General features: G+C 44.3%; 1 non-coding gene across 1 annotated transcript; it reads right to left on the reverse strand.

The window, feature by feature from the left end:
• Positions 1-116,331: 116,331 nt before the first annotated feature.
• On the reverse strand, positions 116,332-116,406 carry Trnas-cga. The gene has a single exon. It is a non-coding gene; the product is annotated as a tRNA-Ser (tRNA).
• Between the last annotated feature and the right edge of the window lie 27,773 nt (positions 116,407-144,179).

Genomic DNA, 144,179 nt, shown 5'->3' on the forward strand with positions numbered 1-144,179 from the left:
TTTGTAAAATCAAATATTGCATTACTGATTATAATCCATCTCAAAATCCGTCAACGTAAAACTTCGCAAAATTTTATTGTTGTCAAGAAAAAGTGTAACTATGAATTACGTAACTGCATTCAAATTAAAGAATAACGTCAGCTTTGCTATTGAAGAATAACGTCAGCTTTGGTAATAAATACAGCCACTTATTATGACAGCCCACCAGCAGCTAATAGAGTATAGTAAAACAGAGTAAGTATATTCATGTCGCAGTTCGATGTAGCAGTTCGATGTTCGATGATGGAGATCCAGTAACAGTAAAAAAGGTAAGGAACAGTTTTGGGTTATTGCAAAAAAAAAAAAAAAATGGCTCTGAGCACTATGTGACTTAACATCGGAGGTCATCAGTCCCCTAGAACTTAGAACTACTTAAACCTAACTAACCTAAGGACATCACACACATCCATGCACGAGGCAGGATTCGAACCTGCGACCGTAGCGGTCACGCGGTTCCAGACTGAAGCGCCTAGAACCGCTCGGTCACACCGGCAGGCCTGGATTATTGCAGGTAACGACTGAGGGCCACGACGACGACACGTTCCATGTTTCGTCGAAATAATCAGAAAATAACTTAATAAGCAGCATTTAAATTTGTATGCGAAGATTGAGAAAGAGAATTAATTTCAAAAGGAAGATTTCATTTGTTATTATTAAGCAAGGGGTAGAAATCCTAAGGGAAGGTTTCATACGTTATTGTAGAGGGGGAAGGTTGCGTAACAAAAGATAGAGGAGACGGGAAGGTTTCAACCTGTCAGTCATTTACGCTACTTAGGAGCGGGCCTTCACAGACATCAGAAATAAGTGCCTGCGACAATCGACCTTCAACGTCAGTCTGAAATATTAAATCAGATAACTGCTTTAAGGCTTCTCCACAGATTGAGGTAACATGAGGTAACTCCACTGTTTATCTCGCTTGCAGTGAGGTCTCATTAGCACTGGTAAGAAGTGCTTTGCATGTATCGCACCCGTTCATGAATTGTATTTAACGATGCGATACGTAAACCTCCCATGTAGAACACTTACGTCGTGCCGATAGGTTGCTATTTTGCTTGCACGTTCATGAACGTGTTTAAGTGCCTAACAGACAGGTATTCCTTCCCTGCTTCTACAGAACTCTCTGCCGAGTACTTTACACAGCGTTGGCAAAGAACGACGTCGCATTTTCCGTAGTCTCATTATTTGCAGTTTTTTTTTCAGAGAGTAAGACCTCTGATACGAACATACGGACACATGTCAACATGTACCACGCATTTGCCTATAGCGGCCAAATGTACTCTCTGAATAATCTGTTTGAAACTTAATCTTTAACAAAACGTTTGCAGCCAACAAAACTGTTGTACGTACCTCGTGTTTCCACCTATTTGTTGACAGTTGTGTCACACGAAGGCATGCAACTGTAGAAACAAATTCAGCTGCAGCGTTGTTCAAAAGGAAGGAGCAGATTTCTAAGGTTTTTCTCTCGCAAGTTATAAGAAACACCAATACAGCTCCATCGCTCGTAGATATAGAAAAGTTGGATGTTTTGAATAGTCGGCGTAGAAGTTCGATTCAAAGCCACGGTGGCGCTGTTGCTTGTTTGTAGGAAAATAGCGACACCACAGAAACGATCTTTTTTGTGCTGCAGTTAGCAAAATTAGAGTCTATTGTTTATGTGCAGTCTATATCCCGCTGACAATTGCACGAATCGTTGCCTCTTCATAAGAAAATTTGTGAGTGGAATCGAAAATTCGTAGACGATGTTAGGAAACAGTAACGGAAAAGCGTGGGTCGACCACACAAAGCGGATGACAATGTCGAGCGTGTGTGTGTGTGTGTGTGTGTGTGTGTGTGTGTGTGTGTGTGTGTGAAATCAGCCTTAGGATATCCGCGGCACGAGAAACCAAAAACTCTCTCAACTAAAAGTATGGCAAGTTCCGAAACATCACCCGTATCAGAAGTCCTACAAACTGCAGTTGTCGCAAGCACTGATTCTGACGGCCACTCCGGAAAGCATATAATTTGTACTGCAAGTCAAAAGGGCATGGAAGAGGGCAGTTTTTTTTTTTTGAACGATTAATTTTTTCGGACGAATCGACGTCTCGTCTTTCTTTTACAGCTAATCGCTAGAAAGCTAGATTTTAGACAAGGAAAATCCGATGGTAATTATTCAACACGAAGGAGACTTACCAAAGTTTGACGCCTTTTGTGCCAGTTATCAAAACGAAGTTTATGGACCCTTCTTCTTATTTATTGAGAACACTGTCGCAGGCCTCTCGCATCTAGAGATTACACAAAACCGGCTATTTCCCAACTTCAAAGTGATTCACATTACTTCAACTTCATCTCAGGTGGCGGTTTTTTTTTTTTTTTTGTGGTTTTAGGGTGCACAACTTCAACGGTCATTAGCGCCTAGACTACGTTAGGAATGCACCGCGAGTCACAAGTTTAAAATAGCAACGAAACGGAAAACACGATAAAAGACAGACTGACAGGCATAGGATTAAAAAAAGAAAACAGCATAATCAAATGTCCTTAGAGAGGGTCGTCAAATTGATAAAATGAAGAACGCGAGCAGCTGCTCGTGGGTCATCCGCTAAAATGGCTTCTAGAGTACATGGCAGGCCAAGATCAAGACGCAGTGTGTTAAAATCCGGACAGGACGTTAAAATGTGGCGGACCGACAGCAATTGCCCACATGCGCAGAACGGCGCCGGCGCAGCCGTCAGCAGATGGCGATGGCTGAACCGGCAGTGTCCAATTCGTAACCGGGCAAAAACTACCTTCTCCCGCCGAGAATGGCGTGAGGAGGACGTCCAAGCCACGGGAAGAGGTTTCAAGGCCCGAAGCTTGTTGTCTGTAAGTGCAGCCCAATCGGCATGCCACAGCGATAAAATGCGCGGACAAATGACCCTGCTACAATCTGACGAAGGGACACAACAAGAAGCTGTCCGAGACTGGAGGACCGCAGCCTTGGCCGCGGCATCTGCAGCTTCGTTCCCAGGGATACCGACATGGCCAGGAACCCACATAAAGCTAACCGGAGAACCGACGTCCACCAGCTGCTGAAGAGAGCGTTGGATCCGGTGCACGAAAGGGTGAACCGGGTACGGATCACTGAGGCTCTGGATAGCGCTCAGGGAATCGGATCAGATGACATATGCAGAATGTCGGTGGCGGCAGATGTAAAGAACAGCCTGGTAGAGGGCAAAGAGCTCAGCTGTGAAGACCGAACAATGGCCATGGAGCCAGTATTTGAAACTTTGTGCCCCGACAGTAAAAGAACACCCGACCCCGTCATTGGTCTTAGAGCCATCTGTATAAATGAAGGTCATATTAATGAACTTCGAACGAAGTTCGACAAAACGGGAGTGGTAGACTGAACCGGGGGTAACCTCCTTCGGGAGCGAGCTGAGGTCAAGGTGGACGCGAACCTGAGCCTGGAGCCAAGGTGGCGTGTGGCTCTCGCCCACTCGAAAGGTTGCAGGGAGTGAAAAATTAAGGTGTTGAAGGAGGCGACGAAAGCGAACTCCAGGGGCTAACAGGGCAGAGACATACAACCCGTATTGACGGTCGAGAGAGTCATCAAAAAAGGAACGATAAGACGGGTGGTCGGGCATTGCCAGTAGCCGACAGGCATACCGACAAAGCAGTATATCGCACCGGTAGGTGAGTGGCAACTCACCAGCGTCAGCATGAAGACTCTCGACGGGACTAGTATAAAACGCTCCGATCGCAAGTCGTAAACCTCGATGTTGTATGGAGTTGAGGCGGCGTAAGATGGATGGCCGTGCAGAGGAGTATACGAAGCTCCCATAATCCAGCATGGAGCGGACGATCGACTGATATAGGCGAAGTAGGACGGTTCGATCCGCTCCCCACGACATACCACTGAGAACACGGAGGACATTTAGAGAACGGGTACAACGGGCAGCCAAATATGACACATGTGGAGACCAGCTAAGTTTCCTGTCAAATGTAAGACCTAAAAATTTTGTTGTCTCCACGATTGTGAGAGCAACGGGACCGAGTCGTAAAGACGGTGGGAGAAACTCTTTGTAGCGCCAGAAGTTAATACAGACCGTCTTCTCGGCAGAAAAACGGAAGCCATTGGCGACACTCCAGGAGTAAAGACGGTCAAGAGAACGCTGAAGACAGCGCTCCAGGAAACATGTACGCTGCGCGCTGCAATAGATGGTAAAATCGTCCACGAAAAGGGAGCCTGATACATCAGCTGGGAGGCAATCCATTATTGGATTGATCGCTATGGCGAAGAGAGCGACGCTCAAAACTGAGCCCTGTGGCACCCCATTCTCCTGGCGAAAGGTGTCTGACAGGACAGAACCCACACGTACCCGGAACTGTCGATCCATTAAAAAAAGAACGAATAAAAAGAGTGAGGCGACCGTGAAGGCCCCATGTATGCATGGTGCGGAGAATGCCCGCCCTCCAACAGGTGTCGTAAGCCTTCTGCAAATCAAAGAACACAGCCGCGGTCGGGCGCTTCCGCAAGAAGTTATTCATAATGAAGGTCGACAAGGTAACCAGATGGTCAACAGCAGAGCGGCGCCTACGAAATCCACATTGTACATTGGTAAGTAGGCGTCGAGACTCGAGCAGCCAAACCAATCGAGAGTTAACCATTCGCTCCATCACTTTACAGACACAGCTGGTAAGCGAGATGGGTCGATAACTGGAAGGCAAGTGCTTGTCCTTCCCCGGCTTAGGAATCGGGACAACAATAGACTCGCGCCAGCATGCGGGAACATGTCCCTCAATCCAGATGCGATTGTAAGTAAGAAGAAGAAAACCTTTACCCGCAGGAGAAAGGTTCTTCAGCATCTGAATATGAATAGAATCAGGCCCTGGAGCGGAGGACCGTGACCGGGCAAGTGCGTTTTCGAGTTCCCGCATGGTGAATGGGGCATTATAACTTTCACGATTCGAGGAGCGGAAGTTAGGTGGCCTAGCCTCCTCTGCCTGTTTGCGGGGGAGGAAGGCAGGGTGGTAATGAGCGGAGCTCGAAACCTCTGCGAAAAAGCGGCCGAAGGCATTGGAGACATCCTCAGGGGGCACAAGGACGTCATTCGCGACCGTCAAGCCAGAAACTGGTGAGTGGACCTTAGTGCCTGATAGCCGGCGCAGGCTACCCCAGACAACAGAAGGAGTAAAACTGTTGAAGGTGCTTGTGAAAGCAGCCCAGCTGGCTTTCTTGCTTTCTTTAATAATACGACGACACTGTGCACGTAATCGTTTATAATGGATACAATTCGCCACTGTAGGGTGGCGTTTAAAGGTGCGTAAAGCACGTCGACGAGCACGTAAAGCGTCTCTACATGCTGCGGTCCACCATGGGACCGGTACGCGACGTGGAGAAGAAGTAGGGTGAGGGATGGAATATTCAGCAGCAACGAGAATGACTTCCGTGAGGTGTGCGACCTGACGATCGCAGCTTGTGAAGATTTGATCCTGAAAGGTCGCCCTGGAAGAGAAGAGTCCCCAGTCTGCCTTGGAGATGGTCCAACTAGAGGAGCACGGAGAGGGGGTATGCTGCAGGAGATTGATAACACACGGGAAGTGGTCGCTCGAATATGTATCAGAAAGTGCATACCACTCAAACCGGCGTGCAAGTTGGGGAGTACATATAGAGAGGTCTAAATGGGAATAGATGTGAGATGTGTCCGAAAGAAAATTAGGGGCGCCAGTATTGAGGCAGACAAGATTGAGCTGGTTGAAAAGGTCTGCTAACAGGGAGCCCCTCGGGCAGGATGCTGGAGAGCCCCAAAGGGGATGATGGGCATTGAAGTCTCCAGTTAACAAAAATGGTGCAGGTAGCTGAGCAATAAGTTGCATCATGTCTGCCCTGGTAACGGCAGACGACGATGGAGTGTAAACGGTACAAATGGAAAATGTAAAAGTGGGGAGAGTAATGCGGATGGCAACTGCCTGCAGGCCGGTGTGCAACGTGATGGGATCGTAGTAAATATCATCCCGGACCAGCAACATAACCCCTCCATGAGCCGGGATACCTACCACAGGGGGTAGGTCAAAACGCACAGAGGTGTAGTGTGCCAAGGCAATTTGATCGCATGGGCATAGCTTCGTTTCCTGGAGGGCTACGACGAGCGGATGGTGCAAGCGGAGCAGCAACTTCAAGTCCTCTCGGTTGGAGCGAATGCTGCGAATATTCCAGTGAATAAGTGCCATCGTAAGAAGAAAAGGAAGATGAAAGAAGGGGTCACCTCGAAGGCCGCTGAGGGCCTGGCTTCGAGCGAGCACTGCCGCCGCTATCAGTAGGCGGACAGTCATCGTCCATTGGGTCTATAGGTTCATCGGCCATCTTGGGAAGATGGCCGGGAGGGGGAGCTTCCTCCGCCGGTGAACGGCCAGATGTTCGGCTACCAGCGGTGCGGCCAGGCGAAACGGATGCTGGCCTGGGGCGGCAACCGCTGGGTGGCGCAGGAGAAGAAATGCGCCGTGGCGGAGAAGGAGAACTGTGCTTCCTATGAGCCTTCTTGGAAGGTCGTTTGGTGGAAGTACCGGTCGAAGGCTGGGAGGTCGAGGTACGTAGGAAGTCTGCACGGGACGGTTCCTTCTTGAAGGCCCGTGCATCTGACTTCTGGGTCTTCGTCTTAGCAGAAGACGATGAAGGGGCTGGTGTCTGTGGGGTGATGGGAGGAAGAGGAGACGTCGACCGCGCGATCTTAGCACTGGCCGAACGGACGACCGTGGTGCTGAAGGTCAGATCGCATGTCTGGGTTGCCACCTCCCTGGTAGTCCGAGGAGAGGCGAGGACAGTACTGTATTTCCCCGCTGGGAGCAGCGTGGGCTTCCTACTAGCCAATAGCTTGCGAGCAGCCGAGGTGGACACTTTCTCTTTGACCCGAATTTCTTGGATACAGCGTTCTTCCTTATAGACGGGACAGTCGCGGGAGGACGCTGCATGGTCTCCCTGACAGTTCACACAACGAGGAGACGGAGGTGGACAGTCACCCTCATGGGCATCCCTGCCACAAGTGACACATTTAGGCGCATTGGAACAAGACTAACGAGTGTGATTGAAACGCTGACACTGGTAGCAGCGCGTAGGTGTCGGGACATAGGGGCGAACAGAAATAACCTTGCAGCCCGCCTTGATGTGCGATGGCAGCTTAACACTATCGAAGGTCAAGAAAAGTGTCCGGGTCGGTACAAGGTCATTGTTGACCTTTTTCATGACCCTATGGACAGCCGTCACGCCTGCTCAGCGAGGAAAGATTGAATCTCCTCGTCAGTCAATCCGTCGAGGGATCTAGTATAGACCACACCACGAGACGAATTCAAAGTTCGGTGAGCCTCCACCCGGACAGGGAACGTGTACAGGAGTGTGGCCCGAAGCAGTTTTTGTGCCTGAAAGGCGCTCTCAGTTTCTAGTAATAAGGTACTGTTACGCAACCTGGTGCAAGATTTGACAGATCCGGCTATGGCATCTACGCCCTTCTGGATAACGAATGATTTGACAGAGGAAAAATCCTTTCCGTCCTCAGATCGAGAAACGACGAGGAACTGTGGGGCAGGCGGTAGTACTTTTGTCACTGGTGGCTGGTCATGTTTCCGTTTTTGGGCAGAAGTCGAGAGAGATGGAGTGAAATCCATTGCGGAGGAATCCCCCATGATTGCCAGCGTCTCCGATGGCGCACTCCTTCCTTGTGGGGACCCTCTCAGAGGGCACTCCCGCCTTAGGTGAATGTTTACACCTCAGGTCACACCTCCCGAGAAACAGACGGAGGGACCAATCGGCATGGTCAGAAGGTATCAGCTCAGGCAATCACCCCTCCCTGGGCCTGGCCTTTACCAGGGGGTACGCGCGTGCCTTACATGTCTACCCAGGGCGGGGAATTACGCGTTACCCCGTCACCGGCTACGCGTGCGAACGCGTGGGTCGGCCTTCAGGCGCGCACAGGGAGGAAGGAAGAAGAGGAAAAAGAAGAGAGAGAGAGGGAGAGAGAGGACAGACTGTCTCAAACGCCGAGGCGGAGACCAGAGAAGGCAAGGAGAAGAAGGCAATGAGAAGGCAAGGAGAAGAAGGCAATGAGAAGGCAAGGAGAAGAAGACAAGGGAAAGAGTAAGGAAGACAGTGAGGTGGAGAAGAGCAAAGAAAGGAACCAACCAAAGGATGGAAGAAACGAGAAGTGAAAAATCAAAATGACCGCAAATAGAGGTCGTGGAACCGTCCGTCTCCGGACGCAGGCGCTAACTACCCCCGTGAGGGGGAGGGACTCCTTTTAGTCGCCTCTTACGACAGGCAGGAATACCTCGGGCCTATTCTAATCCCCGGACCCGCAGGGGGGGGGGGGGGGGCAGGTGGCGTTGTTATCTGGATGACACCGTCCCAAGACGATGGACTGCGAGAAGAGGACGAGCAGAAGACAAACCTCATCGTTGGTGGCCTCCGAGGTCACCAAAACAGCCCCTTGCGATTTTTATCTGTGGTAGAGGTAAATGAAAGGCCGTGTTTTTAATCTCACTTATGCTGTTTATCTGTGGATGGGAAGCTGCGTTGGACTACCAGTGCCAGCAAGCAGCCATACACGTGTACTCTTCTTCGAACAGTCGTCCCTGCATCTCAAGACATTTAGCGAGTCGCCGGACCAAGCTTCTCTTAGTTCTTCGCAGCATAGGCACAGTTGCAAGAGAAACATGGAAGCGGACTAACATTCATCGGTGGAGCAGAATAAACGTAACAGAGTTTGGTAATTACCTGTGCTAGCCCTACTAGTGACGTAATGTTACAAAGAAATGTAATTTACATGACGGTGGTAAGCGTGGTAGCTGGCACGTATCGACAGAACGAGCTGCAGGAGGGGTACCGAGTTACAAACTAGTTCATGAAGTAGTGCGAAGTAACACGCGTCGACGACGTGGCTGCCTGATTTACAGGACGACTACCTGGGAGAGCAGCAGTGGGGACAGACCAAGGAGGAGGCGGGTGGGGGAAGGGACCAAAGAAGAAAAAGGAAGCAATGCTGACGGTGAACCGGAAAACATGGCGTCAAGAAGTCGAGTAAACGTATAAAGGCAAATGACGTCTTTAAAAGTTGAATAATAAAAATGAACGCACTCTCTTCTCTGTGTTGGTATTAAATAACTGCACACGTTTTGTAAAAGACTTGCCGTAACTTCTGTATAATGATGAAAAACTCATTAAATGCTATTCTGTTTTGAAGATAATTCGTAGCTGATGTCGAGGTAGACATGCAAAATAGCGACATCATTGAGTCACTCATAAAACATTGTTGACGTTAGTGCGGGATTAGCCGAGCGGTCTAAGGCGCTGCAGTCATGGACTGTGCGGCTGATCCCGGCGGAGGTTCGAGTCCTCCCTCGGGCATGGGTGTGTGTGTGTGTGTGTGTGTGTGTGTGTCCATACGATAATTTAGGTTGAGTAGTGTGTAAGCTTAGGGACTGATGACCTTAGCAGCAAAGTCCCATAAGATTTCACACACATTTTAACATTTTTTTTTCTTGACGTTAAATGAGTTCTGAATGGACGTAAAAAATAAGGCAACCATACGTAAGAGTGCGCAGTTAAGGAGTAACCGTAAATATCTCTGTTATTATTAATAGGAATACAAAAAAATTTTAGGGTTATATTTATTAACACAAAATCTACATGTTCAGAAAACTACATCAGCAGAGAGTAATACTTTTAGCGGACTTTTCAAAAATACGAAAAGCGGGAAATGCGCATTCTTTGATTCACCTGCGCTTAAGAATGCGCAACATACGCCCAGAGAGTACGCATTTCGCGTGTGTCACAAATGAACGCAACATCACCCCGAAATGAAGAGCACTGTTCGTGCCGCCATCTCCCACACTCCACGTACCGGGTCGAGTCCTTTGGAAAGTCACAGCTTTCAGTCTTTTCCTTAAAGCAGACTCCATAACAAGAACAGTGGCAACCTTTGCTTGCTTTCTCCATTTTCTATTCGCTGTCTCGCCTCACTGAGCACCTCTGCAGTTTACGAGTAGATGAGCGTCATGTCCGATGTTCGTACTTAATTTGAAGTCATTCAGAAACAAAACATACTGTTCAGACTCCATAACGCACTCAAGAGGTTCAAATTTTGCAGTTGTGCCCTGAAGAGGGACCGAGCGAGGTGGCGCAGTGGTTAGCACACTGGACTCGCATTCGTAAGGACGCCGGTTCAGATCCGCGTCCGGCCATCCTGATTTAGGTTTTCCGTGACTTATTAAAAAATCTAGAAACCCGCCTCGATTGCGAAAAAAGCTCCTAGTGTTAACCTAGGTTTCGGCGTAGATAACTACACCTTCTTCAGAACAATAAAACCCACAAGTGCCTAAGAAGACCTTTGTCAATGATTGAAAGAACACCATGGCTATACATTTATAAACGAAAAAAAGGAAAACACAAACAGTACATATGTTCAAATAACTTACGGGTTTGCTGCCGGTTGACGCGGTCGAACACCGCCGATATTTCGATAGGAGCACACCCTGCCATTCTCAAGGCACAATTGCAAGGAGAAAGAAATGTGCAAGCAAATTTAATACCTCGGTTCACAGAGGAGTAACAAGGAAGACACCACACACAGAACAAGTGTCAACACAATCAAAGATAACCAACATCAGAAATATCGATAGTTACTATTAATCAACAGGTGATGTAGCACTATTTCTGTCCCTCTGTTTTTTGATGAGAGACAGAGCCGGATTCCAAGCAGCATTTAAACAAAATCCACCATCTCTGTTAATAAGGTTGCTTGATAGTCTGATTTCAACAGCTTCCTTAATAACACTATCCCAATAGCTGGACGTGCAAGCTAGAATCTCCGTGTTGTTGTATTCCATAGGATGACCGGCGTGAAGGCAATGTTCTGCAATAGCGGATTTGCTAGGGTGTTGTAAGCGTGTGTGACGCTTATGTTCAATACACCGGTCTTCCACAGTCCTGATTGTCTGACCAATATATGACATGCCACAACTGCAAGGAATACGATAGACCCCAGCCTTACGCAAACCAAGATCATCTTTCACGGACGCCAACAGGGCCTTAATCTCAGAAGGTGGTCGAAAAACACATTTCACATCACATTTCCGCAAAATACGGCCAATCCTGTTGGAAATGCTTCCTGCGCAAGGCAAAAAGGCCGTAGAGTTAGGTGCCACTTCGATGCTATCGTCACTCACCCGTTGCACAGAAGGCTGACGGCGCAACGCACCGGCCTATGTTCGATGGGCCGTGACCCGCCATCAACTGCAGTTTATGGCGGGTCATGGCCCATCGAACATAGGCCGGTGTGAGATGGAGCGTACACCGTTAAGTAGTGGTTTTGACCTTGTACACATGTAATGTTTGTGTTTTCCTTTATCCGTTTATAAATGTATAGCCATGGTGTTCTTTTAATCATTGACAAAGGTCTTCTCAGGCACTTGTGGGTTTTATTGTTCTGAAGAAGGTGTAGTTATCTACGCCGAAACCTAGGTTAACACTAGGTCCTTTTTTCGCAATCGAGGCGGGTTTCTAGTTTTTTTAATATATTAACCAACGATTGCTGACGCGCTGCGATGTTGAAGGTAATTATTTCCGTGATTTCCCTAAATCGCTTCAGGCAAATGCCAGGATGGTTCCTTTGAAAGAGCACAACTGTCTTCCTTGCCCATCCTTCCCTAAGCCGATGGGACCGATGATCTCACTCTTTGGTCCCCTCCCCCTAACCAACCAATTCTAAGGAGAAGCACGCACTCTTTCGGGACGTTACCAGCGAGCTCTTTGGTACAGAACCAATGATTCCGAGCGATGTAGACAGATGGTAGCACGCGTCACACTTGAAAAACATATAGATGCAGTATGGTAGATTGCAAGCCAGCCTTTCAAATCGCAATGAACAATTAAAGACTACTGCTGGTGTATTCTGTATATAACTTATGCAACAAAGTGCCAGAACTACATTAAGAAATCTGAAGAGTTATTCTTACCGGTTTCAGTTCAGAAACACAGGATATCTTCACACGACTTCTACGAGGTGTTTCTGATACCAGTCTGAACACAACTACGTCAGTGGCGAGCTGATCGGTTTACTCAGCTGTCAGGAACACAAGCTGCGCGCTCTTTGGGACTGCGCACTCTTTGGTACACTTACCCTACTTCGTTCATGAGAACAGGATTATCCAGGAATCGTAATAAACAGGAAAACAAAGCGCATAAATTATGGGTCTAGTCCTCTTCTACATTAACATTTAAAAAACTTCGTAACTTCGCTGAAGCTTTTTTTCTGCTCATTTTGTTTCTACACAAGTTACGAAACATCTCTCTATCGCTTATCAGTCTTATTTCATTGACGTCTGTAGGACGTCCAGGAGCAAATTTTTCCAACTGTTAAAAAAATTTCTTGGAATCAGTGTCGAAGGGGTCTTAAGTGATTCGACAGACTGGTCAAAAACTTTAAAATATGATTTTCTGAATAAGTGAGACGTTTTGGACTTAAAGTTTCCATTATTACCTAGACCGCCTGTTTTGGAGTTTTGTGCTGACGCGGAATTTTATGTTCAGAGTGAAGATCAGAAACAGTTTGAGCCCTTTTACGTCAAATTTCCTCAAATTTAAAATCACGTGGATAACTTAAAATGTGAGAACTGCTATCTTTTTCCCACAATTCGATGACACATACATTAAAATTTTGTAATTTTGTGTTTAAAATTTCTACTCTATGAAGAACATCAATAAGTGTTCTTAAATGAAAATAGCCGTCTAACCTTTTCAAACAATCAAAGAATGCTGATGCTTCGGCCCATACCCTACAACTTGGGATACCTCACTGTTACGCCTAGACAATCTTTTACTTACCGAGTTCGGAAAGTAATGGAGTAAAACAGAAGTAATTGCTGGCGTTCCCCAAGGAGCCGGCCGCAGTGGTCTTGCGGTTCTAGGCGCGCAGTCCGGAACCGTGCGACTGCAACGGTCGCAGGTTCGAATCCTGCCTCGGGCATGGATGTGTGTGAAGTCCTTAGGTTAGTTAGGTTTAAGTAGTTCTAAGTTCTAGGGGACTGATGACCACAGCTGTTAAGACCCATAGTGCTCAGAGCCATTTTTGTTCCCCAAGAAAGTGTTATAGGCCCTCTGCTGTTCCTTATCTATATAAACGATCCATCTTTGGTTGTTTGCAGATAATGCTGTCATTCAGCGTCTTCTAAAGTCATCAGATGATGAAAACTAATAGCAAAACTATTTAGACAAGATATCTGTGCGGTGCGAAAACTGGCAATTCATTTTAAGTAATGAGAAGTGTGAAGTCATCTGCTTGAATACCCAAAGGAATCCGCTAAATCACACAAATATAAATGCTGTAGATTCAACTAAATACTTAGAGATTACATATACGAATTACTTCAACTGGAACGACCACAAAGATATTGTTTTGGGTGGAGCAAACCAAAGACTGCGATTTATTGGCTGAACACTGAGAAAATGCAACAGATCGGCTAAAGAGACTGCCTAAACTATACGTGTCCGTCCTCTTGTGGAGTATTGCTGTACGGTGTGGGATCCGCATCACATAAGATCGACGGAGGACATCGAAAAAGTTCAAAGAGGGGCACCTCGTTTTGTACTATCGCGAAACAGGGGACAGTGTGCCACGGATATGATTCGTGAATTGGGGTGGCATTCATTAAAACAAAGCAGTTTCTCGTTACGGCAGGACCTTCTCATGAAATTTTAGTCAGCAACTTTCTCCTCAGAACGCGAAAATATTTTGTTGGCGGCCAACTACGTACGGAGAAATGATCATCATAATCAAATAAGAGAAAACAGAGCTCGCACAGAAAGATTTAAGCGTTTTTCTCTCGTGCTGTTACGAGAGTAGAAAAAATGGTTCAAATGGCTCTGGGCACTATGGGACTTAACTTCTGAGGTCATCAGTCCCGTAGAACTTAGAACTACCTAAATTTAACTAACCTAAGGACATCACACACATGCATGCCCGAGGCAGGATTCGAACCTGCGACTGTAGCAGCAGCGCGGTTCCAGACTGAAGCGCCTAGAACCGCTCGGCCTCACCGGCCGGCTCCGTACAACAGTCTGTAAAAAGTGGACCCTTATAGCATCAGTGTGTGTGTGTGTGTGTGTGTGTGTGTGTATGTGTGTGTATGTGTGTGTATGTGTGTGTATGTGTGTGTATGTGTGTGTATGTGTGTGTTTAAACCGTTTTCTCAGGAACAGGTAGTAGACGTGTCAAGTTGAAGTTTCTGTCTCGTATTTGAAGTCTACGGTCCCTTGGTGATGTAAATAAAGTGACGCATCTTAGTCAGTGAAATCAAAAGATACGGCCATTTATGTCGCATATTTCGATATTCGCAAACTGACTCATCAAAACTTGCAGGATACTTCCCTTGTAAGGTGGCAGATTTTAGCAGCTTAGTTGATATTTATTCAGAAAATAATATAACAAATACCACGCGGATAGAGATAGCCATTTGACACAACGATACTAGTATCAACACATCAAGGTTAATACTGGTACGTAAGATTTTAAAACCGTGCATATTATTATCATTGGGAAGGTGGTTTGGACGGCCACAGAAAGAGTTGTTTGTGATGCTTCACACGGCGGCTGCTTTGTCGGTTGAGTGGCAGTTGTGACCACAGGGGGTATTTGGGGAGCCTGAGACCTCACAGGCGGAAGAAGAGAGAGGGGGCGTACGTGCGGGACAGAGATACTGTTTACACCGGTATTACCACTATCAAATTTCTTTGTCAAATATCTTTGACAAATATATTGGACAAAGAAAATTGATGGTGTAATAGGGAACTTTGTCAAATGTGTCCAATATTTGATCAAATCTAGGGCCTCGCTGTAGATTTGATCAAAGAAGTCGCTTGTCTTCTGTTCACTGCAATGTGACATGTTACCACATGGAGCGCTAGCATCGCTGCAGCATTCTGTCATCTGTAGTGTTTTTATAAACATTGCCGGTAAATACAATTGGTGTGTGCCGACAACACGCTTTACAACGTGAGGCACGCTGAATACAAAAATAGATTAAGAAGATTGGAGACCTGACCTGACCTGACCTAACCTAACCTAACATAACCCTCTCCTGTAGCAAGGAATCGGAGTGTTACAGTGAGCCTGTCTTCTGCAGATGTAGCAGTTCTTAAGTGAATATTGTGCTTTGTGATATGACGATACACTTCATTGAGCACATTCAGAAATCTATGCTCATCCATTCTTAAGTAATTGATGTACGACTTGACGTCTTCCATTATAAGCTCGCGAAACAATTGTTGAATGCTTTTGTCGTGTCGTCGTAAAACCCACGGCTTTACCCAGGTTTGTTTTCTTTTTCCCCCGCTTCTCCTCCGCGTGTGCACGCAGTGCAATTGTGGTACATGCAACTGCTGCGGTTAATAACAAGTTGTTGTTGTCAGCCATCTTGAACTTTGACGAAAAATATGATGACAGTGTAATACCCCTTGTAGCGCTACCTCTAAGATCTTTGTCAAATATATTTGACGGAATATTTGATCACATATTTGATCAAATCTTTGACAAACAAATTTGATAGTGTAATACCGGCCTTACTGCCGTTGCGTCTAACGGGACGCAAATACGGCGCGCCCGTGAAAGGTGGGAGGTCAGCGCGAAAGTTTAGATAGTCCTGATTGGCCAAAAGACGCGTATGGATAGATGTGCGAGGAACGGCACAGTGTGGCGGCAACGTGATCGGGACTCTGGTGTCGGCAGTGGCGCGAGGCAGACGCTGAGGGTCTGGTCTGGTCCGCTCCGCAAGAGCCTGGGACGGCTGTCGTAATCCACGTGCTGAATTATGGTGTTATTAGAGCAAACAGCTGGCAAAGTAGGGCACTGTAACTGAAACTGCGCGCGCGTTCTAGTAGCTCCTTGCTTGAGCTCTCTGATTCTGTGTCCGTCTGGGTGCAACTTCAGTAAAACAACTTGCTTGGCCAGTATTAACCTACGTAAGTTAGGGAAAGGGACGATTACGGATAGAGTCTCCATTGTGCCAATCATAGAATAGTTAGTTTAGGAAATAAATCTGATTGTAATGTTTTAGGTTAGGAATACTGCTCATCCTGTTTTTAATGAATAAATGAGATTTAATAACAGAAAATAATCAAAGCATTATCATTTCTGTAGGTAGCAAACTACTGATAGAATAAGAGTTTTATTAACAAAATATATTATCATATTAATTCGATGCAAACTATACTGGGGGTATATTCGCGCATTGAAACACAGCCGAGGGCTGGTAGCAGTAATGAAACAAGAAGTTTCATATTCATTATATCCCCCGTATGTTGCACCCTCTGAGTTAGAACCATGACATTTGCCAGGGAGCAAAGTTTCACATTGCAAAAAACTGGAAAAAATCCGAAAATCGTTGATTTGTAATTATACCAGGCATAATTTTCTTTTTGTTATCGGACTGTCTGTTCATCCGTTGATAAGCCCGTGTTTCTGAGGAAGGGGTGGGCGTATCAAGTTCAGATTTATGTCACATGCTGAGGTCTAGAGTTATTTGTCGGTTTAGTAAATATAACCTACGTCAATCAAACCAAAAGATCCGGCCATTTATTTCACACATTTTGATATTCGCAAACCCTCTCATCAAAATTGATAGCGTACCCGTCGACCTAGCATCACGAAGTTTGGCAAGAAGAATGGTTTCACGGTACATGTAAAGAGAAAAACTCGTAATTGTTAATGTGTAATTATAGCACACTAAAACATTTTTTGCCATTTGTTATCCGACTGTTTGCCTGTCGCTCTGACTGTTCAAACCTCTCTTGCTCAGTAACCGTTAGCGTGTCAAGTGGAAATTTATGTTACATATTGAGGTCGATAGCCCTTTGGTGGTGGAAAAATGTTAAGCTTCTGTGTTAATGGAACCACTTGACATGGCTATTTGTGTCATTTTTATATTAGCAAACTGGGTCATTAAAACTCATCGGGTACTTCCCTTGGCATAGAATCATGACATTTGGTAACAAGGAAGATTTCACAATATAACTGCAGGAAAAGAATCCGAAAATTATTAATCTGTAATTATACCACAGAAAATGAATTTTTATTCTGTCATTCGTTATCCGACTTCGAATTTGAAATTAAAACTTTCTGGAAAGTATAGGAATCCGGGGGACCGAAGAATGTCGTAACAGGCAAAACTCGTCGAGATCGTCGATTCTCTGAATGGATGAACTGTCTGAAGAGATAATTAAGTTTGTACGGAGAATGGAAAAGAAACCCTAGGGTGTGTTACATGACGATCAGTTTGGCTTTACGAAAGGTAAAGGCACTAGACAGGCAATTCTGACGTTGCGGTTGATAATGGAAGCAAGACAACAGAAAAATCAAGAGACGTTCGATAATGTAAAATAGCAAGATGTTCCAAATCGTGCGAAAACTAGGAACAAGCTATAGGGAAAGACAGGCAACCTACAAAATGGTTCAAATGGCCCTTGAGGACTATAGGACTTAACACCTCCGGTCATCAGTCCCCTACAGCTTAGAACTACTTAAACCTAACTAAGGACATCACACACATCCATGCCCGAGGCATGATTCGAACCTGCGACCGTAGCGGTCGCGCGGTTCCAGACTGAAGCGCCTAGAACCGCTCGGCCACCCCGGCTGGCTTACATCTGTATAGTTTTGTTTTTCTTCTGTCAAGAAAAATGCATACTTCAGTAACTGATGACCCATTTGTCGCTGGAATTTTATCATATGCCTCCGCGATGTTTTCAGGTCGCAAGAAGGGACAGAGGGTAGTGAATAAGGAAGCAAGGAATATTATAAAATCATGCGATCAGAAGCAAGGAAGGAAAGTAAAACAAGGTTATTTCTTCGCAGCCTAGTATGCTGGGGTATCTGTACGATCTATTACAAAAATTTAGAAAAAAGCGTCCAAGATCTGAAGTATAGAAGTCTCACTGTGATTACTTGGATATGGATGTAATAATATAATACGACATACTGTACTACATGCATGTGAACATCACATTTCCACTACAAGCTAGAAACAGCCGAAAAGCAGTCACAAATGACAATGTTTTAATTGGTTCGCCGTGATGAGAAAAAGCATTTCAATTGTTGCATGCACATTATCAGCATTAATAAACTAATTATAAAACAACAGGCTACACAAATGATGAAAATGGTCGGTATTATTACGAAAGTAGGAATATCCTAAAAGTGTGTTATGATTAGATATATTTAATTTGTTGAAATGTGCTGCTGACAAAGGCAGATCTACTTTCATGACAATGTTTTTCGAACTCCATCTCACAAGGCACACATGGCTAGCTTGTGCATTCCTGTCGCGCGCATTATCCTTCGCTGCTGACAATACATTGAGCAATTGTGTTGTGCGACAGATCAATTGTTTATTTTTCTCAATAACAACTATTTTATTCGCGTCACACATTCTCAGTTTGGCAAGCCGTAGGTGAGTAAACAGTATCTGGCATGTGCCTATCATTCGCCCTGAAGGAACGCTCGTCATTATTTTAATACTGCTCAGATCAAGAGAAGGAGTAAATTCCGTTGGTAAGTTTCCATGCCGGCCGCAGTGACGGAGCGGTTCTAGGCGCTACAGTCTGGAACCGCGCTACCGCTACGGTCGCAGGTTCGAATCCTGCCTCGGACATGGATGTGTGTGATGCCCTTAGGTTAGTTCGGTTTAAGTAGCTGTAAGTTATAGGGGACCGATGACCTCAGAAGTTAAGCCCCACAGTGCTCAGAGCCATTTGAACCATTTTTTAAGTTTCCATTCCAGTTGTTCAGTGTTAAAAATACGATGGGCTACGGGGCTTGCACCAGAATTGCAACAGAATTGGCAATCTATTCTTGTGTGAGTTGTGAACCTTTTCTCATTCGAAGAATCACCACCGTTTGTGAGTAACGGCCACATTTCTCTTGGTGACTGGTTTAATTGTACATTCTTTGTCACAGTGTAATTTGCCAAATTCATCTCACAGCAGCTATTGAGACATAATTCCGAAACGGAGTGCCTCATTAAACAAGTAATTGGCAATCACAGAGCTCAATAGCTTACGGAAAACCTCATAGTGTCGGTTTGCAGTAACATAAAAGAAGGATTTTCATGTTTATTTTCATACTAGTAAACTCTTGTTTCGCTAGCTGTCGATAACTCTTAAAAAATTAGTCACTGGAGTGAAATAAATAAAAAGGGAAGTATAAGTACTGATATATAGGTAAGTACCGATATATAGATAAGAAAGTTCCGTGTGTTTAAGAATTGGCAAAACACTCTCCTCCTTCTGAGACCATAACTTTCCCCGGCGAATCGAATGTTCAAATAACTTACGGGTTTGCTGCCGGGTGACGCGGTCGAACACCGCCGATATTTCGACAGGAGCACACCCTGCCATTGTCAAGGCAAAAATGCAAGGAGGAAGAAATGTGCAAGCAAATTTAATACCTCAGTTCACAGAGGAGAAACAAGGAAGGCACCACACACAGAACAAGTGTCAACACAACCAAAGATAACCAACATCAGAGACATCGATAGTTACTATTAATCAACAGGTGATGTAGCACTATTTCTGTCCCTCTATTTTTTGATGAGAGACAGAGCCGGATTCCAAGCAGCATTTAAACAAAATCCACCATCTCTGTTAATAAGGTTGCTTGATAGTCTGATTTCAACAGCTTCCTTAATAACACTATCCCAATAGCTGGACGTGCAAGCTAGAATCTCCGTGTTGTTGTATTCCATAGGATGACCGGTGTGAAGGCAATGTTCTGCAATAGCGGATTTGCTCGGGTGTTGTAAGCGTGTGTGACGCTTATGTTCAATACACCGGTCTTCCACAGTCCTGATTGTCTGACCAATATATGTGTAAGTAGGCTGTTTATGTTTTCTTATTGGCAACGATACGTAGCGCTCTGTATGAAAATCTCTGGCTGTGCTGTGTGCAGTCTGTGGCTAGTTTGCATTGTTGTCTGCCATTGTAGTGTTGGGCAGCTGGATGTTAACAGCGCGTAGCGTGGCACAGTTGGAGGTGAGCCGCCAGCAGTGGTGGATGTGGGGAGAGAAATGGCGGAGTTTTGAAATTTGTAAGACTGGATGTCATGAACTGCTATGTATATTATGATTTTTCAACACTATTAAGGTAAATACATTGTTTGTTCTCTATTAAAATCTTTCATTTGCTAACTATGCCTATCAGTAGTTAGTGCCTTCCGTAGTTTGAATCTTTTATTTAGCTGGCAGTAGTGGCGCTCGCTGTATTGCAGTAGTTCGAGTAACGAAGAGTTTTGTGAGGTAAGTGATTTGTGAAACGTATAGGTTAATGTTAGTCAGGGCCATTCTCTTGTAGGGATTATTGAAAGTCAGATTCCGTTGCGCTAAAAATATTGTGTGTCAGTTTAAGCACAGTCATGTATAATTGTTCTAAGTAAGGGGACGTTTCATATGTCGACCCTTAGCCGAGGATACCTCACTGGAATCTTCTGATTTTTTCTTGTAGTTTGTGTAATTAGTGTAGCTTTTGTTTATTGCTAGTGCGTAATTAGAGAGAATTTCCTTTGTAGTTGTAGTTTTTCATTGTCGTACACAGTTGTGGCATGCATGTAGATTTGCACCAAGTATTTCGCAGCTGCGCTTGCAATTAACTAGATATTATTTTCAATGCTATGTTAATGTGTTTTGTTATTTTGCTCTTCAAATTGTGCTTTTCTGTGTTGTCATGTCAAATATTGTGACAATAATGGCGTGTGAAAAACGTAATACTAGGCTTCAAAGTAAACTGAGAAATGACAGTTAAGACGAAAGCAGTGTGTTAGCGCCGCAGAGTAATGAATTAACTAATGTTCAAAGTAGTAATTTGGTAATTGTGCATAGGGAAATGGAGCGGGCTGCAAACAATGGTGTCGGCAGTGAAACAATTAGTGAACAGGGAGGCATTATCGATCGATCGGTCGGCAACAGCTCGCCACAGGAATCCGAAATGACAGAACACAATATTACAAATTCTGTAGACTCAGGTTTTGGGTCCTCACCGTTTTCTCAAATGAGTCAAGACACATTTTCTGCTTGTCAAAACGTGAATGTTGCCGGTGAAAATGCACTGCAAAAAAGCATAGAGAAACACATTCCAGACACTAATACATTATTATTGCAATTAATGCAACAAATGGAACAAAATCAGAGAAACACAGCGAAAGCTTCAAAAGTTAGACACAATGGAACAACACCAGAGACAAACACAGCAACAGTTAGACACAATGGAACAAAATCTTCGGAAGTTAGACACCACACTTGAACAAACACGTGAAGATTGAACTACTGAGTTACATAACATTGAATGGAAATGCCTAAAAGTCTGTAATGACGTAAAAACACAAATTTGTGAGCATTTTCAACCTATTTTTTCGCGTCATGAAAATGCATTACGGAATCACGAAGCAGCCATAAAAGAACTGCAAATTATTGTTCATGAAAATCATGAAACCTTGCAAGCCAAAACTGACTCAATTGCATCTACCGATTCGGTTACGCAACTTGCAAAAACTCAGGAAAACATAAAGGACACAGTAGATACGATTTCAACACAAATGGACACTCTGAAACTTGGTTCAGAAAAACACACAGAGGAAATAATTTCACTGTCGGATAAAGTAGCCGAACTTTCAGATCAGTTCACCAACTTATCTACAAAGGTAGATGATCTGAATGACACAAGACCTGTAGCTTTCACTGACACTGAAGAGTATGAACAAATTAGAAAATTCAAACAAAACCAAAATCAATACACAGTGCAAAAGAGAAATCCGGAAAGTACAAGATAAGTTGGCACAAGTAATACAAGAATTACATATTTCAGAGGGCACTCGCGCTCCAGCATGGGAAGAGGGACATAGAAATACGGAACAACCACAAAATAATAACACAGGACACTTCAGAAATTATGAAAGAAATTGGCAAGGTACACCGAATTTTGAGATGGAACCGCCGAAACGAAGTAACAATGACCGAAATGCGACTTGCCGACATGATGATTTTGACTATAAACTGTTTATTACTACACGTAAATTCAAAACATTTAAGAATTCCGGCAACGACATTCATCCACAAGCGTGGCTTCATCAGTTCACTCATTGTTTTCCTCCCAATTGGTCATTAGAGCACAAATTAGAATTTATGTGTGGCTATTTAGAGAATGAACCAGCTGTAAGAATGCGATCGGTCATTCACGATTGTCACAGTGAAGGAGAATTTTATCATGCCTTTCTCTCAGCATATTGGTCTCAAGCTACACAAGACTGAGTAAAACATAGCATCATAATGATGAAACATTTCGAACAATCTGAATTTTCCAGTCTTGTGAAATATTTCGAAGATATGTTGCACAAGAATCAGTACCTGTCAAACCCATACAGCCCCTCAGACCTCATCCGCATTTGCATAATCAGATTACCGGAACATTTACGACATATTATTTTGGCAAGACGTTGCAAAGACGACATTGAAGCTTTTCAGGGACTCTTACAAGAATTAGAAATTGACACTGACAATCGCGGGACGCGAAAACAGGAGCACAACAATTATAGGTCACATCCGTCACAATTCCGCGACGAAAGAAATAATAACTGGACAGGACAAGGCTATTCTCACAACACATATCGTGACCAAAACAGACACCTCCCGTATGACAACCGTTGGCAGAGTAGTAATAATTACAGGGAAAGATCACCTCTCCGCGGTAGTGACTATCACAGAGACAATCAGAGAAACAGACAATATGGGAACCAAAATAATTATTATCAAGGGAGACAGAATAACTTTAGACGCAACGGTCCAGCGCGCAGTTACGATTCAGGGAGAAATTCTCCACCACGTGACTGACCAGAAAGAAACTATGGAATCTAACGACATGACGACAGACGATATGATCATAACGACAGACCTGATTTGCATCAGAACCGGCGGGATTCAAACAGAGCAGGGCCTTCTCGACAAGGTGAATTTGTAGAAGTTAGATCTCCAAATCCCAATGACGCTCGCCAACGAAGAAACAGACAATGACTCGCACCACAGGCAGCCACGTGCACCGGCTGGGCTTGAGAAAAATAACATAAGCTAACCTTGAGATAAATTCCAGTATTCCTTACCGACGTATACCACATGATAATTGCGTTGAAACTGAAACACTGTATACTAGGAAGAGTAGAGGTATACACCATATTTCACGTGTAAAACCAATTACTGAGAGATAATCTGCCTTTTACCTTAGTCTTTGCCATAAAATCTTTCACTTCACGTTACTGGTACTCTTTGTCACACTTACAAACTGTTAACATGCAACTATGTTCTAAAGTTAACTATCCATTCAAGAACCTAGGGAACTTCGACAAGTAATTACGAATGCATTGTTATAGTGAACAGACGACACAGTGTTATACATTATTGCAACAAGTTGCACGATTACGTAACAACTATTAGGCTTACATACTTAGAACTTATACTGCTAATGAGATATTAATGCAACATTTTGGTTTACTTGAAAAGATACTCTTTATTTGAAGTACATTCAGTGAGATTAAAGATGACTTAGCATTTGATTTCTTTGATAGCTACACGATTATATCACGATGCTATTAATATGTGACAATTTACATTGTTGCTTTTGCGGTGTTTCTGTTTTATATCTGCACAGTTTTCCTGAATTATTCTGGGAAGTAAAACATGTTTTAGTAGTAACGTTTGTGGTATAGCTACAATGAGACAGCCTTTTTCGTAGCACAACAATACGTTACATTATAGTACTTTCTTCATCATGGCAATAAGCATAATAACTACGATATCTATACGCAAAGCATCTCACTTTTGTTTATGATGAGGTGAGTACATTGACTTAAGCAGAACTTTGCTTACAGAGGACGATAACTACGACACTTCAACAGAATTATCTTACAGCAAGACGCACATTTAGCGCTACAGGACATGCATTTCAGTGATTAATTTTGTACTTAAAACATTTATTTTTAAAGATTTTTGAATTACAAAGAAAGTTTTCTGTGATACATTTCATTCCATTCCTGTAATCTGTAACACCTGAGGGTATAATTACATTACTCCTCAGGGGGGTACACGCCTACTTTGTGTACCATGTGTTTGGCAAGCACAAGGAGCCCTAGCTAATATGGTATTTGCTTATACAACTTTACACATTGGTACCATATTTCTCTAACGCATAAATACACAGCTATCTGATCATTTAACTGAGAGACAAACTTTTTTACTATGACAGTGACAGATGTTTACGTAATTACACAGTTGGATAACTTCACACTCACGAAATTGTATTTTGTCTGTACTTTGTGAACTCTTCATATTTTTTCAGAACCATTGTGACACTATGAGAGCTTTGAATGATGTATTTGGTATGGGATCACGATTTTTAAAGTACGTTTGAGGCAGATGACACTTTTGACATGAGCAGAGAATTTTTTTTAGGTTTTGAAATTATTGGAGGAAGCTACGACGATTTTGAGAGTTGACTGAGGTGTTATGATGATATTATTACGATGACTAGATGTATTATGCTGTTGCGGTATGTTTATGATCAATAAGCTGATGCTATAAGAGTTATTTGAGTATGCTACGTATTTATTATGATGAAATATTGAAGAAGTGTCGACGAATAAGGTAAGGAATAATGAGTAGTGGTTAGGGACTCTGGTTTGTGAAAAAGGATGTTGGAAACCGAGAATCATACTTCAAGAGTTATGAAATGTATGTAAATGCGTGAATGTATTACAATGCCAACGAAAATTTTTTGCACTCTGTTATATCAATAGGATTTTGTTTCTACAGATTTGTAACGCAAATTCTTGACCTGTGAAATATTTTTATATGAGACTGTCACTGTAGCGGAAACTGCTGTCGTAAATATTTCCGTAAGAAAGTTAAGTGACCACCTGCATGTAATGCGTCGTGGGCAGCTGCGCGACAGTCGCCTGGAAAAAAGCCATTAGTGTGTGCCTTTCAGAGGCACAGGTGGAAAAAAAAAGAGGCCATTATCCTCGCTATTGACATTTCTATGTAGAAAGCATCGCAAATACGACACGCTCAAACTTGAGAACATATGATTATACTGTGGAGCTTTTAATTTATGATATTTACTAAAATGCCTAATGATATGATGAGAAACATTTTACATCTATTGTCTTTCTAGTTGAGAGTTTGCTCATTTTGTTTAATATCAAGTTTCTAGCTGCAGCAGCATTGGTTAAAATAAAATTTAATAGATGTACTAATATAAATATTTTATGCCTACAGATCCAGTAAATAATTTTATGAGCTATTCAAAAAGACGAAGGAGCATAAAAAGACATTTCCCTTCACAGGAATTGCATACGAAATTTTCTTTTCAACTACTTGGTAATTTTTTTGGTAGAATAACTTCTTGTGGTGCACCACTTTAATTACATAGACATTAAGATGTGAATATACATTTCCCTTGTCTGCATTGTTGTCTTTAGTGTAATATTTTTTCTGCTTCAGCTATGTCATGTTCAGATATAAGTTATTGCATTTGCTGCTGCTGTTTGCTAGGCATAGTGCTAATAAATTTCACTTTACATTACTCTGTTAACTCAGTTTTACTACTGATTTATTTTCCTTGTTGCTGCACATTTGCTCATATTAGTTGTAATTTTGCATTTTATCTGTTAATTTAGATTTACTGCTGCTTGCTTTGCACTCTGCATTTTTTTGTCATTGCTATTTATGTTAATTGTTTTGTGCTGCTACATTTCCTTGTCCCTTAGTTTAGCATCTGAGCTCAGTAGATTTAAGTTAGCTTAAGATGGGGTAGGCTATATGTGAGAACGAGTTGTGATGAATTGGAATAAAGTCATTGAGAAGCTATAAGAAAATGATTCAGCCAAAAAAAAAAAAAATTTGGAAGAGGATGTGAACAGAATATAGAAAGCATGCTTGGATAGGATTTCTTTGGTGGAAACAAATGTTGAAATAAGAGGAAAGATCTACAGAACGAAGTTTTGGGCTGGACTGCAGTACCAAATGTCACACTGAAAACTAACCCTGTCTTTCCTTTTGTATTATTTCGCTATGTTTTCGTGTACCCTTGTGTATTTGTGTTCTTCTTGTCTTTATGTGTTTAGCTAATAAGATTTATGTTGTAGAATTTCTCTAATACTCAGCTACATTCACTCTGATGAGGAATACTGTTATCCTCAAATATAATTTGCATTTATAATATGTTATTTTCTTTGTAAAGATGTTTAGACATTATTAATTCTGTTCTGTTTCAATTATCATGTGTGAAATTAATGTTTCGAAAACTATTCTCATTATTTTATTTATTTACTTATTTCATAATTCCTGTAACACTGATGTATATGTTTATTTCTATTCTTTTGGAAAGTCTGTGTTACTACAAATGTTATCTGTACTGTTATGTTCTTTAATGATGTATTTTGTACCTTTGTAATTGTATTCTTATGTTGTAATTGTGTAGACACTAGTTCTTTAAATTAAGTTACATTTCACTGCACACGTTTCTGTTGGTCATAGTAATGCACAATATGTGAGAAGTAGGGACTGCTAGTGTTTGCACGTGTGTTACTAATTCAGCAAGGGACTGGATAACAGCATTGCTGGTTCTAAGGACAATTCCAAAAACTTTGTGAGTGCACAAGTGGTGGTTATGGACTTGCTATATTATCCGCAAGACTCTTCAATGGTGATTGTGCACCTGCACAGTCACAACAGATGGCTGCTGGCCAACCTCTACAAGGACTGCAGTGGGTCTGCACCTTTGCTGACTCATCAGTACCATTATTTTTACAAGGACTGCAGTGGGTCTGCACCTCTGGTCGCCCACCAATACCACAATCTCTACCAGGACTGCAGTGGGTCTGCACCTCTGATGGCCCACCAATAGTGTAATCTCTACCAGGACTACAGTAGGTCTGCTCTGTGATGACCTACCTACCAATATTCTTCAAACCTTCGAATGACTCTGCTGTGGGTTTGCTCTATTGTGGCCCATTACCTGTCTGCGTGTCAAGAGTCAGCACTGTCTTTCCGTTGGAAGGACAACACTACTTCTTCAAGACTGCATGGAAATCCACTACTTGTGTGTGCATTGTCTTTTACTGCTCAGACTTTGAGAAAAGAAACGGCAGTTTTACTGTGATGAATGATCAGGACTGTCTTTATGGACTGTGAGAAAATTTTAGCTTTTGACCAACATTGTATTTATAAGTGTGTGCATTTGATATTTTTCTTACTGTAATTATGGAAAACTTTCAAATCTGTATTGGCCAGTGCCCAAAACAATTTGTAAAATTTTTTGTGGGGAGCATGGGGGCTATGTAAGTAGGCTGTTTATGTTTTCTTATTGGCAACGATACGTAGCGCTCTGTATGAAAATCACTGGCTGTGCTGTGTGCAGTCTGTGGCTAGTTTGCATTGTTGTCTGCCATTGTAGTGTTGGGCAGCTGGATGTTAACAGCGCGTAGCGTGGCACAGTTGGTGAGCCGCCAGCAGTGTTGGATGTGGGGAGAGAAATGGCGGAGTTTTGAAATTTGTAAGACTGGATGTCATGAACTGCTATGTATATTATGATTTTTCAACACTATTAAGGTAAATACATTGTTTGTTCTCTATTAAAATCTTTCATTTGCTAACTATGCCTATCAGTAGTTAGTGCCTTCCGTAGTTTGAATCTTTTATTTAGCTGGCAGTAGTGGCGCTCGCTGTATTGCAGTAGTTCGAGTAACGAAGAGTTTTGTGAGGTAAGTGATTTGTGAAAGGATAGGTTAATGTTAGTCAGGGCCATTCTTTTGTAGGGATTTTTGAAAGTCAGATTGCGTTGCGCTAAAAATATTGTGTGTCAGTTTAAGCACAGTCATGTATAATTGTTCTAAGTAAGGGGACGTTTCATATGACATGCCACAACTGCAAGGAATACGATAGACCGCAGCCTTACGCAAACCAAGATCATCTTTTCCGGACGCCAACAGGGCCTTAATCTTAGAAGGTGGTCGAAAAACACATTTCACATCATATTTCCGCCTTACGCAGGAACCATTTCCAACAGGATTGGCCGTATGTTGCGGAAATGTGATGTGAAATGTGTTTTTCGACCACCTTCTAAGATTAAGGCCCTGTTGGCATCCGTAAAAGATGATCTTGGTATTCCTTGCAGTTGTGGCAAAATTTTTAAGTTTTGAGTAGTGCCTTACTAAAATGTGTACGTGACAGTAAGAATGGTCATTAGCGAGATGATGGGCACTTCGCCACGAAGCCGACATATAACTTTACAAGTAAGGCAAAAATCATATATTTTCAGAGAATAGTTTCTGTAAAATCGTTTGAGAAAGATAAGAGCTTGCGCGCACTTCGGTTATCTCTGCGCAGAGTGTCGCCAGTCGGCGCGTTATGGTGTACGCGTCGCAAATATGCGCTGGACCCGCGTGACCCGTGCGGCACGTGCGTGTCGCGCTGTAGTCTAGTGTCACGTCACACGTGCTATACGCGTCTCAGTTTGCGCCTAGCCTAAAGGGGGCACTGAAGGGCTGTGAGCCGGCCGCGGTGGCCATGCGGTTCTAGGCGCTGTAGTCCGGAACCGCTCGACTGCTACGGTCGCCGGTTCGAATCCTGCTTCGGCCATGGATGTGTGTGATGTCCTTAGGTTAGGCCGGTATTACACTATCAAATTTCTTTGTCAAAGATTTGATCAAAGATGTGATCAAATATTCCGTCAAATATATTTGACAAAGATCTTGATGTAGCGCTAGAAGGGGTATTACACTGTCATCATATTTTTCGTCAAAGTTCAAGATGGCTGACAACAACAACTTGTTATTAACCGCAGCAGTTGCATGTACCACAATTGCACTGTGTGCACATGCGGAAGAGAAGCGGGGGGAAAAAAGGAAACAAACCTGGGTAAAGCCGTGGGTTTTACGACGACACGATAAAAGCATTCAACAAAACTTGTCACATGAGCTTATAGTGAAGGACGTCAAGTCGTACATCAAATACTTAAGAATGGATGAGCAAACTTTTGTGTATGTGCTCAATGAAGTGTATCGTCATATCACAAAGCACAATATTCACTTAAGAACTGCTACATGTGCAGAAAACAGGCTCACTGTAACACTCCAATTCCTTGCTACAGGAGAGGGTTAGGTTAGGTCTCCAATCTTCGTAATCTATTTTTGTATTCAGCGTGCCTCACGTTGTAAAGCGCCTAATCAGCTTCATACATCTCTATTAATTTTGTAGTTGTCGGCACACACCAGTTGTATTTACCTGCAATGTTTATAAAAACACTACAGACGACACAATGCTGCAGCGATGCTAGCGCTCCATGTGGTAACATGTCACGTTGCAGTGAACAGAAGACAAGCGACTTCTTTGATCAAACCTACAGCGAGGCCCTAGATTTGATCAAATATTGGACGACATTTGACAAAGTTCCCTATTACACCATCAAATATCTTTGAGAAAAGATATTGGACAAAGATATTTGACAAAGAAATTTGATAGTGTAATACTGGCCTTAGTTAGGTTTAAGTAGTACTAAGTTCTAGGGGACTGATGACCTCAGTCCCATAGTGCTCAGAGCCATTTGAACCGTTTGAAGGGCTCTGACAACGCGGGAACATCGCTGGCAGGCCGCCGCCGCCGCTCCTCACCTGTCCCTGCGTGAGCTGCTGCAGCCTCTCCTGGGCGCCGAGGCCTCGTTTGGGCCGCAGCAGCAGGTAGACGGCGGCGATGTCGGGGCAGCAGCGCACCAGCCGCTCCACCAGCACCTTGCCCACGAATCCGGTGGCGCCCGTCACCAGCACGGCGCGCCCCGCGAAGAACTCGGCCACGCCCGGCCTGCCTGGCCGGTCCCCGGGGTCCGCAGCCCCGCAGCGACCGCCTTCTCCGTGATCACACATCGAGCCGGGAAACGGGTGCCTCGAAAGTACACGTGTACCGCCAGACAACTGCAACCGAGCGGAGACCACCCTGGTCGCAGAGAAACCGTGTGCGGTATTCCTTCCGGCACGAGAACCACCGACTGATTTAAGCACTGAAGCTACTCCAACAACTTTCACCGAAATTTCAAGAAATATCGGTGCGCGTAGCTGAGTAGCGCCGCTGCGGATATCCTTGCCCTGGGGACGGACTCGTCAATTAGGCCGGCTTACACAGGCGATACAGAACGGGAACTGAGCGGTGCGGCCGCGTAGTTGGAAGTAATGCCCTCGCCGTTGCTGAGCTGTGCGCCATTGTTCTCGCAGCGACGTTGAGTGTATGAGGGGGGGGGGGGGGGGGGGTGATTGCTGGCGCGGGACCCAGTTAACACTGCAGCCGCTGCACCGTCTGGTCCACTCAGCGAGAATTGTGCGCACGTGTGCCGACACACTGAGCGCCGAAAGCACCGACATACAATCGCACCAAAAAGTATTGGCACAGTTACATTTTAGTGGTTGTAGGTTAAACGAAACATATATTTCAGAACAGAACCCATACATGTGACACCTTACATTACATAGTTTACAAATATGTCAAAATCACCTGTCCTTAAAGTAACATACAGTGTCATGAAAAAAAACATCGCTCTTCTGCACCCAAAAAAGTATTGGCACACGCATATGAATCGGACAGTGTGTTCGTTTTCTTCATTGATGTTCACCATCTAATAGCTAGTGTGCATCCCTTTAGCATCTATAACAGCACGTAAACGCCTAGGAATGCTTTGTATTAAATTCCGGGTGATATCAGGGGTAATTTTCGACCATTCCTCCAGGAGCACTTTCTCCAAGTCGTTTTTACCGGACGGACGCCTTTTTCTGACTTGTGTGTCAAGATGAGCCCACAGGTTCTCAATGGGGTTCAAATCAGGGCTCTGAGGTGGTGTTAGAACCCTTCTGGGGGCATTGTACAGTAACCACTCCCGGGTTTTCATGGCGGTATGTTTTGGGTCGTTGTCTTGCTGGAACTGAAACACCCCAGTAAGGCCCAATTTCTGTGCACTAGCGTGTAAATTACCTCGCAACACGTCAATGTATCTCATATGATCCATTGTGCCGTGAATTACAGCTAGATTTCCAACGCCGGAAGCCGCCATACAGCCCCAGACCATGATACCGCCCCCACCGTGTTTGACTGTGGGATGCATGTGTTTGATGTCGAGGTGCGTATTCGGCTTGCGCCAAATTTTCTTTCTTGCATCAAATCCGAACACATTGAACTTCGATTCGTCGCTAAATATCACAGTGTTCCAAAACTCCATCGGCTTGCTGATGTAGTCCTTGGCAAACTGCAGGCGTTTCTGCCGGTTAATTTCCGAAATGTATGGCTTCTTCCTGGGAGAACGTCCATGCATGTCAGCCTCATTCAACACATTTCGTATAGTCTGAACACTAACCGTCTTGTCGGACGTTGTCTGAACAATCTCAGCAATAGTTGCTGCACTTGTAGCAGGTTCCTTCCGAGCAAGTGCGATGATATGGCGACGCTCTCGGGTTGTAAGCACTTTTGGACGTCCAGGACGACACTTATTCACTGTTGTTCCAGTCTCTTTATATTTCTGAATGATGGCTCTTACCGTGGTGTAGCTCACAGACACCTCTGCTCCGATTTGTCGATAGCTTCTCCCTTGTGAATGGAGCAATACCACTCTCTCACGCAACGCCACTGAATGTTCCTTCTTCTTCGGCCCCATGCTGACCACTATCGCGCACTACAGCAACATACTGGCGACCGGGCCGTCAACAACACGCAGTGTCTAATGTGTCAGCAGATGGCGTTCCGGTACCTGAAAACCCAGCAATATACCGAGATGCCATGCTCTGTGCCAATACTTTTTGTGTGCAGAGGAGATACGTGTTTGCCCATAACACTGCATTTCTTTGTTAATGGTAGGCACTATGGGCAGAATTGTAATGTCTGGTATGTGAGGTAGCACGTACATGTACTGTGTACCGGAAAGTGCGGCGTTTGTAACCAGCAACGATAAATACGCACGTGTGCCAATACTTTTTGGTGCGATTGTACGTGCCAGCCGGCTACTGAGAGAATGTACAGAACACGCGCGCTGCGAGCATTTCCAGAGGCAAGTGCTGTGTCGGAATTTGACGGGGCACTTGTATGTGGCTATCCTCTCGTTCCACATACGCTAACTTCTCGTTCATCTACATCTACATCTATACTGCGCAAGCCACCTGACGGTGTGTGGCGGAGGGTACTTTGAGTAACTATCAGTTCTCCCTTCTATTCTTGTCTCGTATTGTTCATGGAAAGAAGGATTGTCGGTATATGGCCGGCCGAAGTGGCCGTGCGGTTAAAGGCGCTGCAGTCTGGAACCGCGAGACCGCTACGGTCGCAGGTTCGAAACCTGCCTCGGGCATGGATGTTTGTGATGTCCTTAGGCTAGTTAGGTTTAAGTAGTTCTAAGTTCTAGGGGACTAATGACCTCAGCAGTTGAGTCCCATAGTGCTCAGAGCCATTTGAACCATTTGATTGTCGGTATGCTTCTGTGTGGGCTCTAATCTCTCTGATTTTATCCTCACGGTCTCTTCGCGAGATATACGTAGGAGGGAGCAATATACTGCTTGTCTCCTCGGTGAAGGTATGTTCTCGAAACTTCAACAAAAGCCCGTACCGAGCTACTGAGCGTCTCTCCTGCAGAGTCTTCAACTGGAGTTTATCTATCATATCCGTAACGCTTTCGCGATTACTAAATGATCCTGTAACGAAGCGCGCTGCTCTCCGTTGGATCTTCTCTATGTCTTCTATCAAACCTATCCGGTACGGATCCGACACTGGTGAGCAGTATCCAAGCAGTGGGCGAACAAGTGTGCTGTAACCTACTTCCTTTGTTTTCGGATTGCATTTCCTTAGAATTCTTCCAATGAATCTCAGTCTGGCATCTGCTTTACCGACGATTAATTTTATATGATCATTCTATTTTAAATCACTCCTAATGCGTACTCCCAGATAATTTATGGAATTAACAGCTTCCAGTTGCTGACCTGCTATATTGTAGCTAAATGATAAAGAATCTTTCTTTCTATGTATTCGCAGCACATTACACTTGTCTACATTGAGATTCAGTTGCCATTCCCTGCACCATGCGTCAATTCGCTGCAGACCCTCCCGCATTTCAGTACAATTTTCCATTGTTACAACCTCTCGATATACCTCCGACATCTACACGTGCAGCGTGAAGGTACGCAGTAAAAAAAAAAAAAAAATAAATAAAGAATATCACGTTCTTCCTTTCCAATGGGAACTCACTCGGCTGCAAACCCGACAGATTCACAGGCATTTAGTTGAACAACATCATAAAAAGCACGAATGTTCCAGTAAACGTACGATCGCAACCTCGTCGTTTGGGAAAGCTACATCTACATGACTGATCTGCAGTTCAAACTAAGTGCTTGGCAAACGGTTCGTCGAACAACTATCAAGCCATTTCTCTACCGTTACACTCTCTAACAGCACGTGAGAAAAATGTATACTTTCTTTCCGTGCGGGCTCTGATTTCTGTTATTTTGTTACGATGATATTTTCTCCACTTGTAGGTCCGAGCCAACAAAATATTTCCCATTTCGGAGGGGAAACTCGTGACCTCCCCACTACATTTGTTTCTGCATGAAATTTAGCGCAACTTTACCTCCGATGCTACAAAAACTATGTATTCACAAACTGTCATCCAGTTTACACTCGTATCCTAACCTTTGACTAAACAGATCCTAATTTGAACTGAACTGATCTGCACGCAGCTTCTCTTTGTATTAAATGCGCAACAGAAGTAAAACAGTTAGTTGGAACTAATCAAAATTTCCGCTTACCTCGCCTCTTAACAACATACTTTCAGACTTCTCGGAAGCACAACAGCAAGCAGGTAGCGGCTAAGCTACATTTCTGTTTCTGAATACGTTTTCAAACTGTTACTTCTGGTAATGCTTAATGATAAACACTGGGGAGAGTAACTATTCCTATGAAATGATATTCCAAGGGAACGGTTTTAGAATGAAACATATGTATTCGAAAAGACTGCAATACTTCGGGAGATGTTCACACATAACATTGGTGTGGACACTACTATGGTTAACAAAGTGAACAATGATTTTAAAACCCAAACAGTTTAATCAGTTAATATGTTAATGCATGACTCAGAAGAGGGAAGGTCTTTCTCCCGGCTCTCAGAAAGTTAACTAGCTCACTATAATCATTCCGACAATGTGCGCAGGTCTGCAGTCTTACCTCAAAGTCCTCTACAAAAACGATAGCATTATTCAAAATTTATACTCCTTTCACCTTTCATTGTATAAATCATATTCATCCTTGCTGTCCTTCCTTCATCTAACAGATACACCAACAAGTCCACCCACCGCTACTAAATACCTCTATCACCTACCATACTGCAACTGGGAATGCGCAGAGGCAAAGATTGTGCCACGACAACACCAAAGATTAATTAACGGTAACGTAACTTGCTTTCTCTCTGTCTCTCTCTCTCTGTCTCTCTCTCTCTCTCTCTCTCTCTCTCTCTCTGTCTCTCTCTCTCTCTGTCTCTCTCTCTCTCTCTCTCTCTGTCTCTCTCTCTCTCTGTCTCTCTCTCTCTCTCTCTCTCTCTCTGTCTCTCTCTCTCTCTCTGTGTCTCTCTCTCTCTCTGTGTCTCTCTCTCTCTCTGTGTCTCTCTCTCTCTCTGTGTCTCTCTCTCTCTCTCTCTGTCTCTCTGTCTGTCTCTGTCTCTCTGTCTGTCTCTGTCTCTCTGTCTGTCTCTCTCTCTCTCTCTCTCTCTCTCTGTCTCTCTCTCTCTGTCTCTCTCTCTCTGTCTCTCTCTCTCTGTCTCTCTCTCTCTGTCTCTCTCTCTCTGTCTGTCTGTCTCTCTCTCTCTGACCTGCACATCGATGACATACAAAAATCAAAATGACATATGACCACCGTCAGAACTTGATTAACGATATTTCGTCACAAGATCTCGCCGCAAAGAGAAACACCTTTATTTTAATGAATTTATTTCATTTCCGCCATTGATACAGAACTTTCCGTCTTTAATAATCTAGAGACCAGTTTCAGTGTTTCAGTCAGCAATGACGATCTTCGCGTCTGCAGCAAAATATGGGAAATAGAACACAACTAGTGAACAGATTACGTCTTAGAACAATAAAATATGCCGGAATGAAAAAATATTACTTTCATGGATATGAAAACATGCGCTTAAATATGACGAGGCATACCTGTTCTATAACTACAATAATGCAACTATAGAGGCACCGTCACAAATTGTGCACAGTATGGGCATAGCATCGTCGCACATGTTTACAGTATGGTGTACACTGGGCCGCAGTCCCGGCAGCGTGGTAACGAATGCCACCCCAGTTCGTGTGTCACATCTTTAACACTCTCTCCCCTCACATCCCCACCCCCTCCTCCCCCATTTCCCGACAATACAAAACGAGCTGCCGTTCTCAGAACAGTTTCGATGTGCTCCGTCAAGCCCACCTGGTAAGTATCTCATACGTCGCAGCGGTACTCAAAAGAGGAAGGACAAGCGTAGTGTAGGCAGTCTCTTCAGTGCATTTGTCGAGTCTTTTAAGTGATCTCTCAGTGGAACGCAGTCTTCGGTTCGCGTGGCTCACAACACTACCTCTGTGATCGTTCCAGTTTAAGGCGTTCCTATTTATAATCCCTAGGAGCTTAGTTGTATTGACAGTCCCTAAATTAGTGCGATTTATCGAATACACAAAATTTAACACATTCCACTTAGTAGTATTGACGGCACATTTGTTTTTGTTTAGAGTTTATTGCCTCGTTTCCTACTATACAAATTCTTCTGTAAATCATTTTACAATTAGTTTTGATTTTCTAGTGACTGTACTAGGCGGTAGACGAGAGCATCATTTGCGAACAGTCTAAAGAGGGCAACTCAGATTGTCTCTTGATTCGTTTCCAGGGTCACAATTATTGAACCATATGAAAAAAGAAAATCTTAACTTAGTTACAAACAATGGCGTGTACACACTTTATTCAAAATGCAAACGTCACTACAGATATTCGGATTTGGGGTATGCCTGCCATCATTGGCGGTGATGTGGCGCACACGAATAACGAAATTCTGCACGGCCCGCTGAAGTGTCGGAACTTCGATGCTGTCGATGACCTCCTGGATGGTTGTTTTCACCTCAGCAGTGGTTTTGGGGTTATTTCTGTACACTTTGTCTTTCATACAGCCCAACAAAAAGGAGTCGGATGTGTTCAGATCCAGAGAATATGGCGGCCAACCGAGGCCCATGCCAGTGGCCTCCTGGTACCCCATAGCCAGAATGCTGTCCCCATAGTCCTCCTGCAGGACTTCAAACAAATGGCTCTGAGAACTATGGGACTTAACTGCTGAGGTCATCAGTCCCCTAGAACTTACAACTACTTAAATCTAACTAACCTAAGGACATCACATACATCCATGCCCGAGGCAGAATTCAAACCTGGACCGTAGCGGTCGCGCGGTTCCAGACTGTAGCGCCTTGAACCGCTCGGCCATTCCGGCCGGTGGACATCAAACACTCTCCTACTTTGCTGGGATCGAGCTCTGTCTCTCATGAACCACATCTTGTCCAGATCAGGGTCAATGGGGACGAAATCATCTTCCAAAAGCTTCACGTGTCGTTCGGTAGTCACCGTGCCATCAAGTAATATCGCACCGCTTATTATGTGACTGGACACTGCACAGCATATAATCACCCGTTGAGGGTGAAGAAACTTTTCGATCGCTAAATACGGATTTTCAGTCCTCCAAATGCGCCTATTTTGCTTATTGACGAGCCCATCCAAATGAAAGTGGGCTTCGTCGCTAAACCAAACCATGCTAGCGCATACTAATTCCCATCAAGCCTCGGAGCCAACCGAGCAGTTTGAACGTCCTAACGCAAACCGTTCACACGTTATGACGATTTTATTTGATACAGTTCAATAATTCAATAATACATTCCGAAGAGCAGAGAGCCTGTAACACTTCCTTGGGAACACCAGATACTCACTCCTGTTTTACTGTGCGATTTTCCGTCATTTACTAAGAACTGTGACCTCTCTGATAGCAAATCACGAATCCAGTCGAACAACTGAGACCATACGCCTTAGGCACGCAATTTGATTAGACGCTGCTTCCGAGGAACGGTGTCAAAAGCCTTCTGGCAACAGAGAAATATGGAATGTACTTGACATCGCCTGCGATAGCACTCATTACTTCGTGTGAAGAGAAAGCCAGTTGTGCTTCGGAAGAGCAATGAGCACGTAAAGTGCTGTAGTATACAGAGAAGTTGCAGCATTATGAAATTGCAGCGAAATGCAGGAAGATCTGCAGCGGATAGGCACTTGGTGCAGGGAGTGGCAACTGACCCTTAACATAGGCAAATGTAATGTATTGCGATTACATAGAAAGAAGGATCCTTTATTGTATGATTCTATGATAGCGGAACAAACACTGGTAGCAGTTACTTCTGTAAAATATCTGGGAGTATGCGTGCGGAATGATTTTAAGTGGAATGATCATATAAAATTAATTGTTGGTAAGGCGGGTACCAGGTTGAGATTAATTGGGAGAGTCCTTAGAAAATGTAGTCCATCAACAAAGGAGGTGGCTTACAAAACACTCGTTCGACCTATACTTGAGTATTGCTCATCAGTGTGGTATCCGTACCAGATCAGGTTGACGGAGGAGATAGAGAAGATCCAAAGAAGAGCGGCGCGTTTCGTCACTGGGTTATTTGGTAAGCGTGATAGCGTTACGGAGATGTTTAGCAAACTCAAGTGGCAGACTCTGCAAGAGAGGCGCTCTGCATCGCGGTGTAGCTTGCTGTCCAGGTTTCGAGAGAGTGCGTTTCTGGATGAGGTATCGAATATATTGCTTCCCCTACTTATACCTCCCGAGGAGATCACGAATGTAAAATCAGAGAGATTAGAGCGCGCACGGAGGCTTTCAGACAGTCGTTGTTCCCCCGAACCATACGCGACTGGAACAGGAAAGGGAGGTAATGACAGTCGCACGTAAAGTGCCCTCCTCCACACACCGTTGGGTGGCTCGCGGAGTATAAATGTAGATGTAGATATCAGTAGTTACGACCCTCATTAACTTCAGTATGAAGTATGTTGGTATAATTGTGTTCAAAATGCAAACGTTTCAATTTAATGTCCGTCTAATCTAACAGAACTCCAATTTCACCCATGACCGTTCGTTCGGTGGTACATGAATGCTATGGCACCGGCACATTTTGCTGCCGATGTATGGCGACATCTAACTCTCTAACGTCGACCTAGCCGGATAGAGTGAGCGGGGCCTGTACTACTGTCCAACAAGGTCACCTTCCCTCAATGTTTTGGATATTTCTGTGTTGTGTCATCTCGAAACTAAAGTGTGCTACACATACATTGATTATTGTTGTTGTTGTTGTTGTTGTCTTCAGTCCTGAGACTGGTTTGATGCAGCTCTCCATGCTACTCTATCCTGTGCAAGCTTCTTCATCTCCCAGTACCTACTGCAACCTACATCCTTCTGAATCTGCTTAGTGTATTCATCTCTTGGTCTCCCTCGACGATTTTTACCCTCCACGCTGCCCTCCAAAACTAAATTGGTGATCCCTTGATGCCTCAGAACATGTCCTACCAACCGATCCCTTCTTCTGGTCAAGTTGTGCCACAAACTTCTCTTCTCCCAAATCCTATTCAATACTTCCTATAAATGAACGGGCGCTAGCTCTCTTAGTGTGACCGAAGTCAATTGAAACTCTTGACTTTGCAATTAAATCATGTTACTATTGTATCATGTTGGCAGGTGTGGGCAGTCGCGAAGGCACTGACTCGAGCTAGTTACCAAAACACAAACCATCACCGAGAAAACTTCAGTCACCGACAAAAGCTATCTTTCAACTAATTCATAAGATTAATTACTAGTTGTTTACACTAGCAGTTACGTAACAACTGAACTGCGTTCCTCAATGTACTACTAAATGCGGTTAAAGTGTTTTGAAAAACCAAACTTTTCGAAAAGAATAATTGTAGTATTTAAATTGACTGTTCTACAATAATAACTGATTTTTAAGATGACTATGGAGTTCGCTACTTTGACTTATTATTACGCAAATTACTTCTCTCACAAAATTGTCTGAACATGAAGTGTTTCAGCTATACTGCTTTGCCAAATTGTTTGTCAATAATCAGCGCTGAATTAGCAAGTCCAAAAAAACTGACTTTTTTTGTTCGCTTTGATTTAAACTATTAATCAGTTCTATAAACTTCACTCTTCTCATCATTTACTTCCAGTTCACTAAAGGCACACTCCGTTAACTGCGGATACGGAGAGGGTCCTGTCGGGTAGTTTTTACTGAGGATTACACACCTTAACACACGTAAGTTGCTAAAGTACTTGTTATTGGGCGATACGCCACCAACACTGGCAAGCATTTTACAATTATAAATGACGAACTGGTCGGGGTCTTACTTGATAGCGGCGGGGTCGGTGCGGCGAGATCCACTATACCGCGACAATTTACAGCCACAGGGTCTTCGCCACAACAAGCTTTGGGCCCTCCGCGCCCTTCCTAAACACTGGCTAATCTTGGTCCTTTGCGCTGTACCCAGTTTACTTCTCCACATTGTGCCTGGGCATTACTGTTACTTAAACGTCGATTGTTGACACACCCGATACTATCGATAGTTTTTGAAAGCTATCGATGTACCGCTTAACTATCGATTGTTTAGGGCATATATTTCAAATGAAAAATAGCTTTCTAAGAATTTTTATTGCTAAGAATACAAGGTACGCAAATTTTGTTTTATAAAAAGTAACTTATTTAAATTCTTGTCCTTTAGTCTGTTGTTTAAAAATACAACATTAAGAAAGACGAAAGATGTTTAAATTATTCTCCTTTAGTCTGTTGCATTTTTAAGCAATTATATATCCAGCCTTGGAGAAAGCTCTCTCTGCAGGAACTGAAGTCGCTGGACACCACAAAAATTTAACGGCCATTACACGCAACATACTGTTAGATTTTGCACAATATTCTAATACACAAGCATGCTTGTCTAATACCGGTTTTTCAAAATACTGATGTAGGTCGATTATGGAATCACTGAGTGGTGTAACAACATCGACGTTCGCTGTTGCTAACTGGGCAAAAAAAGTAGATCATCCGCTTTCGAACTGTTAGACGGATCAGTACACGTACTATCACTGCTCACGGATGCTCATGTTTCAGGTATTATTCTTGTAGTCGATGCGATGACAGCAGCACACTCTTCCTGAAGTACAGACTTGTGCAGCGTTCTCTGCCTCTTGAAATGTCCTGAAACAAAGTTTTTAAACCTAGGATCTAAAAATGTCACAGGCGTATTGACAGTCAATATGTTACATGGTTTCACTCTTTGATTGACTTATTTAATCAAGGAGTCCAGAACACTTCGTCCTTCATTAGTTGTTAAGGTACTTAACAAGTCTGAAAACTTCGCAGCAATACCTCGTATAAGAGGTGTAATTAAGCAAGCAGTAATTTATGACTCCCTGAGATTGTTATTGTTGCTACTTCAAAAGGTTCAAGACGATTTTTTATTTCTTCTATATATCTAGGTAATTTTCTGCTGCGTGGGAGGCAGTACTTTTGAACTTTCATTGATCTCAATCTCAAGCCCACTTCGTACTTCCAAAATTCTTTTGAGCGTGTGACATGAGCTGTTCCATCGAGTCGGCACCTCTTGTATCAGTCTCAATTCTTTTCTGTTTGCTCTTTTTTGAACATTACGCAGTTCTACGAGAGGTCAGGATTGAAACAAATCTTCAGTTTAGGAAAGAAATTAAACAGCACAATTCTAGCGCATTGGATCACCAATCACAGCTACCAATTATAAATTTTCACCAATCACCAGAAATTTTATCTCCACCAAGTTGTATATCAGTCCTAGGTAATTGCATTGATGAATTAAAGTCACCCAACCCAGTTGACATAATCTGCCTCTCTGAACACCATGTGACCACTGGTATAAGAACTAGGACTAAGCACAATGAGAAACTCAGACAGGAGAGTACTGCAAATGTTAGAATAAGGAAAGGTTCTCATAAAAGTATAATTAAAAATAATATAAGTATATTTCATCAAAATATTGGGAGTTTAAAGAATAAAGTAGATGAGCTTCTGGTTTGTTTAGAAGATTTAGAAGCTGAGAATGAAATAGATATACTATGCCTGTCTGAGCATCACGTTGTTACTGATATGGATAAGGTAAATGTAAGTGGTTATAAGCTCTCTGCACATGTAATGAGAGAAAATATGGAGAAAGGAGGAGTTGCCATATATGTCAAAAGTTATCATTGTGCAAAAAGTATAGAAACAAAAAAGTTTTGTGTAGAGAAACATATAGAAGCATGTGCCTGTGAGCTTAAATTAAATAAAGGCACATTTATAATTGTAACTGTATATAGGTCCCCATCAGGAAATTTTCATCTATTTCTGAAACATTTGGACTCCTTGTTGTGCTATCTGTCAGTCAGGGGGAAGCAAATTATTATTTGTGGGGACTTCAATGTAGATTCTCTGAAAGAGGGTAATAGGAAAAATGACCTTGAAGTATTACTCGGTTCTTTCAATTTGACACCCGTTATTGATTTTCCTACTCGGGTGGTAAAGGATAGCAGCTCACTGATAGATAACTTCTTTATATACTAAGATAAGTTTAACCAGATAAATGCTCAGCCTGTTGAGAATGGTCTTTCTGATCATGGTGCACAGCTAGTTACAATATATGACATAGCTCCATTCAGCAATACTAAACAGTCCTCCAAAGTAGTACGTTCAGTCAACGATTTAACAATTGCAAATTTCAGGGAAAGCCTACAGCAGTTAGACTGGGATGAGGTGTACCGTGAACATGATGCCAATTTAAAATATAATTTATTTCATGACATTTTTGTAAATGCATTTGAAAACTGCTTCCCCAAGAAAATAGTTAAATATACTCGTAAGAAACCTTGTAACAAACCATGGCTTACTAAGGGTATAAAAATATCTTGTAACCGGAAAAGGGAAATGTATCTGACAGCAAGAAAGAGTAGTGACCCAGAAACTGTCAAAAATTATAAAAACTACTGTGTTATATTAAGAAAAGTTATTAAAAAATCCAGGAGTATGTGTATCATGTCTGAAATCAGCAACTCTGATAATAAAATTAAAACAATTTGGAATATTATTAAAAGAGAAACAGGTCAACCAAGAGCAGAGGAAGACAGTATTACCATCAAATTGAATGAAAGCTTTACGAACAAAAAGTCAGAAGTTGAAAATATTTTTAATAATCATTTTCTAAATGTTGTGGATATAGTAGGATCCAGGTGTTCATTAGAAGATGCTAGGCTGTTAATGGAAGAGGACATACCTATGCAATTTGATACAATTGAAATCTCACCCACTTCTCCCTCTGAAATTAGGAACATAATAAACTTGCTTAAAAGCAAAAACTCACATGGAATTGATGGCATTTCCAGCAAAATACTAAAAGCTTGTTCTCAACAGATAAGTAAGATTCTCAGCCACCTGTGTAATAGCTCTCTGGAACAGGGCATTTTCCCTGATAGACTGAAATATGCTATTGTTATACCTTTGCATAAAAAGGGGGATAGATCTGATGTCAACAATTACCGTCCAATCTCCCTTCTATCAGCTTTATCCAAAATTTTTGAGAAAGTAATGTATTCAAGAGTAGCTTCATATATCTGTAAAAATGAAGTACTAACAAAATGTCAGTTTGGTTTCCAGAAAGGTTTTTCAACAGAAAATGCCATATATGCTTTCACCAATCAAATTTTGAATGATCTGAATAACCAAACACCACCCATTGGGATTTTTTGTGATCTCTCAAAGGCTTTTGATTGTGTAAATCATGAAATTCTGCTAGACAAGCTCAAGTATTGTGGCATGAGTGGGACAGTGCACAAATGGTTTAATTCGTACCTAACTGGAAGAGTGCAGAAAGTTGAAATAAGTAGTTCTCGTAACATGCAAAGATCAGCACATTCCTCAAACTGGGGAACTATCAAGAATGGGGTTCCACAAGGGTCAGTCTTGGGTCCTTTGTTGTTCTTATTATATATTAATGACTTGCCATTCTATATTCATGAAGAGGCAAAGTTAGTTCTCTTTGCTGATGATACAAGTATAGTAATCACACCTGAGAAACAAGAATTAACTGATGAAATTGTCAATACTGTCTTTCAGAAAATTACTAAGTGGTTCCTTGTAAACGGACTCTCACTGAATTTTGATAAGACACAGTACATACAGTTCCGTACAGTGAATGGTATGACGCCATTAATAAATATAGACCTTAATCAGAAGCATATAGCTAAGGTAGAATATTCCAAATTTTTAGGTATGTCCATTGATGAGAGATTAAATTGGAAGAAACACATTGATGATCTGCTGAAACGTTTGAGTTCAGCTACTTATGCAATAAGGGTCATTGCAAATTTTGGTGATAAACATCTTAGTAAATTAGCTTACTACGCCTATTTTCACTCATTGCTTTCATATGGCATCATATTTTGGGGTAATTCATCACTGAGGAATAAAGTATTTATTGCACAAAAGCATGTAATCAGAATAATAGCTGGAGTCCACCCAAGATCATCCTGCAGACATTTATTTAAGGATCTAGGGATATTCACAGTAGCTTCTCAGTATATATACTCTCTTATGAAATTTGTTATTAACAACCAAACCCAATTCAAAAGTAACAGCAGTGTGCATAACTACAATACTAGGAGAAAGGACGATCTTCACCATTCAAGATTAAATCTAACTTTGGCACAGAAAGGGGTGAATTATACTGGCACTAAAGTCTTTGGTCACTTACCAAATAGTATCAAAAGTCTGACAGATAACCAACAAGTATTTAAGAAGAAATTAAAAGATTTTCTGAATGACAACTCCTCCTACTCCATAGAGGAATTTTTAGATATAAATTAAGGAAAAAAAAGAAAAAAAACAAAAATATTAAAAAAATAAAAAAAATAAAAATAAAAAATAGAGAAAAACAAAAAAACACAAAAAAATAAAGTTGTTATATTAACTTAAGTATGTTGTTAAATTAACCCAATTATGTCATGTATTGGAAAATTCGACTCGTTCCACATCATTACGAAATATCGTATTCATGATCCATGGAACTAGTATTAATCTAATCTAATCTAATCTAATCTTTCAATGGCTAGTGTAGAGTTATGAATGAAAATCACAACAGCCTTTGTTTTCAATAAAATTTTGGAAAATGTTTCTTCTTTGATACATACTTGTTCTGTTAAGTTGATGGAGAGGGTAAAACAGGGTGAATGTCGAATCCTTAAGATTGAGGCAGCTTTTTCGTAACTGCAGCCTTGTCTGTACTCACCACTACTGTCTTATCACGGACGTTTTAGTCTAGTGAGATTTAATTGATGAACTGAAAAAAAATGTAATGTTAAAGTAACCTTCCACTATGTCCAAAATTTTGCATAATATTGTCAGAAAATTTCTTTTCTTCTACGTCTTGTTATCTAAAAAATTACTTTCGTATATAAAAAATAATTCTCATAAAAATTAGGCCAATACATTACTTTTCGATGTTACGTTGAGCTTCAGCGTCTTAGAAGCATGGGGAAAGCAGGAAGAGGCAGAGGAAGAAGAAGAATAAGAAGAAGAAAAAGGTCTCCATAAGGAATAGGGATGTGAGAGAGGAAGTGTTTACTGTTCCGCCACGCAATGCTGCTACCTTAGGTGTGCATGCTTGCTGATGAACTGCAGCAGACACGCTATAAACTGAACATGGGAATAACAAGATTGATTGATTGGTTGTTTGGGTGGAGATGGGACAAAACTACGTGGTCATCAGTCCCTCCGACCTTGGATTAACTAAAACCGATAAAATCCCACATTAGAAGAAGGAACTACAGTGTCCATAAAATGATATACTATTGACAGGGAAGGAAGGAAAAGGCGGAAGAAAAGGAGAGGGAAAGGAAGTGGCTAATGACAGGGGCGTGAAGGAAGAAGCACAGGAGACAAGAGGCGCTTAAAACATAACAGACCCCATAAGTAAAGCAGTGGGAAGGCAGTGAGAAGGCTACGTACGGGGCTAGTCCGGAAGGCACCAGTTGCAAGTCGAATCCCGCAGTGGTGGATGGGGACTAGTATCTGCAACGTCGAAGGCAACGCAGAACCATAGACAGGACTTCTGTAGTCTAAACGAGACTGGACCAACACTTGATACAATCGCAGGAGAACACAGCGGTCAGCACCCCAGGTGATATTGCACAGACACCTAAGAACATTGAGATGGGACCAACACGTCCTCTTCAGCTGGCGAAGATGAGGGTGCCATGTCAACCGGACATCGAAGACCAGACTCAAGAAGCGATGGGTGTCCACCATCTCGAGGTGCTGGCCATCGAGGAACAGTTCCGGATGGGGATGGACTGTATGGCGTCAGGAGAAATGCATGACACACGACTTGGCCGCCAAAAATTGACAGTCATGGGAGAGAGCCCATGAGTGCACCCAGCAGACTGCCCCCAGTATACGCTGCAACGCCCATTATGGAGGAAGTGAGGTAGATGCAAAAATCGTCAGCATACAAAGAGGGGGACACTGTCGGCCAAACAGCTGTCACCAGACCATTAATGGCAATAAGAAAGAGAGGGATGCTCAGCACGGAACCCTGTGGAACCCTATTTTCTTGGCAATGGGGAACGCTGTAGGAGGAGCCAACTTGGACCCGAAAAGAGCGTCAAGAAAGGAAGTTATGGATAAAAATGGGCAGAGTGCTTCAAAGGCCCCATTCGTGAAGGGTGGTGAGGATATGGTGGTACCAGGTGGTGTCATAGGCTTTATGCAGATCAAAGAAGATTGCAAGGAGGTGTTGCGAATGGGCAAAAGCCGACTAGATAGCAGGCTCCAGGTGGACCAAGTTATCCACCATAGAGCAGCCACAGCAAAAACCACTTTGAGTAGATGAAAAAACGTCGCGGGATTCAAGGATCCAAAACAGCCACTGACTCAACGTGCATTGAAGTAGCTTGCAGAGGGTGTTAGTAAGGCTAATTGGATGGTACTGCTATCCACCTAAAGTGGTGGCTTCCCTGGCTTCAACACCAGATCAACAATGCTTTCCTGCCACTGGGTAGGAAATACTCCCTCACGCCACGGACAGTTGAAGAGGGTCAGTATACGATAGTGGCCAGCCACCGATAAGTGTTGGAGCATTTGGTTATGTATCCGATGTGGTCCAGGAGCCATGTCAGGACAAAGCGCGAGGGCGCCGGCAAATTCCCACTCGTTAAATGGGGCATTATATGGTTCTGAGCAGCGATAAATAAAAGACAAAGGCAGTCGTTCTCAGCGCTCTTTCAGGAGAAGGAATGTGGGTAGATACTGAGCTGACTCCGAAGCTTGAGCAAAGTGTTGAGCGAAATTTTCTGGTACAAAGTCCAGATTGGTAAGGAAAACACCATGCACAGAAATTCCTGCAACCCTGGAGGGAGGACGGTGGCCAAAAATTCTCCTGAGTTTCGCCCAGACTTGTGAAGATGGGGTGTGTGGTCCTGTGGCAGCCACACATCGTTCCCAGCAAATTCGTTTCTGAAATTTGGTTATGTAGCAGAATCGGGTGCAGAGTTGTTTAAAGACCAGAAGAAGAGCAGTAGAAGAGTGCTGCTTGAAGTGTTGAAGAGCAGGGCGGTTATTTTTTATAGCTGCAGCAATTTCCGGAGTCCACCAAGGGACCATCTTCTGGTGGGGGGAACCTGAGGAAGAAGGGATTGCTGAAACAGTTGTTGAAAGGATGGCGGCAGTCAAAGTCTGTGTAGATTCATCAACACTGTCATGTGGCAATACAGGGGGGATGGGAGCAGAGGAGAAGGCACCCCAATCAGGCTTAGAGATGGTCCCCCACCTGGGAGGGTGATGGTACGAGAGATACTGATGGAAGGTCAAAACAATCGGGTAATGGTCGCTGTCATATAAGTCACCGTAGACACCCCACTGAATGGAGGGAAGAAGGCCAAGACTGCAGATGGAGAGGTCAATGGTAGAAAAAGTGCCATGTGCCGCACTAAAGTGTGTGGGAGCGCCTGTGATTAGTAGACAGAGGTCAAGTCCTGCCAGAACAGCTTCAACTGTCCTTCCCAGGGCAGTAGTTGTATGACTACCCAAAAGAGGGTTGTGGGCATTAAAGTCCTCTAGTAGCAGGAAGGGGAGTTTTTGAACAAGAGTGGTTAGGGTAAGGGATGTGGGCAGCCTGTCAGGTGGGAAGTAGAGATTACAGATTGTGATTGGAGTGGCCAAATGGACCCTGACAGCAATGGCTTCCAGAGTGGTATGGAGGGGAACCCATTTACTAACAATGTCCTTGCGGACCAAGCCGCAAACACCACCAGAAGACCGCAAGGGGCAATTTCGGTTCTGACAGAAGTGTGGAACCCACGAAGGGTGGGTGAGTACGAATTGACAAAATGGGTCTCCTGGAGTGCAATGCAAGTGGCAGAGTGGAAGGAAAGAAGGGGCTGCAACTCTGGGAGGTTACACAATATCCATTACAATTCCACTGGGGTATTCTCAAGCCGGAGTCCAAATGGGAAGCGAACAGACTGGAGTCAGTCAAGCCACTGAGTCGCCATCTATCACTGATAAGGATGGGGTAATATTCATGTAGGTGGGGTCAGACTCTGTTGGTTCATTGACTGGAGGAGGGGAAGGCTGCGCCTCAGGGGGAACCAGAGGGGCCTTGCTCTTGTTCTTCTCTTGGGAAGGAAGAGAAGGGCAGACTTCAGCAAGGGCAGGCACAGAATTACACTGCGCAATCTTGGCACCCACTGGCTGCGGATTGTGCTACTGATGTGGAGCAGCAGATGGCCTTTCAGGGGGATGCCAGGAAGAGGAGTACCAGGAGGCAGCTCTAGTACTGGCGGCCACTGTAGGAGGGGAGCACTTCTCTGGCAGAGGGCGGTGCAGTGGAGCAGCACCTGAAGGGTTGGGTATGGGTACTGAAAGGGAGGGGGAGGGGGAGAGGGAGGGGGAGGCTGAAGGCATAAGGCGAATGGGGTGGGGCTGGGAAGAGGAGGGGGTAGGAGGGATATTGGATGTAACTCAAGCAAAAGTAGAAGTCATAGACACAGGATGGAGCTGGTCATACTTTTGCCTCAGTGTAGGTGAGCCAATCTAAGGTTTTGTACTCTTGAATCCTTTCTTTCACAAAAACCGGGAATGCAGGCAATTGTGGAGAATGCTGTCCATGACAATTTACACACACTGGCAGGGGAGAACAGGCACTCCCATAATGGAGGGGGCGCCCACAGTCACTGCAGGGGGGATCAGTGGTGCAGTGAGGAGACATGTGTCCAAACCATAAGCGTTTAAAGCTTCTCATCAGTGGTGGAATATAAGGTTTTACATCACACCGATACATCATGACCTTGACCTTCTCTGGGAGGTGGATAAAACGAACCCCTCGACGCTCGAGGTTGGCACGGATCTCCTCGTCGGTTTGGAGAAGAAGATCTCAGTGGAAAATAATGCCCTGTACCGAGTTCAAAGATTGGTGGGGCGTGACGGAAACTGGAACATCACCAAGACGGTCACAACCACACAGGGCGTGAGACTGGGCAGCAGTAGATGTCTTTATGAGAAAAGCACCGGACCACGTTTTACTCATCCATTCCACTTCACGATACTTATCTTCAATCGTCTCTAAGAAAAACAAAGGCCTGGTCATGGGAAAACTTCCGCCATCCATCCTGGTACAAACCAGGCTCCAAGGGAAAGGTTTCAACCCAAGCTGGCGAGCTTGACCCTCCTCCCAGGGGGTGGCCAGGGAGGGGAAGCCTGAAGTATCAGAAGAAGGAGTGTCACGTCTGCTACCATTCTTAGAGATGGCCACAGAATGGCCAGGATAGTGAAGCTTTTGTCGCTTCATGTGCAAGGCGCCTGCCCTAGTATCACCCACTCCGATCAGGGGCTCGACCCGTGGGCACCACCCAGCCACAGTAAGGGTCGTCTGGCACGGCGGCCATTGCCGGGAGTTCTGGTGCCCCCAAACAATGAGCATCGACTCCTGGGCATACACAAGGCGTTAACAGCTCAGGTACTAGCAGTGTGATCCCTGTGGTTTCAGGGGGATCAGCCAAGTGGGTACATAACAGCCCCACCACACGGACTGGCTACCGTGCTGGTGACATAGGAGGAGGGGGCCAGGGTTCAAAGGAAAAGGGGAGGGGGAGAGGAACCTGCACCATGGAACCTCGGTAGGGAGTTCGTCCCCAAATGACTCATACTGAACGGAAAATTTTGGAAATGGAGGTCAAACCCCAAGTGGACAAAAACGCCGAAAAGGAGATCGAAACAGCAAAGTAAACAATAGCACAGACCATAACAAAGCCAGGAGGATAGCCACGTCAACATAAAGAAGTCCACTAAGAGGGAAAAGAGGGGGCAGGGACAAGGGAGCAAGGAGAGAGAGGGAGAGGAACAGCGATGGTAATGCAGCCTGGAAAAGAAAGGAGAGTGCAATAGCTCGGGGCCCTGTGCGCGCCACACACGTACCCACAAAAGGACTGTGGGCTGTGGGCCCCCTCGGGGGAATAATAAGATTGAAGCTGCGTTTAAGAGATCAAGGGTGGCTTCTTCACTCATTATGTTTCCTCTCAGCTGAGTTGACACTCAGTACAAAACAAAAGAGCCATCACTTCACTGCAGTGCTACAGCTGCTACATCGCTGAGGTCCGCAGCACTTGTGATCTTAGTGCAGTCGACATGAAGTGTGTAGCTTGTGCAAGTTTTGTTGGGTGCTTTGCCTTTCGTAGGGGAAAGCGAATGGAGCAGTATGAAGAGCACAATACGGTAGTAATGAAGGATAAGGAAAGGTGCGGCGAGAGACAGCAGTGCTGGCACCTTTACCCGCAATACAGATGTATTCCTACAATATACGCACGCTGCTCAAAGTTTGCACTTGATAGAACCTGATAGAGTTTCGTCGGCTTCACTGTAGTAGCGATACAATACAACGGCTTCCATTACACAATATCTGAGAGTTTTCCATTACCAATGGAAAGTTCCTATTCGGTTAGTAAGGCCTATATTTTACAACTTGCTACGGTTAGTCTTCTTTCGGGAATATATGCATTGATACTGCGCTGTGTTATAAACACCGAAAGTTTTGATTCTGTTCCTATTCGCTAACATAGTGGAAGCAGTTCTGTATAAATTGCAACAAAAGCAAGTTGTTTATATACTCCGAAGACAGCAACACAGTAATTGCTGCGCCACCGCCAGCTCATTTTGCTGTGCTGTATTGATTTTGGTTTAGACGGTATTGGCGTTCGTGTTCGTTTCTCACTTGTGAGTCTCCTATCACAAACTCTCAAGTCAAAACTACGGACGCGGAAGTAGCACTGTTTTGAGAAGGCGCATTACAGAGACATCTATGTTCAAATGTATTGCTTATTTGTAGTAATCAATAAGAACATATATTGAGCCTGTTGTAAAGCAATTATTCAATAATTTGTTACGGTTGGCAGTGTCCGTAAACAGAACACAAATGACACGACGGCTTCACATTTTTGTCGACAAAAGGGATGTGGAGGAAAAGGGGGGGGGGGGACGAGGAAGGAGTGAAACTGCCAAAAAGAACCAAAGTACCTTCAAGTTTCGCCGACCTGACTTACACCGACATGTACCGATCACAAGAATGAAACGAAACTCAGCATGGCATTGACGAGTTAAAGAAAGAAACATTTTAAAAAATAGTAGTTACATGTGCACAGATCTTGCGTTGTGATCACATGCAGTTTAATAGGGTTGAAACTAATTTTTCGTCTATAATAAAGTGGCAAGTCAATGGCAGTATGCCTTCATTCGCGTTGCTTTTCCACATGTCCGTTGCATCTCTTCCTATAGTTTTGAGATTAGTAAACATTTAAGAGTGGTTTTATCTGGCAGCTCATAACTGCTGTCCAAGGCATAGACAAATTTTCTCAAGCCTTGATGGTCGGAAGTTCTGTACGGCAATGATTTGTGCATGAAGAGAATAAAGTTCTTTTTTTTTACTTTTGAACTGGTATCGTACAACTGACCTATGTTAAAATGATTTTTATAGAGCTTCTCGATTCTTTTGGTCGCACCTCTTGCACAAGATCTAGCTCACAAGTTGATCCCTCATCTTTCAGTTCTATTACTAATTTGTGGTTCCTAGTTTTTCACCACGCTTTCTTTTTAGTGGTCTCTTAAATTAATCCTATTTCCTGATCATGTTTATAATCTTTAACGCAGATGGTGCACTTCCCAAACTGAGTTTTAGACCCCACTTTCTTGAAAAAACTCCACATAGATGATGGATTTTTCCGGTTCATTTTCAAAACAATAACAAAAACTCTATTTACACACCTCTTACATAAACAAATTAATCTTGGAAGCGCGAGACTTCCTCAGCCAACAGAGACTATCGGTGGCGTCCGAAAAATACTGATCGTTTCATGTTGGCACCATTCGGAACACTTCTTCGCAACAGTGCTCGCCGCACGGGATTAGCCGAGCGGTCTTAGGCGCTGCAGTCATGGACTGTGCGGCTGGTCCTGGTGGAGGTTCGAGTCCTCCCTCGGGCATGGGTGTGTGTGTTTGCCCTTAGGATACTTTAGGTTAAGTAGTGTGTAAGCTTCGTGACTGATGACCTTAGCAGTTAAGTCCCATAAGACTTCACACACATTTTGAACAACTGTGCTCTTTATCTCACTGCTGCCAACGACAGCGATTCAACAGTTGTGGCACTATAGTTGCGTGATGAATAATCCTGTTGTGTGCCGTTTAAATAACGAAGTCAGTACCAAGACGCCATTGTTGGCACATTGAGGTCACCACCTACGACATAGAGCTAGAAACTTTAGAGGCAGAATTCTTATTCGTGAAGCTCGAAAAATTATTAATCAGGTTGCAAAACGATGAAAACTCGAAAAAATGAAAAAGAATAATGGTGATCTTATCCACCTGCTTCACAAGTTTCAATCAAGGGGTTTCAGCTTAAGAAATATCTACAGGACTTGGAGTTTCGCAAAAAAATTCCTGGACGTTCACAGTCAACTCTTGGCAAGAAAAGATTAGTTTTGTCTCACATCCACAGCAACATTCACATTTCGCCCGAATCACTTATGAATATGCCCTGCAATGCTGTGAAATCAGATAGCGTGTAAATACAGCTGTATATACACTCCTGGAAATTGAAATAAGAACACCGTGAATTCATTGTCCCAGGAAGGGGAAACTTTATTGACACATTCCTGGGGTCAGATACATCACATGATCACACTGACAGAACCACAGGCACATAGACACAGGCAACAGAGCATGCACAATGTCGGCACTAGTACAGTGTATATCCACCTTTCGCAGCAATGCAGGCTGCTATTCTCCCATGGAGACGATCGTAGAGATGCTGGACGTAGTCCTGTGGAACGGCTTGCCATGCCATTTCCACCTGGCGCCTCAGTTGGACCAGCGTTCGTGCTGGACGTGCAGACCGCGTGAGACGACGCTTCATCCAGTCCCAAACATGCTCAATGGGGGACAGATCAGGAGATCTTGCTGGCCAGGGTAGTTGACTTACACCTTCTAGAGCACGTTGGGTGGCACGGGATACATGCGGACGTGCATTGTCCTGTTGGAACAGCAAGTTCCCTTGCCGGTCTAGGAATGGTAGAACGATGGGTTCGATGACGGTTTGGATGTACCGTGCACTATTCAGTGTCCCCTCGACGATCACCAGTGGTGTACGGCCAGTGTAGGAGATCGCTCCCCACACCATGATGCCGGGTGTTGGCCCTGTGTGCCTCGGTCGTATGCAGTCCTGATTGTGGCGCTCACCTGCACGGCGCCAAACACGCATACGACCATCATTGGCACCAAGGCAGAAGCGACTCTCATCGCTGAAGACGACACGTCTCCATTCGTCCCTCCATTCACGCCTGTCGCGACACCACTGGAGGCGGGCTGCACGATGTTGGGGCGTGAGCGGAAGACGGCCTAACGGTGTGCGGGACCGTAGCCCAGCTTCATGGAGACGGTTGCGAATGGTCCTCGCCGATACCCCAGGAGCAACAGCGTCCCTAATTTGCTGGGAAGTGGCGGTGCGGTCCCCTACGGCACTGCGTAGGATCCTACGGTCTTGGTGTGCATCCGTGCGTCGCTGCGGTCCGGTCCCAGGTCGACGGGCACGTCCACCTTCCGCCGACCACTGGCGACAACATCGATGTACTGTGGAGATCTCACGCCCCACGTGTTGAGCAATTCGGCGGTACGTCCACCCGGCCTCCCGCATGCCCACTATACGCCCTCGCTCAAAGTCCGTCAACTGCACATACGGTTCACGTCCACGCTGTCGCGGCATGCTACCAGTGTTAAAGACTGCGATGGAGCTCCGTATGCCACGGCAAACTGGCTGACTCTGACGGCGGCGGTGCACAAATGCTGCGCAGCTAGCGCCATTCGACGGCCAACACCGCGGTTCCTGGTGTGTCCGCTGTGCCGTGCGTGTGATCATTGCTTGTACAGCCCTCTCGCAGTGTCCGGAGCAAGTATGGTGGGTCTGACACACCGGTGTCAATGTGTTCTTTTTTCCATTTCCAGGAGTGTATTTTAAAGTGCGTTATACAGTACAATCACAAACACTTAAAAAATCTTTAAAATTTCATTTTTTCCTTTACTAACTGCATTGTATTGCAGCAGCCTTATTTACGTTTGTATTCCTTGCTAGAAGCAAGCAAGCTCACACATCTGAAGACGAAAATCAGTACAGCGTGCATTCACGAGTCCATGTTATTTGCGTGTTTAGTTTTTACCACAAGCATCTGATCGGTACGAGATGCGCACGACCGTGAGTTGTCATCACTGGAAGTCAAACGAGAAAATTCCCTCTTCCACGAACCCTCCCCCCACAGCGACCAATATATTAACAACATAGTTTATAAACAACTTAGACTGGCTAAGGCGCCACCATATTCGTTGTTGGTTAAACACCTCCACACAACCTACTCTCCCTCTGCACTCCAGATACCGTGAAGGTAATAGGAACCGACAATTTTTCAGGCGCCAATTCAAAAATAATTACATTATAAATGATAGGACTATAGGTAGTTAAACCAGAACACCGATAGTGACGATAGCGCAGATACTATAGACTAATCGACAGTTTATAGATGTTTAAGTAACACTACTGGCCATACCGCACGAGGGATCTTGGAGTGAATCAAGTCTTGCGTCCTCTCGCAGCAGAATTCCTCCGCCTTTGCGTCCGACCCGCTCACTCGCCGGTAACAGTCTGTCGTTACCACGTGCTGACGATCACTGCCCGACTCCGTCCAGCGATAGTACGACCATAACAGTAACCTATTTGGTTTACATAACGATATTCCCTGACTTTTGTGAACAGAAAACAAGTCCATTGTTAAAATTGATCTGTTATCGTCACAGATGAGTTTATAAAACACCTCTCCTCGCCACTCCTGTAAGTGTTCCTTGTCCACTTTCCCCGACAACTACAAAACTATCCGCGTGAAACAAATCTTATTTGACACGCGGCCCAAACGATGCGGTCGGCTCTTTTGAAACGAAAGAACAGTGGTGACTGCGAGTGCCCGTATGCAGATATCGTTGGCGCTGTTGTGCAGCTGTGAGTCGTGTTACTGACGGACAGCACGATTACGGCGACAACTTTTGTCCCTTTCTTCGCAAGCGATCGACCTGATGTCGTTTTTAAAGTAAACCCACTCCGGTCCATGTTTTAAACATACTGTTTACCGACCTCTTCCTTAAAGTGTCTCGTTGTTGTTGTGGTCTTCAGTCCACAGACTGGTTTGATGCAGCTCTCCATGCTACTCTACCCTGTGCAAGCTCTTTCATCTCCCAGTACTTACTGCAACCTACATCCTTCTGAATCTGCTTAGTGTATTCATCTCTTGGTCTCCCTCTACGAGTTTTACCCTCCACGCTGCCATCCAATACTAAATTGGTGATCCCTTAATGCCTCAGAACATGTCCTACCAACCGATCCCTTCTTCTAGTCAAGTAGTGCCACAAACTCCTCTTCTCCCCTATTCTATTCAATACCTCCTCATTAGTTATGTGATCTACCCACCTAATCTTCAGCATTCTTCTGTAGCACCACATTTCGAAAGCTTCTATTCTCTTCTTGTCTAAACTATTTATCGTCCACGTTTCACTTCCATACACAGCTACACTCCATACAAGTAGTCTCAAAAAAGACTACCTGTCACTTAATTCTATACTCCATGTTAACAAATATCCTCTCTACTTCGACAGTTATCAGTTATTTTGCTCCCCAAATAGCAAAACCCATCTACTATTTTAAGCGTCTCATTTCCTAATCTAATTCCCTCAGCATCGCGTGATTTAGTTTTGCTTTTGTTGATCTTCATCTTCTATCCCCCATTGAAGACACTGTCCATTCCGTTCGACTGCTCTTCGAGGTCCTTTCCTGTCTCTGGTGTCGGCGACGAATTTTTCACAGGCAGTAATTACCGCTGTTTCGTTACGCTGCTTTTTTGTTGTTCTGACGTGGTTTATCTTTTGTGACACAATACCGTATTTCTTTTTGAAGGCCCACCCAGCAGATACCTTGGACTTATTTAGGCCCACCTCCACTGTTGCTGGAAGACCCCACTGCCGTACGTTAACGTCGCGGATCGTGAACTTATCCCACTATGCATTGTTATATCTAGAACACACTGTATTTACTTTTGGCAGCTTTTGCCGTTGCGTACCTCGGTTTTCGACGTACGTATTCCAAACGTACCGACCCCTTTTCTGTTTTAATAATTTAAAGGTCTTCTTGGCGGTATTGACAAGTTATATTTTCCTTTTTTCCACTTTTCCAAAAAGGCAACGACCCGTTGCATATGTTCCTGTGTTACCGACAGGGGCAGAGTGGTATTCGACGGTTTTACGTCGTCAGCGCAGCCTACACCGCCACTGCCGTCGTCGTTTGCACGCCGCAGACCCGTCGAAGCAGCGAAAGTGCGGCGGCGGTGAAATGGCAGCTTCATCATCCCCGTGGCAACCCTCTTTTAAACATGCACCGTACGTCGACACACTGTTTTCTCCTGTATCTAGCACGTCTTCATCCGTACAATTGTCTATGGTATCTGCAACGAAGTTGAAAGATGTACGGAAAATGATAAGGAAATCGCCATGTGCTTTCGTTTACCGTTTACAGAAGTTGGTCCAGTAACCGCAGATGTTGATGCTGACCGGTCAGGACTTTCAACAGTTCTGGTTCTTTGACATTCAATCTCTGCAGTTTATCCATCTTTCCATACTGCCCCCGGACGTGTCACGCTGCAGCTTTCCGGTTCACCGACGTCACGAGCACAAAGCCTCTTGCTGCACTCCGCGCACAGTACTTCGCGTCCGGGCATTACGCGGCCGCAGTGAAGTGTGGCGCGTGACAAACAACCCGAGCGCGGCAATCTAAGCTGTTTGTTGAGAGGAACCATAGCTGCGTAGTATCTGCATAAAGAAGCGAATTTTCGTCTGAGATCGTTTCCTGAGGTTAATATGCAGCTCATTTGTTTTTGTCTCAAGCAAGTACGAGGTCGAGTTGATGAAGTTCCCTTATTAGAATGTATTTTATATCACTATGTATTTTGGTTCAAATGGCTCTGAGCACTATGGGACTTAACATCTATGGTCATCAGTCCCCTAGAACTTAGAACTACTTAAACCTAAGTAACCTAAGGACAGCACACAACACCCAGCCATCACGAGGCAGAGAAAATCCCTGACCCCGCCGGGAATCGAACCCGGGAACCCGGGCGTGGGAAGCGAGAACGCTACCGCAACTATGTATTGGTTCAAAAATTGTTCAAATGGCTCTGAGCACTATGGGACTTAACATCTATGGTCATCAGTCCCCTAGAACTTAGAACTACTTAAACCGAACTAACCTAAGGACAGCACACAACACCCAGCCATCACGAGGCAGAGAAAATCCCTGACCCCGCCGGGAATCGAACCCGAACTATGTATTTTAATACAGTATAAAGAGGGGAATATTTTATTATTGTGACCAAGTCTTATCTGTCAGTGATTAGGAAATGAAACATAAGATTAAAAACATCTGTTTTGTTCGAAGTAGAAAAAATGTTGCATGGTGTGTAGAATTAAATTAAAGGGCGCAGTTGAAGAGCGAACTTCAAAATACAGTAATTCTATGTACGAGGCTTGGGACTTAAATAGTGGCAACCATTTATTCACAACCGATATAAAAGAGTTACATGTTTACACCTGTTACTGTCCTTCAGAGTAGTCACCAGCGTTGTGTAGAACCCGTTGCCAGCGATGTGGAAGGCGTGGTATACCGTTAGCAGAGCCTGTTCTGTTGATGGTGCGAATGGAGCGGTCTAAAGTTGTGGTGATTCTCGTGTACGACTGTGATGGTGTTATCCTAAAGCATTACGTTCCTCCACGGCAGACCGTCAATGCACAGTATTACTGTTCGTTTTTGGAGCATCACTTGCGACCAGCTTTGCGAAAGAAGCGGCGACACTTTCTGCATGCTGTGGCTGCTCTGTTCGGTCTATGGGACTGGGAAGTGCTGTAACATCCTCCCGGACTTCAGTCTTTGTGACTTTGATTTCATTCCGAAGATGGAGGAAACACTTCGTGGCATTCGCTTCAGAACTGTTCCAGACAGTAGACAGGCAGTAGACCGCTCCATTGACACCATCAACAGAACAGGCTCTGCTAACGGTATACTAAGCCTTCCACATCGCTGGCTACGGGTTCTAGACAACGCTGGTGACTACTCTGAAGAACAGTAACAGGTGCAAACATATAACTCTTTTATATCGGTTGTGAATAAATAGTTGCTGCTATTTAAGTTCCAAGCCTCGTATGTCATTAAAACGGGTAAAGACAGCAGTAAAGGCAAGAGCACTAATGGTCTGGTGACTGAGTGTACCTTGTACATGAAGTACTATTGATACTCCTATAACGTAGTAGGAAAGTAAATGAAAGTGACGGTAATAAGTTAAAACTATTGTTTAAAGAGCCCCTCTCGCTCCGTTATGCAGGACATCTCAATACAATTTATGCACTTTTCGAGATATAATATCTGCGCAATTTAAGCACATACGACAAGTCATATAGTCTTCCTGATTTTGCAGTCTAAACTGTATTCTCTAGAGCCCCACCAAGCTGAAAAGTCTTGTGGTGAGGGTTAGATCCCCACCCAAGATTTCCAAGGCCGATCTGAGACCAGCACAGCACTTCCTCTTCATCGTATCAATCTCGCAGCAAATGTGCGCTACAGTAATTACCTTAAAAGCTCACTGAAATCGAGGTGCTGCCACACCCTGTTGGCAGTAACAATCACCATGGTTAACACCGTAGTTAAGTCCAGTAGTGATAACGTGCAACAGTGCTAAGTCACTGGAACCTGTGACAGTCTGATCAAATAAGCACGACCCGGTATGCCCTCTGGAAGGCCATACACCTTTTATTTTCTTGCATCGACAACCATGGTAGCGTTTCCAAAATGCTCAAATGCAGTTACTGGTTCCGGCCATACAATGCTCACCAGATAGGTAAATAAACGGGAGATATCGAGAATCATTACAGTATTTGTAAAAGCTGTCAAGTGTGTATGTTTTGACCAAGCAAGAATAAAATTACACGTGAATTCGCATGCTGCAAGCTATGGCGTGTACAGTGTGTTAACTGTAAGACGGCAGAGTTGTGAGGGGAGTGCGGGGACAGGAGCCGTTGGGTGGGGTTGGGGGGGGGGGGGGGGCCAGGCACGCCTACCAGTTGCAGTGCTGGCACTACAAATTGCGCGTCATGCCTACACGAAAGCAGACGAAAGGTTTCGAAGTAAAACTCGCTTCAAATGTTGTTCGTAAACGAAACTGAAATCGTCATGTACATTAAAATCTTGAATGTATGTATGTTTGACTACTATGCGCTCACAAACCATTCATCCGATAATTTTGCGAGCATCGCTACGTAATACTGGTTTCCTTCTAACCGTAGGCCTGCTGGTCGGGGTTGTTGGCGACTCCCGAGATGGGCCAGCAACTGCCTCTTCACTCATTTTGATAATGTTTAACACAACTGCACAATAGAAACACGCAGAACAGTACAGCGCAAAACAATAACGAAGCAGACGACAATGGCTACCTTGTACAGCACAGTCAGCTGCGCAATGTTGGCAGCAGTCGAAACTGCGTGCCTACCGAAGCCTCCCGACGTTTACCGACTTCTACCGATTCAGGACTAGGGAGAGGTCTGCCATCTAAAAGTTTACACACTGTAATTCCCTTTGCGTTTTGAACGTAACTAAAGACAGCAACAGGCAGGTTTTATACAGGCGGGGGTGAAAGCAATAGCTCCGTCGGCACACATTATAAATACGCCTGTTAGGGTAGTGTATGATCCTTTTCAGCGCCTCTTCGTCCCACAGACGCCTGCCTCACCAACAGTCGCGGCAAGCAGCGCGCCTTCCAGGAAGACGGCGGCGGCTGACGTGATGGCCGGGCAGTCCCCACGGGTGAGGCTGTGTTCACACTGCCGGCCGGGCCGAGCCGAGCCTGGCCGGGCCGCCGCCCGCTTCGATATTAACACATGGTTTTGAATTGCGGTGTTCACACTGGCGGCCGGGCCGCGCCGACACGGCGTGAGCCTCCCGGAGCCGAGCCGACGACATTCCGAGTGTTTAATATTGCCGGCGCGAGCCGACCGCAGGCGCGAGCCTGTGGAGCAGCACTACAGCTTCTGCAGTACACGCATCACACGTCTCCCTTCTGCTTTCATCACAAGTGTGACTCCACATGTCTTTTATTTTAAGATGTTACCTCACATTTCACAATCAGTGAGGAAAAATTACGTTTATTATGATGATACATGCGAAATTACTTTTATTTCATTTATTTAATCTACCGTATTTACATGCATTTACAACAATAGCTTGCCAGCGATCGCGGCATTGCCGCCACTGAATAGTTCGCAGTTACTTGTAAACGGAGACAGATATGAGTGTCACTGAGGGACGGAAATGTGTCCCTACCAGATGATAATGCATTGTAAAGTCATGCTGTGGCAGTTCCTTATCAGTGGAAATAGAACCACTGAGTCAAAGGGCATTATCTCAAAACTCTTCGCCTATCAATCTGTCTATCTTACAAGGTAATGAAAAGAATTCTGTGAGGTCATCAGTGGCTCCACATGATGAACCATCACCACTGCCAAACGCTGCATCATGAAGAAAAAAGAAGAAACAAGTTGGAAAATTCTGAAGGATTATTTCTGCGATTCTTCGTTGAAGGCACAGCAAGACATTACCCAAAATGACGAAGCTAATTACTTCCTAATGATTCTCAGGAGTCCCATAAACTCTCTTCCCCTCAGAGGTTAGCGTTTGTGAAATTTAAAATACAAAAGCATGACTACAATTAACTGGAGGTAGCGAATGCTGTACAAAGTTCTACTGCAAACCAAAAATTTTGTACTAACGAATCTTACCTTATCGTTATACACAATTTTTCTTCTGCTGTTATACTTCTGCGAAAATTTGTGTTCTGTTTAGAAATTTTGTCTTGAATGTTCTGCAGCACATACTGAAATGTATTATGATTCATTCTGTAACTAGAATAAAATTTTTCAGGATAGTTTTTAAGTTCTTCATATAAAGAAAAAAACTCTCCTAAATGTCTGTCGCTATTTATGGGATGAATCCATAACCTCCTAGTTCTTCTGTACTTCAAAACTGGACGAGTTACAGCAGATTCAAAACAATACGAATAAAAGAGTGAAGACATTGTTCTACACGACAGCACAGACTAGCTAAAGGCGAGCAGCTGTTGGCTGCAGCTGCGTTTTCTACTGACTTGCTTGTCAGCTGTCGAAGGGTGGGGATTTTTTAAAATTTATTTATTTGGCCTCCGGCAGCTGACATCCATTTAGCCAAAGAGTGGGGGTTACCTTGACAGTGCAGCGCCAAGGAAGAAAAAAAAAAAAACAATGAAGAACAATGAAACGCACATCTGTGTTGATGTACAGTAGTTTCATTAACTCTCCATTATTTTTTCTGTTAAAGTAGACAACGAGACTACAGAATTGCGCTTCAGTTTCTGCAGTAAACGTATCACAAATCTCCAGTTTGTTTTTGTGATTAGTTTTACACCACTGATCACTAGTAATTAATTTTTTTCTGTCCTGCATAATATGACTACATTAAACCAAGCTGTAACCGCTAGAACTCCGTGGCTTGCGGACGCGGCACTGACGCCACTGAATATCTCGTATTACTTGTGACCAGAGACAGATATCAGTGTCATTATCATTTCAAAAACTTTTTGGTACTTTTAGCTACATTTCATTCGCAACAATGTATGGTCTAAAACGGATCTAACAGTAAGCTACCCGCTACATAACTTTTTCACTACAAGATTTGTAAATCAAGTGCACAACGTTGACAAATAGCATCATTTCACAATGACTGTTAAGAAATATGAAAAGATAAATGATTCAATACAAAGCTAAGATGTTACACTAGCACGTGTACAAAAATGAGATTTTTTATCCGCATACTTTCTTCAAAATCGGTTGGGAAGCGTTACGAAACTAAGAAATCACGTGAAACGAAAAGTAGACTTTTTCTTTTTTCACGATGTAAGTAACGCTTTTAAGGAAAAAATGAGTTCATAAAACGATGTGGCGCAGTCTTATATACCGCTAAGAATTTTTAGAACATGAAAATCGGAGAAGTGGATTTTCCCCCATTTCGCCGACCCGGCTCGGCGCGGCGCGCAGTGTGAATGCACTACACGTCGGCACGAGCCGAGCCAGTACGCGTCAGCCCGGCCCGGCCCGGCCGGCAGTGTGAACGCAGCCTTTGAGAGTCCAGCGCTGCACTGTACTGTAAGGGGCGCCGACTTTCCCGCACTTGCGCCAGGAATGTGACTCGTTAGGTTGCGTAACTCGAGGAAAACGATCAGCTTTTCCGCTAAGGCCGGTATTACACTATCAAATTTCTTTGTCAAAGATTTGATCAAAGATGTGATCAAATATTCCGTCAAATATATTTGACAAAGATCTTTGACGTAGCGCTACAAGGGGTATTACACTGTCATCAAATTTTTCGTCAAAGTTCAAGATGGCTGACAACAACTTGTTATTAACCGCAGCAGTTGCACGTACCGCAACTGCATCGTGTGCACATGTGGAAAAGAAGTAGGGTAAAAAAAGGAACCATACATACAAGGTTGACAGTCTTAAATTCCTGGGATTACAACTTGATAACAAATTCAGTTGGGAGGAGCACACCACAGAACTGCAGAAACGCCTTAACAAATCTGTATTTGCAATTCGAATGTTAGCAGACATAGGCAACATAAAAATGAAAAAGCTTGCATACTTTGCCTACTTTCATTCCATAATGTCATATGGTATAATATTTTGGGGTAAATCTTAAAGTCAAACAAAAGTTTTCAGAGTCCAAAAGCGTGTAATACGTATTATTTGTGGAGTAAATTCACGGACGTCCTGCAGAAACCTCTTCAAAGAAATGGGTATACTAACTACTGCCTCTCAGTATATTTACTCCTTAATGAAATTTGTCCTAAATAATATATCTCTTTTTCCAACAAGCAACTCAGTTCATGCATACAATACCAGGAACAAAAATGATCTGCACAAGGACTTAAAAGCACTTACTTCAGTTCAAAAAGGGTCCACTACTCAGGAACACTCATCTTCAATAATTTGCCAGCAAACATAAAAATTTTAGTTACAAATAAAGATCAGCTTAAAAGAAACCTGAAAGACTTACTAGTGGCCAACTCCTCCTACTCCATTGACGAAATTTTTATTCATACTATTAGTATTGTTATTTCTGCATTTAAAAAATTGACATGTTCCACATCCACGAGGATCTCCTCAGCACGGATCTATGGAACGAAAAACTAATCTAATCTGGGTGAAGTCGTGGGTTTTACGACGACACGATAAAAGCATTCAACAAAACTTGTTAGGTGGGCTTACAGTGGAAGACGTCAGGTTGTACATCAATCACTTAAGAATGGATGAGCATACATTTCTGTATGTGCTCTGTGAGGTGTATCCTCATATCACAAAGCACAATATTCACTTAAGAACTGCTGCATCTTCAGAAGACAGGCTCACTGTAACACTCCGATTCCTAGCTACAGAAGAGGGTTATGTTAGGTTAGGTCAGGTCAAGTGTCCAATCTTCTTAATCTATTTTTGCATTCAGGGTGCCTCACGTTGTAAAGCGCCTCATCAGCTTCAGACATCTCTATTAATTTTGTAGTTGTCGGCACACACAAATTGTACTTACCGGCAATGTTTATAAAAACACTACAGACGACAGAATGCAGCGATGCTAGCGCTCCATGTGGTAACATGTCACATTGCAGTGAACAGAAGACAGGCGATTTCTTTGATCAAATCTACAGCGAGGCCCTAGATTTGATCAAATATTGGACGACATTTGACAAAGTCCCTATTACACCATCAAATATCTTTGACAAAGATATTAGACAAAGAAATTTGATAGTGTAATACCGGCCTAAGCGCCGCTCTGCCGTTAAACGCCTTCCCGAAGACAAGCGTCCGAGCACGGCTACATGGAAACGAAATTTTTTCGATACTTCACTACAAACACAGTTCATTTTTTTGTTTTCATTTCTAGAAGAAAACTAGCAGAGTGAATACCTTGGGAATGCCGGATTTACCAGATAGTTGCTTATAAATTGCCTGTAACGAAGGGTCATTAAGGAAAAATTGTAGTGAAGAGAGTTACAGAAATAAGAATACTGGAATGCTGGATGATGTTAAAAGTGGACGAAATTAGCAACTGGTTGACGAAGAGGAGTGGGGCGGAGGAAAGGGAGAGCCTGCAGTCGATACCTGCTGTAAGAAGAGGCGTGCCAGAGAGAGAGAGAGTTGCCAGCACCTCAGCCACAGTGAAGAGATAATTCCATTTGCGTTACCCGTGTTACCTTTACTTAAGGTTTCAAGTGTCTTCCGTCATAACGTGACAGAGACGCACGGTATATTAGTAAAAATAGCTACCCTTTCAAGGTAGAACATTTAGAAAAATGAGTACATTACAATACTGACTAGTAGGTAGGACCTCAGCGAATGGTTTGGTAGACATGAAAACAGTCTGGAACTTCCTGGTAGATGGACAGAGACTGGAACTTGCGACATTTGAAGGACACGAGGTAGTTCCGGAAGTAAAGCTGTGAGGACGGGTCGTTAAGTCGCGCTTGGCTAGCTCAGTCGATAGAGCGCTTGCCCACGAAAGGCCAAGGTCCCGAGTTAGAGTCTCGGTCAGGCACTCGGATTTAATCTGCCAGGAGTTTTCAAGTCAGTGTACACGCCGATGCAGACTCAAAATCTCATTCACGTAAAAAGTCTCCGTAGCGTGCGGTTCTCTGCCAGGCCTTACGATAGAATGAGTTCTAAATGCCACTGCAGCGTAGTTAGGAAGAGCCAGCTGGACACCAGTCCTGTCCACAAGCAAGCGACACGTGTAAGTGGCCTAAACAGCGCTGTAGACTGCATTAATATCACTGACAGCGCTGTGCGCCCTCGCTAAGAGACTCTGTGGTTGGACGGACTCGCAGTTAGAAGTTAATAGTTAGCAGAGATGGAGGTTCGCAGTGTTAGAGCGAGCGGACAGCTTGGACGTGTGTCCGTCATGGAGATTTAGTTGGTTGGACATGGATTGTAAAATGATGATTGATGTATCTGCTAATGCTTTGATAATGGAATTGTTGGCGATTATATACTTTTTGGAACTGGATGTCACGTGATTAAGATAAAATCTCCTAAATACATTGTTTGCTCTGCAACAAAATCTTTCCTTTGGTAACCATATGCCTATTAGCAGTTGGAGCCTACAGTAGTTAGAATCTTTTTGTTCAGCTGGCTATAGTTGCTGATTTCTGTATTTACTGTAGCTCGTGTCATGAAGATTTTCTGTGAGGTAAGTGACTTATAAAATGTATGGGTTATTGTTAGGATTTCTTCTGATTCAGGGCCATTCTTTTGGCTCTGAGCACTATGGGGCTTAACTTCTCAGGTCATCAGTCCCCTAGAACTTAGAACTACTTAAACCTAACTAACCTAAGGACATCACACACATCCATGCCCGAAGCAGGATTCGAACCTGCGACCGTAGCGGGCGTGCGGTTCCAGACTGTAGCGCCCAGAACCGCTCGGCCACTACGGCCGGGGCCATTCTTTTGTGTTAATTATTTGCTGTCAGATTGCGTTGCGTACGTATATTGTGGGCAATAAATGAATAGAATAAGTTTGAGTTGTATTTGTCAGGGAAAATGCTGTAGGTCAGTGTTGAAATGATAAAAATAAATAAAGAGACAGTAGGTCTAGTTGCATCCAGCAGTTTAAGAAAAAACGCTGCAGTTCCACACGAGCTGGACTCTGCAGTGTGTCTCAACATCAAAATAAACACCACAGACAAATGGCTTGAGGCAGGTCTTTTGTCGGCTGCATGATGTAGATTTGCAGGTGCTTGTAACCCAACATACTACACAATACAGGAGAGGCTCTTATAGTCCGCCTAACACAACAGAAATTACGTGAAAAAGAGTGAAGTGACATGATACAAGTGCAATAATTGGTCTTAAAAAGAAAAAACATCGTCAGTAAACATCGAGAGCCTTCGTAACAAACGTACTTGTCTACAGGCAGGAAAAAAAATGCTTTTGGCGAGCGTGGAAGGAAGCTGGGTTACCAAACCCAGAATATATGAAAACCCTCAAACGATACAATGTTAGTGTAGCGAATCTAGAGTCGTGAGAGTAAAACTTTACATTGTACTACGTTAAAACGTGCCAATTAAAAAACGTATCAAAAGCAAAATAATATAACAGTAATAGCCACCAACGCTCTAGTCAAAGCAGCAAAACAACAACAAGTTATTTTTTCTGTGATTCTTGTATACAAAAAAGGACCACTTGAGAGATGGAAAGTATCCATTGTATTACATTGGCTTTATGAAACAGCTTCAAATGTGAAACACCTTCAGCTTCTTTGTCAGTTCCAGCTTTGCATGGGACATTCCATTTCGGAAATCATTAGGGAATTCAATATCCCGAGATGCACATTGTCAAGAGTGTGCCAGGAATACTACATTTCAGGAGTTACCTCTCACCACAGAAGACGCAGTGGCCGACGACCTTGGCTTAACACTGAGAGCAGCGGCGTCTGCGTAGGGTTGTCAGTGCTAGCAGACAAGCAACACTGCGTATCCGTTCGGACAGTGCGGCGAAATCTGGCGTTAATGCCGTATGACAGCAGACGACCGACGCGAGGGCTTTTGCTGACAGCACGACATCGCCTGCAGTGCCTCTCCAGAGTTCGTGACCATGTTGGTTAGGCCACAGACGACTGGCAAAACCGTGGCCTGGTTAGATGGGTCCCGATTACAGTTGGTAAGAGCTGATGGTCGAGTCCGAGCGTGGTGCAGACTCCACGAGGCCATGGACTCAAGTTGTCGACAACGCACTGGGGAAGCTGGTGGTGACTTCATAATTATGTGGGCTGTGTTTGTATGGAATGGACTGGGTCCAACTGAACTGATTATTGTCTGGGAAAGATTATGCTCGGCTACTTGGAGACTATTTGTAGCCTTTGATAATCAAAAACAACGATCTCATGTCACCCAGCCACAGTTGTTCGCGATTGGTTTTGAGATTGTTCTGCACAATTCGAGCCAAGTTTGGCCACTCAGTTCGCCCGGCATTATTCCAATCGTATATTTATGGCACTAATAGAGGTCGGTTGGTGCACACCATCTTGCTCCCGCAGCACTTTCGCAGTTACGGACGGCTATATAGGCAGCATGGCTCAATATTTCTGCAGGGGACTTTCAAGAACATGTTGAGTCCCGTCCAATCCAGTTGCTGCACTTCGCCGGGAAAAGACAGGCTCGACGTTATATTAGGAGGCATCCCATGACATATCAACTCAGGGTAGGACTATGTTTCATTCACATCTTACTGGATGCGGTACTTGCTTTAGGCGCAAATTCCGCGTAAACAACTTGATGAAATATGAGCGAGATCTTGTGTTGTCCATAAGTAAATCGTGCATAGTACACACATTATAGCTCCTCCGGGAATTAATATATACACACTGCTGAGTATTTAGCTACATTTCATTTTTTTATACTTATCACCAAATAGATTAGGAGATACCCAAAGCACCGATTCATTTCCTTACGAAGCACAAGCAATGTAGCGCTCCCTATACGCCGTTTCAGTTAGTGATATAATTAAAATGAGGCTGCACCATCGATTTGTTATTCGCAGCGATCGCTAACTGACGCTCCTGCCCGACTGCAATCACTCTGGCTGTGACACTTCTTACTTCTCGTAACTCGTCGGCCAGTTTAGACTCACCAGTATAAGGAATTTTAAACAGCTTAGAGTAAAGTAATCGTTCCAGTTTTTTAAATTAATAGGAACGCAGTCCAAATAAGTTAAATGTTTCTTATGAGGTCACTTCCAGTTACGAAGATTTTATTATAGGAATTAGAATTTCATAATCGAAACGTATACTCGTTACAATATAGTGAAAGTAACTTACGAGCTAAGAGGAAAAGCGAATGGCTCCAGTGCCAAACCTTCCTACGAATCTACTTGGCATATACAGATCGTAATTTTACATCTTCTACAAGTTACTGATCACAGTACAAGCAGAGCTTTCAAAAATTCCGCAAAGAAATAACAACAGCTTTTGGCACTTGGCTCTCCTCCCATAAACAAACTCCTCTATGTCACCCATTTTGTGTTCTCTTCTTGTAATTAATGCTACATCGCTGTTGTCGTCCTCTTTGGTTTGGTGCAGCTGCCGGCCACGGTGGTCTCGCGGTTCTAGGCGCGCAGTCCGGAACCGCGCGACTGCTACGGTGGCAGGTTCGAATCCTGCCTCGGGCATGGATGTGTGTGATGTCCTTAGGTTAGTTAGGTTTAAGTAGTTCTAAGTTCTAGGGGACTGATGACCACAGCTGTTAAGTCCCATAGTGCTCAGAGCCATTTGAACCATTTGGTGCAGCTTACCGGCATAGTTTATACTCTAAATTTGTTCATATCTGCCGCATCCTACATTCAACTGAACCTGTTCACTGAAGTCAAGCTTGGTATCTCTCTACTGTTTTCACCCGTCACACTTCCCTTCATTATCATAATGGCGATCCTTTCATGTCTCAGCACCTGTCGTATCAACCGATCCCTTCTCTTAGCTAAGTTGTGCCGTACCCAATTTCTCTTCTCGCCTTTTCTGTTCAGTAACCCGATCAACGTATGTAATGTCAGATATTCTTCTGCAGCACCACCTTTCAGAATCTTCTTTTCTCTTCTCGCGTGAACCGTTTATCGTCCCCATTTTACTAGCTTGAACACTAAGTTCCATACAAACAGAAAAGAACTCCTAACGCTTAAACCTATATTCGAAATTAACAATTTGTCTTTGTCAGAAAGTCTTTCGTTTCTATCCCCAATCTGCATTTTACATCCTCACTACTTCGAATATCGTCAGTTATTTTGACGCCAAAGAAAAATACATGTCTGTCACGTTCTGTATTTCATTTCTTACTTCGATTTCCTAAGCACCGCCTGATTGAACTGTAATTGCTTTACCAAGTTTGTCCTTGATTCCCCTCACTGCTTGCTCAATGTACAGATTCAGTGGCACCGGGGATAGGCTAGAACCCCTCCTCACTCTCTTGCCAACCACTTCTTCCCTTTCACGTGTTTCAACTCTTATAACTGCAGTCTGCTTTCTGCACAATTTGTGAGTAGCATTTCGCTCACTCTACTTCATCCCCACTATGTTCAGAATTTCAGAGAGTGCATTCCAGTTAACGTACTCAAAAGCTTTTTCTACGTCTACAGCGTAAGTTTCCGTTTCTTCAGTGTATCTTCAGTTTGTCTTTCTTCGGTGCATCTTCTAAAACGAGTCGCAAGGTCAGAACTGCATTACTTCTTCATATGTTTCTCTGGAAACCATCTGACCTTCCCCAGATCGGTTTCTATAAGCTCTTCCGTTCTACAAACAATTACTCTCTTTCAATCATGATTTATTAAACTTCTTTAGATTTTGTTTTCGTAGGGATCCAAGGCCTCCAAATGCTTAATAAAAGAAAATGTGGTCCGTACTACGCTGTTAAGGAGACAGTCTTTATTTAAATCGTGTGGTCTCGGGAAAAGAGCGCAGGGGGCAAGGTAGCACAATGGAAAGGAGAGATATATGAGTGTGTGGAAGGAATATATAGAAAAGCTACACATAGCAAACAAACTTTAAAACAATATTTGGAAAGAGAGGAAGAATTAGATGAAGATATGGAGATGTGGATCTGAAAGAAAACATCTGATAGAGCAGTGAAGGACGAAAGTCCAAACAAAGTACCTGGAGTACATAAAACTCCCTCACAATCCCCGAGATCCTTTGACGGGTCAAACATGACAAAACTATTCGATCTATTATACAATATGCAGGAGACAAACGGAATACACGCAGACAGGAAGAATAATCTAATAATCTCAAAGCCAAAGAAGCCAGATACGGCCAGGTATGGATATTACCGAGCCATCGGTTTTAAAAATTAATAATACAAAACTTGTTCCGTATTTGGCTGTAATGTAGACGATCTTTATTTAAATAGCGCGATTAGCTAATTTCGACGTCATGTCATTTTCAAGCACGCGTAAAACTGACGTGGAAGACAATCTTATTGTAAGGGGCGCAACAGGGGAAGAGAGAAGGCGACACGGCGACGTTGCGGCTGTAGTACAAGATGGCGTCTTTTGTCTGGGGTTTAGACGCTCATACATTTTTCTGACTTCCTGATATGTGAGCTTGTCCGGGGTCTTATGCTGTTCGACTTTATTCTCACGTTAAAAATGGAGCAATCTGGTGGGCAGGGAGAGTGGAGCACCCGCAGTTTGCACAGACAGGGGGAGGGGAAAGCAACATTCACATGCAGTGGACGTCCACAATCCTTGAAGACAGGGATAACAGTGCAACGGGAAGATGTACGAGGGCAGTTCAATAAGTAATGCAACACATTTTTTTCGGCCAATTTTGGTTGAAAAAACCGGAAATTTCTTGTGCAATATTTTCAAACATTCCCGCTTCGTCTCGTATAGTTTCATTGACTTCCGACAGGTGGCAGCGCTGTACGGAGCTGTTAAAATGGCGTCTGTAACGAATGTGCGTTGCAAACAACGGGCAGTGATCGAGTTTCTTTTGGCGGAAAACCAGGGCATCTCAGATATTCATAGGCGCTTGCAGAATGTCTACGGTGATCTGGCAGTGGACAAAAGCACGGTGAGTCGTTGGGCAAAGCGTGTGTCATCATCGCCGCAAGGTCAAGCAAGACTGTCTGATCTCCCGCGTGCGGGCCAGCCGTGCACAGCTGTGACTCCTGCAATGGCGGAGCGTGCGAACACACTCGTTCGAGATGATCGACGGATCACCATCAAACAACTCAGTGCTCAACTTGACATCTCTGTTGGTAGTGCTGTCACAATTGTTCACCAGTTGGGATATTCAAAGGTTTGTTCCCGCTGGGTCCCTCGTTGTCTAACCGAACACCATAAAGAGCAAAGGAGAACCATCTGTGCGGAATTGCTTGCTCGTCATGTGGCTGAGGGTGACAATTTCTTGTCAAAGATTGTTACAGGCGATGAAACATGGGTTCATCACTTCGAACCTGAAACAAAACGGCAATCAATGGAGTGGCGCCACACCCACTCCCCTACCAAGAAAAAGTTTAAAGCCATACCCTCACCCGGTAAAGTCATGGTTACAGTCTTCTGGGACACTGAAGGGGTTATTCTGTTCGATGTCCTTCCCCATGGTCAAACGATCAACTCTGAAGTGTATTGTGCTACTCTTCAGAAATTGAAGAAACGACTTCAGCGTGTTCGTAGGCACAAAAATCTGAACGAACTTCTCCTTCTTCATGAGAATGCAAGACCTCACACAAGTCTTCGCACCCGAGAGGAGCTCACAAAACTTCAGTGGACTGTTCTTCCTCATGCACCCTACAGCCCCGATCTCGCACCGTCGGATTTCCATATGTTTGGCCTAATGAAGAACGCAATCCGTGGGAGGCACTACGCGGATGATGAAGAAGTTATTGATGCAGTACGACGTTGGCTCCGACATCGACCAGTGGAATGGTACCGTGCAGGCATACAGGCCCTCATTTCAAGATGGCGTAAGGCCTTAGCATTGAATGGAGATTACGTTGAAAAATAGTGTTGTGTAGCTAAAAGACTGGGGAATAACCTGGTGTATTTCAATGCTGAATAAAACAACCCCTGTTTCAGAAAAAAAATGTGTTGCATTACTTATTGAACTGCCCTCGTATGTCCGAACGTCACACCCCTGAAGTATCTCACAGGGGAAGGAACACTGGGTTTCACATCACACCTGTAGACCATCAGCTTGGCCTTCTCAGGCAACGTATTACCCTCGAACACCGAGGAGAAGCCCCCGGTGACAACCGTTTTCCCTTGGTCCGCTATGGACATGACAGATGAAGTGCACATTTCGTCGCACTAAGTTGACCTACAGCTCATCGTAAGATTGCGGAAGAAGACCACGGTGAAAGATGACGCCCTGGACTGTATTGACACTCTTGTGGGGAGTGTCACCCAACATTTCAAAAGAGGGCAGCGCCTGTGACTGGGCGTGAGATGACGTTTTAATGAGGAGGGAACCGCTCATCATGGATGCAACTTCCCTGTATTTGTCGTCAACGGTTTCCACAAAAAAATAAAGGCCTTGTGGACAAAACGGTATTGCTCCTCGTCGTTTAGTCCTGCATTCCTCCCAGGGCACGGCAAGGGAAGGGAACGCTTTGGGATCGTACTTTGTTGACCGTATGAGGTCTTTCGACATGACGGACTAATGGGGCCATGCGACCACCAGTGGGAGAAAACTGTAAGTTGCTCCACCTGTGAACTAGCTGCCACCGTGCCACCCGATCAAAATGGGTGCTCTCGTCATGGTCACCACCCAGTCACAGCAACGGCTACCTGGCCAGTAATCCATTTCTGGGAGTCCTCCTACCCCAGCATACTCCGTGCCATGCCATACATGGGGAATGAATGTGCAGTACAGGCAGCGACAGTGCGATCCGTGCCCGGTCAGGGGGCTACCACTGTGGAGGCACTTGACAAACCCCGCCCTGCTCCCCCTTCCATACGCATACAATGGAATGGCTACCGCGCTGGGTTTTGGGCATACTACTATAGGAAGGAAGGGTGACAGGATGGAATGGCAGAGAGGCAGTGCGTAGACCAGAATGGGTGACCTCGCCTGCGTGAGACACTCTTCCCTAAAATGTGGAAAAGGTGTCAGGTCAAACCCAATTATGGAGACAATATAATAATTAATGGTAGGTGAAGATAGCACCGGGATTGAAACTAGAAATCGAGACCAAAACCGTGAACCAGTACAAGAGAGCCCGCACCAAAAGGGCCATCCAACAGTAAGTCAGAGGAGGTAAGAGATAGTCGAAGTGCAGGTCAGGTTTGCAGCACAGAAAGACGAAGGAATACCGCAAAGGTTGGGGCCCCGCGGTAACCAAGCACGTACTGACCAAAGAGTGGTGAGCCCCCTGGGGGAGAGGGGGGGGGGGGGGGGGAGTGTACAGTCTGACGTTGGCTCTGACTTTGTTTATGTCTGCTGAATTCCGTGCCGGCGTTTTCCTGGGTAGCGCTTCCGCTGGTGGCTGGAGTGCACTGCGTCCAGAGTGAGTGCAGGGGGTAGCTACGGTGGCCGGCCACACAGCTGACGCCTTCCCAGCGGCGGGTCACGGGGGGCGCGACAGCACGAGGCCCACGAGAAGGCCGCGCCATAGCACAGCTGACGTCACGTGTCACGTGACGCGGCGCGGCGCGCTAGGCCGTCCCCCTGGGTGCGACGCTTAATATTTCAGCCCTCTGCTGTCGGCGGTGACGTCGCCACTGCTGCTGGGGGAGGGGGAGGGGAGGGAGTGGCAGCTACACGAGCGATCGCGTGCCTCTGTGTGACAGCAGCTCCGTCCACCGCCTGCGCTATAAAATACACAGCAATGTGTTCATCGTAACAATAAACCCGATGTACACAAACACAAACGCGATGATCGGTCAGAAGCCGCAGCACGCGTACTCTGGTGTTGTTACGCTCTCGCAAGTAGGTCCTACTTATGCATTACATATATTATTACTAAGTTACGTCAAATGAAACTTTAAGATATTCAAATGTATTAACACCCATCAATGTTTTTCTTAATCACGCTTTAGCTACGTAGTTTTTATTTCAAAAATCGTGTACAGTCACAGCCTCTGCATTGTTGTGCTCTGATTGTCGCGCTGTTAATGCGCAGTGTGAAAATGGCTGAGGCTGCATTTGTTCCGTAGTGAAATATGCGCGTGGAACACTGTTAAAAAGTGCGGGGAAATGGAACGTTCTTAATGTTTTTCATAAATTTACAGAGGTAATCGGCTTTGAAGATTTCCCAGCGGGCTGGCCAGAGTGGCCGAGCGGTTAAAGGCGCTACAGTCTGGAACCGCGCGACCGCTACGGTCGCAGGTTCGAATCCTGCCTCGGGCATGGTTGTGTGTGATGTCCTTAGGTTAGTTAGGTTTAAATAGTTCCAAGTTGTAGGGGACTGACGACCACAGCAGTTAAGTCCCATAGTGCTCAGAGCCATTTGAACCATTTTTCCCAGCGGTGTATTTACTGCAGTTGACAAAGTATTCCTCATTGAAAGTGTAGCGCAGTCGGTAGCGTGAAAAAACGTGAAATAAATGCGGTTTTAAGCGCGTTGGTTTAAATCTCCCCAGTATTTTTTTTCTCGATCAATTTGAAATACCTACTTCTCGTAATTATCAAATTCATCATCATTTTTTTATAAATAATGCACGTCTTCTTGTTTCTAATTACATATTGGACGCGAAATTCTTGTTTCCATTTCAAATACAAATTCTTGATTATCGATGTTTTGTGAAAGACTGTTCATAAAAGTTTTTTAAATTAAGAAAGCATAAGTATTCTTTTCTAAGGCAAAAAATGAAAAACCACATCCTCTTTATTTGGACTATGTCCATCGTTTTATACCACAGAGGTAAATAAGTATCGTAGAAGTCATCATCATCAGTTATCTGCTATATTAGCGGGTCCTTTGCCTCTCCATTTTCTGCGATCCATTGCTTCCTTCTTAAGGCTGCTGTATGTTGTACCGTCCATCATGTCATCCAGTATCTGGAATCTCTTCCTTCCTCGCTTCCTTTTCCCTTCTACATAACCTTCTAAAACTGTTTTTATCAGTCCGTCATTCTTTCTTAATATATGCCCAATCCAATTTCTTTTTCTTCTCTTTATTACATCTAGTAACTGCCTTTTCTCTCCCACTCTTCTCAGTACCTCTTCATTTTTTACTCTGTCCATCCAACTTATTCCTTCCATCTTCCGCCATGTCCAGATCTCAAAAGCCTCCAGCCTTTCTCTGTCATTTTTCCTCATAGTCCATGTTTCAGCGCCATATAGAAGAACACTCCATACAAGACATTTTATGAGTCTCTTTCTGAGTTCTCTGTCCATACCGCTGCAGAAGATTCTCCTTTTTTTATAAAACGCCTCTTTTGCCATTGCTATCCTTGTTTTAATTTCTGTGGTGCACTTCCAGTCGGTGTCTATCCTGCTTCCAAAATTTTGCACCTGTTCTAGTGTTTCTCCATTCAGCACAATTTTTATTTCCTTATTTCCTCCTATTCCCATACTTTTGTTTTATTTGTGTTAATTTTTATTCCATATTTTTTTCCGTTAGTTGCAATGGTGTCCACCAAATCCTGTAATTCTTTTTCCCCTGTGGCTAGAAGGACCATGTCATCAGCAAATCTCAAGCACCCTACTCTTCTTCCTCCAATTTCTACTCCTTTGTCATCTAATGAGTATTGGTCAATCATATTTTCCAAGTACAGGTTGAAAAGAGTAGGTGATAAACAGCATCCTTGTCTTACTCCTTTCCCTAGTCTGATCCAGTTTGTACTTTCTCCTCTCACTTTAACTGAAACTCTTTGATTAAGGTACAATGAGTTTATAAGTCTTCTGGTTTTCCAGTCCACTCTCTTTTCCCCCATAATAGTTGCCAGCTTGTCCCAAACCACATTGTCAAATGCCTTTTCTAAATCGATGAAGCACATATATAGGTCTCTTCTTTTTTCAATAAACCTTTCTCCCAAGATTCGTAGGAGCCCTATTGCATCTCTGGTGCCCGTATTCCGTCTAAAGCCAAACTGCTCCTCGCCGAGATTCTCCTCTATTACTTTTTCAAGTCTTTTATTAATTATTCTTAACATCACTTTGGCTGCATGTGAAATGAGGCTGATTGTCCTGTGCTCGCTGCATTTCTTGGTTCCTTGTTTTTTCGGCAATGGAATCATTACTGTTGTCAAAAAGTCCTCAGGCCATTCACCACTGTCGTATATTTTATTACATAACCTCAATATTTCTCTTATTCCATTGTGGTTCAAGCATTTTAGTATTTCTCCCGGTATTGTATCTGTACCTACTGCTTTGCCATTTTTCATTGCATCAATGGCAGACTTTACTTCTTCCATTATGATGGTCGGTCCTTTCTCTTCATCACTTACACTGTTGTGTGATTCAAGTTCCAGAGTTTCTGGTTTGCTATTTGTGTCGTAGAAGTACAGTATGAAAAACAATGATTCTCACAACGTCGAGAACATCATACAAATGTGTGAATTCCTGAGGGACCAAACTGCTCAGGTGATCGGTCCCTAGGCTTAAAGTGACTTACGCTAAGGACAACACACACACACTCACACACACCCATGCCCGAGGGAGGACCCTAACCTCGGATGGGGGGAGCCGTGCAATCCGACAATGGCGCCTCTAACCACGCACCAGCACAACATGCAAATGCTGCATGTTTACATTTGCCACAGTACCATTACAACATGAACCCAACACAACTGATCTGGAGCCAAGCTGCACGATTTGGTCCGAGGAGTAACAAGACTGTTAAGGTGCCAGACGTACCGGAACTAAAGCACGCGGCTTTTCCACACGTCACTGCCGAACGCAGGCGGTATATACAAAGGCTCGTCATAAAACAAGAAGAGAAAATGCTCCACCTGACTGGCTTCGTCGATTTTATTGTTAATAGCCTCGTTATCTACGTAGCAGGTGGCACTTACAAAACTGAAATCTATTTCTCTGTTTCGGATAAGGAAGGACCTAAGAGATTACCAAACGACTGACGGTAATTAAAGCTTAGTTTACATCACGACATTGGGCTGCGCCACTCGTTGTGTGGAATGAGTTGCACGCAAGTGGTTTCATATATGACTGTAGACACGGCGGCACTACACTTCAGTTTCTTCGTTTTGTAAGTCCCTGAGTCGTGGCTGAAATGAAACTTTTGGCAGCTGCACGTCGCACGAGTTGTGAGGGCGTTAAAGCTTGTTGCGTGGAATCGCTGCATAAGAAAAAAATAAGAAACGTGTTTCGATTCGTGACTGGACGAAAAAAGACGCCAGCTCGGTTGCTCAGCATTCTCGCTAAAATAATTTATAACGGAAAATCCAAGAAGTTATTTTAATTATCTTATAATGTCACCAGAACTGTTCACGTTTCTTGTAAATACAGTTAATTATGCGATGAGGAATAAAGGTACTGTAATGCTTGAAGCACTGTCGCCAGAACAGAAATTACGTATCATATTGCGTGCATTACAATCGAGAACACTCGGCATGCTGTAAGAAAGGGTTTTAGTTGGTGATAACGCTATTTCATTAACACAATAATTATTACTGTTAATGTTAATAATTATTGAACATTAGCAACAATAACTATTCGATTTAGGCCGCATTAAGAAGAGAATGGTTTGCAAACTACTCTCTTGCAGATAGATCTGCAAACTAGCAATATTTCAAAATTCTAACATACGTGAACAGGGAGCGCACTGCAGCGACGTTATGAACAGATGAATATTGAATAAACAACGCTGCTTCTTGAATTTGTACAGCCTTCCCTCCTGTCAACAATATTCCTTAACAAAGAGTTGGCCAACTCGAGTGATGGGATTTTAGTCTTGTAGATGGGAGCATTGCCACAGCTAGAATTACACTTGCTTGTATTTTTCTTGCCGGCCGCGGTGGCCGTGCGGTTCTGGCGCTGCAGTCCGGAACCGCGGGACTGCTACGGTCGCAGGTTCGAATCCTGCCTCGGGCATGGGTGTGTGTGATGTCTTTAGGTTAGTTAGGTTTAAGTAGTTCTAAGTTCTAGGGCACTTATTACCTAAGATGTTGAGTCCCCTAGTGCTCAGAGCCATTTGAACCATTTTGTATTTTTCTTAATTCAGTTGTATATTTGCTCCTAACACAATAAATTTTGCCCTGCAGCTCAGATACTGTCAAACCATCTATGTTATGATCGAACATGACGGTCTCAGCGGCAGCAATATGTTGCTTACTTTTGTAATCAGCATCACTGAAATCCCACAAACACCTATGCAAGACGTAGATATCGAAAAAGCGAACATTATTCTCCGTTCCCCACTCCACATTTCACTTTGTCTACACTCTACGAACACACATAACCTCAAAACTCATGCAACTAGTGTCGCCAAAGTTGGGACACGCCGAAAGTGTTTAGCTTCACCAACGAGTTGCGCAAACGCGCGGCACGCATGCGCAGTGGCCGATAGCGCAGTTGCCTGCAACCTAGTGTCGTCGTGAAAACTAGGCTTAATACCTTCAGTGGCTTCAGTATTCAACAGTACGGTGAAATCCCTGCAGTATGCTTTTGCATTACATATAGCTCGCTGAGAAAAATTATTCTATGTTTAAGTTAGAAATTTTCGTCACTCTTGTGTGTAATTACAATACGGTGTCAGGTGAGAAGGAGTGCATTTTATGCTTTCCGTCTGGTCACCTAAGAAGTGCGCGGTAGTGCTGGAGTTCTTCCGAATATTATTTCATTCTCTTTAAAAATTAAATGCCGTTCGAAGCTATATCGTTTCTTTGCTCGCCTCTTTTGAAGGTCTGAACTGCAGCTGCTCACATCATTGCAGGTTAGTTGGAGCGCTGGATGGCCAGTGCTCGTAAGGCTGTTGTCCCGCATTATCGCTCAGTCTGCGTGCGTGTAGCACAGCATAAAGCGTATCCTCATGATCGTACTTGACTGTAGTGGACACACCTTAGCTTCCGCTCCACGTGAAACGAAATCCAATGAGATTCAAGCAAACGCGGAAGAATACTCGGCGTAATGTTTAGATGAGGTTTACTCTTGTGATGGACAGAGTATAGTCTAGGCGTGTCGCCCAGTCACCGACATTTGAACTTAACACGAATCGTTCACAATCGCACACATCGTCGGATTTTCGATGTTAGCACTCGGCGTCAGTTCCACGTCTGCGCTGGTAAGAAGAACGCTACCCGTTCACCCACCGTCCCGCCACTTGGACTTGAAATACGGATAATTTTATGCTGCCAGACAAAAACGTGAAGCTCCCAGAAGGGGAAGAGGGAACGAAATGAAACTTCACAGGTCGAGAGGGTACGCGACGTTGGTGCTGCGATCACAAAATTCAGCCACATTTGCTTCAGCTGCTGGAATTCTTCGCCGACGTTGAAGCTGCCCTCAGCGTTAATACGTCGTGATAGAACAGCAGAATAGTGTGGCAGCTTGCCCAGATGTCTTGTACAGAGTAGCTATGAAATATCTGTAGGAGCAACATCATTTTTCTACGGAACGCTAGATTCTTGTGACGGTACGGGGAAAAATGTGTTAGCCTGTAAATTAAATACTAAGGCGCTCATTGTTTTCCCTTTCCCGTGCACATTAGTAATTCAAGTGATGAAGTAAAATTGTAAGACAATCACTAGGCGTTATCCAGATGAAAATAACGTGAAATGACGACGCACAACTACAACATATGAGACGTGGCATGAGCCCCCTCTCATATTTCTATCTTACTCTGAGTAATGCGATTTTCCTCCCTAATTGCATGCGGTGAAAAGTTGCTATTCCTTCACACGCGGACTTCCCACACAGCGTCTCTCGTCACCCGGGTGGTCCGGTGACAGGCGGGCTCTGCTGATCTTGAAAGGGTTAAGCCGACGGGTGTGAGGGAGTCGAGTGAATGCTTTCCAGACGCCGACATTGTCATAAGAGCGGGAGCGACTCGCCCAGATGGGCCGGAGGGGGCGGCTGGAGCTAGAGATTCCGTTACTTCACAGAAACTTAGTGAAAACACTTTCTGGCGGGCTACCAGCGAGGCGTGGGAATGACTTGTGTTCCCAGGCAGTCTTGGTGGGCAAATTCCCGCGTTTTCTGCAAAATCATAACTGTGATTGGCTTGCTCACGGGATAGCTCCGTGACGTAACAAAATCGGCGCAGAAATTGTCGCCATGTATCTCCATTGGTGGAATGGTAGTGCTTCGGCAATAGAGTGGAATTTTCCGCCGGTTTTCGAGTTGCTGATTAGAACGTTTAACCACAGCCACTGTCGTGGGGGCGGGAATGTTCTGTGTTCGGCTTGTACATGTGCTCTTGAGAGAGTCGGCTCGCCTTTCGGTCGGAGTAGGTTACAAGACTGAGCTCTCGCTGCTCTGGACAGCCTGCCTTCCGTTTGCTGTCTAATATACTTTTATTTGATTGTAACCGTTTCACGAAATTGCTGAAGTTTCGACTTCAACGTAACTTTCCGAGTACAATTGAGCATTCTGCGTACAAGCGGCCTATGTTGTACGTCTTGAGCAGTTTTGGCTGAAGTTGACTCTATCGGAGTTACTGTGTGACTTCGCTTGTTAAAATCAATCACTGTACTGTCAGTGATTGTGTAGGGAGCCTTCTTCATCTCCCTCAGAGGCGCATTTGTATTGATAGGAGGAAGTCTTTAGTCTGGAACAACCAGACCAAGATAATTTGTTTCGGGCTATACTCGCGACATAACCACGATGGGTCGTCGAAGCAACCAGCCATCGCTTCCGGTACGCCAGATCGTGTCCTTGCAGTTAAGAAGACAGCTTGGTAATGTATGTCCGCAGCACTGGCAGATTAGGGAATTTTGCTCTGTGATAATCAGAGCTCAGCAGAGCGCGCCTGTTTCCGTCTCTTCTTATGTGGTTCTGTCTTGGATGTTCATTGCCTGAGTTCTCTCACTACTGTAGCAGCAATTAATGTTGGGTTGGCTGGGTGTTTCTCATAAGATTTGAGTTGCAAGGAATTGGCTCCACATAGCACTTGGTCATAAATGTCACAATCTAGTTTATGAACAACTTCACCTTCACAGCCTTTATTTGAGTATCCTATTTGATTGGATTTCGTGTGTTTTGTTTATTATTTTGAGTTTAGTCATAATAAATCAAATTGTTATTTTGGACGGACTTTCATTGTGTTAATCGGTAGAGCAACCCTTTCATTTCTCACTATGTTAATGAAACTTTCCTTAATTTCTATCCAATTAAATTATTTCATGTGCCAAACTCTTTTCTACTCCACTTACAAGGTCGATTGCATTCAGTTCGCGTTTCTTCTTGATCCATGTGCAACAGCAAAAGTAGGAGTTAGAAAAGGGGGGGCTTAGAGCATCATTTCCATATGAAGATTCGAGAAGAATTTAGTGTTAAATACACTGCTAGCCCCGGCACCTCGCACGTATCATATAATTGTGGAGAGTGACAATCCTACCCCCACCCAGTGCAGAAGAACTCTGTCATCCGCTCTTTGGCAATCGTCTGCAGCGCCTAAGTGATGCTCAAAACATCACACCTGAGCTTAAAAGGTTACGCACAACGTTTCTAGCCAATGGCTACAGCCATAAGTCGATAAACACAGCCTTGTCGACGAACACAAGCAAGAAAGATAAGCAGGAAATAGACAAACTGCAGCCAACAGCGCGCTTACCCTATGTGAAATACGTTACTGACCGAATAGGCAAACAGCTTCGCCGCGTTGGGGTGCAGCCTGTCTTCTATAGTGGTCGCAGGATCCAGGACGTGCTAGGCTCCACTAAGGACAAGGTGGATGCATTACACACTGCAGACGTTTGCAAGGTGGAATGCATACATCGGCGAGACTGGTAGGCCAATAGCAACGCGCATTCGGGAGCACGAGCGCTATATTCGTCTAAGGCAACACAACAAATCCGCAGTGGCAGAACATCACCATGACTGCGGAAAAGAAATAAAATCCAGCGAAGCCTGTGTGCTGGCCGAGCAGCCAATTATGACGAAACGCAAAATCAGAGAGGCCGTCGAAATACTTAAACACCCGAAAAACATGAACGGGGAGGATGGACTCAGACTTGCCCCATCTTGGCTGCCAGCAATCAGAGCCCAACAGACCGCACTGTCAACACGAGGCACGAGCACTACCCGCGAGTAACTGCCGCCGCGCGGCCGACGTCCAGCAGTTGGTAAACAGCAGCCAACTTCTCATTCGACGGTGGCCACCAATCAAGGTACACAACACAAGAGCCAATGGACAACAGAGGTCACGTTCTCCCTCGACCGCAATAACCTGTCAAAATAAAGTTCCCTCTCCTTCTTCCTTAAGTGACCAATGAAACTATCTACCTTTTTAAAATTGTGAAGTAATGGCATGCGCAGTGAACAGTAACAACAAAATATAAAGGATGCAGCATAGCTAGAACGCACCATCAGACCCAGAAGAAGGCCGCTGCAATCGTGGCCGAAACGTTGGCTTTTCTGTAGCAGCGGTACAACATATCAATTTACACTAATAAAAGTTTGTTGTGTTTAATATATCCACATACACTCAAAGACTGGTGGAACGAATTATTTCAGTAAGTGGTTAAAACCGAGTCAAACACCCACCAAGGTAGCAGATAAGCTGCCTATATAAAATTTAATGAATTGAAAAACTACTGCAAAACATTAACTCTGTTCACTGCTGATCGTCAAAGGAGAAATAAACCGCAGACTAACTCGCACCTGATTAAAGTCAAACCGACAAAGGAGGGTAAATTCCAAGTGCCGATTTCTAGCAACAATCGTCACAGCCTCTCGCGGGTAAAACTGAGACAAAGTCCAACTTTAGTGTTCAGAAACAGAATCCGAAGCCCACTTCACACGAGAAACACAAGTCCAGACGATCATCTGTCAGAAAACAGAAACCTGACTAGGCCCTGAGTTTTCCAAGTCCAGATACTGGACTACCCATAAAACATTTATCTTGATAAAGCGTGTGCAGCTTGAATCGCCCCTCAGCCTGACCTGGACGTTAGCCGCACCTCCCGACCAGTAGAGATCCAGCCCCAAGCAGGTCGTACTGAATTCTGTCCACATCATGATGGCCATCGACCTTCCGTAGCCCCATTCGACCCCATCCACGAAATTCCCATATACATCTTCTTATATAGATTATTTGCGAGTGATTTGACTGTGCCATTAGCTGCACACTGAAATTCTAGCCTGACATGATATTTTATATTAAGTACTTGTAGTTCCTGTAACAATTTGATCAATCATTAAACTTGAATAACTGCAAATTTCGTTGCAACTTTCAGAGGGAATTCTTTCTTTTTGTTCCATTTAACATTACCACAACTATTAATTTGGCAACACTTCCGTAACGAATTGTTACTGTTATTTTCGTTGCAGTACTCCGGATTCCAAGTATATCTAATAGTTGATCAGTTATGCAGGAAACTAGAAACAATTATAAAGAAACAAAAGATAAGTAAAATAAAAATTATAAATCTTAAGATACGACCTCCACCTGTCGTATGTAAGGTGGCAGATTGAATGAATGTCAATTTTGCACCTTACATGAGAAATTTTATACGTCGTAACAAGCAGAGGAATATGTCACCTGCCATACTTACGCGATAATGAGAAGATTTGCCTATCAAAATGTACAGTATGTAATGCAAAGGGATGACACTCAATTCGACAGTATTAAGACACCGAACCCAAATCCTGCATGTCAATGAGCAAAAGGTTAAAAAAGCTGCTGGAGGAAACGATTTAGTTTGGGGGCAGACGAGAGTTGCACCATCGTGGTCCGAGTACAATGGAACACTTCCAGGAAGGGGTTGGTGACCTGTGGCGAGACGGACAATGAACGAGCCAGGCGATACATCGAAGAGAGCAGGTAGCTGCCCAGCACTGCCTGCGACGGAGAAATTCTTTAGAAAACTGTGTTGGGGAATTTCCAGATGGATACAAACAGACCAGCGACGCAGCTGATCGCGTGAAATGCTCGTGGTACATTCGTGATGTACGCGTGTAACTTTTAGGCGTCAGAAGTGGGCACAAAATCTCCGATTGGCTGAAATATATTTACAAGGGAACCTCCCCATCGCACCCCCCTCAGATTTAGTTATAAGTTGGCACAGTGGATAGGCCTTGAAAAACTGAACACAGATCAATTGAGAAAACAGGAAGAAGTTGTGTGGAACTGTGAAAAAATAATCAAAATATACAAACTGAGTAGTTCATGGCAACATAGGCAACATTAAGGACACTAGGACCGCAGGAGCGCCGTGGTCTCGTGGTAACGTGAGCAGCTGCGGAACGAAAGGTCCTAGATTCAAATCCTCCATCGAGTGAAAGGTTTATTTTTTTTTTTCAGTTTATGTGACAAACTCTTATGTTTTCATCACTTTTTTGGGAGTGATTATCACATCCACAAGAAAACCTAAATCGGGCAAGGTAGAAGAATCTTTTTACCCATTCGCCAAGTGTACAAGTTAGGTGGGTCGACAACATATTGCTGTCATGTGACGCACATGCCGTCACCAGTGTCGTATAGAATATATCAGATGTGTTTTCCTGTGGAGGAATCGGTTGACCTTTGACCTTGCGACAAATGTTTTCTGTTCCCATTGGAGAGGCACGTCCTTTCGTCTACTAATCGCACGGTTTTGCGGTGCGGTCGCAAAACACAGACACTAAACTTATTACAGTGAACAGAGATGTCAATGAACGAACGGACAGATAATAACTATGCAAAAATAAAGAAAGTAAAATTTTCAGTAGAGGGAAGACTTGAACCAAGGACCTCTCGTTCTCCAGCTGCTCACGCTACCACGGGACCACAGCGCTCCTGATCTCACATAGTCCATTATGGTGCTTATGTGGCCCATTGACTACTCAGTTTGTATATTTTGCTTATTTTTTCACAGATCCACACAACTTCTTCCTGTTTTCTCAATTGATCTGTGTTCAGTTTATCAAGGCCTATCCACTGTGCGAACTTATAACTAAATCTGAAGGGGGTGCGATGGGGAGGTTCCCTCGTTAGAAGGAGTTACAAGAGGCGATATTTCGACACAGCATAAGGCTAGCCCTTTGCGGTTGGCTGAGGTAGTTTCCACAAGATGTAAGGAATGCTCCCATTGGTTTGAAAAAGCTGTGGTGTGAAGCATGAAAGGACACAGGTGGGGGACAGTTTGCTACAGAAGATACAAGACCGGGAACTTCAGGGACTCTCCTCTGAACCAGCCTGAAGTGCAGAACAGTGCACAACAGCTCTGCACGACGCCAAAAGAGTAATTTTGTGTGGACAACTTTCGCTGCAGCTACAAATTAGCTGAAGAGTCGTTGAGCTCCAATGTCGGAGAAACGAGAACTGAGAGGGCACAAGTATACATGCTGCACCATCTATGCACGTGTATATCGCCATATTTTCCAGACTAGGAATGAGTGCATGTCTTCTCGCCTAACGACAAACATAGGACAGTTTCAGCTGATAAAATCGGTAAAGATTTTGATTAGCTTTTTATAGGATTTTCAGAGGGTGAGAGCAGCTATGCAACCTACAGCACATCACAGCTTAAAAGGTAATTGCTAATGGCAGATGTGTAAACTTCTTGATTTGTAAGAGGTCATGACTAAGGAATTTATTGCTAGCGCACTCGAGCAGATGTAACTTTGATGGATTGCTCACGAGCTGCCTGCGGTATGTAAGCTACAACAGAATCTCTGACCAGAGAGCTGTGTCGGCAGCAGTAGTGGTAGTGGTGGTAGCTCGCAGCCGGGCGGTTGGGTCAGGTCGCTCACAGAGAGCAGTTGTTGAGTTGTATAGCCCACAAAGACCACTTGTGTGATGGACCAATAGTGGTGTTTTGTAGCTCGAGAAATGCAGCAGAGTTAAGGAATTACCAAGGCCAGTCGTGGAGAACGGTGGCGGTGCCTGAGCGATGTAGTATATGGTACGAGGTGCATTCAAGTTCTAAGGCCTCCGATTTATTTTCTCCAGACTGGAAAGAGATAGAAACATGCGCATTGTTTTAAAATGAGGCCGCATTCGTTGTCAATACGTCCCAGAGATGGCAACACCATATGGCAGATGGAATTTTACCGCCAGCGGCGAGAATGAGAACTATTTTAAACACTTAAAATGGCGACGTTTTCCTTACTTGAACAGTGTGCAATCAATCGTTTTCTGAATTTGCGTGGTGTGAAACCAATTGAAATTCATCGACAGTTGAAGGAGACATGTGGTGATGGAGTTATGGATGTGTCGAAAGTGCGTCCGTGAGTGCGACAGTTTAATGAAGGCAGAACATCGTGTGACAACAAACCGAAACAACCTCGGGCTCGCACAAGCCGACAAGCTGACGACATGATCGAGAAAGTGGAGAGAATTGTTTTGGGGGATCGCCGAATGACTGTTGAACAGATCGCCTCCAGAGTTGGCATTTCTGTGGGTTCTGTGCACACAATACTGCATGACGACCTGAAAATGCGAAAAGTGTCATCCAGGTGGGTGCCACAAATGCTGACGGACGACCACACGGCTGCCCGTGTAGCATGTTGCCAAGCAATATTGACGCGCAACGACAGCATGAATGGGACTTTCTTTTCGTCGATTGTGACAATGGATGAGACGTGAATGCCATTTTTCAATCCAGAAACAAAGCGCCAGTCAGCTCAATGGAAGCACACAGATTCACCGCCACCAAAAAAATTTCGGGTAACCGCCAGTGCTGAAAAAATGTTGGTGTCCATGTTCTGGGACAGCGAGGGCGTAATCCTTACCCATTGCGTTCCAAAGGGCACTACAGTAACAGGTGCATCCTACGAAAATGTTTTGAAGAACAAATTCCTTCCTGCACTGCAACAAAAACGTCCGGGAAGGGCTGCGCGTGTGCTGTTTCATCAAGACAATGCACCCGCACATGGAGCTAACGTTACGCAACAGTTTCTTCGTGATAACAACTTTGAAGAGATTCCTCATGCTCCCTACTCACCTGACCTGGCTCCTAGTGACTTTTGGCTTTTTCCAACAATGAAAGACACTCTCCGTGTCCGCACATTCACCAGCCGTGCTGCTATTGCCTCAGCGATTTTCCAGTGGTCAAAACAGACTCCTAAAGAAGCCTTCGCCGCTGCCATGGAATCATGGCGTCAGCGTTGTGAAAAATGTGTACGTCTGCAGAGCGATTACGTCGAGAAGTAACGCCAGTTTCATCGATTTCGGGTGAGTAGTTAATTAGAAAAAAAATCGGAGGCCTTAGAACTTGAATGCACCTCGTAGAAGCAAAATACTGTTCTTTGTTGCCGTGCACATATGTTAATTGCTACAACTGATTTTTGTACTATTGTTATATCAAAGTCCCATGTAAATGTTTTCAAAAATCTATCAACAATAATCTTTCTTATAAAGGTAACTTTTGACAGTCATTTATCTGAATTTAAAGTTTTTACTAATTTCTCCTATCCATAGTCATGCCAATTATCGTAAAGAAAATCAGTTGTTTTTCATACATGATAAAATATAATGGCCAGCATCGCACTGGGCTGCGCCAGAAAAATTTCATATAGGAGCAGATATATACGCGTTATCCGGCGACATCATTGAGGTAAGAATTTTCAGTCTATTCAGAATGATCTTGCAGGGCCATGACGCAGCACTGCTGACGTCCAGATTTACCAGTTTACATTCACAGTCAGTTAATTGTTGAAAGGTTACATTACGAGATTTGTTTTGAAAGATTATATGGTTCAAATGGCTCTGAGCACTGTGGGACTCAACTGCTGAGGTCATTAGTCCCCTAGAACTTAGAACTAGTTAAACCTAACTAACCTAAGGACATCACAAACATCCATGCCCGAGGCAGGATTCGAACCTGCGACCGTAGCGGTCCTGCGGTTCCAGACTGCAGCGCCTTTAACCGCACGGCCACTTTGGCCGGCTGAAAGATTATATATGAGTCACATTTTTATTGGGAGGTTAGTCACCTTTTTATTGGGAGGTAACAGAATTTATATGTTGGGAGTTTACACCTGGCGACAGCCGGCCAGGATCGTAATTTTTTGTCGATTTCTGAGATGTAGTCAGTTATATATCTGTTCTTATTTACCTACTCTTAAATGTAGTTTGCATCTGGCACTCCTTCTTTCAAAGATCATCGGCAATTTATTGCTCTTTGTTTTTATTGTATTTGTTCCATTTTTGCTTTGTCTTTGTTTGATTTTGTGCCTACCTTTGACTTATGAAAATGCCACGAAAAACTGCCAGCAATATATCACGATGCGTAATGGGTGAAAAAGCCGACTTGAATAATTTCACTGATAATACTAGCGACACTCAGTGTCATAATGATAATCCTCCAGTTACAGATAATCAGTGCGTGCAGTAATGATTCTAATGAAATGATGAGCAAACAAATTCAATTATATCCACAGTAAATTTTACGACAATTGATGACGCGGCACGTTCTGCCACAATGAACGCCGCCCAGTTTGACACATCTGATTTGCAATATTTACACAGTGAACAGATAAATGTTTCTAACGAAGATGAACAATGCACTCAAAATACGTCAGATTTATTTGATTCTGATGTAGTGACCAACAGCGTACATCCAAATGGCGAACCTTTCCATGAATCAGACAATGACCAAATGGTTACAAAAAACGTGACAAATGCAGATACACCATCACACAGCACAGAGAATAAAATCCCTAATTTTGGCATGGATCAAGTTGTGGCATTATTGCTACAACTTAACGAAAAACACGACAACAATTACAACAAACTTAGTGAACAGATTACAGCTGTTGCCATGCAATGTCACGATACCAAAGAACAGACACGTGAGGAAATTAAGGCTTGTGCTAGGCGTTGTAGTGAAGAAATGAGATCCATTGCAACAGAAACACATAATACACATGCAGCCACAACAAAATTACGAAAACGCAACACAGTTGTGCCACGAGTTTAAATTAATGTCAGCAGAACTTCCGCACACTCTGGATGCGAAAATCGACAAGAAATTTGAACAACAGAACAGCCAAATTGACGAACATTTTAATCACTACCTACGCAAAACGGTGAAACGCATTACTGTAAATTCATACAGGAACAGAACAAAGTAAAGAAACAGGTCATGGAAACAAGTACTGCACAGAGACAGGGAAACAAGCGTAAACTGTTCACGAAAACAAAACCATACGTAGACACCAACATTGCTACAGTATCAGATGAAATCAATACAGTTGGACACTGAATTGCATGGCGAAATCTCCAATCTAAAAACAAAAACAGACACTAATATTCAGACTTTGGAAAATAAATACACAGTAGACTTTCAGACAGTGACCAGCAGACTTGAACAACTGAAATTAATAGAGGATCCAGATACCATTAAAGCAGACATTAAGAAATTAAACAAAACCACATGTAAAATGCAAAAACAAATTGATGCCTGTGACACTAAAAATGACGATCAGGTAAAAGCACTGACTGAAAAATTTGATGAATTGGCCAGTCGTATTGACGTTACCGAAAATAACAAAGACACCAAATCAGACGATACCAGTTTCGTTCAATCAAACACCCGAATTCCAAAATATACAGCAGACAAACAGTAAGATAGGTACGACCAATTACGTAGAAAATTGTCATCTTTACAGCAAGAAGCGACAGAAATGAAAAATGTTTCAGCCTATAACACGTCACAGCATACGCCACATTCTGAACATTTGTCACACACCCACAGCCAGTATAGCTTAGGTAGTTTACAAAGAGTACGTGACTTAGATTCCGAACAGACACAGACAAACAGATTCTCATACAATCCTGAACCTGCTCAGACATTCAGAGACGATAATTTTGATTACAAGCACTTTCTATCTATTAGAAAATTTATCGTATTTGAAAATGATAGAACACAGATTCACCCCTTGGATTGGATACAATTTAGTTTTGCTTTTCCACCAATTTGGCCCTTAACACACAAACAGAAACAATAACATAAAAAATATTTTTTTTTCATTATTTTTGTAACACTACTTATTTTGATTTGGGGGATGGTTATTTATTTCTTGGGCAGACAGTATTCAATGTCAATGTAATTTTGCGTAAAATTTCGAACGAAAATTATATCTAATCTAACACTTGAAAATGCAGTTGGTCACTAAAAGGGATTTCTATCCAAACACATCATGTGACCTATCGTACGAATACTGCTCACGTGTGTAGGACCCGTACCAGGCAGCAGTAACAGGGAGTGTTGGAGGAATACAGAGAAGGGCAGCACCAATAGTCACAGGGGGCAGCGCTGCGGAGGTGATGGAAAAACTGAACGGACAGATTCTCTGGAGAGAAGCACAAAAGGGGAGTTAACACATACGAACAAAGTTCCAGGAACCAGCTGGAAGTGAAGAACGTGAGAATATACTACAGCGTATCGCTTCTGTTACACAGGGCAAAGATAATATTAGACTAATAACAGTGTGGACGGCGACGTTTGAGCAATCGTCGTTCCAGCGTTCCATACGCGAATAGGAGGGAGGGACCCACTGGTACGTACTGCACACTGTTTCGAAGAGTATACACTGGAGTGAGGGGTTGCGATATGCACGTATGCAGATGGCGGTAGTGTCGCGTACACAAGGTATAGAAGGGCATTGGTGGAGCTGTCATCAGCACTCACGCGATTTGTGTGGAAAGGTTACCGACGTGATTATGGCTGCACGGCGGGAATTAAGCCTTTGAACGCGGAATAGTAGTTGGAGGTAGACACAAGGGACATTCCATTTCGATAATCGTTGGGGAACTCAGTATTCCGAGATCCAGTGTCAAGAGTGTCCCGAGAATACAAGATTTCAGGCATCACCTTTTACGACGGACAACGCAGTGGCCGAGGGCCTTCACTTAACGATAGAGAGCAGCGGCGTTCGCGCAGAGTTGTCAGTGATAACAGCCAAGCAGCAATGCGTGACACAATCACCGAAATCAATGCGGGACGTAGGACGGTTCAAATGGCTCTGAGCACTACGGGACTTAACTTCTGTGGTCATCAGTCCCCTAGAACTTAGAACTACTTAAACCTAACTAACCTAAGGACATCACACACATCCATGCCCGAGGCAGGATTCGAACCTGCGATCGTAGTGGTCGTGCGGGTCTAGACTGTAGCGCCTAGAACCGCTCGGCCACCCCGGCCGGCTTGGCCTTGTGAGATGAACCCCAATTTCAGTTGGTGAGAGCTGATGGTAGGGTTGGAGTGTAGTGCAGACACCACGAGGCCATGGACCCAAGTTGTCAACAATTCACTGTGCAAGCTGGCGGTGGCTCCATAACGGTGTGAGCTGTGTTTACAGGTAATGGATTGGGTATTGTGGTCTAATTGAAATGATAATTGTCTGCAAATGATTATGATCGGCTACGTGGAGACCATTTGAAGCCATTCATGGACTTCACGTTCCAATGGCTGATTGTTTCTGCTGAGAGTACACGATGTTAGGAGGTATACTATGGCTTTTGCAGCCTCACTGTGTTTGTTTAGTCTTAGATGTAGACAAGCTCACAAAAAGGAAGAAACGCACACCGTGAGCTGAGAGGACCCTGGCGTCCAGCGGCGCCGTCAAATCCCCGACATGGCTGCGGACGGAAAAAAGATCCTGCAAGAACGGGACCAACGACGACTGAAGAGAATCGTTCAACGTGACAGAAGTGCAAACCTCCCGCAAATTGCTGCAGATTTCAATGCTGGACCATCAGTAAGTGTCAGCGTGAGAACCATTCAACGAAACATTATCGATATGGGCTTTCGGACCCGAAGGCCCACTATGATGTACGTACCTTTTACATTTCTTGCTTTCACGTTTTTTTTTTCTTCAAAGGCAAAGAGAAGATGTGAAGCGGTAGCCGAGTGTAGAGCCTGCGCCTACCGTCATGTATTTTTGATTTTCGCGTGTTAAAAGAGCGGTTGTTTTCCCTTTTCCTCGGTAAGAGGAAGGACTCGCTCTCTGTTAATGAAAGAAGGTAGACGCACGTTGTTTTACAGTGTAATCGCCGGTAGCCAGTTTGGTTGTGAGAATAAGTAAAAAGTCTCTATTTCTATGTGCACTGAAGGAAGAATACAGCATTATTTTACCAGTGAAAAGTTGTATAAGTCATTACCCAAGTAGTACTGCAATATGAAGAAAACCAAGAAGTCCACCTGTGCACTTCCGAGTTACCACGAAGATCCGATTACTACAATATGAAGGACACGGTCAAGATTTCGTAGGTGGATACGGTGATCGGACGTAGTATTATTAATTGGTAAGCATAAACATACAACAAGAGAAACACAATTTCGTTTATGTGGAGGGAATATGAAAAGATTTTTTATCCATTTACAGTCATAGCTCAGTTTATTGTGCCTGTCCGACACGCCGGAAAAGTTCATGATGCAGTAATGAAAATTCCAATTTCAGGTCATATCTTTATTATTTTCTTGTTGTTGTTGTTGTTGTTGTTGTGGTCTTCAGTCCTCAGACTAGTTTGATACAGCTCTCCACGCTACTCTATCCTGTGCAACCTGCTTCATCTCCCAGTACGTACTGCAGCTTACATCCTTCTGAACCTGCTTAGTGTATTCATCTCTCGGTCTCCCTCTACGATTTTTACCCTCCACGCTGCCTCCTAATATTAAATTGGTGATCCCTTTGTGCCTCAGATCACGTCCTACCAACCGATCCCTTCTTCTAGTCAAGTTGTGCCACAAACTCCTCTTCTCCCCAATTCTATTCAGTGCCTCCTCATTAGTCATGTGATCTACCCATCTAATCTTCAGCATTCTTCTGTAGCACCACATTTCGAAAGCTTCTATTCTCTTCTTGTCCAGAGTACTTATCGTCCATGTTTCACTTCCATACGTGGCTACACTCCATACAAATACTTTCAGAAACGACTTCCTGACACTAAAATCTATACTCGACGTTAACAAAATCCTCTTCTTCAGAAACGCTTTGCTTGCCATTGCCAGTCTACATTTTATATCCTCTCTACTTCTACCATTATTAGTTATTTTGCTCCCCAAATAGCAAAACTTCTTTACTGCTTTAAGTGTCTCATTTCCTAATATAATTCCCTCAGCATCACCCGACTTAATTCGATTACATTCCATTATCCTCGTTTTGCTTTTGTTGATGTTCATCTTATATCCTCCTTTCAAGACACTGTACATTCCGTTCAACTGTTCTTCCAGGTCCTTTGCTGTCTCTGACAGAATTACAATTTCATCGGCGAACCTCAAAGTTTTTATTTCCTCTCCATGGATTTTAATACCTACTCCGAATTTTTCTTTTGTTTCCTTTACTGCTTGCTCAATATACAGATTGAATAGCATTGGGGATAGGTTACAACCCTGTCTCACTCCCTTTCCAACCACTGCTTCCCTTTCATACCCCTTGACTCTTATAACTTCCATCTGGTTTCTGTACAAATTGTAAATAGCCTTTCGCTCCTTGTATTTTACCCCTGCCACCTTCAGAATTTGAAAGAGAGTATTCCAGTGAACATTGTAAAAAGCTTTCTCTAAGTCTACAAATGGTAGAAACATAGGTTTGCCTTTTCTTAATCCAACTTCTAAGATAAGCCGTAGTGTCAGTATTGCCTCACGTGTTCCAACATTTCTACGGAATCCAAATTGATCTTCCCTGAGGTCGGCTTCTACCAGTTTTTCCATTCGTCCGTAAAGAATTCGCGTTAGTATTTTGCAGCCGTGTCATGTTAAACTGATAGTTCGCTAATTTTCACATCTTGTGTCAACACCTTCTTTCTTTGGGATTGGAATTGTTGTATTCGTCTTGAAGTCTGAGGTATTTCGCCTGTCACATACATTTTGCTCAGCAGATGGTAGATATTTGTCAGGACTGGCTCTCCCAAGGCTGTCAGTAGTTCTAATGGAATGTTGTCTACTCCCGGGGCCTTGTTTCGACTTAGGTCTTTCAGTGCTCTGTCAAACTCTTCACACAGTATCATATCTCCCACTTCATCTTCATCTACATCCTCTTCCATTTCCATAATGTTGCTCTTAAGTACATCGCCCTTGTATAAACCCTCTATATACTCCTCCCACCTTTCTGCTTTCCCTTCTTTGCTTAGAGTTGGGTTTCCATCTGTGCTCTTGATATTCATACAAGTGGTTCTCTTTTCTCTGAAGGTCTCTTTAATTTTCCTGTAGGCAGTATCTACCTTACCCCTAGTGAGATAAGCCTCTACATCCTCAAATTTGTCCTCTAGCCATCCCTGCTTAGCCATTTTTCACTTCCTGACGATCTTATTTTTGAGACGTTTGTATTCCTTTTTGCCAGCTTCATTTACTGCATTTTTATATTTTCTCCTTTCATCAATTAAATTCAATATTTCTTCTGTTACCCAAAGATTTCTACTAGCCCTCGTCTTTTTACCTAACTGATCCTCTGCTGCCTTCACTACTTCATCCCTCAAACCCACCGATTCTTCTTCTACTGTCTTTCTTTCCCATGTACTTGTGAAGCGTTCCCTAATGCTCTCCCTGAAACTCTGTACAACCTCTGGTTTAGTCAGTTTATCCAGGTCCCATCTCCTTAAATTGCCACCTTTTTGCAGTTTCTTCAGTTTTAATCCACAGTTCTTAACCAATAGATTGTGGTCAGATTCCACATCGGCCCCTGGAAATGTCTTACAATTTAAAACCTGGTTCCTAAGTCTCTGTCTTACCATTATGTAATCTATCCGAAACCTGTCAGTATCTCCATGTTTCTTCCATGTATACAACCTTCTTTTATGATTCTTGAACCAAGTGTTAGCTATGATTAAGTTATGCTCTGTGCAAAATTCTACCAGGCGGCTTCCTCTTTCATTTCTTACCCCCAGTCCATATTCACCTACTACGTTTCCTTCTCTTCCTTTTCCTACTATCGAATTCTAGTCACCCATGACTATTAAATTTTCGTTTCCCTTCACTATCTGAATAATTTCTTTTATCTCATCATACATTTCTTCCATTTCTTCGCGATCTGCAGAGCTAATTGGCATATAAACTTGTACTACTGTAGTAGGCGTGGGCTTCGTGTCTGTCTTGGCCACAATAAGGCGTTCACTATGCTGTTTGTAGTAGCTTACCCGCACTCCTATTTTTTTAAATTCATTATTAAACCTACTCCTGCATTACCCCTATTTGATTTTGTATTTATAACCCTGTATTCACCTGACCAGAAGTCTTGTTCCTCCTGCCACCAAACTTCGCTACTTCCCACTATATCTAACTTTAACCTATCCATTTCCATTTTTAAATTTTCTAATCTACCTGCCCGATTAAGGGATCTGACATTCCACACTCTGATCCGTAGAACGCCAGTTTTCTTTCTGCTGATAAGGACGTCCTTTTGAGTAGTCCCCGCCTGGAGATCCGAATGGGGGACTATATTACCTCCGGAATATTTTACCCAAGAGAACGCCATCATCATTTAACCATACAGTAAAGCTGCATGCCCTCGGGAGAAATTACGGCCGTAGTTTCCCCTTGCTTTCAGCCGTTCGCAGTACCAGCACAGCAAGGCCGTTTTGGTTAGTGTTACAAGACCAGATGGGTCAATCATCCTGACTGTTACCCCTGCAACTACTGAAAAGTCTGCTGCCCCTCTTCAGGAACCACACGTTTGTCTGGCCTCTCAACAGATAACCCTCCGTTGTGGTTGCACCTACGCTACGGCTATCTGTATCGCTGAGGCACGCAAGCCTCCCCAGCAACGGCAAGGTCTATGGTTCATGGGGGGGGGGGGGGGAGGGGGGGGGGATTATTTTCTTATCTGCCATTAATTAATTTCATTATTTCCATATATGTAAATTTTATTCTTCATTAGACCACTCGTGTACCCTTGATGACTGCACGACTCGAAGATTTACGCCTCGCCTGTGCCCGTCAACATCGACACTTGACTGTTGACGACTGGAAACATGTTGCCTGGTCGGACGAGTTTCGTTTCAAATTGCATCGAGCGGATGGTCGTGTACGGATATGGAGACAACTTCATGAATACATGGACCCTGCATGTCAGCAGGGGACTGTTCATGCTGGTGGAGGCTTTGCAGTGGTGTGGGGCGTGTGCAGTTGGAGTGATATTGGACCGTCGTACGTCTAGATACGACTCTGACACGTGACACGTACTAAGCATCCTGTCCGATCACCTGCATCCATTCGTGTCCAATGTGCATTCCGACGGACTTGGGCTATTCCAGCAGGAGATGCCATACCTCACACGTCCAGAAAAGCTGCACAGTAGCTGCAGGAACAGTCTTCTAACTCTAAACACAGGATACATAGTGTCATCCCCCCCCAACACTACTTCAGACATTGGTCGAGGCCATGCCACATCGTGTTGCGGCTCGCGGGGGCCCTACACGATATTAGGCAGGTGTACCAGCTTCTTTGCATCTTCACTGTAAATTCACTACAGTATCATACTCGTGGAATCGAGTACTGTTACTGTGAATGCAAACGATCGCTAGGTCAACTCAAGACCAAGGTTGGAGTATTTAAAAGGGGCTAGCGTGAAGCTATGACGCAGGGCCCGGTTCTTAATGACCGAATGTGTCCACCTTACTGTGATATATCCAGTTAACAGGCTGTTAACTGCTATATGGGTCCCTCCCTCAGTGATCTTATGAAAGACATACAGTTCCCTGTAACATGCCTCACGAGCTACCGAATACGCTCGTCTCGCCGTCTGTCGCAGCCTCCCTTCTGCTGAATGCGTGCCCCTACCCGGCAGACAGTGTCGTCCACCGGACCCACTTGCCACATTCTGGTTTGCCCCCTGCCTCCGCCTCTCACTTAACTTGAAATTGCCTGTCGCAATATGAGTGAGTTTTAATAAAACATTCCCTAATTTCCACCACTTACAGTTGTGTGCCGTAACAGTGCAGCGTCAAGACTCGCAAACGCCTCACCGTCCGACGATCGCGCATCTGGTTGAGCGGCCACGTCGTGCTGCTGGCCATCAGTTTCTCCTCTCACACTCTGAATGGTTTCAGCGTCACTGAAAATTTGGAATCCAGGTTTCCAAGAATCACAAGCGAGCCACTCGCCTATATCCTCTGCACTGCAATCGGAACGTCTATAAAATTTCAAAAGAATCCTTCTTGCGTCCTCAGGTGATGTTTCGTCCCCTGCTGCTTCTCTTTCTTTTCACGCTTCTTCTTTTCGTCTTCGTCTCTCTGTGTACCTCATCTTTATATGAAATGCCTTTCAATTTGTTCCAAGCTCTTTTTAATCTCTTTATCCTCACCAGATTTCGTGCTTCTGCTAACCTGTAAGAGTCGTCTTTTAAATTCACTTTTTGGCGGTGAGACACAACGCCTCCTCCATTTCAACGTCTGTCAAAAGCTTCCTCAAATGTTGCCTTCTGTGATGTCGCTTCATAGTTTCGGTAGCCAGTTGGTCCACTGGCTGCAAGCAAACTCGTTACGCTTGACTGAAGGAAGAGTATTTTGAAACGTCTATGTTCTCTATCAGGAAGGCTTTCTGTGAGGCAGCCGGCCGGTGTGGCCGAGCGGTTCTAGGCGCTTCAGTCGGGAACCGCGTGACCGCAACGGTCGCAGGTTCGAATCCTGCCTCGGGCATGGATGTGTGTGATGTCCTTAGGTTAGCTAGGTTTAAGTAGTTCTAAGTTCTAGGGCACTGATGACCTCAGATGTTAAGTCCCATAGTGCTCAGAGCCATTTGAATTTGATTTGTAGGGTGGGGGAGGTGGGGCTGCAAGCTATTTCACCAATATTTGTTTAGTGTGCAGTATGGGTTCAGTGACGTTGTACGACGTGTGGTTACCCGTGTTGCCTAACCCACGCTTCACCTCTCAGGTATCCGGAAAGAGGAAGGCGATAAAAAGTTTCAACGGTGACGGCTGAAGACAGCTGCCATTGCTGGCGCCCGCACTATCGCAAATGTGTGGGTGGCAGTGGAGCGGAGTGCAGTGCAGTGCAGTGCAGAGCCGGCCGCGGTGTGGTGTCGGCTGTCGCGACGGCGGTTGGGGAGGGGCGGGGAGGGGACCTCCGCGACCAGGGCGGCCGGCCGGCCGCTGACGTCACCGGAGCCGCACAGAGGAACACGAGGGCGGCCTCAAAGGAGCGGCCGCATTCCGGGGCTCCAGTGGGGCCCAGCTGTCTCTCTGACACCGCACACCGCGCGGTCCGCCTCTCTGCCTTCCTAGTAGTACGTGTGTGCGACGACGTGCGAATCGCCTTTGTTGGCAAGTCGTACCACTGCCTGCAAGAATTTAATAACATCGAACTCTAGGCACGACAGGAAGCAACAATATGCTCACAAAATATCTGAATGAAACTGGAACGGGCAGAGAAACCCCACATTGCTACGGGTATGGTTGACGGATGATGAAGAGTGGATTTGCCATCGATGGGGTTTGTGAGATGACAAAACATCTGCGACAAAACAAGCTGCGACATGGTCGCTAATTGAACAGTGACCCGAATATAGAATACATTTCCGTTAGTCCACGTCTATGGTCGCCACTACGGCTCCAGTACATGAGGACATGTTTTTATAAAACAGATCTGAAGATGGTCATTACAGACCGAAACCGGTAGTCTGATGACCAAGAAAAAAAAAAAAAACATTGTGACCATAGACGTGAACTGAAGGACATTTAGCCGGCCAGACTGGCTGAGCGGTTCTAGGCGCTACAGTCTGGAACCGTGCGACCGCTACGGCCGCAGGTTCGAATCCTGCCACGGGCATGGATGTGTGTGATGTCCTTAGGTTAGTTAGGTTTAAGTAGTTCTAAGTTCTATGGGACTGATGACCTCAGAAGTTGTCCCATAGTGCTCAGAGCCATTTGAACCATTTTGAAGGAAATTCACATCTAAGAAAGGCAAAACCAACTTTCAGAAACTTATTAAATAAAAATTACCGTGAGTAATGTCACACGCGTTTTGACCACGACACAAGTCGTTGCTTATAATTTCGTGAGATTTTATGTATTTTAAGTCAATATTACGAAGAAAATTCATAAAATTCTCTTGGAAATATGGAGTACAGAGAGAATTCCACGGGAATGGAAGTGGGCACTGATTCGCTCACTCCACTAAAAGGGAGACAGGGCTGACTCTAATAATTACAGAGGGATCTCATTATTACCGGTCACTTTCAAAATTCTGTCCAAGGTGTTATTGAACAGACTGGAACCACGAGTGGATACAAAGACAGGTGATTGAACTGGAGTGGACTGGATTGGATTGGATTGATTTGGGGGAACAGGCCAAACAGCGGGATCATGGGTCTCATCGGATTAGGGAAGGAAGGGGGCGGAAGTCGGCCGTGCCCTTTCACAGGAATCATCCCGGCATTTGCCTAAAGCGATTTAGGGAAATCATGGAAAACATAAATCAGGATGGCCGGACCCCGGACTGAACCGTCGTCCTCCCGAATGCGAGACCAGTGTGCTACCCACTGCACCACCTCGCTCGGTAATAGGTGAATACCAGGCCGGGTTCACAAAGGGAAGATCCTGTACTCAAGAAATTTGGAACCTGCAAACTCTCTTGAAGGTCATACAGGCGAACAACACTGCAGTTACATTTGTGGAGTTTAAGAAGGCCTATCATTTCGCTGACAGGCAGACTCTATTTGACACACTAGAAGAATATGGGCTAGACTAGGGCACTGATAGAACAGAAGCTCACAGACACCATATCCAAAATAAAATTTGTGGGAGAAATCTCAGAGTCATGTGAGATACATACAGGGGTCAGACAAGGAGATGCTCTCACTGCTTCTATTCAACATACTCCTGGACAAAATTGCCAAGCACTGGGAAGAAAAACTAAAAGGAATGCAGTTAGGAAGAACACGTGCAAACAAGACAATCATAAAAAGCCTAGCACTTGCAGGTGACTTGGTATTAGTCAGCAGCAACAGAGAAGAAGTGCAAGAAGTCCTGGAATATTTACATGAAGTCTCTGCTAAAACAGGGTTACAGATATCGTACGAGAAATCACAATATTTGGAATGAAAGAATAACAATGCACAAATCATGCACATGAAACACAGATTGCTTAACAGAGTGGAGAAATTCAAGTATCTTGGAGAATACAAACAAATAGGTGAGGGCACTACAGTAAAAGAAGCATCTCAAGACGCAAAACTCAGGCACTACAACATAGTTGTACAATCAGAAGCCCTGTATGCATCAGAAGGCAAAATCCTTCGAAAAATTTTTGGAGCAGTACATAGAGATGGTATATGGATGAAGGGGCCAACCAAAGAACTACACGAACATACAGACAGACCCACATACATAATCAGAAAACGTCGATTAACATTCTTTGGGCACATGCACAGAATGAACAACACCAGACTCACCTGGCGTAGTCAACAGCTCAATAAAAAAATAAAAAAAATAAATAAAAATTAACTGGTTTCATGAAATAGAAGAAGACCTAAAACAAGCAGGAATCGATAAAGAAATGATAGATGAAAGAGACAGATTCAGAAACAAAACTATGAACATGAAATTTAAAGTAAAAGAAAGGAAGAGACGAGGGAAAATACGGACAGAACAAAGGAAACACGAACACAGTCTGTAAGACGGCAAGAACTATGCCCCTTACATGAAGACATTAAAGATCACCAAACTCACATTGAGCGAACAGTAGGGCTGAACAAAAATAACTGACAAGGCACAATGTATCCTCTAGAGGGTATAGTATGGACGTATTGGAATAACTAATGTTGGGTGATGGTTTTAAAGTAATTCACACAATGTGAAAACTTTGTGGAAATGCATCGATTTACTGGAGGCTAGTTTACCCCAGGGAAGTATTCAGAGTTGACCACGGCCAGGTGGCAGCGCGTGGTTGGGGAGCATTGAAGGGAAGCGACAATAGGCAGCTTAGGGCAGCTCAAACTCTGAAAAGCGGTAACGGGGCATGGGCTCCAGCTGCCTTAAGATGAGTGAGGGGGTGGTTGACCCCATACTGGTGTACCGGGAAGCAGACGGAGAACTTGTACACCTGTTGGCATATGCCCGTCATCCCGTTTTCAGTGAAACATGCGAGAAAGCCGCGCAAAACTATGGTGGAGCGTTCAACAGAGGCCGAAATATGCGTGTTCGTAACTATAGCAACTTCACACTGAATTCACGGTCCACAGAGTCTGAAGTAAATCAGGTGAAGAGCGACAGAATGAAATACGCCGGCCTCCGATGGGAATGTAGGACCAAGGAATTTGAAGTACTCTCCTGGGACTCAGAATTTCGTAAAAATTGGTGTTTTATGCAGATGCCAACCTTGATGGGTGGCCTGGGAGGAGCTCAATAGCAGAAGTTGAGAGGAAGGGAAATTTGTGGGAATTTGTTCACTGCCCAGAGCAGGCATTGGTCGGCGCTGGGAAGCGACGCATAATTAACGCGGCTTGCACTGCAATTGGCATAAGCGATTTTGCTGGAGGGGAAACGGAGGCAAAGAGCGGACTGGCAGAAATCTCTGTAGAGGAATTCCGTTCCCAGCTTGCCTAGAGTGCGGACGTGGCTTTCTTTACTTAGCTTGCTTGAGAGAGAGTGAGCACCTCCGCAGTTTAGGACTCAGCAAACGGAACGATTGGGCTTGGAGATAGAAAGTTTTCGTTCAGCTATGTACTGAGCAAGATAGCTAGGAGTGAATAGACGAGCGCAGCCTTGCAGCACCACGAGGCTGGCTGACGTCCGCACGACGACGACACTCCACCACGCTGAATTCGGTGATATTGCGCCTGCTTCGGCTTCAGTTAGGCCACTGATTAATTTGTTGGATCACGTCGGCAGTTTCCACGAGGGTTTCATGGGCTGTGTATTGTAGAATTCTTCTCGCACTTCCGATTACACCTGGGTCACTCGATAGGAATTAATTTTGATTTATCGCGCTTTTCTCCACATAAATGCAATTTATTCCCACTACCTGTTGGAGAGTCATGTAATGTGATGATTGAAGGCCATGAGTTAAAATAAATTTGTGCTAATCGACTGCATCTGTTTTCAATCAATTAGTTGAAATCCCAAGTCACTTCCTTAATTAATTTTATGTTCAACATTTGAATTTGGTGTTCAATAGCTGAATATAACATCAATGTGCACCCCTTTTTAATTAAAAGGCATCAATTCTGAATCAATTAATGTCAACACTGCCACCGCAGTTCAATCAGGAGTCAAAGGGCCTTATTACTTTCTTTGCATTATCCGACATTGCGGCAGTTTTGCAATCTCTGTTGATCTGTTAGTCAATTACCTGGGGTGAACACACACCAAAACCAGATAAGTGACGGGTGGGGTGTTACAAGTCAAAGAATGGAGAGGTTTTGGGAAGAATAAAAATAAAAAGGTGGAAAATAGAATAATTATGTAATATTCAAGTTGACTCACTGTCTTAAGGGCAAAAATGTATAATAATAAGGGGATGGGTATCATTTAGAGCTGCTGTCTTTGGACGGAGATTTTTGCTGCAGCACACCCTATCCAGATGCTGTCACAGGACCAGCAGTTTATTCTCGCATTGGACGCAGTCTACGTTCTAAATCATTGCAAAAGTGTTCCACGCTGTTGAGGTCGGGACTCTGGGAAGGCCAGTTCACTTCCACAAACCTTTACGTCACAGACGCTGCTTTATGACAGGGCGTACTGTCGTGCTGGTACAAACACTCGCCGTCTCCGAGCTGTTCCCCTGCTGTACGCAGCGCACAATGCTGTAGGATGTGTTCACGTCCTTCCCCATTTAGCGTCGCCTAAGCGCGACAGTGAGATCACGCCCTAAGCACGTAAAAACCTCCCCCACACCGGGACACCACCTGCTCCGTACTTCGCTTCTGCCACTACACGCGATGGCAAGTAACGTCCTACAGGGCTTCGCTAACCCCTTCCGTCTGGCTACCACAGGGTATACCGCCGTCCATCGCCCCAAATCACTCATTTCCAGTCAGCCACTGACCAGTGTCGTCCCTCTTTACGTCACCTCGAGCGTCACTCACCATTGACCATAGAAACGTATGTTCCTTATAACTTCCTACCCACTTCGTGGTGGACTGCTGGTAGCACTTTGGAAGTCTCGACTGACTCCTTCCACTCATTTCACGCAATTTTCCACAACTACCCTTCGCACTGCTAGACGTTCAGCGTCCACCACTACATGAGGCTGCCTGGTCTTACTTTAGCTGTGCTGATTCCTCGGCTTTTCCACTTGACAATCACGTCACCAACACTCCAATTGGTCGGCTTTAAGGAGGGCCGAAATGTCACTGATGGAACTGTCACTCAGGAGACGTCCGGAGACTGGTCCGTCTCCGAAGCCACTGAGCTCCGCTGTCCGACCGTTTCAGCCGACACTGCTCCTCAGATGACTCCACAGTACGCCCGCCTCGTGACAATACCAGTGGTCTGTTTCTCATCAGATAGGGGTTGTGCGGATACTTATGACCAAATAGCGTATTGTTGAACGTACGCAAAGACTGTACCTTGTAACGTTCTTTAAAAAATAACTTTGTGTTATCCAAATTTACTGTGTGATTTGTTGTTGAGGGAATAGTGTGCTTAATCAGGTTAGCCGTAATCCAAAGAAAAATTAACCAATTCAATCTGGAAAACCATTTCTATGGCCCTTTGCAATAAACTGATAAAATTCCCAATGAAATTAAACAGTGATATACGTTCTCCTTGGCTCTTGAGTCACAACGGATGTAATCTTGGTATTCTGTTCTCTCCACAGTAGACGTACAAAATAGTCAATCTTGGCTCAGTGAAGTGTAGTGCCAGCCGTAAAATAGCTTCATACAAAGAATGTCACATTACATGGTAGAGGATGATGTACTGATAACAGGATATTCTAAGACCGAAATTTTCAATTCAAAAACTGTATTCAAAATAAAGTTGCTCCTTCACAAAATATAATATGAAACATTAACTTCAAATGCAGTGAACTTCTCAACTGTTCTGCAATTCCCACTTACTGACGTAGTTAATAATACTTGGATTGTTACATGACAAAAGGTCTCTGACATCGTTTGACAAAATAGTTTCCAAAATTTAACTTCCTTGTATCAGGTTTACAAAATTTACAAAATTACATATCGGGCATATCTAATCAACCTATACATTAAATATGAGGGCGAATACTTGGTTCCTCCATTCAAGGGACAGTACTGTAAAATTAGCAAAAGCCACATTGCGTTGCTGCGCACTTAAAACTAAATATACAAAATTTCATTACCTTACAAAACTGTATTATGCTGCGTCCATAGGCCAACAGCTAAGTTCTCACAGCTAGCCACTGGCTTAAACTCTTACATCCTACCTTTAACAGGGTGCAGCGGCAACCGCTGCTGCGTTCTGCGGGCCCCTACTTTTACAATCGATTCTGCCACTCAAGCAACATCTCTGGTTCAGTGGTGTCGAAGATACAATGTCTTCTACATGTGATAAGCATTACACATCATTTTTCATGAAATACTTTAGAACATGTTCCCCAAACTGTGGGGCGCGCTTCCCTGGGGGGGGGGGGGGGGGGGCGTAATGATGTTGCAAGGGGGGCGCGGGTGGAGTTAGCGGTATAAACCTAATATTTCTTTTTAATATCGATATTTTAATAAAAATGAATGTGCAGGTATTAATGATAGATTATGGTGCTAAATGCAATCTTTGGTGTCCCACTTCCCGCAATCCTATCTCAATAACCTATCCTAGAACACACAGCTTTTGAAGATCACGTTTGGAATGTCACGTTTAGAATGTCACACACAGAAACTCTCAAAATTACGAAGGCGATATGCGTTAATTCTAATATATCAGATTTGTAAACAACTTACTTCTGACAATTGGAAAACAAAAAAGTCAGGTATTAACTATTCCGTACATTTGTACACATGAACTGAACGTAATCATGCTATAACTTTTAGCCGTAGTAGGCTATGTTCATCAGTGTAATAATCACTTATACTGCGTAACTGCAAAAATGCCGTTTTATTACCCTGCCAACCCGCGGATCCCCATGTGATGCGATTACGGTGACTTTAATAGACTGTATACGCTTCAAATGAACTGGCGGGTTCGTAATCTGGACGCCAGGGTCATGCCCTTCGTCACCAGAAAAATGTGCACGACGTGAATGCGAAACTAGTAAAGTGTTCGTTCTGAGCAGAGTACTTCACGCCGTTCTGGAAACATTGTCGTGAGTGCTAACAATGAAACATAACCCAGCTAGGTAGAGAATGAAGTCCATTAGCGAGGCTATTTTTCTTTTCGAACGGCCAGTACTACAGCTCTTTAATTCGGATTACTTATCTGACAAAACAGTTATTTTTCTTCTGCCTTTTTGAAATACGGCATAATTTCGTTTGAAATTAGTGTACGTTCTTTGCTGCGACAATGGCTTATTTTGGTACGAGTACAGAGATAACTGCTTGGCGCTGTGCACAGTTTCCAGCGATGTGTGAGGTGTATCCATGAAATTTCTCCCAGCAAGAGCCCTGCTCGGCCACCAGGTCGCAAACAGACAGTGCACTGACTACCTGTGCTGCGGCTGGGCTTCCCCGTTCTTCGCCCCACTCGTCATAGGCAGTCATCTGAGGTGCCGACAGACGACAGTAGTTTTCCTTTATTTCAGATGGTTGCTTGCAGTTGTTGACACATCTGATGTATTGGATTTTGCTGAAATCGCGTTGAATCTTTCACAGTTGTGCCTCAGTAAAATCTGTGTTAGTGCGAAATTATACTATTCTTGTTTTCTTTTTACTTCGCCATGAGTGTCGTGAAAAAAACGTAAATATAATGATGATTATATCAAATACGGTTTTGCTTCTATACAAAAAAATTGCGTTGACCAGCCGCAATGTTTTATTTGCTATGAGGTATTGAGCAATGATTCCATGAGACCTTCTCGTCTGGAACGCCATTTGTGGGCAAAGCATGGTGCATTGAAAGAGAAGCCGAAGGATTTTTTTGCTGCAAAATGTGATAATTAGAAACGAATGAAGTTGGATACTGCTGGATCCTTCGCTCAGACACCAGAAAAGGTACTGGAAGCCTCGTATGAGTTATCGCTACTTATTTCAAAGACCAAGATAAGTCATATTATCGGAGAGACACTAGTCAAACACTGTTTGTTGAAAGTTGCTGATATTGTTCTTGGGTCAGAAAGCAAACAAAAACTTTCACAAATACCGCTTTCTGACAACACTGTGAAACGTCGGATTGATGATATGGCCGAAGACATACAAAATCAATTAGTTACGGCAGTCAAACAATCGCAGTTTTTCGCAATACAGTTAAGACGAGAGTACCGATGTTGCGAATTGTTGCCAACTGCTAGCTTTCGTTCGCTATATAGAAAATGAAGCAATTAAAGAAGAGTTGCTGTTTTCTACAGAGTTAAAGGCAACTTCAAAAGCAATTCATATAATGGCAGCCGTCTCTGAATTCTTTTGTAAAAATGAGTTATCATGGCAGAAACTGATGGGCGTATGCACAGATGGCGCCCCATCAATGCATGGATGTCGATCAGGATTCGTGCAGATGGTCAGAGAAAAAACCTAGTATTACTGCTATCCACTGTGTAACACACCATCAAGCATTGGCAGCTAAGAGACTTCCAAAGGAACTCAATGATGTCTTGAAACTGTGCATCAAAATCGTGAATCGTATTAAAAAGAGTGCGTTAAATTCCAGGTTATTTACGGCTCTTTGTGAAGACTTGAGAGCAGAGTATAAAACACTTTTATTTCATACAGAAGTACGCTGGCTCTCAAAAGGAAATATGCTAGGAAGATTATTTGAACTTCGAGACGAAGTGATCCAGTTTTTGGAAAATAACCAACAAACTGATGCGTATGTGGGATTTAGCAAGCCTGGCGTTCATGTTGCATTGGCTTATCTGTCAGATTTATTTATTTATCGTATGATGTGTACATTGATTTACATTTATATACAATATTTTCAGGACTAAAATGTACAATCACAAGTTCGTACAATTTTACAGCTCTATGTCTAGTTCTTCAATCCACTTGACTGCTTCATCCGATGTACGATGAATGTCCATTAAAGTTCCTCTGAAAGTACGATGAGGGCAGTCAGCAGCAGGGTCTGCGTTGCTTCACGTCCGTAGGTATAACCTTTAAATACCCTACACGTGACCCCTGGGTGGTGCTAAGAAAGCAACAACGATAAGATGAGACCGAACTGTCTGAAAAGACCTCTCGGTCAAAGAATGACGAAGGACACGTGCGGTCCTATTCAGGACCCACAAGCTCGTAGAATTGGACCATCTCTGCGCATCTGTCAACTGAATATCGAAGGGATAAGTCGAGCAAAATGTGAGTATCTTTCCAGGCTCACACAGAAATATCTGTCAGATATTTTCGAGTCTTTAAACACATTGAATTTGAAATTACAAGGTGGAGAGTCAAACATATTTTTCATCGGGATGCCATCAAAGCGTTTACTGGTAAGTTGCAACTATGGAAACGTAAAATTTTAGCCTGCAATTATTCCTGCTTTCCCAGATTGTTTGGAATCCTGGAAGAAGCCCGATTTCAAAACGATTTTAAGGATACTAATACTAAGAGTAAAATATCGAACCATTTGCAGCACCTCATTGATGAATTCGAACGATGGTTCCCTAACAGTTGTGATGATAAAATTTATTATAGGTTAGCGACGGATCCATTTCACGTTGACGTGGATGTGTTGCCAGACAGACTACAAGAGGAAGTCTTAGAAATTAAAAATGATTCTGCAGCGGAGTATGACTTTGAGAAGATGGATAAGCCTTTATTTTGGGTGAAATATCTCACGGTGTATTCCAGCACAGCAGAACAAGCACTGAAACTGTATTTACCATTTTCAAGCACTTATTTGTGCGAAAGAGCATTTTCAGCGGTAGTGGCAATAAAAAATAAGCTTAGAAGCAAACTCAGTATTGCCAATGATTTACGTTGCGCAGTTACTACTATTCAGCGAAGAATTCAAAATCTTGTAAAAAATATGCAAGATCATCCTTCACATTGATTTATTTTTTTTCTTGCCATATGTTTGTGGAAACAATATATTAATAATAAATACGTCACATTATAAGAGAACTTATTATTTCCCTCCTAACTGTCCTTACATGTAGGTAATACTGTAAAATTATAAAAAAACTACTTCTAAGAAACAATATAAAATAAACATAGTGAATCTGATTTAAATATAAATACTGCGTGTGATCCTTATGGATTCTGATGTTACGTGTGGTATGTTATTTCAACTAATAATAGTATTTCTTCTGGATGAAGACACAGCGAAAGTTTAGCCTAGATATGGCAAGCGAAGAGTAGTCCTAAAATCGTATACTTGTGAAGAAATGATGCGCAGCAAGGGAATGTAATCAAGGTAAGGAAGTTGTTTTATTCATATTTTTTAAAGTTCTGTGTAGTCTGCAAAATTATTTCGTAAAACGTATTTTTTATTTTTTTGTCTGGTTCTGGGAACTGGGCCTTTGTCATCACTGACATAAATGCCAACCTATGCGCAATGACAATGGGGAGCGCTATAGGCGTACATATGAGTGATGTTCGTTAACGCCGTGACTGAGCGACTATTTTTGATAATGAGTTAAAGTAATAAGATACACTCAACTTAAAATAATGGCCCGCATCCACTAATCTGCAAGGGTCGCAAATATTTTTCCTTGTTTACCAAGGACTTTCTTTACTTTAGGAGTGGCTTATAATCACTAGACTAGACTGATGACGTAATAACTGCGACTCGATACATTAACAGCCCACCATGTTACATTACGTCACCATCACAAATTTTTCAATAGTTTCTTGGTAATTAATAAAAATCTCTGTATTTTTTAGTGGGGGGGGGGGGGGGGCATGGAAGTTTTTTTTTCGGCAGACGGGGGGCGTGACAAACAAAAGTTTGGGAACCTCTGCTTTAGAAAATCGCACTCCACGTACAAGTGGATCCCTCACAACCGGCATACGCGGAAAATATGTGACCTCGTGAAATATTCTCTAGAAAATAACGACTATATAGTCCTTTGAGTAAGTTAAAATTTGCTCCACATTTGTATCACGATTGGCGGTGAAGATGTGGCCTCTGTATTTCGGGTAAACCTTTCTGAAGCGCTCTGTATCCTGAAACGGAGTGTAGCCGCAGCGTCAAGAAAAGAAAAGCAGAGGCCCTAGCCGCTGGCCGTAAAGCTATGTAATACTCTGCTGCTCCTCTCTGATGTCAACCGCTTTGATGTACACCACTACTCGGACTTCCACTCGCTCTGGAATTACCCTGACAGAACGTCATTTCGTAACATCGGACACCAGAAACTGACATTCGCCTGATACAATTTCTCTTTGACTCTGACTCGGACTTGGAAAAGCTTTGTAACGACTTATACACACACACACACACACACACACACACACACACACACACACACACTCAGTAAAAATCAATAAGAGAGACCTGTCAGTTAGTGGACAAGGGGTCTGTCGTTTTAAGGCAAACTTTTCACATTCTGATGGATGCCTCTACTTTGTTTGTGCTACTAAGAGTCTTACTAACGGGAATGACGGAAATGAAGTAGTTTTTAAACGCGTGTGGCTTCAGTGGACAGCACTTTTGGGATAGTATTGCAGTAAGAGACGACTTCAGTAGTGACCATAAGTGAAAAATAGTGTGTAACGACACGTCTGAACAATGTCCTTACACATAGTGGGACTCCACTGAGTTGCAGAATTAAACATGTGGACGTGCTGCGCCGGTTAAGGACGGGTACCATTAAACAGTGAAATTCATTCTTATAACATTCAAATACTTTTTACTTAGCTCTTGAGTCGCACCGGATGTAATCTTGGTATTCTGTTCCCTCCAGAGAAGGAATACAAAATATTCAAAAAATGGTTCAAATGGCTCTGAGCACTATGGGACTTAACTACTGTGGTCATCAGTCCCCTAGAACTTAGAACTACTTAAACCTAACTAACCTAAGGACATCACACACATCCATGCCCGAGGCAGGATTCGAACCTGCGACCGTAGCAGTCGCCACAAAATATTCAATCTTGGCTCAGTGAAGTGTAATGCCGGCCGTAAAATAGCTTCATACAAAGAATGTCACACGACACAGTGGAGGATGTAGGAGGGGTAAAATACAGGGAGCGAAAGGCTATTTACAATTTGTACAGAATTCAGATGTCAGTTATAAGAGTCGAGGGGTATGAAAGGGAAGCAGTGGTTGGGAAGGGAGTGAGGCACGGTTCTAGCCTATCGCCGATGTTATTCAATCTGTATACTGAGCAAGCAATAAGGGAAACAAAAGGAAAATTCGGAGTAGGTATTAACATCCATGGAGAGGAAATAAAAACTTTGAGGTTCGCCGATGACATTGTAATTCTGTCAGAGACAGCAAAGGACTTGTAAGAGCAGTTGAACGGAATGGACAGTGTCTTGAAAGGAGGATATAAGATGGACATCAACAAAAGCAAAACGAGGATAATGCAATGTAGTCGATTTAAGTCGGGTGATGCTGAGGGAATTAGATTAGGAAATGAGACACTTAAAGTAGTAAAGGAGTTTTGCTATTTGGGGAGCAAAATAACTGATGATGGTCGAAATAGAGAGGATATAAAATGTAGACTGGCAATGGCAAGGAAAGCGTTTCTGAAGAAGAGAAATCTGTTAACATCGAGTATAGATTTAAACGTCAGGAAGTCGTTTCTGAAAGTATTTGTATGGAGTGTAGCCATGTATGGAAGTGAAACGTGGACGATAAATAGTTTAGACAAGAAGAGAATAGAAGCTTTCGAAATGTGGTGCTACAGAAGAATGCTGAAGATTAGATGGGTAGATCACATAACTAATGAGAAGTTATTGAATAGAATTGGGGAGAAGAGGAGCTTGTGGCACAACTTGACTAGAAGAGGGGATCGGTTGGTAGGACATGTTCTGAGGCATCAAGGGATCACCAATTTAGTATTGGAGTGCAGTGTGGAGGGTAAAAATCGTAGAGGGAGACCAAGAGATGAATACACTAAGCAGATTCAGAAGGATGTAGGCTGCAGTAGGTACTTGGAGAAGAAGAAGCTTGCACGGGATAGGGTAGCATGGAGAGCTCCATCAAACCAGACTCAGGACTGAAGACCACAACAACAACAACAACATTCAAACTCGCAGCGTGGTGTAAATTATTTAGCAATGAAAATGGGAGGCTCTTTAAAAAATTTTATCGGCCTTAATATGGCCATGACCGTAGAGAAACACCCATTTAGCACTGGCAAAACGCAACATATGCCGGTGACGTAATACATGCAAGCTTCTAGCATCCAAACAAGAATGACATATCAGTTCGGTCGTGTGAATTCGCTAATCAGGCCGAATTACAGACAGCAGACTTATCGCTTTCATTGACGGCTGTAGGTCTGACCCAGTTGATAACACTCCACGAGGAAACAAAGTAGGTAAAATTGTACCAATTCTGTAAGCATTCAGCTGTGGCCAGGGCTGATGCACTGTCCCCCATGCTGACAATTTTGCGGATAAACGTCCATACATATTAAAATTTGGCAATTCGGTAGTGGATCTGTATTATCCAATAATGGTAACATAACTGGTGTGTTATTCGGTAGTGAAAGTATAATGAAACCGATGGCACAGATTGATAAACTACCCCAAGTTCTTTAAAGAATTTAAATCCCATGTATAAAACATTTTGCTGCGCGGGATTAGCCGAGCGGTCTGGGCGCTGCAGTCATGAACTGTGCGGCTGGTCCCGGCGGAGGTTCGAGTCCTCCCTCGGGCATGGGTGTGTGTGTGTTTGTCCTTAGGATAATTTAGGTTAAGTAGTGTGTAAGCTTAGGCTCTGATGACCTTAGCTGTTAAGTCCCATAAGATTTCACACACATTTGAACATTTTTTATAAAACATTTTCAAACGTCTACTTTACAAATTAGTTAAGGCGTTAAATATTTGACACCAAAAATGTAATTCTTACACTGTTTTCACTCCATCTCAAATACATATAGTTCTTCGCGAGTCTCAATGTCTATGACGCCATGTATCCTGACATATTTTTCGTACAACGATATACACTCCTGGAAATGGAAAAAAGAACACATTGACACCGGTGTGTCAGACCCACCATACTTGCTCCGGACACTGCGAGAGGGCTGTACAAGCAATGATCACACGCACGGCACAGCGGACACACCAGGAACCGCGGTATTGGCCGTCGAATGGCGCTAGCTGTGCAGCATTTGTGCACCGCCACCGTCAGTGTCAGCCAGTTTGCCGTGGCATACGGAGCTCCATCACAGTCTTTAACACTGGTAGCATGCCGCGACAGTGTGGACGTGAACCGTATGTGCAGTTGACGGACTTTGAGCGAGGGCGTATAGTGGGCATGCGGGAGGCCGGGTGGACGTACCGCCGAATTGCTCAACACGTGAGGCGTGAGGTCTCCACAGTACATCGATGTTGTCGCCAGTGGTCGGCGGAAGGTGCACGTGCCCGTCGACCTGGGACCGGACCGCAGCGACGCACGGATGCACGCCAAGAGCGTAGGATCCTACGCAGTGCCGTAGGGGACCGCACCGCCACTTCTCAGCAAATTAGGGACACTGTTGCTCCTGGGGTATCGGCGAGGACCATTCGCAACCGTCTCCATGAAGCTGGGCTACGGTCCCGCACACCGTTAGGCCGTCTTTCGCTCACGCCCCAACATTGTGCAGCCCGCCTCCAGTGGTGTCGCGACAGGCGTGAATGGAGGGACGAATGGAGACGTGTCGTCTTCAGCGATGAGAGTCGCTTCTGCCTTGGTGCCAATGATGGTCGTATGCGTGTTTGGCGCCGTGCAGGTGAGCGCCACAATCAGGACTGCATACGACCGAGGCACACAGGGCCAACACCCGGCATCATGGTGTGGGGAGCGATCTCCTACACTGGCCGTACACCACTGGTGATCGTCGAGGGGACACTGAATAGTGCACGGTACATCCAAACCGTCATCGAACCCATCGTTCTACCATTCCTAGACCGGCAAGGGAACTTGCTGTTCCAACAGGACAATACACGTCCGCATGTATCCCGTGCCACCCAACGTGCTCTAGAAGGTGTAAGTCAACTACCCTGGCCAGCAAGATCTCCGGATCTGTCCCCCATTGAGCATGTTTGGGACTGGATGAAGCGTCGTCTCACACGGTCTGCACGTCCAGCACGAACGCTGGTCAAACTGAGGCGCCAGGTGGAAATGGCATGGCAAGCCGTTCCACAGGACTACATCCAGCATCTCTACGATCGTCTCCATGGGAGAATAGCAGCCTGCATTGCTGCGAAAGGTGGATATACACTGTACTAGTGCCGACATTGTGCATGCTCTGTTGCCTGTGTCTATGTGCCTGTGGTTCTGTCAGTGTGATCATGTGATGTATCTGACCCCAGGAATGTGTCAATAAAGTTTCCCCTTCCTGGGACAATGAATTCACGGTGTTCTTATTTCAATTTCCAGGAGTGTAATTTTGCAGCTGCCGTAAGTAGTATGCGTGGATATTCTCCGAAAAATGTGTTGCGAATGGAGTTTGATTTAAATAAGTAATAAATCAAAACGTCGTGCCTGGTGCTGAAGTTTCATCACAGGAACAGCGAAAACGTATTAAGCAGTAGGCTTCTCCGTGAGAAAAGGCGTGGCATTTTGTGTACAGTCTATTGGTAGTCGCCAAGTGCTGACATACTCAAATACAGTCTGGCTAATTTGCGTGGAGTGAGTTACACTGCCTGGAAACATACATGCAGTTTCTAACTTTTGTAATTAACTTACTGTGCTACGCTTTTAACGTAATATACCTGTTTCATGATTTGATTTGAAAGCATTTCAAATTTTTCACTTCGGTCATTAATTGTATTAAACACTGAAAATCGAATTCTTATTGCATCTGGAAGATGCTAGACAGGCAACCAGCATGACCAGGTGAGTATTACAGCCATGTAATAATACGGTTGGACATTAATTTTCAGTTACGCGTATGCAGCAGAAGCAGTTCAGGATAGTGAGTTCAGCTTTATTATTCATTTTTTGAAACTGTGACTGTTCCCATATATTGTCGTTTATACTTTATGGCGCAACACCCTGAACAAACGGATTCCAGCTGAGCCACAATTTATCATTGTGAGCCTTTCCTCAAATTAGAAACAGACGATAGGTGCAGTGTACAAGTTATTAGGGGTGTAAGTCACAGCGCGCAAAGTATGCAGACTGCATTCGTCCAGTATTTCAGTATGACAGCACATGGCAAGCTGTTTTGACACCCCCGTGGATTTTCACATCTGCATCTCCATCTACGTGATTACTCTGCTATTCACAATTAAGTGCCTGTCAGAGGGTTGAATGAACCACCTTCAAGCTGACTCTCTACCGTTCCACTCTCGAACGGCGCGCGGGGAAAACGAGTACTTAAATTTTTCTGTGAGAGCCTTGATTTCTCTTATTTTATCGCGATGATCATTTCTCCCTATGTAGGTGGGTGCCAACAGAATGTTTTCGCAATCGGAGGAGAAAACTGGTGATTGAAATTTCACGAGAAAATCCCGTCGCAACGAAACACGCCTTTGTTTTAATGATTGCCACTCCAATTTACGTATCATGTCTGTGACACTATCTCCCCTATTTCGCGATAGTACAAAACGAGCTGCCCTTCTTTGTACTTTTTCGATGTCATCCATCAGTCCCACCTGATGCGGATTCCACACCACACGGCAGTACTCCAGAATAGGGCTGACAAGCGTGGTGTAAGCAGTCTCTTTAGTAGACCTGTTGCACTTTCCAAGTGTTCTGCCAATGAATCGCAGTCTTTGGTTTGCTCTACCCACAATATTATCTACCTGATCGTTCCAATTTAGGTTATTTGTATTCGTAATCCCTAAGTATTTAGTTCAATTTACAGCCTTCAGATTTGTGTGACTTATCGCGCAATCTAAATTTAGCTGATTTCTTTTAGTACTCATGTGAATAACTTCACACTTTTCCTTATTCAGGGACAATTGCCAGTTTTCGCACCCCACAGATATCTTATCTAAATCATTTTGCAAGTCGTTTTGATCATCTGATAACTTTACAAGACGGCAAATGACAGCATCATCTCCAAACGATCTAACACGGCTACTCAGATTGTCTCCCATGTCGTTAATATAGATCAGAAACAATAGAGGGCCTATAACACTTCCTTGGGGAACGTCGGATATATTAGTTCTGTTTTACTCGATGACTTTCCGTCTGTTACTACGAACTGCGACCTACATCGGTTGGATTGGCCTTCAGTCGGATAAGGGAGGATAAGGGTTCATATCCGTGTCCGGCCATCACGATTTAGGACTTCTGTGATTCTCCTAAATCGCTGCAGGCCAAATGCCGCGGTGGTTCCCTGGACAGGGTACGGCCACTTTCCTTCCACGTACTTGAAGCAATCCAACCTTTTGTTCCGTCCCTAACACCATCTATATCTATTCTCAATAATTCTGTAACGTAATAGGGAGAAGTTAGAGTACTGTAGGGGCCTTTCACTGCCAGAATCTGTCACCCAAAAACGCAAGCATTATATCACTGGCTGGTCTGCCTTCTTCAAGAATCAACGTAAAGGTGTATTCTTCAAGATCCAAACGAAAAGTGCCTAGAATGGCTCCCTTGTGCTCTTCACTCGAGAAGTGTCCGTCTCCACTTGATTTCAGTGGTGATCCTCCACTATCTGTTTTTCCATTGTCTGAAGGCCATCCCCCCTCACCAGGGGCTGGCGATCATTGTACATCGTTCTCTATAACTTCCTACCCACATCGTGGTGGACTGCTGGTAGCAAAATGGCTCTGAGCACTATGCGACTTAACTGCTTCTGTCATCAGTCGCCTAGAACTTAGAACTAATTAAACCTAACTAACCTAAGGACATCACACACATCCATGCCCGAGGGAGGATTCGAACCTGCGACCGTAGCGGCCGCTCGGTTCCAGAATGTAGCGCCTAGAACCGCACGGTGCTGGTAGCACTTTGTAAGTCTCGACTGACTCCCACTCATTTCACGCTATTTTTCCACAACTACCCTTCGCAGTGCTAGACGTTCAGCGTCCACCACTACATGAGGCTGCCTGTTCTTAGTTTATCTGAGCTGATTTCTCGACTTTTCCACTTGACAATCACGTCACCAACACTCCACTTGGTCTGCTTTGAGGAGGGCCGAAATGTCACTGATGGAACTGTTACTCAGGAGACATCCGGAGACTGACACTGCTTCTCAGATGACTCCACAGTACTGTCCCTCGCTTTTTACACTAGCAGGTCCGCCTCGTGACAATACTAGCGGTCTGTTTCTCATCAGATAGGGGTTGTGCGGATACTTATGACCAAATAGCGTATTATTAAACGTACACAAAGACTGTACCTTGTAACGTTCTTTAAAAAATATTAAGTGTAACGTTCTTTAAAAATTAGACGTGACGAGTTTGTGAAGCACGTTAGTAACGCCGTCGCGCCGACTAAACGCCCTCGGGACGACACGCGCCGCCGTTCTCTGACTGCCGCCCACCTCCTCCATTGAGCGTGCCCAGGCTCGATGCGGTACTCAAGAGTCGGTTGAACGAGTGTTTCCTAAGTCGCTTCTTTCGTGGATTAATTACGTTTTCTTGGGATTCTTCCAATGAATATTTTAACGGTCTTTTTTATTCCCCTGTAAAATATTAATTTGAAATACATGCGACGGAAGGAGGACAACAAGAGGCAGAAAACCTTTTCGGTAAAAAGTCATGTAAGAGGAACGGCGTCCATAACCCCCCCCCCACCGCCCACCCCCCCTTGCCACGAAAAAATGAACAGTAACTACGTATTTGAAACTTCCTGGCAGATTGAAACTGTGTGCCGGACCGAGGCTCGAACTCGGGACCTTTGCCTTTCGCGGGCAAATGCTCTACCAACTGAGCTACCCAAGCACGACTCACGCCTCGTACTCACAGCTTTACTTCTGCCAGTATCATATCAGCGCACACTCCGCTGCAGAGTGAAAATCTCATTCTGGAAACATCCCCCAGGCTGTGGCTAAGCCATGTCTCCGCAATATCCTTTCTTTCAGGAGTGCTAGTTCTGCAGGGTTAGCAGGAGAGCTTCTGCAAAATTTGGAAGGTAGGAGACGAGGTACTGGCAGAAGTAAAGCTGTGAGGACGGGGCGTGAGTCGTGCTTGGGTAGCTCAGTTGGTAGAGCACTTGCCCGCGAGAGGCAAAGGTCCCGAATTCGAGCCTCGTTCCGGCACACAGTTTTGATCTGCCAGGAAGTTTCATATCAGCGCACACTCCGCTGCAGAGTGAAAATCTCATTCTGGGAAATATGTATTTGTGAGACTTTCCTTTGTATCTAATTTACACTGACGTGTTTACACCTGCGCCAAGTTAGCGCTACGGCAGCCATTGTTGACATATTTTAAAAAACTGTTACGAAGTCTGATTCTATCAGACGCAGTGTCTGTATTTTTTTTTTTTTTTTGCCCTCGTTTCGGCCTGCTATGGACCACGAATATTTTTATCTGTTTCCTGATTGTGTTTCCCTCTTTTGCCAGTAGATTTTCATTTTCGCTGACTGCGCTTCTTTTCCCTGTTTTGGCCGTTTGCAGGCAGGACGTGGAACTGGCGTGGTAAGCGAAATAAGGTTTTTAGTAATTTTGACATTTTTTTTAAACGTCTCGGTCCTGAATGTCATCAAATGAAATTTCAGTTTCCTGTAAATCCTTTTTAACTTGGCTTGCCCATTTTGAATACGATTTTGTTTTTGAAATTGACGAGTGTTTGCGATGAGTAAGTCTTTGCGGGTTCATTCTTTCCAGCTGACCAAAAAACATCATTCTCCGCTTCCTCATGCTGGTAACAATGTCTTCTGTATGTTCTTATAATTCACAGTTGTGTCCTCGGCGGAATTCTCCGTTTTCTGTATTACTGTTTTCGCAATGTATTTCAATTTTTCGTTCAGTGTTCAGTCGTTTGTTCTACTGAGTGGCTATGAATGGCAGTGTGGTAATTTATTTTCAGTCCGTTTGCAAAGTGTGCAGCTTTTATTAGTTACTGCCTGGAACTGGGACAGCACAGTATTCTTTGGAGTTTAGCGGCTCGCACGTAACCGAGACATTATTTTAACTAGTCAGACGCGTATCCCAGGTCCCCTGTCGCGATTTCTATAATGTTAAATGAATGTTTCCAGGAGATTTTCATTTAGGACCCTTTATAGTGGCAGCCCACCCGAGATAAGCAGCAAGAACTTGAACTTTATAACGCGGAATTGAGTCATTTTCAATCTCAAGTTAATTTTTAGAAAGAGGACACGCCACAATGTCGACGGGCCACTTACTTCCTCCGCGTCCGGTTTTCTGTGTTCGTTCGGCTTTAGGCCGCTCTAGACGGAAACTGCTGAATATTTTACCGTCGTTTCTATTTCCTACTAACTATTGATCGCTAGTTGCGCAACAGTAGCCGTGCATAGTGCGCAGTATGCCGCGCTGGTTTACGCTGACTGCGAGGGACACCTGGCGGTCCATGTGGCTCCCTTCTACAGGCCTTGCTGCACCTCGCCACAGTCTTCACACTTTTAAACTTACGATCGGCTGACAGTCATGCGGAACCTTAGACGTTCTGCGTCAGATGATTAGGCTAACGTCTATTGTGAACGTTCACCGGCGGTCCTCCCCTAGGCTAGTCCCTGACTTTCTTTCACTCTTCACAATTTCGTCCCGTTACGAACGGAATGTTACCTACCTCGAGTCGTCCCTGTGGCTGCACACTCTCCAGTTGTGGAAAACCTGGATTAGGGTGACTGCACGTTGACAAGCCTCTGAAGTTGTCAAAGACGTTTCTGTATAAAGTAATTAAGATTAATTGTAATTTATTTGCGATTTTCGTGTGTTGCGAGGGCGGAACAGAGATGTGAAATAGACAGCGATGGTGCCACGGCATGCAAGTATTATCCATAAATACTGCGGGTCTTGATTTATATTAATTGTGATCTTGGTAACTTTCGACAAGGCGGCACTTCTCGTTGTAAGGCAGCCATTTTTGCCTACGTTTGAACGGTTGTCACACCAGTGTGGCGCCAGAGAAGCGTTGCTCTGAACGTTAACGACAAGTAGGTTCAAAAAATGGTTCAAATGGCTCTGAGCACTATGGGCCTTAACTTCTGAGGTCATCAGTCCCCTAGAACTTAGAACTACTTAAACCTAACTAGCCAAAGGACATCACACACATCCATGCCTGAGGCAGCATTCGAAGAGCAAGTAGGTAGCGTACCTTAACTTTGCTGCCGGCTCAAAACTGTGCACAGTACTGACCACTGCCAGGTTGGCTGTGTAAAGTTGAGACCTCCCTCCGAAACCTGAGGTGTTAAATAATCCTCACAGCAAGAGCTCCAGCCCACTCCGACCAAATTTTTTCTGCAACCAAATGTGCTTCCGTGGTTGCTGCAAATACACTGCCGGAACAAAATTAGTACACTCTTTTAGAGATTTCGAATTCACTCGAGATTTATTGTTGCAATAGTGCATATGGAGTACATGAAACGATTACGCCTACAAGTCAATAGCACAAGCGGTTCTGAGGTACCAGGTATCGACCCATGCTGAAACACCCGTATTAGCACGTCGTGAGCTGTCTCTGGCAGCCGGTCGATTGTACAGATGGCCAACACTGTCTACATTTACATCTACATCTACATTTATACTCCGCAAGCCACCAAACGGTGTGTGGCGGAGGGCACTTTACGTGCCACTGTCATTACCTGCCGGCCGAAGTGGCCGTGCGGTTCTAGGCGCTGCAGTCTGGAACCACGAAACTGCTACGGTCGCAGGTTCGAATCCTGCCTCGGGCATGGATGTGTGTGATGTCCTTAGGTTAGTTAGGTTTAACTAGTTCTAAGTTCTAGGGGACTAATGACCTCAGAAGTTGAGTCCCATAGTGCTGAGAGCCATTTGAACCATTTTGTCATTACCTCCCTTTCCTGTTCCAGTTGCGTACGGTTCGCGGGAAGAACGGCTGCCGGAAAGCCTCCGTGCGCGCTCGAATCTCTCTAATTTTACATTCGTCATCTCCTCGGGAGGCATAAGTAGAGGGAAGCAATATATTCGATACCTCATCCAGAAACGCACCCTCTCGAAACCTGGACAGCGAGCTACACCGCGATGCAGAGCGCCTCTCTTGCAGAGTCTGCCACTTGAGTTTGCTAAACATCTCCGTAACGCTATCACGCTTACCAAATAACCCTGTGACGAAACGCGCCGCTCTTCTTTGGATCCTCTCTATCTCCTCTGTCAACCCGATCTGGTACGGATCCCACACTGACGAGCAATACTCAAGTATAGGTCGAACGAGCGTTTTGTAAGCCACCTCCTTTGTTGATGGACTACATTTTCTAACGACTCTCCCAATGAATCTCAACCTGGTACCCGCCTTACCAACAATTAATTTTATATGATCATTCCACTTCAAATCGTTCCGCACGCATACTCCCAGATATTTTACAGAAGTAACTGCTAGCAGTGTTTGTTCCGCTATCATATAATCATACAATAAAGGATCCTTCTTTCTATGTATTCGCAATACATTACATTTGTCTATGTTAAGGGTCAGTTGCCACTCCCTGCACCGAGTGCCTATCCGCTGCAGATTTTCCTGCATTTCGCTGCAATTTTCTAATGCTGCAACTTCTCTGTATACTATCCACTAGGTCATTTATATATATTGTGAAAACCTGGGATACTTTAGGCCACGTCTGCTCGACCTGTCCACGTAGCTCTGTAAGAGTTGTTTGTTGACGAGTCGCACAAGGCACTTTTCGTCCCATCGTATCCCACACATGCTCGACTGGAGACAAGTCCGGAAACTCTGCTCGCCAGAGAAGTTGCTGCACGTCTTGCAGACCACGTTGAGTTTTACTGGCAATGGGCGGGCGAGCATTATCCTGTTGGGACAACACATCACCTTTCTGTTGCAATAACGACAATGGAAGGGTACTAACAACATTCTGCACGCACCGAGCGCCGGGTCGCGTCCCCTCCGGAAACATCAAACGTGTACGAGAGTTGTAGCTTATCGCACGCCAGACCGTAAGGCCTTGGATGGAGCCAGAGTGTCTCGGACGTATGCACTCTACGAGGGAGCGCTCACCAGGTCTGCATAGTACACGGAAACGACCATCACTCCCCTCCGGCCAGAATCTGCTCTCATCGCTGAAGAAGACGGAGCACCATTCCATCTTCCAAGTGATCTCCTGACGCCACCAGTCGAGTTTTGCACGTCGGTGCTGTGGTGTGAGAGGAAGACGGGCTAGAGGTAGGTATGCCCATAGTCCCACTGCTAATAGCCGGTTTGCACTTCGCACTTCGTGTTGACACGTCTTGGCTCACGAGCCTCCTTACCTGTGCTGTGGTAGGTGTACGGTCTGCCACTGCTGCCCTTACAATAAGACGATCCTTACGGGCGTCCTTTCGCCTGGACGCCCAGAACCTCGTCTACGGGCGTGACAATGTTCACGTGACCATTGACACAAGCATCGTTGCACAACTGACGCAGCACGTCCAGGATCGCAAAGGACCATCCCGCCACTCGGAAGGCCACACTTTGATCCCCTTTCAGACTCGCTTCTTTAGCTGTAGGAAGCGCGACTGCATCTCCGTGGCGTGGTCCCCTGCTTCCTTCACACGTTTGAACCACACAGATCCTTTTAGCTGTGAGCATTTCCTGCTGAAGGGTAGACACACATGACGGTCTGGTAGCTACGCCACTACGCTATCTGTTGGCGGACGACAGTGAAACCACTATCTGTTGTTGTTGTTGCGGTCTTCAGTCCTGAGACTGGTTTGATGCAGCTCTCCATGCAACTCTATCCTGTGCAAGCTCCTTCATGTCCCAGCACCTACTGCAAACCTACATCCTTCTGAATCTGCTTAGTGTATTCATCTCTTGGTCTCCCTCTACGATTTTTACCCTCCACGCTGCCCTCCAATACTAAATTTGTGATCCCTTGATGCCACAGAACATGTCCTACCAACCGATCCCTTCTTCTAGTCGGGTTGTGCCACAAGCTTCTCTTCTCCCCAATCCCATTCAATACCTCCTCATTAGTTATGTGATCTACCCATCTAATCTTCAACATTCTTCTGTACCACAACATTTCAAAAGCTTCTATTCTCTTCTTGTACAAACTATTTATCGTCCATGTTTCACTTCCATACATAGCTACATTCCATACAAATACTTTCAGAAACGACTTCCTCACAATTACATCTATACCCGATGTTAAAAAATTTCTCTTCTTCAGAAAGGCTTTCCTTGCCGTTGCTAGTCTACATTTTATATCCTCTCTACTTCGACCATCATCAGTTATTTTGCTCCCCAAATAGCAAAACTCCTTTACTACTTTAAGTGTCTCATTTCCTAATCTAATTCCCTCAGCATCACCCGATATAATTTGACTACATTCCATTATCCTCGTTTTGCTTTTGTTGATGTTCATCTTATACCCTCCTTTCAAGACACTGTCCATTCCGTTCAACTTCTCTTCCAAGTCCTTTGCTGCCTCTGACAGAATTACAATGTCATCGGCGAACCTCAAAGTTTTTATTTCTTCTGCATGGATTTTAATACCCATTCCGAATTTTTCTTTTGTTTCCTTCACTGCTTGCTCAACATACTGATGGAATAACATCGGGGAGAGGCTACAACCCTGTCTCACTCCCTTCCCAACCACTGCTTCCCTTTCATACCCCTCGACTCTTATAACTGCCATCTGGTTTCTGTACAAATTGTAAATAGCCTTTTGCTCTCTGTATTTTGCCCCTGCCACCTTTAGAATTTGAAAGAGAGTATTCCAGTCAACATTGTCAAAAGCTTTTTCTAAGTCTACAAATGCCAGAAACGTAGGTTTGTCTTTCCTTAATCGTTCCTCTAAGATAAGTCGTAGGGTCAGTATTGCGTCACGTGTTCCAATATTTCTACGAAATCCAAACTGATCTTCCCCGAAGTTTGCTTCTACTAGTTTTTCCATTCGTCTGTAAAGAATTCGCGTTAGTATTTTGCAGCTGTGGCTTATTAAACAGATAGTTCGGTAATTTTCGCATCTATCAACGCGTGCTTTCTTTGGGATTGGAGTTATTATATTCTTCTTCAAGTCTTAGGGTATTTAGCCTGTCTCATATATCTTGCTCACCAGATGGTAGAGTTTTGTCAGGAATGGCTCTCTCAAGGCTGTCAGTAGTTCTAATGGCTTCAAATGGCTCTGAGCACTATGGGACTTAACATCTATGGTCATCAGTCCCCTAGAACTTAGAACTACTTAAACCTAACTAACCTAAGGATATCACACAACACCCAGCCATCACGAGGCAGAGAAAATCCCTGACCCCGCCGGGAATCGAACCCGGGAACCCGGGCGTGGGAAGCGAGAACGCTACCGCACGACCACGAGATGCGGGCAGTAGTTCTAATGGAATGTTGTGTACTCCCTTGTTTCGACTCAGGTCTTTCAGTGCTCTGTCAAACTCTTCACGCAGTATCATATCTCCCATTTCATCTTCATCTACATCCTCTTCCATTTCCATAATATTGTCCTCAAGTACATCGCCCTTGTATAGACCCTCTATATACTCCTCCCACCTTTCTGCTTTCCCTTCTTTGTTTAGAACTGGGTTTCCATCTGAGTTCTTGATATTCATGCAAGTGGTTCTCTTTTCTCCAAAGGTCTCTTTAATTTTCCTGTAGGCAGTATCTATCTTACCCCTCGTAAGATAAGCCTCTACATCCTTACATTTGTCCTCTAGCCATCCCTGCTTAGCCATTTTGCACTTCCTGTCGATCTCATTTTTGAGACGTTTGTATTCCTTTTTGTCCGCTTCATTTACTGCATTTTATATTTTCTCCTTTCATCCATTACATTCAATATTTCTTCTGTTACCTAAGGATTTTTAGTAGCCCTCGTCTTTTTACCTACTTGATCCTCTGCTGTCTTCACTACTGCATCCCTCAAAACTACCCATTCTTCTTCTAGTCTATTTCTTTCCCCCATTCCTGTCAACTGTTCTCTTATGCTCTCCCTGAAACTCTGTACAACCTCTGGTTCTTTCAGTTTATCCTGGTTCCATCTTAAATTCCCACCTTTTTGCAGTTTCTTCTGTTTTAATCTACGGTTCATAACCAATAGATTGTGATCAGAGTCCACATCTGCCCCTGGAAATGTCTCACAATTTAAAACCTGGTTCCTAAATCTCTGTCTTACTATTATATAATCTATCTGAAACCTTCTAATATCTCCAGGGTTCTTCCATGTATACAACTTTCTTTCATGATTCTTAAACCAAGTGTTAGCTATGATTAAGTTATGCTATGTGCAAAATTCTACCAGGTGGCTTCCTCTTTCATTTCTTAGCCCCAATTCATATCCACCTACTACGTTTCCTTATCTTCCTTTTCCTACTGTTGAATTCCAGTCACGATTAAATTTTCGTCTCCCTTCAATACCTGAATAATTTCTTTTATCTCATCATAAATTTCATCAATTTCTTTATCATCTGCAGAGCTAGTTCGCATATAAACTTGTACTACTGTAGTAGACGTAGCCTTCGTGTGTATCTGGGCCACAATAATGCGTTGACTATGCTGTTTGTAGTAGCTTACCCGCACTACTATTTTTTATTCATTATTAAACCTACTCCTGCATTAGCCCTATTTGATTTTGTATTTATAACCCTGTATTCACCTGACCAGAAGTCCTGCTCCTCCTACCACCGATCTTCACTAATTCCCACTATATCTAACTTTAACCTATCCATTTACCATTATCAGTATCTCTACTATTCTCCAGGTGGCATACACTGTTATCGGATCAAAACCGACGTCGTCTTTCCAGAAGTAAGAATTTTTCCTGACAGTATGGCATACGGAGCGTATAGTCCTTCCGCTTAGGTGCCACGTCGAGACAACAACTGTGAGCTATGGACAACAGGACTTCGATCTAACACTATCAGTTAGTTAGAGAATTACTTCACAGTCTTCTTTCCCACTATTTGTAACAAACAGACCATTCGAAATTGCGGTCAGCGTTGTAACCACGATCACAACGGGACCACCGCCGCCTGCACACAGCCGCTAAAGTACTGCGCCCCATTCAACTGCTGTGTGCCGCCGCTAGACTGCACGTCTCTTTCGCTCGCCCTCATTCCACTGTTTTACTTCTTCCCTTTGTCAGTGTTCTCTAGCAATTTGAGCGCGCAGTCTTTCCCGTCCGAACGACCGCTGTCTGCCGGTCCTCTCTTGCTTCCAGGACTTTCACCTCCGTTTTCGGTGCCTTTTTACCTCTTTCGTTACTAATGCAGTTGTGGTCTTTCCAAATTACACATGTTTAAAGTAGTCTGCAGTCGACTATTACTCCAGTAGAGCTGCCCTACTGCCTCGGTGCTTAATCTATAAACATTTCTGATCCACTTCCGGCCGGCCGGAGTGGCCGTGCGGTTCTAGGCGCTACAGTCTGGAACCGAGCGACCGCTACGGTCGCAGGTTCAAATCCTGCCTCGGGCATGGATGTGTGTGATGTCCTTAGGTTAGTTACGTTTAATTAGTTCTAAGTTCTAGGCGACTGATGACCTCAGAAGTTAAGTCGCATAGTGCTCAGAGCCATATGAGCCATTTTGATCCACTTCCCTGTAATGTGTTTGAAAAGATCGAATAACACGCATGTAATAGGAAAGGATTCCGATGCCTCAAGGTAAAAATTCTTCATTGCCAGCAATATACCCCGACAGTGCCTCCTGACAAGATAGCGGTAGCACGAATTTCAGCCACATTTACAACAGCATTATCAGGCACTACGAGAGGTGTCACAAGCTTTCTCACTTTAAAAACATTGCCAGTCAGATTAACATTCAAATTTTAAGGGTTCAAATGGCTCTGAGCACTACGGGACTTAACTTCTGAGGTCATCAGTCCCCTAGAACTTAGAACTACTTACACCTAACTAACCTAAGGACATCACACACATCCATGTCCGAGGCAGGATTCGAAACTGCGACCGTAGCGGTCGCGCGGTTCCAGACTGTAGCGCCTAGAACCGCACGGCCACTCTAGCCGGCCCAAATTTTACGCCATGATCTCGGTGTTGTTCGGTAATACATCTGCTGTGTGTGGTGAAAGGTATGTGGTAAGGTCTGATCAGGGTAGCTTCAGAATATAGTCGGTAGCTGCCAACCGCAAGGTGGAACGAGTATAATATCTTTGAGTAGGAGGTTCTTTGATGGTTAAGAGAGTCGGGCGCGTGCAGTATAAAAAGGACGAGTCGCGGCTAGGTTCCCGGAGGAAGCAGACGTGTGGTGACAGCTGTAAGGTATGCCGCGCTCGCTGACCCGGACCAAACCTTAGCACGTAAATGAGAGAAGATATATAATGATTTCAAATTGGTTTTGTTAGATAATATTCAGAGTTAGGATTTGTATGTCCAAGGTTTGACACATGAACCGTTTGGTAAAATTTTTTGTAAGATTGTTTCGTGTTACAAAAATGTTGGAAATGTAGGTTTTGTGTATGACTTAAAATTTTAACAATACATATACAGGGTGTTACAAAAAGGTACGGCCAAACTTTCAGGAAACGTTCCTCACACACAAAGAAAGAAAATATGGTATGTGGACATGTGTCCGGAAACGCTTACTTTCCATGTTAGAGCTCATTTTATTACTTCTCTTCAAATCACATTAATCATGGAATGGAAACACACAGCAACAGAACGTACCAGTGTGACTTCAAACACTTCGTTACAGGAAATGTTCAAAATGTCCTCCGTTAGCGAGGATACATGCATCCACCCTCCGTCGCACGGAATCCCTGTTGCGCTGATGCAGCCCTGGAGAATGGCGTATTGTATCACAGCCGTCCACAATACGCGCACGAAGAGTCTCTACATTTGGTACCGGGGATGCGTAGAAAAGAGCTTTCAAATTCCCCCATAAATGAAAGTCAAGAGGGTTGAGGTCAGGAGAGCGCGGAGGCCATGGAACTGGTCCGCCTCTACCAGTCCATCGGTCACTGAAACTGTTGTTGAGAAGCGTACGAACACTTCGACTGAAATGTGCAGGAGCTCCATCGTGCATGAACCACATGTTATGTCGTATTTGTAAAGGCACATGTTCTAGCAACACAGGTAGAGTACCCGTATGAAATCATGATAACGTGCTCCATTGAGCGTAGGTGGAAGAACATGGGGCCCAATCGAGACATCACCACCAATGCCTGGTCAAACGTTCACATAAAATCTGTGTTGATGACGTAATTGCACAATTGCGTGCGGATTCTCGTCAGCCCACACATGTTGAGTGTGAAAATGTACAATTTGATCATGTTGGAATGAAGCCTCATCCGTAAAGAGAACATTTGCACTGAAAAGAGGATTGACACATTGTTGGATGAACCATTCGCAGAACTGTACCCGTGGAGGCCAATCAGCTGCTGATAGTGCCTGCACACGCTGTACATGGTACGGAAACAACTGGTTCTCCCGCAGCACTCTCCATACAGTGACGTGGTCAACGTTTCCTTGTAAAGCAGCAACTTCTCTGACGCTGACATTAGGGTTATCGTCAACTGCACGAAGAATTGCCTCGTCCATTGCAGGTGTCCTCGTCGTTCTAGGTCTTCCCCAGTCGCGAGTCATGGACTAGAATGTTCCGTGCTCCCGAAGACGCCGATCAATTGCTTCGAACGTCTTCCTGTCGGGACACCTTCGTTCTGGAAATCTGTCTCGATACAAACGTACCGTGTCACGGCTATTGCCCCGTGCTAATCCATACATCAAATGGGCATCTGCCAACTCAGCATTTGTAAACATTGCACTGACTGCAAAACCACGTTCGTGATGAACACTAACCTGTTGATGCTACGTACTGATGTGCTTGATGCTAGTACTGTAGAGCAATGAGTCGCATGTCAACACAAGCACCGAAGTCAACATTGCCTTCCTTCAATTGGGCCAACTGGCGGTGAATCGAGGAAGTACAGTACATACTGACGAAACTAAAATGAGCTCTAACATGGAAATTAAGCGTTTCCGGACACATGTCCACATAACGTCTTTTCTTTATTTGTGTGTGAGGAATGTTTCCTGAAAGTTTGGCGGTACCTTTTTGTAACACCCTGTATTGAGATCAACATTGTATCCTTTGCTTAAATTGAATATGAAAATGAGTAGTAGAGTACAGTTGCCCACCAATGAAAGAACCAAGTAAACATCAGGGCAAAAAGTTAATTCCAGTACCATCTTAATGCCATTGCACAGACGGCATTATTCCCTTAAATTTTATTGCTGAGTCAAATACATGTTGCATTTCTGGCGAAATGGAGGAGTACAAGAAACAAGTTCACAGACGCAGTCAGATGCAGGTTTGCTGAATAATTAATTTACAACAATCTTATCAAAGATACTTTCAGTGGTTAATAACTTTCCCTACGTGAGAAAATTGTGGGCAGAATGTTCTTGTAACTGCATGTATAACCAGTAGAGATCTTGTGCCGGGGGTACGGTAGCGGAGGTGGCCGAGAACAGGTATTGAGCCGAGTCGGGGGCCATGAATGCTGAGCACAGCGAACTGGCTGAGCGAGTGAGTCTGGGAAGCGGAGTTCAGTGGTTCTTTCTTGCAGGGCGACTTCTGGCCGAAGCTCTCTCCTCCCTCCACTTAGGGTCGGGCAGAAGGGTGCTGGTTCGCAAAACATTTTACCTAGGCCAGGCACCAGTCAATCAGGGGACACAACTAGATGGCTGAAAGTGGGTAAGAGAGACTGCTGTAAACTGAGCTTTTCTACAAACGGTGGGAAGGTCATAAAACTACATTCTCATGTTAGAAGCTGGTATGACGCGAGCAGAGCGGTTGGCGTACATACAATTTCTATAGAAACCAGATGGCAGTTATAAGAGTCGAGGCGCATGAAAGAGAAGCAGTGGTTGGTAAGGGAGTGAGACAGGGCTGTACCCTATCCCCGACGGTCTGCTGGAAGTAGGACAGTAACCCTCCTCTGGCGCCGGGTTCTTTTAGGGAGTGGCAAAAGCATGCAATTCATGGGCACGATTGTCAGGGGAGCCTGTCAGCATTCTTTCAGAAATTGGAAACTGTTGGCCCAGAAATATTAGATCACTCTGTAAATGAGGGACTGTAGTCCCGTCTATGAAGATGTTTCTCGCCAAAACATGGCTATCTTACCCTAGTCTAAAATTTTCTTTTTTCATACAAGAGAGATTTGGATTCGCTAATTGGCTGTTCTCAGTATATGCAAGGTAAAGGTTGGCTCTCCAGCGTGGGAACCCCGATGCTGTGTCTGGATTGGCTACCAGGCCAACAGAACAGTCAACAGGGGAGATTCAATGAGTAGATCGTAGTTCAGATGCTTTTTACAATGTGGGGCTGTTTCGTTTTGCTAATTCGGTTTCCATACCGAGGCTTGGTGGAGAGTGGTGGTGATTCTTCGACGGACTTCGTCTTCTGGTCGGCCCCTGATGGAGGACTTCAGGTCTTTCGCTAGTGGGTGACACTTGTGGTGGACTGAGAGCCAGTGGCAGTCTCCAACTGTACCGGCAGTGGAACTGCATATCGCCTTGGACATGTCGTGTGTCACGAGGGTGAACGTATTCGTCCTGAGTCGGTCGTCTGACATTTGACAATTCCAGCAATTACTGTCGTGCCTGCAGTCAAATTGGTTTGGCCAGACCACTGATCGGGTGCGCCTCAAACTGAAATCTGCCGAGGTTTCAGCGCCGCTCCTCGCACACAGCGCGCGGTTTTCCGTTAACACCAGAATGAAGGTGAAAGGGTGAAGTACTGTTGCACTGGCGTGGGGCTGTTAAATCATACTCACAGCTCCCTGTTGTCAGATGAACCATGCTTGTGGTATGGCTGATCGTAGTTGATTCCACTTGAATAGAGTTGGGCCTCACAGTGGATTCATGTAAACCAAGGCAGATTGCATTGTAAAAGGGATTGATTCACAGGATAATTTGTATAGTTTCCACTCCAATGTATGTTTTACCTATCAAACACCATTCCATAACTGATTTGTGTTTGACATTTTTGTGTAAGATTTATCAGCTGGTTCTCCAGAAAGTTTTAGTTACTAAAGATTTAGTAAAACCTGCCATTATTTTGTAAACTTAAATACGCCACTGTTCTCATTCACACTCCATCAGCTATACACTGTTTTTATTTCATTGTGGTGGTACAAACGTAGCCGGCCGGTGTGGCCGGGTGGTTCTAGGCGCTTCAGTCTGGAACCGCGCGACCGCTACGGTCGCAGTTTCGAATCCTGCCTCGGGCATGGATGTTTGTGATGTCTTTAGGTTAGTTAGGTTTAAGTAGTTCTAAGTTCTAGGGGACTGATGACCTCAGATGTTAAGTCCCATAGTGCTCAGAGCCTTTTGAACCAATTTTTTTTTTTTTTTTTTTTGTGCAAGCGTAATCCAGGAATTTAAGGTTCAATATTATCAAATTAATTAATCTATTTATTAGTTTGACTTCTGAAACACATTACATGCATAGGGCAACGAAATTGCCATGACTAAATTCACTAATTCACATAGAAGGCTCATGTGAGCAGCATAGGATTTGAGGGTTATTACGAAGATAATACTTTATATAAAGATAACAACATTTAGCTTCACTCAAACATGTATTTATTATTACAGCAACCTACGGCCTGCAGCAATTGCCTGGCAATGTTCGCTGGATCACATTTCGGGACCATGAGTGTAACTGTGGCCATAAAATGGATGACCGCGGCGCCCAGGCAGCAGAAGTGAGTGCTTCCGCATCACAGAAGGAACAAAGTCATTAAAGAGAATAAAAGAAATCGCGCTTTGTGGATGCGTTCTTTTTAAGTAAGCGGAATGCTTCAGAAAATGTAAGTCGTTAACTCATAATGGATAAACAACTGTTCCAGAATTTTACCAGAACGTCGAAACGCAGTTTAGAATATCACACAGAAGCAACTGGTCCGAGAACTGCTAAAACCGACACAAGTACGATACTGTACCAGTTACAACCTGATTGGCGATGACCCTTCGGTTTGTAGCTGCTGGTGACTTATACACAAGTTTAATGCACCTCTGTAAAGTGCACATTATTCGCCAAAAAGCCTCGTCGTATCGGAAGTATGGAATGCTTCGGTAGAAGGAATGAAAGAGTTCATTAAGGGAAGTTTGAAATAAGAATTTTTTAAATTTTTATTTTAGTTTTTTTACCAGCACACGCCACTGTTTACACTGTCAGTTCCTGCTTCAGGTTCGACTCGAGATAGTATGAAACTCAAGGCGTCAAATACAAACCAGTGGATGAAGAGTCACCTGCGTTTACACTCTTCATATGCAAGTTTTTTCTTTCGCATTTGGCATAGATCCGAAGACTTGCGAGCTCGTCAGCAATAGCTTTCCAATAGTTCTTTTTCAGTTTCCGATCTACAGCTACATGTCTTTCGAGATCCCATAGCTCCGGTCGCAGATGATTCGCATTATAAAATTTATAGTTGTCTCGTTTTTGCATTTTTTCATTGCTGTACACAAAAAAACTAAAGACAACGAACAACTATAAAACATGTGGCTAGATGTACGCGCGCAAACTTTCGAACAAAATCGAAGCGACATTGTTTAGCAGAGACACGCGACTGTGGCGCTGTTGGTGGGAGAACTAGGAAACAAAGGCAAGAGAGAGAGGGAAGCACTTACCCATACCGGCAATCCCTCGCCAATACATTGACGCTACGTGCAGAAACTTGCAACATCAGCAATATTGCCCGGCCATACCGACAAACTGCTATACGTTGCAGCCATCGAGGCCAAATATTGTCATAAAACATATCGCATCTAAAGGCTCCTTTAGGCGCCATGAGGACAGAGAGGAGGATAGCGGGTTGTTATTTCCAAATCACACAAGTGGGGAGATGGTTGCACCTGTTCACGCCTTCTTGAAAACCAAATTATGCCTGTAAATATTGCACCATTTTGTCGCGATTGATTAGTGTGATCTACTTGTCACTGCGACACTACTGTACAAGAGACTCTAATTCCGGACTGAAACCATCATCGGTGCGCCCAACACTCTGAAACTTTCAATACCGGAACGAGGAGAATTTCTTTTTCCCTTTTTACGCCGCCTTTGTCGCGGCTGACCAGAAAAGTGAAACAAAATGCTGTCAACTACGCTCTTTAATGTTTCTTTGCTTTTTCATTTTTTTTATTTTTTTATTTTATTTTGTTATTATTATTATTTTTTTTTTTTTTGTTTGTTGCCGAATTGCGCGAATGCACAAATGTCAAGAAACGTGTCGACCGCGTATTTCTCCCACGTGTACTCAGTATGACCTGGAAAGATGATCAGGTTAGCTCTAAACCAGGCCGTAGCCCCGTCCCCTCTTGAATAACGCAGAGCCGCTGGCCACGGTGTGACGTAACCGCCGTTGTTAGTCCGGACTGCCCTACTGGCCCACTGCTGACGTAGGAATGTGTTAGCACGAATCTGTCAATAAAACAGCCGCCCTGTAGAACATTCTGAGCGATGAATTATTTCGTAACGGCGGTCGAAGCAGCAGCTGTCGCCACTTTACCCTAAGGTCACACCAAATAAAAAAAAAAAAAAAAGCTGTGCAATGAATTTTGAATGCCTCGGGCTGGCCGGCGACTTTCGGCTGACTTTGCAACAAAGAACGGGGCAGAAGTTCTCTACAGAAGGCGCCCTCGTCGGGGAAAGTTCCCGCGTAGCCCTTCATTAGACGTCGGCGACGTTCCTACATAAATGCTGGACGAGGCACGGCCGTAATCGGAGTACCACGGTGCACGCCAGTAGCTGTGATCGAGCGCAGAGTTCCAGGGCGGCGGTGTCACCCGACACTCCAGAGCCTCGCGGGCTAGATCAATACGCCGTGCCGGCGACACAGTGAAATACACTGCAGCTTAGCGATTAAATTATGCTTTCCGTTTTCATTTCATTTCGATGATAAAGAAAGCATTAAACAATACTGGTACGACATTACTTTTTACACTGAGTGTGCTTACTGCTTCACCTCAACTCCGTGATCGTACTGTAAATTTCGACCTGATGTGTGACCTGGCGCCGAAATGCAGGACCACAGATTGTCCAGGTGCGAGTACATCTCGTACACTGAGGATTCCGTACCATCTTAATTATGTCTGCGCACAGTTCGTCCATTCCGGCAATACATGACGTCGATGATTTTTGCCTGCTATCGATATTCAGAATGGCAAGATATCGGTCCCAGGGAGTCCAAGATTTTCGAGAAAGTTTTAATTTTAACTTTAAAGTCGGATAACAAATTAAAAAATAAATATTTTTCTAGTGTGATATAATTGCAAATTAATAATATTTTGATTCTTTTTCTTTAGTGTGAAACTTTTCTTCTTGCGAAATTTCATGATTCTATGTCAAGGGTAAGTACCTTATAGGTTTTAATGAGTGAGTTTCCGAGTTTCAAAATACGAGTATATGACAAAGTGGTCGTATATTTTGGCAACATTGACTTAGGAGCTTCAAGTTTTCACTTCGCCAAGGCACCGTGGACGTCAACACGTCATATAAATGTAACACGACGCGTCTACCCGTTCCTGAGGAAAAGGGTTTTGAAGACACGGACAGGCAACACAATCAACCTATAAAAGTTAGGTTTTCATAGACTGAGGTACGGAATGGTAAAAACGATTTTTTCAAGTTTTTTTATGTCTATGAGCTGATTCCTTTGGCCAGTATCTTTTCGTGGCTCGTTTTATTTATTTTTTAGTGTTCCGTACCACAAACAGCAGAAACCAAAGCCTTGTAGGATCGGTGTGCTGTGAATCTGCCTGTCTCTTCGCCTGTCCGACTGTTCAGAATCCTTTCCCTCGGGGACGGTTGGACGTATCGAGTTGAAATTTACGTCGCACACTAAGGTCTGCGGTTCCTTCGCGGGGTAAAAAAAGTGAAGCATCTACATCAATGCAGTCTAAAGATACGGTCATTTATGTCATATATTTTGATACTTGAAAAATCACTCATCAAAACCCACAGGGCACTTCGCCATGACCTACAATCGAGAAATTTGGCAAGAGACAAGGGATCACACTACAACCAAAGCAAAAATATGCGAAAATTATTCATCCCTAATTAGGCTACATCAGAAGAAAAAATATATTTCTTTCGTGATTTGTTTTCCCACTTCAGACTTAAAATTAAAACATTCTCGAAACTCTAGGAATCCGTGGGACCGATATATTACCAGTATTAATGTCGATAACTGGAAATAATCGGAATGGGTAAACTGTCTGTACGCATAGTTTGTACGGAAGCCTCAGTGAGCGAGTACTACCTGCACCTGGTAAGTTGTGTAACGCAAAACAACAAATGGTGCAAGCTCCCTCCATAAAAAACACCAGACCATAACACCACCGCCTCCGAATTTTACTGTTGGCACTACAAACGCTTGCAGGTGACGTTCACCGGGCATTCGCCATACCCACACCCTGCCATCGGATCGCCACATTGTGTACCGTGGTTCGTCACTCCACACAACGTTTTTCCACTGTTAAATTGTCCAATGTTTACGCTCCTTACATGAAGCGAGGCGTCTTTTGGCATTTACCGACGTGATGTGTGGCTTATGAGCAGCCGCTCGACCACGAAATCTAAGATTTCTCACCTCCCGCCTAACTGTCATAGTACGTGCAGTGGATCCTGGCGCATTTTGGAATTCCTGGGTGATGGTCTGCCTATTACACATAACGAGTCTGTTCAACAGTCGGCGGTCTCTGTCAGTCAACAGACGAGGTCGGCCTGTACGCTTTTGTGCTGTACGCGTCCCTTCACGTTTCCACTTCACTATCACACGGGAAACAGTGGACCTATGGATGTTGAGGAGTGTGGAAATCTCGCGTACAGACGTATGACCCAAGTGACACCGTCACCTGTCCACGTTCGAAGTCCACGAGTTGTGCGGAGCGCTCCATTGTGCTCTCTCACAGATGTCTAATGACTACTGAGGTCGCTGATATGGAGTACCTGGCAGTAGGTGGCAGCAGAATGCACCTAATACGAAAAACACATGTCTTGGGGGGTGTCGGTATACTTTTGATCTCATAGTGTATATACAGGGTGTTTCAAAAATGACCGGTATATTTGAAACGGCAATAAAAACTAAACGAGCAGCGATAGAAATACACCGTTTGTTGCAATATGCTTGGGACAACAGTACATTTTCAGGCAGACAAACTTTCGAAATTACAGTAGTTACAATTTTCAGCAACAGATGGCGCTGCGGTCTGGGAAACTCTATAGTACGATGTTTTCCACATATCCACCATGCGTAGCAATAATATGGCGTAGTCTCTGAATGAAATTACCCGAAACCTTTGACAACGTGTCTGGCGGAATGGCTTCACATGCAGATGAGGTGTACTGCTTCAGCTGTTCAATTGTTTCTGGATTCTGGCGGTACACCTGGTCTCTCAAGTGTCCCCACAGAAAGAAGTCACAGGGGTTCATGTCTGGCGAATAGGGAGGCCAATCCACGCCGCCTCCTGTATGTTTCGGATAGCCCAAAACAATCACACGATCATCGAACTATTCATTCAGGAAATCAAAGACGTCGGCCGTGCGATGAGGCCGGGCACCATCTTGCATAAACCACGAGGTGTTCGCAGTGTCGTCTAAGGCAGTTTGTACCGCCACAAATTCACGAAGAATGTCCAGATAGCGTGATGCAGTAATCGTTTCGGATCTGAAAAATGGGCCAGTGATTCCTTTGGAAGAAATGGCGGCCCAGACCAGTACTTTTTGAGGATGCAGGGACGATGGGACTGCAACATGGGGCTTTTAGGTTCCCCATATGCGCCAGTTCTGTTTATTGACGAAGCCCTCCAGGTAAAAATAAGCTTCGTCAGTAAACCAAATGCTGCCAACATGCATATCGCCGTCAGCAATCCTGTGCACTATATCGTTAGCGAATGTCTCTCGTGCAGCAATGGTAGCGGCGCTGAGGGGTTGCCGCGTTTGAATTTTGTATGGATAGAGGTGTAAACTCTGGCGCACGAGACGATACGTGGACGTTGGCGTCATTTGGACCGCAGCTGCAACACGGCGAACGGAAACCCGAGGCCGCTGTTGGATCACCTGCTGCACTAGCTGCCCGTTGCCCTCTGTGGTTGCCGTACGCGGTCGCCCTACCTTTCCAGCACGTTCATCCGTCACGTTCCCAGTCCGTTGAAATTTTTCAAACAGATCCTTTATTGTATCGCTTTTCGGTCCTTTGGTTACATTAAACCTCCGTTGAAAACTTCGTCTTGTTGCAACAACACTGTGTTCTAGGCGGTGGAATTCCAACACCAGAAAAATCCTCTGTTCTAAGGAATAAACCATGTTGTCTACAGCACACTTGCACGTTGTGAACAGCACACGCTTACAGCAGAAAGACGACGTACAGAATGGCGCACCCACAGACTGCGTTGTCTTCTATATCTTTCACATCACTTGCAGCGCCATCTGTTGTTGAAAATTGTAACTACTGTAATTTCGAAAGTTTGTCTGCCTGAAAATGTACTGTTGTCCCAAGCATATTGCAACAAACGGTGTATTTCTATCGCTGCTCGTTTAGTTTTTATTGCCGTTTCAAATATACCGGTCATTTTTGAAACACCCTGTAGCTCCAGAATAGGTAGGCTCTACGAAACATAAGTTACCAGCCAAAACATTATGACCACCTACCTTATAGCCGGTGTGTCTACCTTTGGTACGGATAACAGCGGCGACGCGACGTGGCATGGAAACAATGAGGCCTTGGTAAGTCGCCGAAGGGGTTTGGCACCACATCTGCACACACAGGTCACCTGATCCCCGTAAATTCCAGGTAGGGAGGAAACGAGCTCTGAGGCCACGTTCGATCGCATCTGAGATGCGTTCAGTCGGGTTCAGATCTGACGAGTTGGGGGGTCCAGCACAGCAGCTGGAACTCGCCACTGTGTTCCTCGAAGCACTGCAGCACGCTCCTGTCCTTGTGTCATGGTGAATTATCTTGTTGAAAAATGCCACTGCCGTCGAGAAGCATAATCGTTAAAGGGGAGTACGTGGTCTACAACCAGTTTACGATACTCCTTGGTCGTCACGGCGCCTTGGACGAACTCGACTGGACCCACTGCTGCCCACGTCAATGTTCCCCAGAGCAATGGAGCTGCCGCCTGCTGCTGTCCGTCCCGCAGTGCGGGCGTCAAGGCGCTGTTCTCCTGGAAGACGACTAATTCGCGCGCACCCATCAGCACGATGAAGAAGTTATGCGGATTCATCAGGACGTGCAACACTCCGCTCCTCCGCCTGCGTCCAGGACCGTTGGCCACGTGCCCATTTCAGCCGTAGCTGCCGACGTCGTGATGTTAACACTGGCAAATGCGTGGGTTGTCGGCTGAGGAGGCCCATCCTCAGCAGTGTTCGGTGCGCTGTGTGTTCAGACACACATGCACTGCCGCCCGCGGTGGCCAAGCGGTTCTGCTGCTACGGTCGCAGGTTCGAATCCTGCCTCAGGCATGGATGTGCGTGATGTCCTTAGGTTAGTTAGGTTTAAGTAGTTCTAAGTTCTAGGGGACTGATGACCTCAGATGCTAAGTCCCATAGTGCTCAGAGCCATTTGAACCACACTTGCACTCTGCCCAGCATTAACGTCTGATGTTCAGCCACAGTTCGCCGCCTGTCCTGTCTTACCAGTCTGCTCAGCCTACGACGTCCGACATCTGTAATGAGTGGGGGCCGCCTAACTCCAGTTCCACCTCGCTTTCGCTACTTGCTGAAGACACTCACCGCAGCACTCCTCGAACACACGACAAGTCGTGCAGTTTCCGAAATGGTCGTGCCGAGCCTAGGGTTCATCACGAACCTGCCCTCGGTCAAAGCCAGACGGATCGCGCGCCTTCCCCATTCTACCCACCGACAGCACGCTTTACGGTTCCTACACGCGCCGTGCGTGTGTCTGACCAGCAGTCACTCCTCGCCAGATGTCGCTGCTATCGTCTGGACGGGCTTATATCGGTAGTAGGCCACTTGTCATAATGTTCTGGCTAATACGGTATATGAACTGCATTTTATAGGTAACTTGTTGATCCCGTAAGTTCTGCGTTTTTATGTAACGAAAGCAATTACTATGCATGGAAGTATAGTTTACATACAAAAACAAAAAAGGATCTATAGAGTTTTCGTTGTTATTTTGTATTCAATAGAACGTTCTTGATCACGATCGAGTGCAAGACTTTCCTGTTATTACTGACATGTGCGAAGTCCTTTATAACTAGCAGTAAGATGTTTTATAGCAGCTCGACGAAGTACTGAAGCGATGTTGGAACGCTTTCGTATTGTTTTGTTTTGAATTTTACATTTATTTGGGAGAAGTAAAGCCTTTTCTAGCAGTATATGATCAATCTGTATCATTTTTAATTTTCATCTACATCTACTACATTTATACTCCGCAAGCCACCCAACGGTGTGAGGCGGAGGGCACCTTACGTGCCACTGTCATTACCTCCCTTTCCTGTTCCAGTCGCGTATGGTTCGCGGGAAGAACGGTTGCCGGAAAGCCTCCGTGCGCGCTCGAATCTCTCTAATTTTACATTCGTGATCTCCTCGGGAGGTATAAGTAGGGGGAAGCAATATATTCGATACCTCATCCAGAAACGCACGCTCTCGAAACCCGGACAGCAAGCTACACCGCGATGCAGAGCGCCTCTCTTGCAGAGTCTGCCACTTGAGTTTGCTAAACATCACCGTAACGCTATCACGCTTACCAAATAACCCTGTGACGAAACGCGCCGCTCTTCTTTGGATCTTCTCTATCTCCTCCGTCAATCCGACCTGGTACGGATCCCACACTGATGAGCAATACTCAAGTATAGGTCGAACGAGAGTTTTGTAAGCCACCTCCTTTGTTGATGGACTACATTTTCTAAGGACTCGCACAATGAATCTCAACCTGGCACCCGCCTTACCAACAATTAATTTTATATGATCATTCCACTTCATTTCGTTCCGTACGCATACTCCCAGATATTTTACAGAAGTAACTGCTAGCAGTGTTTGTTCCGTTATCATGTAATCATACAATGAAGGATCCTTCTTTCTATGTATTCGCAATACATTACATTTGTCTATGTTAAGTGTCAGTTGCCACTCCCTGCACCAAGTGCCTATCCGCTGCAGATCTTCCTGCTTTTCGCTGCAATTTTCTAATGCTGTAACTTCTCTGTATACTACAGCATCATCCGCGAAAAGCCGCATGGAACTTCCGACACTACCTACTAGGTCATTTATATATATTGTCAAAAGCAATGGTTCCATAACACTCCCCTGTGGCACGCCAGAGGTTACTTTAACGTCTGTAGACGTCTCTCCATTGAGAACAACATGCTGTGTTCTGTTTGCTAAAAACTCTTCAATCCAGCCAAACAGCTGGTCTGATATTCCGTAGGATCTTACTTTGTTTATCAGGCGACAGTACGAAACTGTATCGAACTCCTTCCCGAAGTCGAGGAAAATGGCATCTACCTGGGAGCCTGTATCTAATATTTTCTGCGTCTCATGAACAAATAAAGCGAGTTGGGTCTCACACGATCGCTGTTTCCGGAATCCGTGCTGATTACTACAGAGTAAATTCTGGGTTTCCAGAAATGACATGATACGCTAGCAAAAAAACATGTTCTAAAATTCTACAACAGATCGATGTCAGAGATATAGGTCTATAGTTTGCGCATCTGCTCGACGACCCTTCTTGAAGACTGGGACTACCTGTGCTCTTTTCCAATCATTTGGAACCTTCCGTTCCTCTAGAGACTTGCGGTACAGGGCTGTTAGAAGGGGGGCAAGTTCTTTCGCGTACTCTGTGTAGAATCGAATTGGTATCCCGTCTGGTCCAGTGGACTTTTCTCTGTTGAGTGATTTCAGTTGCTTTTCTGTTCGTTGGACACTTATTTCGATGTCAGCCATTTTTTTTCGTTCGTGCGAGGATTTAGAGAAGGAACTGCAGTGCGGTATTCCTCTGAGAAACAGCTTTGGAAAAAGGTGTTTAGTATTTCAGCTTTACTCGTGTCATCCTCTTTTTCAATGCCATCATCATCTCAGAGTGTCTAGATATGCTGTTTCGATCCAGTTACTGATTTAACGTAAGACCAGAACTTCCTAGGATTTTCTGTCAAGTCGGTACATAGAATTGCCGCAACGTCCCTCTGTTTCACTTACAAATTAACAATTTTCGAGTAAAATCTAAATTAAACAGTGACAACTTCAACTTTGCTCTAAATATTGTTTTATTTTTAAGTAACAGAAAAGACGACAGCTATGTGGAACAAAAATGTTCCGTAGGTTTGGTGGCCCTTCATGTAATCCTCGCCCAGATTCTAGACGATTCACCACTTCCGATCGAAATGAGTTAACGCCTGATAGGTATGCAACAGAGCTAACATACTTGTAAACTCTGTTACCCTCTTAAATCACGAAGTCTACAAGGGAAGTACCGTATGGTACGCTTGCTTACAGTATTTACGGTAGCCTACGGTAGTTTTACAACTCTAATCTCTTGAAATTGTTATACTTCTTACGACCACGATATCAAAGCGGAACGAAACAAAATTACACAACCAAGCTTGTAGCCGAAAGAACTGGTGGCAAACAGCAGGTAATACTGACACACCTAGGTGTCACATCGAAAGCAATTCATCGAAAACGATTCATTGGATTAGTTGTAATCTGCAGTCAATCAGCGATCTATCGCCACGACCTTCGATTTCTGCACTTGTGTAGTCTACAGACAAGTGGCGCCACCTTACGCCATGCTGTCGCCTCTGACGCTAGTGTGGGGCCCGTTCACGAGAAGAACATGGTTGCCATCTGGTGCCAAAGTCTGCAAACAACTTTTCAAAAATATGTGTGAAATCTTATGGGACTTAACTGCTAAGGTCATCAGTCCCTAAGCTTACATACTACTTAACCTAAATTGTCCTAATTCAAACACACACACACCCATGCCCGAGGGAGGACTCGAACCTCCGCCGGGACCAGCCGCACAGTCCATGACTGCAGCGCCCTTGACCGCTCGGCCAATCCCGCGCGGCAAACAACTTTTGTTATAGACTCATGTACATTAACAGCAAGCTTATATACAACTGCACGGTGACACTTGAGATTTCATGTAAATAAATTACACAGGGATTTGCTGTCTAGCGTACCATGCGTAGATAATATTTATAATATTGCAATAACGGAAAACTGCAAAATAATTCACGTAGAAACAGTTTTTTTCAGCCTGCTCGAATGCCAATAAGTAGAATTGTGATAGCGGCAGAAGTGCCAATAAGCTGCATTATGTTTAACAATTCAGTTCCAGCTTACATTAAAAATTTTGAACATATATGACATTAGTCAAAATATCCACGGGTGTGCTGCCGGTCTATGGTGTCCAACGGGCACAATACTTCGGCGATCATACATGTCGCCATCATCAGGTGAACTGACGGACTGAGCTCCTGTGAACGTGCCGGCACGGAGATCCGTACGCTATGGCTGCTCAGAGGGAACTGGGTTCGGTCGCGGCGGCCGATTTAAATACCCTCCGCCCGCGGCGCGCTCCCTCCGCCGTCCGCGCCCCGCGCCATGGTCGCGCGGTGGAACAGATTGCGACGGCGTCTGAGATGACGTCGGAGTGATGGCTCTGTCCGCCGTGGTCGTCACAACTATACGTTTGCTCGATTTACTCTTGATTAACCCGATCGCTGGTTCCCAAGCCTTGCTAAGATTATAGCCACAGTCACGGTTTATGAGGTCGTCATTGGTGCGAATTTCGATGGCCTCTCTAACAACGCTGTCCCAGTATCTCGACGTCTGTACCAGAATCCTCGTGCGGTCATATTCCATGGCGTGATTTTCCGACAAACAATGTTCAGCGACCGCCGACTTGCTCGGATACATCAGGCGAGTGTGCCTCTGGTGTTCGCGGCATCGATCCTCGACGGTACGCATCGTCTGACCAATATACGACTTGCCACATTGACACGGAATCTGGTACACGCCGGCCTTCCTCAAACCGAGGTCATCTTTGGCGCTCCCCACCAGTGCACGAGTTTTATTTGGAGGACAAAACACAGTTCCGACCCGGTGTTTCTTCAGAATGCGAGCGATTTTCCCCGAGAGTGCGCCTGTGTATGGAATAAATGCAGTGCCTACCTCCTCCCTCGTGACTTCATCCATCTCAAGAGCTTGTGCTGCAGTGGTTGGGCGGAGAGCACGTTGAATCTGCCACTCTGAGTACCCATTTTTTCGAAATACAGTTCTCAGATGTTCCAATTCCTGGGGTAGACTCTCTGCGTCAGAGATAGTGCGCGCCCTATGTACTAGAGTTTTAAGTACCCCATTCCTCTGTGAAGGGTGGTGGCAGCTGTCTGCGTGCAAATACAGATCAGTGTGCGTAGTCTTCCGATACACCCCATGACCTAGGGTGCCGTCAGCCGTTCTCTTCTGTTCCACCGCGCGACCGTGGCGCGGGGCGCGGATGGCGGAGGGAGCGCGCCGCGGGCGGAGGGTATTTAAATCGGCCGCCGCCGCGACCGAACCCAGTTCCCTCTGAGCAGCCATAGCGTACGGATCTCCGTACCGGCACGTTCACAGGAGCTCAGTCCGTCAGTTCACCTGATGATGGCGACATGTATGATCGCCGAAATATTGTGCCCGTTGGACACTATAGACCGGCAGCACACCCGTGGATATTTTGACTATCAAATACGCCGGGAGAAACTCAAGAATCACATATATGACATTACTAACTGTGACAGTGTATGAGTCTTGATGTCTCCCACACGACTGTTATAACGAATATGACTCTAGGTTTCAGATAAGAAACCGTGTTACCGTGATTTTCTAGTTTGTCGTCGAAAGATTAGCTTCAGATTCTTAAGGCCACAAAGAAAACCCCCAAGGAAAACCTGTTAATCTACCACTCATGTAAGCTATTTCGATCTTCCGAGCTGATTCAGCTTTTCTGTGATCTTGGGAGAAATATCTACTTTTGACTAGCAAAATAAATGTAAATGTTACTTCGAAAATCTGGTTGAACCATCGTCTTGACACTGGTGACGAAAAAGCTATAAAATCAAAAGGAAGCTTGCGCTTACTTAATTCGAGAGAAAAAAAGTTTTCAGAAGTACGTGGTTCCACGCAATGACACGAGCGTACGAAATGATATTGAGCAGATTAATTTTCCTATTTACATCTTAGCTAGAGCGCCTCCTTGTTCGTCTCCAACGATGTATCAGCGCCCCTATGTAGTTTGCTGAATACTAACTTGTCGCGATTTTTCTGTTATTTAAGTGTCACAAAATTACTTCAGCCCACATTCAACTTCAGAACTGCCTGGGACCCTTGGCAAGGACCTTGCAAGTATCTTGTATCGATTACGTGGTTATATATACACGTGACATGTGTTCTTTCAGAGCTCAAAGGGAAGAGAAGAAAAAAGGAAGGAACTAATGATATCATCTGCCCCCGGACTTTGTGCGGAATCGGTGGCGACGAGTGTTGATGTGTGACGTAGAGGGACTCGAACACTGGACCTCCTGCTTAATAGAGAGTTACGATGAACACTGTGCCCGGGTGGCGGACTGTTCATCGCAACTGTCTGTTAAGCAGGAGATCCAGTGTTCGAGTCCCTCTACGTCACACATTATCACTCGTCGCCACCGATTCCGCACAAAGTCCGCGGGCGGCTGATATCATTAGTTCCTTCCCTTTCCTTTTTTTCCTCGTCCCTCCCCTTTCAACTCTTGCAGACGTGTGAGAGCCGAGACAAAATGTCTGGATTAAATTTACGTGGATAATCGCCACTGAAAAAGACAGGAAATGAGTATGTTTGTAGTCATTTCCTCACTTACAAATATCGCCGTCTATTCGGCTCTGAAGTGCAGCCCCGTCTTCGGCGTACTTCATCGAGTCTCAGGAGACTAAATAGATGAGTACCAGTAGCTTAAAACTTCGTTGAGATAGTTTATTTCCAATTTACTCTTCCCGCTAAGCTGTACCGTATAGGACCGAAAGATCGTGTTAGTAAATGTCATTCCGTTGATGCACAGCGCATGTGAGAAAAAAGACGAAAACATAATAAACTACAATGTTGAAAATCAAGTTAACATACTTCTCAATTCACAGAAACGTTGCTGTCAGATTTTAACCTTTCATGTTGCTCTCTTTTGCCTCCGGAAGTAATGCAAAGGGAACTCGCCAAATATTTCACAGTACGTCTGCAGGGCAAGAAAATTCTCGAAACTGGAACAACTCCTGTACTTATTGCATCTGGTAAAAAAAGAGGCAGACAAACAATCTGAAACTGCAACCTACCAGCCTTGTCTCGATACAGTCACTATCACCAGCTGCTAAGAGAAAACATTGGATTTTAATGCCGCAAGGAACAAGTTTGGTTTGCAAGTCTTTACATGTAATGGACGAGTCACAAATTATAGGACGGATTGATGAGTACGAATGACCACTTCCTCTGTGGTTTATAGTTTTTGAGAAAGCTTAGCACCCGGCTTAAAAAGAAAAAAAAAACTACATTGACAGCTCTTCAGTAAGAAGACACCGGTTCAGCCTACTGTATGTAATTATGCAGAAGAATATAATATTACAAATCCATTTGACTTTCAAAGGTCTGTGCTG

The sequence above is a fragment of the Schistocerca americana genome, chromosome 8, assembly GCF_021461395.2.
Source record: "Schistocerca americana isolate TAMUIC-IGC-003095 chromosome 8, iqSchAmer2.1, whole genome shotgun sequence".
Taxonomy (NCBI): Eukaryota; Metazoa; Arthropoda; class Insecta; order Orthoptera; family Acrididae; genus Schistocerca; species Schistocerca americana.